The sequence below is a fragment of the Suncus etruscus genome, chromosome 1, assembly GCF_024139225.1.
Source record: "Suncus etruscus isolate mSunEtr1 chromosome 1, mSunEtr1.pri.cur, whole genome shotgun sequence".
Lineage (NCBI taxonomy): Eukaryota > Metazoa > Chordata > Mammalia > Eulipotyphla > Soricidae > Suncus > Suncus etruscus.
This window is the reverse complement of record NC_064848.1, coordinates 7,210,876-7,350,356: the sequence shown is the minus strand read 5'-3', so window position 1 is coordinate 7,350,356 and position 139,481 is coordinate 7,210,876. Positions and strand designations below refer to the sequence as shown.

Sequence of the window (139,481 nt, the reverse complement as noted above, 5' to 3'; positions counted from 1 at the left end):
CACACTTGTCTTGGTCCACAAAGAACTGAAAGGCCAGCAAGGCCTAAACACAAAACCTCACAAATAGTATTTTTTAAAACTATGGAAGAAATTGGGACAAAAAGGAAAATAGAAGAAAAATATAGCACTCCCCGAAGGAGAACACACAATGGATGGGGATAAGGTAATGGGGAAGGAGCCCAGTAGACAGTAGAGAGGATAAATATGGGGGCGGCAGGAGGGTTGGGAGGAGGTATGGATGCTGGTCTGGTTGGAGAGCGTCTTGGATGCTCTGCCTTTTAGGTAGAGCAGTAGAGCTGGAGACAATTGGTGGAGGAGGCTGATGTAGAATGTGAACTGAACCTGGAACAAAGGGCTCCCCACCCTTTAGGAGGTGTGGCCGCACAGACACCCCCTGCACTCAACTTTGAGCCTTCACTCCAGGGCTGTGGATGTTGATTTCCACGACCAGTGTGTGAGCAAGTTCCATACTGCTCTCTGGACCTATTCTGCCCCCAGGAAAATGTTGTGAGGTTTACTGCCCCTCACTCTGGTTCCTGCTTTGCTTCAAACAAAAACCCATCCTCACTATTTCCCCTTGCAGTGATTCCCCCACACTGTTTTCCTAAACTACAGCACCTCCCTGTCCTGTGAACTAAAATGAGATTTGTGAAAGAAGTGGGATATGGAGCCGTTAGAAACACCCCCTGGAACCCCAAGCTCTGATGTTGGATGAGAACTCTCATCCTTCCCTTGACAGAGCACCTTGCCTGGTTGCTGGTCATATGCACCTGTAGGCCTTTAGCTTCTCTCATGTCCTGAGCAGAGTGATCTGAGCCTATCCCAGTGGTCTATATCTTCAACCTGAGGTTCCCCAGGAAATCCTAAACACACCACAAGCAGAGACTGAAGGAGCCAGGGAAGTGATGCTTAGGGCTCTCTAGAGCACATAGTTTACTTGCTGAAGTAACCACAGTGCCCCAAGCACCACTGGGAGTGACCCCTCGAGAGCACACTAGGAATAGATCCCAGTGACACCATATGTAGTCCCCGGACAAATCAAAAAAAGGGGAGAATGTAGCCTCAGCCTGGCATAATGTCCCTGCACTGGAGCCAGTCAGTTTCAGGCTGTCTCTAGCTTCTCTGTGAAGCCATGATTGCTGCTCTCATGCCCAGACTTTGGAGCCCTGTCTGAATGTATCACAGCAATAAAATTCTGACTTTTGTATTCTAGAAAGATCTGCAGAGAACATGCGTGTGTCCCCCCCTCTCCTGGGAACTGAGTCCCTTTGTCCCTGTAACAGTTGAGACGTGTGAGCCCCAGAGGTCCAATAATGGTGATTTTATGTTCTTATTAAATATAAAATCTGACCCCAGGACAAAGTTACTTAACCTAATTAAGGAACCAGAAGAACTATGAAGCGAATACAAAGGTGCACTTGGAACAAATGCAAAGAACTAGCACCAGGGATTAAGTACTTTCCTTGCGCATGCACCCCATACGTATGATCCCAAGCCTGTCAAGAGTGATTCCTGGGGGCCGGAGAGATAGCATGAAGGTAGGCGTTTGCCTTTCATCGCAGAGGTCTTTGGCTCGAATCCCAGCATCCCATATGGTCCCCAGAGCCAGCCAGGAGAGATTTCTGAGCATGGAGCCAGGAGTAACCCCTAAGCGCTTCCGGGTGTGACCCCCTCCCCCCCCAAAAAAGCCAAACAAACAAAAAGAAAGAGTGATTCCATGAGTGCTGATCAGAAGTAGGCCCTGAGCAGAGCTGGTTATGCCCCCAAAACAAAAACAAAGGTGTACTTGGATGACAGTGGTTTGTATAGTCAGAGACGACAGGCTGAAGCAAGTTTGCTTTTGTTGGAAATGTAACTGATGAATGTCTTACAGGATAGTAAAAACCATAGCTTTTTGGTGGCGTTCTGGAGTTTACTCCCTTTGTCTCTCCATACATGCACATTCATATATGTTAACATATAGCTTTCAAGTAGCATGTAGTGTCACACAGGTCAGACCCCTAATGAATCTATAAGATGAAATTTTGATCCCCTGGAAATGAAATAACTTGGCTATCCATCACTGCTGCACATTTGAAAGGACATGTAATGTTCCTTTGCCCGCTTCAGGTTTGGGTCTGGAACCCCCAAAACCCTATAGGTTTGGTGTCTAGGTTTGGAGTTATTCTTCAATAGTATAGCCCAATTTCCTCCTTGCTTGCTCTGCTCAAGGCCTACCACCTGGAGACCCCTTAGCTCTCAGCCTTCATAGGCCACAGAACTTCCTGTTGGGTGACATTTGCCAGACTGGGGAGATGGGGAGCTGAAGCAATAGAACAGCAAGTACGGCACTTGCCTTGTACATGGCTGACCCAGATTTAATTCCTGACTCCCCACTATGGTTCCCCAATCCCATCCAGGAGTGATCTCTTAGTGTTGAGCCAGGAGTAAGCCCTGAACACTGCTCGATGTGGTCCAATAAACAACAACCCCCCCCAAATGACATTTGCTGTGAATGGGGTTTCCACTTAGACTGCCTGTTGATTCCCAGAATCTGATTGTTTCCCATTCTGGAGATAATTTTTTGTGGGTAATAAGACTGAAGTATCCCTGGAAACTTCCCATAATGGACTTATTTTAGCATGGTAGGAAACTTTAAGTTGTAGGCACCTCCTTAAACCCCTAGTCCACTCTTAAAACAAAAAGAACTGGGCCAGAAAGATAGTACAGCAGATAGGCACTTTCTTGCATATGGATTCAGTTCCCAGCACCATAGTAGGTCAGAGAGATGGTATAGCAAGTAGGGCACCTCATATAGTCCTTCAAACTCAACAAGAATAATCTGTGAATGCACAGCCAGGAATAAGCCCTGAGCATCGTGGAATGTGGTCCAAATAAACAAAAACAAAGTTGTTGTTTTTTTTTTTTAAAGAAATATTTTAGAAGCCCATTGAAATTTATCTGCTGCAACCCAGAACCTGCCCCAATCTCCCCCACCCCCGTTTCTCTCCTCTACCCTTCCTTCTTTACTCCTTTATCACTTTTCTTCCCCCTTCTCTTTTTGTCTGCCCTCTTCTCCCTCTCCTTTCCCTTTCCATTTCTTCTCTCTACTTTCCCTTTCTTTATTTCCCCCATTTATTTCCTCTCTCGCTCTCATTTCTCCTTTCTCTCTACCTTTTCACCCACTTCCCATCCCACCCCACACTTACATCTTGGCACTCCTTGTCCCCCCAAAGCCATCCCTCAGACTCAGCCCCCCTCTAAAGGATCTCTGTGCAGGGACTTCTTCCAGCCACATGGCTCATTGTATCCCACACACCTTTGCCCAGAAATCACTTTTTGTCACTTCTACCACGGGTCTTCTAGACCCTTAACCCCTGTTTGAAATCAGCCTTCCCTCTCTTCGAGCCCTGAGATCCTTCAGCCTTTTCCTGCTGTTTTCCCAAAGCACCTTGGCATCACTTGCCTTGCCAGAACTTGCTACAATTCAATTTGTTTAAGGTCTTTTTCTTACTATAACTTGAGTTTTGTGAGGGGAGGTTTTTTGGGTTTTTTTTTTTTTTTTTTTGTCTCTTTGTTCCAGGCAGTATCACCAACACCTAGAACAGTAATTAGGACATAGCAGAAGCTGAAAAGATGCTAGTTGAGAGTAAGGGAGATGTCTCAAGGGGCTGGCACATGTGTTCTGTCTAAAAAAGATCAGGTTGGCTCCCAAGCTGCATGGTTCCTTAAGCATCTCTAGCCCAAAAACTGAAAATGAAAAATTAAAGAATTTCATTCGAGAAATCCTCATCCACCATTGGTGGGACTGTCATCTATCCAGCTTTTATGGAAAACTGTGGATGAGGCCAGAGTGATAGCAGAGCAGTAGGGTGTTTGCCTTGCACACAGATGACTCAGGTTCAATTCCTGGCATCTCATATGGTCCTCTGAGCCAGCCAGGAGAGATTTCTGAGTGCAGTTTCTGAGTGCAGAGCCAAAAGTAACCCTTGAGCACCGCCAGGTGTGGCCCCAAAACCAAAATAAATAAATAAATAAAAGAAAAATCTAAAAAGAAAAGAAAGAAAACTTGGAGAAATCTCAAAAAAAGAGTTCCTATATGACCCAGTAATTGCACTCTCTGGTATCCCAAGAACACAGAAACTTTACCTTAACTCAAAAAGGTTTGTGCTCACTGATAGTCATGAAGGCACCATTTACAATGGAAACAGCCCAAGTACCAATGACATGAGTGGATAAGGAAGTTGCAGTCTGGGACCAAAGTGATAGCACAGCGGGGAAGGCATTTGGGCATTTGCCTTGCACGAGGCCAACTTGGGTTCGACATATCATACCATGTGGTCACCACAACACTGCCAGGAGTGATTTCTGAGCAAAGAGCCAGAATTAACTCCTAGGTACTGCTGGGTATGATTCCCCCCCCCCCCAGCAATAACAACAAAAAAGAAGTTTCAGTCTATATACACAATGGAACAATATTTGAGGGTCATGTTCAGCAAAAAAAATAAAAAATAAATAAATAAATAAATAAATCAGAGACATGCCAGATGATCTCATGCATAGGAAGTCTATAAAGAACTCAAACAAGGAATTAGACAGTATCTAATGATAAATAACCTTTGGCTTTGGCTCAAGTTTGTAATTGAGGTCTGGAGCAAGGAAAGGAAGAGAAGTGACACAAGAGAGTGGTAGACAGTGATGGACACTTTGCTGGTTCCTAGAGGTACAATACTTTATACACCTACAGCTTAAACATTAGCACTATTGTAGCTATGTTACCCAACCACATTTTTTAAGGTTTTGGTTCTGAGACATACCCAGTCACAGAGGACTGTACTCAGGAATTACTCCTGGCAGGCTCGGGGACCATATGGGATGCTGAGGTTCAAACCCAGCTATGCAACGAGCAAGGCAAGAACTCTACCTGTTGAGCTACTCTGGCTCCTCACCTAAAATGTTTTGTTTGTTTGCTTTTAGGCCACACCAGTGATACTCTGCACTCAGGGATAACTCCTGGTGGTGCTTGGGGGACCATATTGGGTGCTGGGAATCAAACCTGGGTCAGCCACATGCAAAGCAAATACCCTTCCTGCTGTACGTTTTCTCCAGACCTCCAACTATAGTTTTTTTTCTTTTTGGTTTTTGGACCACACCCGGCAGTGCTCAGGAGTTACTCTTGGCTCTGCACTCAGATATCTCTCCTGCCAGGCTCGGGGAATGCCAGAGATTGAGCTCAGGTCTGTCCTGGGTCATCTGCTTGCAAGGCAAACGCCCTACCACTGTACTATCACTCCGGCCTCCCAACTACAATTTTAAAAGGAAAAGAAATACTTGTTGGGATGGGGAGGCAGAGAGATACACAATGGATAGGGTTTTGCCTTGCACACAGCTAACCTGGTTTCGATCCCCGGCATCCCATACGGTTCCATGAGCACCACCAGAAATGAACCCCAAGTGTAGAGCCAGGAGTAACCCCTGAGCACTGCTGGTGTGACCCAAAAATAAACAAAAAACCTTGTTGGAGGCCTAGGGATTGCTCCATCGCAAAGCACTCGCCTGGCAAGTCCCTAGCATGATGCCATTGTGATAATAAATGTATGATCTCCAGAGCCAATTGTGTGGGGGTACTCAGGCCAAGTATGTGACCCCCAAGGAGCCCTGAAGTGAAGTGTGGAACCCCTCAAACAATGCAAGGGAAAAGGGATTGAAGGGTAAATGAATCAGTAATGAATACTTGAATGCAGGAAATGTGGGTGTCAGTTGATAAGGATAAAAGAATCTGCAAATCAAAGGGAAAATGAAAAGAAGCATTTGGGGTACAGGAAGAAACTTGAGCCTTGTGGAGGCCTGGACTCCCCAGGACCGAGTAGTGGTGGTTCAGAGATCAGCATCAGAGATGGTTCCTCTGCCTGTCAGGAGGGCCCTAGCAGAACCTCGGAGTGGGAACGATAATCATTTGTGAGAAATGGCACCTCTTGGCGCTAGAATATACATAGGCCCAGCTGTTTATTTTCCTTTGGCCCCAAGCAGCTGGGCTTCTTTTTCATTCTAATTGCTTTGCTTCCAGTTGCTGTCACTTTTAGGAAAGGGAGGCAGATTAACTGGCCTGCTGGAGATCATGCAGTGAGCTCTTAAGCCACTTCTGAGCAAGTGGACATGGTGTGCAGGGTGGGGTTCATCCGAGCAGTGTCCTCTGCAATCCCCTGATTCTGCTGGAGTGGGGAAGCTGGAAATAGGATGCCCCCCTCCCTGCTCTCCTATTTCTTAGCAACTAGCAAAGGTGGAAAGGTATTTGGGTACAGGTAGCACATCCAACCCTTTTGGCCTCCAGAATAAAAAGAAAGTTGTTGGGAGATAGTAACTTTTCTGAAGACAAGGCAGTGGGCCACTGAGGCAAAGTACTGGAATTCTTGGCAATCTTCCAACATCCTACCTAGGCCCTGAGCTTGCACATCTTTCATTATGCTCAGCAGGAGTTTCATTCTTTTATTTTTTTTTTTCCAGCCATACCCAATAGTGCTCAGGACTATGCTTACGGATCACTCCTGGCTTGAGGGACCATGTGGGATACCAAGGATCGAACCTGAGTCAGTTACCTGCAAGACAAATATCTTACCTGCTATACTATCACTAAGGCCCGAAAGAGTTGCCTTTTTTATTTGTTTGGTTGGTTTTTTATTTTGTTTTTGGGCCATACCCAGCGGTGCTCAGGGGTTATTCCTGGCTCTGAGCTCAGAAATCACTCCTGGCAGGCTTGGGGATCATATGGCATGCCAGAAATCAAATCTAGTTGGCCATGTGCAAGGCAAACACCCTCCCCACTGTGCTATTGCTCTGGTCCTGAGTTGCATTCTTTAATTGAGGTGTTCACTCATACACACATGGCCCTGTACTAAAATCACACACTCTTCAGTTGGATGCTGGGGGGTTCCCTGACAGCCAAGCACCAGGGATCAATTTCATGTCATGAAATCAAGACAAAGATCCTTGCTCTCAAACCTGGGTATAAGGACAGTTTGTCCTCAGTTTCTCTTCTCTAAAAGCCTAGCCTTGGCTATTTAGGTTTTCAGAGAAGATGGTGATGTCTTGTACCAGTTCAGAGAAGGATTGGAGAGGGTGAGAATGACAGAGCCACATCCAGCAGTACTTGGAGTTCACTTCTGGTTCTGGGCTCAGGGATCACTCCTGGATCTGTGTTCAGGATCACTCCTGCCCTATGCTCAGAGATCACTCCTGGTGAGGATTAGGGGTATCATACGTGGTACTAGGGATCACACCCAAGTTGGTTACATGCAAGATAATGCCTTAATTTCTATCCTTGCTCTCTGAACCTGAAAGGGATTTTCTTGCCCATTCTGACTAACGCCTGAAGCTCTGGATCCCTGAAAAAAAGTCACTCCCTATTATCTTTCTCTATAAAACCCCCTGCTTGGGCAGAAGAGATAGTACAGAATTAAGGCACTTCCCTTGCATGCAGATGACCCAGATTTGATCCCTGGCACCTTTTTTGGTCCCCTGAGCCCACCAGGAGTGATTCCTGAGTGTAGAGGTAGGAGTGAGCCCTGAGCACTGCCAAGTTGACCCCCAAACAAACAAACAAATAAACAAATCCCGTAACTCCCTGTTCTCTTTCTCTATAAAAAAAAAAAAAAAAACAAAAAAAAAAAAACCCTTCTTGGGTCAGAAAGATAGTACAGTGAGAAAGGCACTTGTTTTGCATGTAGCCATTTTGATCCCCAGCACATGAAAATATGGTCCCCAAAGCCCTGCCAGGAATGAGACCAGAGCACCACTGGGTGTGGCCCCAAAACATACATACGGGCCCGGAGAGATAGCACAGAGGTGTTTGCCTTGCAAGCAGCCGATCCAGGACCAAAGGTGGTTGGTTCGAATCCCGGTGTCCCATATGGTCCCCCGTGCCTGCCAGGAGCTATTTCTGAGCAGACAGCCAGGAGTAACCCCTGAGCGCAGCCGGGTGTGACCCAAAACCAAAAAAAAAAAAAAAAAAAAAAGAAAGAAAACATACATACAAACAAACAAACAAAAGTCAACCTTCTTGCCATCATTTAGACAAATGATGACTTGGATAGAAGAAATTGACCAGGTGCAACCTTCTGGCTTGTTCCAAATTTTAGGTTGCAGCTGCACCCCGGATCTTACCCCTTCCCCACCTATTTCAAAAGATTTAAAGAGGACACATAAATTTCCTTTGAATATTTTTTCTTCTTTTCCTATTTTTTTTTATACTTTGACCATTTCTTTTAGATACACTCCTTTAACAGGCATAACCGTTATCGAATATCTTCTTATGTAGTGGCATTTTCCCCTATCTTCGGGATCCTTTCACTATGAATACTAGTAGACACATCTCTGTTCAGGTTTCTTGTAAGCAAAAGGTTTTGGGGACTGTTGGTCTTGACACCTCGGCCCCCAACATGCACTAGTAATACCTTGGCATTGTTCCTTTTTGCATAGGCACATTAAAATGGGAAAAATGAACAGATGCAAACAAGTTCTTATCTAATAGAGATGGGAACACAAAGTTTTTTATTCTGCAGTGGGACTTTACACACTAAACACTTGGCATAATGACTTGGCTTAGACTCCAGTTGATTGTTCCAATGAAGCTTTTTCTAAGTCTGCCTGTGTCTCTTATTTGGTTGGCCCTGAGCCACAGGTGCTTTTAGCTACTTTTAGCCACTGCCTTCTGGGGTTCCCCCACACCCACCCTGCTCTCTGGTCTCTCCCTTTGCTCACACAGAGCAAAGGCTGGCTGGTGGGATTTGTATACTTGGGTCCTTCAAAGGACACCACACACACACACACACACACACAGTTGACAGTCCTAAGCAATCTAGCAGCACTGGCCCAGTACGCATCTCTTTCCAGGTTACATTTTATTCTAACAAGAACTTTCCAAAGAAAGTTCCAAAGGTTAGGTTTTAACCTCTGTCCAGAAGATTCTTATCTTCTGGGTGCTTGCTTCGGCAACACATATACTAAAATTGGAACAATACAGAGAAGATTAGCATGGCCCCTAGGGAAAAAAAAAAAAAAAGAAAGAAAGAGAAAAGAATCTTCTGGGATTTTGGAGACAGAACAGCATAAGGCAGGTTGAAATCAAGGGCCCAAGAATGAGGCTGGTTTGAATCTGATCTCTGCTCTTTGACCACAAGCTCTGTGATCTTAGCTCTGAACAGAAAGAATAGTTCCCAGGCCAGAACAATAGTATGGCAGGTAGGGCACTTGCCTTGCACACAGTTGACCTGGGTTTGATCTCTGACATGGTCTCCTAATTTCATAAGAAGTGACCCCTGAGTGCAAAAACTGAGCGTGATCCCTGAGTACTGCTGCGTGCTGTCCAAAAACAAAAAAAGGGGGTGGGATTCTAATCCCTTTTCTTATTTTTAAGTTCATTTTTCTTATTAGAGTAACATTGCTTTACAATAGTGTTAATGTGAGAGCTAGGATGCAGCACAGTGGTAAAGTGCATGCCTCTCATGCAGGGCACCAGTATTCAATCCCTAGTACCTCAAACACACACACACACACACACACACACACACACACACACACACACACACACACACACACACACGGGCTTGAGAGATATTACAGCAGGTAGGGTGCTTACCTTGCATGTATCTGACCTAAATTCAATCCCTGGCACCCCATATAGTTCCCTGAGCCACACCAGGAGTAATCCATGAGTGCAGAGCCAAGAGTAACCCCTGAGCATTGCCAGATGTGGCTCCATAACAAACAAAAATTGCAGAGAATAATCAGGTGTGGCCCCCAAATCTGTGTCACCCTGGCTCAAGCCCATGCAGCTTGGAGATTCACTTCACTTCTGATTGGAGGTTGCCCCCAAATGAGTGACTTATAAGCTGTCTGTCCCCCAACCTAGACCTCCCATCTTCTCCTACTCTCAGTAGAGGATTCTGGGACTGTTTGTGGGCTCAGTCCTGCCATGACTCCCAAACCCCAAACTTCTTATCCCCCTTCTCTTCCAATCTCAGCCCATATCTTTGCCCAACCTGGAAACATTTTTCTTAACGACCAAAGGAAGGAAAGAAAATCAGAGGTTAGAACCTTGAGCAAGTGGAGAGTTGATGGTGTGTGGCTCACTGCCCAGAGGACTCCTTGGGTGGCCTTATAAGGCCAGGCTCAGAGGAAAGCGGGCAGAAGACAGGCCCCTCGCCAGGAGGGCAAGGCAGGACAGGGTGGGTGCCCCTACTGGGCTGACAGCAGAGCCAGCCGGGGTGCCTGGCCTGGGCCCAATCTCTTGGGGAAGCTGACAAAGGGCCGCGGGCAGAGGCCCTAATGGTCAGAGCCCTGGGGCTCCTGCCTGCTGCTATAGCCACTGGCACAGGAACTGCAGGCCTGCCCCCATCCCAGGCACCTTCCTCCCACTTCCCCAACAAAGGTTTTCTGCAGAGGACTTTGGAGGGGCAGCTCTGGGTCTGTGCAACTGTAATAATCTGGGACCCAGTTACCGCCACCCCATTTTCTCAGAGAAATTCCTGAGGGCCTGGCATGTCCTCATGAAGGACATGTGGGTGGGGGGTCCTGCCCAAGAGTAAGACTGAGCCAGGAATATCAGGAGGGCCCAGAGAGATAGCACAGCGGCGTTTGCCTTGCAAGCAGCTGATCCAGGACCAAAGGTGATTGGTTCGAACCCCGGTGTCCCACATGGTCCCCCGTGCCTGCTAGGAGCTATTTCTGAGCAGACAGCCAGGAGTAACCCCTGAGCACCGCCGGGTGTGACCCAAAAACAAACAAACAAAAAAAACCAAAACAAAACAAAAAAAAGGAACATCAGGAAATGAGTTGGGGGCTCCATACAGCAGGTGGGACAGAGGCTCTGGACCCTCCCCATCCTTCATTAGACTCTGGGTCCCTAACGCTGCTGTGTTTCACTCAGGAGGTGTGTGAAAGGAACTGGAATAAAGGGCCATTTCTTCCTGCTGCTTCCCCAAGGCAGCTTTTTCAAGGTCCCTGATTCTGAGTTCATCTTGCTCTTTCTAAAATCCTCTTTGGGACCGGAGAGGTGGCGCTAGAGGTAAGGTGTCTGCCTTGCAAGCGCTAGCCAAGGAAGGACCTCGGTTCGGTGTCCCATATGGTTTCCCCCCCCAAGCCAAGGGCAATTTCTGAGTGCTTAGCCAGGAATAACCCCTGAGCATCAAATGGGTGCAGCCAAAAAAAAAAAATCCTCTTTGGATTTTTGTTTGTTTGTTTTGAAACACACATTGGTATTCAGGGGTTACTCCTGGCTCTGAGCTCAGGGATCACTACTAGTGGGGCTTGTAGGATAGTAGAGAATGCCAGGGACTGAACCTGGATTGGCTGTGTGCAAGGCAAGTGCCTACCTGATGAACTATGGCTCCGACCCCATTTATGATTTGAATACCACACTCAGAAGTACTTGAGATTGCTATTCATGACAGTGCTCAAGAGTGATCCTTAATGGTACTCAGAGCAATATATATGGTACTGGGGATGGTCACAGGTTGGTAACTTGCAAGACAAGTGTGTTAATCCTATACTGTCTCTTCTACCCTTGACATCCTCTTTGAGAAGGCAAAGCATTTTTGTGGCAGGGGCTAGCCAAGGAATTCTCTCATTACCAGATGTGACAGGTAAGGACAGAGCTACTAGAGGTGAGATTAGGGACCTGGATGTACCTGGAAGGGACTAAGAGAGTAGACCCAAGGGGACACCTCTCAATTCACTGATCTGTGTTGAGCCCTGCATGCATCTTCATCCCTGGAGGAAGGGTTGGTACCCCCCAGTGCCAGGAAAATCTTGCCGCTGTAGAGGCTGACTCAGGTCACCAAGGGTGAGTTTAGAGCAGGCCAGCTGTGAGCCTATGCTCAGAATGCCTAGCTGGTCTGGGGCTATGACTTCTGTCAGGCCCCACAGTAGTTTTGCTTCAAGACATAAATGTTTTTTGTCCATGAGACCTGAAGTTCCACCATTAGATACCAATATTATTTGTGTGAATTCAGCATTTCTCCTGAAGGGCAAGTTGGAAAACATCCCCTCAAAGACATCATCATCTCCAGAGTAACTGTCCTTCATCTGGTGAAAGGCCTCACCAGCTATGATCACAATCATGTGAGGGTTGTAGATTGTTATTGCTGTTTCTGGTAACACTCAGGAGTTACTCTATTCTCAGGAGTCATTCCTACAGGTCTCAGGGAACCAAATGGGATACTGAGGATTGAACCCTGGTTGGCTGCTTGCAAGGCAAGTGCTCTACCTGCTAGCCCCAAGTGAGGAGTCTGACATTTTTTTTCTGCCACATCTGGCTGCACTCAGGGGTTACTCCTAGCTTTGTGCTCAGAAATTGCTCCTGGCAGGCTCGAGAGACCATAAGGGATGTCAGGGATTGAACCCAGATCCATTCCAGGTCAGCAGCTTTCATGGTAAACACACTACTGCTGTTCTATCATTCTGCCCCCCAAGTGAGGAGTTTGAGATAGGAGATTATCTTGGATCACTGAGGAGAGGTGCCATGGAGAACCACCTAGAGCTTGTCAGAAGGCTGTGGCAAGGTCAGCCAGATCAAGAGCAGAAGCACACTTCCCCACAGAGGACAGCACACTGAGCTCTCAGCCAGCAACAGATGGGATCTTCCTGTCCTAGCAGCCAAGCAGACAGGCCTCAGCCACTTGCACTGGGCTTCTCAGAGACTGGTGGACAGAAAAGAAAGCAGGACATGAGAAAGATTGAGGGATGGGAAGAGCAAGCCCAGGACAGGGCTGGCTTCATTCTTCTTCATCCCAGTAAGGGTCTTGGTTAATTTAACACCCAAACCCAGTCTCCATCATCCTCTTGCCTCCTTTCCAAGGACTTGTTTATACCAGGTCATTAGGTACAAACTGAGTGCACCAGTGGCTGCCATTTCAGGGGGCAACCAGAGCAGTCACCTAGCCTTAAGGATTTGTCTCAGAGACTACTTGCTTCCCTGAATGGCACTCCCAGAATCTTCTGTGCTAGCCCCCTGGTATCTCAGAAAGACTGAGCTAAGGGATTCAGGTATTCAGAGTTTGATTGAAAAGGCTGGAGGGGCCGGAGAGATAGCACAGCAGTAGGGCGTTTGCCTTGCATGCGGTTGACAGGACCTGGCTCAATTCCCAGCATCCCATCTGATCTCCCAGCCTGCCACTAAGTGTGGACCAGAAACCAATCAATCAATCAATCAAGCTTAAAAAAAAAAGGCCAGATAGTTTTAATTTTTTATTCTGGGGGAAAGGTGATGGGCCATGTTAGCAGTGTTCAGGGCTTACTCCTGGCTCTCTCACTCTTGGTGGTGCTGGGGGAATCATATGCACTGCTGGAGACTAAACCAGGACAAGGCAAAGGCTGGAGACTTTTTCTTTTCTTTTCTCTTTTTTTCTTTGGTTTGGTGGTCATACCCAGTTATGCTCAGGAGTTACTCCTGGTTCTGCTCTCAGGAATTACACCTAATGGACTTGGGGAACCGTATGGGATACCGAGGATCAGATCCAGGTTGGCCACGTGCAAGACAAATGCCCTATCTGCTGTATTATTGAAGACTAGAGGTTTTTTCAACCATAACAACAATGAGTAGGATGACTAAAAGAAAGATAGAACTGATTATAGCAACACTCTCAGCCTCTGGTACAAAAATCAGCAGATGTAAACAGGCAGGGGAGCAAGGAAAGATCTAAATAGGTGTGAATAAACCACAGCTTCATGAACTCTAAGCCATTCAGTCATCCCAAAGGAGAGCTTTCAAATATTTTGCAGATGAGAAACTGAGGCCCAGAGAATTTGTGTGATTCCAGAGATCACACATGCCATTAGTCTAGCTCTCATCCAAGATCATTCCTTCGACTACCACACTCTTAAAAACAAGTTTCGCCTAACAATATTTCCATAGATGTCTCTTGTGTTGTTTATTTGGTTTTGATGTGTGGGATACAAACAGCAGTGCTCAGGGCCTACTCACGTTTGTGTTCAGGGATCACTGCTGGTGGTGCTTGGGAACCATCCAGAATGCTGGGAATTGAGTCTGTGTTGGCCACATGCAAAGCAAATGCCATAATCGCTGTACTATAGTTCCAATCCAGGTATCCCTTTTTTGTTTGTTTGTTTTTTGGGGACCACACCCAGCACTCAGAGGGGTTACTCCTGGCTTTGCGCTCAGAAATCGCTCCTAGTAGGCTTGAGAGACCATATGGGATGCTGAGGATTGAACCCAGGTCAGCCATGTGCAAGACAAATGCCCTACCCACTGTGCTATCGTTCTGGCGCCTGGTATCTCTTTTTATAACCAAGTAATAGTTTTATAGGGGTGGAAAGTTTAGGATGGTGGGAGAAGTAGCTGAAGCAAGGCACCTGGGAAGACAGAGGCCTATGGATGGGTGTGCTTACAGGTCACATCTGATCAAGCACTTGCAGTGAAGATTCAGGGAGAACACAGACAACTTTGAATGAAAAATCCATTTTGGAGACAAAACTTGAATTTTGCTAGCTTTTCCAAGTACTGTTTTATTTTTGACCAACTTGTCTTGCCAATTTTCTCAGACAGGTTAGTTTTGTTTTGTTTTGTTTTGTTTTGGCTTTGCCTCCAAGTTATTCAAAGCAAGTTGTGAGGCCAAAGAATATTCTGAATTTGATTTCTATTGGCAGACGCCAAGGCTAAATGAAAAGTACATGGGGACTGGAAGGGCCTTGGGCAGTGTGTGTTCTAGTCCAAAGCTCATTGTTGGGACCTGTGGAGATGCTAGAAGCTAGAAGTCATCCCCACATGTTCCAATAACAAGGTGTGTGGAATTGAAGTCCTTAGAAACCTGGAAGGTTCTTAGTTTATTTTTCACAGGCTTCAGCTCCCAAGCCCAGCCCTGATGCAGGGGAGAGGGGCTGAGAGGCTGAGTCTATGGTCATTGCTTCTTTTTTCTTGGAACCAGCTGAGAAGGGAGGGCTGGTGGCATCTCAGCCTGAAAATCTCTTTTTGCCTGAGTTCCAGGAACTCCAGCAGCTGGTCCTCTCCTGAAGGCAGGTCTAGGTATATGGGAAATTCTGTCCCCTACTCCCTAATGGAAAGACTGATGCAGGAACCCAGATCTTCCATGCATCTGGTTCTAAGTGAGGCACACTGATCACCCATTGGTGGAGAAGCTTGGGAGAGTTGTTTAGAAAAACAAGACAGATTTGGGACAGAGAGATGATATGGTAGATAGAGCAACTGGTGAAATTCCAGTGTTTTCCCTTTTCTTGGGGAAAATTAACTCAGAGAGGCCTTGAGTCTGACAATGGGTAGGATTCACCCACCCAGGTTTGTAAAATAAATCCCCACGCCTTATTTCCAACCCAAAGAGAATGGGTAAAGCAGGGTCATGAACACATTAAGAAACCATGCCAGGGCCCGGAGAGATAGCACAGTGGCGTTTGCCTTGCAAGCAGCCGATCCAGGACCAAAGGTGGTTGGTTCGAATCCCGGTGTCCCATATGGTCCCCCGTGCCTGCCAGGAGTTATTTCTGAGCAGACAGTCAGGAATAACCCCTGAGCAACCATGCCAGTCAGGAGAGAATCATGGAGTCAGGTTGGCTTCTCACCTCGTGGTCTCTCTCTGCTTGACAAGCCAAACCTGAAACCTCTCTTTATTCTACCAGTACAAATTCAACCTGGTGGACATGGGAGGGTCCAGTTCAGTCCAGGTGGACTTTTACATATCAAAGGGATAGGTAAAAAGGAAAGAGGAAGTTGGGGGAATGCCTTTGTTTTTGTTTTGTTTTATGTTTGTTTTTTTTGGGTCACACCCGGCGCCGATCAGGGGTTACTCCTGGCTCTACGCTCAGAAATCGCTCCTGGCAGGCTCAGGGGACCATATGGGATGCCCGGGATTCGAACCATCATCCTTCTGCACGCAAGGCAAACGCCTTGCCTCCATGCTATCTCACCGGCCCCAGGAATGCCTTTGCTTTGGATAAAAGTAAGGTGTAAACTAACACAGGTTCAATTCCTAACACCATATGTGGTCCTTGTTGCCCTGAGCACCACCATGTGTGGTCTAAAACACACACACACACACACACACACACACACACACACACACACACACACTCCAGAGAACTGCCAAGATGAGCTTTCTCAATCAGATTTTCAGGCATGGGATCTGAGTTCTAACTTGCCCAGAAGTAAAATCTGGAAAATTTTGGCCTGAAGCAGAGTCTTCACTTTTCTAAGGAAAACTGAGCTCAGAGTTCTTAAGTCATTCATCAGTAGAACCAAAATTAGAAATGAATTCTTTGGGCTAGAGCAGTAATACAACAGATTCTATCTCATACCTTGAAGTGACCAACATAAATTCAATCCCCAGCACCTTTTTTTTTTTTTTTTAATTTTTTTTTTCCCAGCACCTTTTATGGAACGCCAATACTCCCAGGAGTGACTGATCCCTGAGCACAGAGACAAGAGTAATCCCTGAGCACAGCTGGGTGTGGCTCAAAACCCACAATACTACTCAAAAAAAATTTTTTAAAGAAAAAAAAAAAAACGGGGCCAGAGAGATAGCATGGAGGTAAGGCGTTTGCCTTACATGCAGAAGAATGGTGGTTTGAATCCCGGCATCTCCTATAGTCCCCCGAGCCTGCCAGGAGTGATTTCTGAGCATAGAACCAGGAGTAACCACTAAACGCTGCTGGGTGTGACCCAGAAAACCAAAAAAACAAAAAACAAAAACAACAACAACAACCAAAAAAACAAGTGACAGAAGCCCCTTGTCTTCTTTCCTCTTTGCTTTCCCTGCAGAGGTTCTCAAACTCTCCTCATTTTTTTTTCCTTTTTAGTTTTTAGGCCACAGTCTGTGCTCAGAGCTTGTTCTTGGTGCTGTACACAGTGATCATTCTTAGTGGGTTCAAGGAATCGATCATAAGGGGATCATATGGAACGCCAGGGATTGAACCAGGATTGGCCATGTGCAAGGCAAACACCCTAATCACTTTGTTATCTCTCTGGCCCCTCCTTTTCATTTCTTACCTAAAGATACAGTCCTACAGGCTTTAACGATCCCAAGAGTCTTTATAATATTCCTAATAACATGACTGAGAGATAGACCAGCACCTAAGGAATGTCAGAATTACTGTGAGATTGGGAGCTTCCCAGGCCTTGCACTTGTAAATTTGTGTAGGCTGATTCTAGTGTGTCATCAGGTTGGAAAGTGCTGGCCTAAAAGGATGAAAACCTTCCTTCCTTTTCTGGAAACAGGCTGCTTCTGGGGATGTCCTGGGGAATATCGAGCAAATAGTTCTCGTAGTCCCCCTTTCCCTTCTTTCCCACAATGTGAAACTTGTGGAAACCAAAATATTTTTCCTTTATTCTGTTCTTTGTCACATTTTGTGACTGACATTGTTCAAGAAGCCATATTTCCAAACCACTGCCCTGCGACCTCTTTACTAAGGCTTCAGGCTGCCCACTATAGGACAATAAGCTGCTTTCTCTCCTATCCTTCCGTCCTTTCTTCCTTCCCAGTTTTTGGGCCACACCCAAGTATACTCTGGTATGGTGGTGCCAGAATCCCCTGTTTGTGCTCAGGGGACTGTATCAGGGATTTAACCCAGGTCTCCTGTATGCAAAGCAAGTGCTCAGCCCATTGAGCTCTCTTTCCAGCCTCCCATTTTTTTTGGTCTTAAAAATAGACACCAATATCCCCCCTTGGGACCAGAGCAAGAGTACAGTGGGCAAGGCACTTGCCTTGCATACAGCTGACCTGAGTTCAATCTCTGGTACCCCATTCCTCAAGGAACCAGGAGTGATATCTAAGCACAGAGGCAGGAGAACTGCTGGGTATGATCCCTTAATCAAAACCAAACAACAACAAAATAGAGTGCCCCCCCCCACTAAAAAGAGGATAAGGTCAAGCTCACTCCTGCCATTGGCTATTGCTGGGGGTCACCAGTAGATATGTGGGTTTGTGAATGAATTCACAGAAACAAAGGTATAAGAAAACTTTATCAAGGAAGCAGGATGGTTTGCAAAGAAACAGGAAGTGATCTTTATTGCTAAGCAGGGTCCCCGGGTAGAGAAAGTTTCCTGTTTCATCCAGATTATGTATCCTTTCTTTACTGTGTGTGTGAGGAGAGTGGTATTATCTATGCCCTTTGTCCTGGGAGATGAGTCTGGTGTTTGAGAAGTGCCTCCCTCCTCCCTGCAAAGTTTTGACAGCAGTGCTGTCAAAGCCTGTGTCTTGAGCATTCTGGGAAGCTGCTGAGACCTCAGGGAGAGCCATTTACTTCTGCACTATTAGTACCTAGTTCGTGGTTTTTCTCTTCCAGAGAACTCTGTCAGTGTCATTTTATAACTGTGCTACCCCTTAGCCTCAACATGGGGCTTTTGCTCTCAGTACTCAGTAGCAGTCGTGGCATTTACAGTGAGCAGCATCACTTTGTCAAGCTTCTTGCTTGGGGCTGGGGTGTGTGAGTGTGAAGAGTGGGGGATAGACCAGCTCTTGCCTTGGGTCCATTCTAGGGCACACTGAATTCTTCCTATAGGACTTGACAATGTAGTGACAGGGTGTGGCTGCCAGCTGGCATCCTGGGGCACTGTGGTCAGGGTGTGCAGGCCACCAGCTCCTCTAGGGCTTGCTCACGGCAGGGTCCATGAACCAGCAGCGCCTCCCGGATGTCATCCTGCTGGAAGCCCATGTCGCTGAACTGCTCCCAGAGATGCAGAAACTCCCCAGCCTGTTGGGATCAGGGAGCGCTGGGGTCTTGGAGAGTCTGGCCACACACACACACACACACCCTCCTCTATTTCCTTTGTCTTCCTCCTCCTTATCCTCACTCTCTCTTCCCCTCCCCCTTCCTTTCCCCTCTTTTTCCTCCTCTTCCCTCTTCCTCCTCTTCTGCCCCTTCCCCTCACCCCTCTCCCAAGCCTGGCCCAATGCCAGATGCTGTGGACACTTAGAATATCCCAGGCCCCTGCAAATTCCCCACGTAGGTAGTTCTAGTGTCTTTCTGCTGTCCAGTAAAGAACAGGCCTTCAACAACAGGGCTGAAGGGACTGACTCAAGTCAAATCACATCAGTGCTAGCCACTTCCGGGTCCCCCTGGCATCCCCTTTCTCTTCCTTGTGATCACTACTCCGCTGAAAGTAGCCCTGGTCTGATATGCCCCCTGACCCCTGCCTGCTGACCTGGCGTTCAGAAAACTGGGACATCTCCATGGCCTCCTCCACCAGGCCCTGATCATACCCTTGCAGTTGCAGGCGCTCACAGGCCCCGAGGTAGCCAAGAAACTGCCAAGAAAGGAGGCGGGAAGGAAGGGCAGTAAGGAAGGGCAGGGGCAGCAGATGGGGTGCAGGAGGCACTGGGACAGCCTCACCAAGGTCTGATTCAGATGTTCAGCCACATGCACATGGAAAGGTGGGTGGAAAGGCCAGATCTTTGCTGTGTCCCTTGGGCTCAATCCATCTTGGCCTGGTTCACGGGTTCATCTCCTGACCTTAGGCAGAGAGCTGTCCCCCACTGTCTCCTCCTTCTATCCTCCCCCCACCTTGTCCAGCTGTTCTAGATACAGACTTGTAAAATTTCAGCCTTAAACAGTTGGTTCTTTAAAGAAGAAAAAAAAAAAAACATTTGGGGCTGGAGAAATACTGCAGTGGATGAAATGTTTTCTTTTTCTTTTTTTGGTTTTTGAGTCACACCAGCAGTGCTCAGGGGTTACTCCTGGCTCTATGCTCAGAAATCACTCCTGACAGGCTCAGAGGACCATATGGGATGCCGGGATTCGAACCACCAACCTTCTGCATGCAAGGCAAACGCCTTTTCTCCATGCTATCTCTCCAGTCCCCTGGATAAAATGTTTTTGATGCTGGGTTTGAACCCCAACATTCCATATGATCTCTCAAGAACCTCCAGGAGAGGTCGTTGAGAGCAGAACTAGGAGTAAGCCCTGAGCACCACTAAGTGTGTCCCCAAGAACCCTCAAATTAAATTCAAAAACAAAAACAAAAAAACAGTAGGGTGCTTGCCTTGTGCAAGGCCAACCAGGGTTTGATCCTGAGCACTCCATATGATCCCATGAGCACTTCCAGAAGTTAGCTCCTGAGTGCAGAACCAGGAGTAACTCCAGAGTAATGCTGGGTGTGACCCAAAAACTAAAAAAGGAAAAAGAAAAATACGTTGGGGCCAGAGATAATACAGGGTTAAGGCAATTGTCCTGCAAGCAGCTAAGTCGATCCAGGAGTGATCCCTGGGAACAGAGTCAGGAGTAAACCCTGCACATCAACCGCTGAAGCCCCTAAAACCAGGAAGGAAAAAAGAAAAGAGGAAAGACATAAATCTCTGGAGATCTGGACTGGGCCTTGCAGTCTATGTCCTTCTCCTCCGAGTCTCCCCCTCTGCCCTCAGCATCCTCCACAACCTGCTCCTGCTAGGACACGACATAGCACTGCTCTGGCCTTGAACCTGCGACCAGCTTTCCTGGTTCTGTGCTGTGAGTGCAAGGGTCCCTTCCAGCTCCACTGCAAGCTGCATGCCAGCCCCAAAGCCCGCCTTGCTCTCCCGGGCCTGGGACTAAACAGATGTTCAGGCCTAGGGGTGCCTCCTACTGGTAGTGTTGCGGTGGCACTGGCAGATCCAATTCTCTGGACGCACCAGGGCCTTGCAAGCACAGAGAGGACGAAGGGGACATGAGGGACCCCTGAACCAAGGCAGGGGGTGTGATGCTGAGCCGAGGGTTACCGGGATCTCTTACCGCAGCAGTGGGCTCTGGACCCCGCAGCTGAAGTGGGGCGCAAGTGGGTGCAGGCCCCAAGCAGAGGGGGTCCCCGGGGTTCAACTGGCAATTGCTGCCAGCTGGGGCATCCTCCCTTTCCTCTTCCTTAGGGGGCTCCTGGGATCCAGGCTCAGCAGGGCTGAGCAGCAGCAGCCAGGCGGGAGGGGCCGAGGCGAAGGCTGGGCCGTCCGGAGACCTCGCGCAAGGCCCAGGGTAGGTCGCCTCCACCCAGCACAGCGCGCGTCTCTCCAGGCTGAAGTCGTGCTGCGAAGGAAGCGCCTCTTGAGGCCCCTGTTCAGGCACGACCACCCCCCACGCCCTACTCCCCACTGCCCAGCCCCGACACAGCTCCTGACCCTGACCCCAAGCTGTCACTTGTGCGGATTTGGTTAGTACCCAGTGGAGATGCTCAGTAACATAACAATAACAGGGGACAGTAGTACATTTGGGATGTAGAGGGCTTGCTTTGCCTGTCTGACCTAATTTTGATCTTTAATGTGGTGTACCCCAAGACCCACCCATTTCTGGGAGGGGTCTAGGGAACCGGATAATAGGTGTGACCCTACCTGCAAGACCTCCCATTCCTGGGAGGGGTCGGAATAAAGTTAGATAAGCCTGGGAGGAAAGGGATTCGGCCCTTTTTGTCTCTTGGCCGGCTTTTGGATCTTTGGGCCGCATGGAGCCCAAAGGGAAGATGGCTAACAGGAGATAAGATGCAGGGCTAGCAAAATAATGCTGTGCTTGAAAGGTTGACATAGGCCACACACCTGTGGTGGCTAGGGCATGAATAAAGATGATTCTTCCTGAAGCCTGCGTGTGAGTGAGTGATTTCACCTGGGCCTGGGACCCGGCCGGCTGGATGGAGTTGCAGAGCCATGTGGCCTGGGGTGGCAGAAAGGAATCCATCGCCATCCATCGCCATCCAGCCCCATCGTTAATTATTTGATTCTACACTTTAACATCCCAAATGGTCCCCTGAGCATTGCCAGGAGTGATTTCTGAGCTCAGAGCCACGCATGACACTTGACATCTATGGGTGTGACTCCAAAATAAACCACTGAGGAGGCCACATCTGGCAGTGCTGAGAGCTGACTCCTGGCTCTGTGCTCAGTGATCTCTTCTGGAAGGGCTTAAGGCACTCTATGAATGGTGGGATCTAACTGGGGCCACCTGCGGCAAGGCAAGTGCCTTCCTGGCTGTACTAGTGCTTTGGGCTTTGTTCTTGACTTAAAAAAAAAAAAAAACTCATAAGTTTTGCAGTCTACCCCCTGAACTAATTGTATTATAATTAAGAACTCAGGAAGTGGGCCCAGAGAGATAGCAATCAGCTGATCCAGGACCTAAGGTGGTTGGTTCGAATCCCGGTGTCCCATAAGGTACCCTGTGCCTGCCAGGAGCTATTTCTGAGCAGTTAGCCAGGAGTAACCTCTAAGCACCGCTGGATGTGGCCAAAACAAAACAAAACAAAAAAAACAAAACAAAACAAAACAAAAACTCAGAAAGTTTCCTCCTGGGCTGGAGAGATAGTAAAGTGAGTAGGGTATTTGCTTTGCACATGACTGACCTAGAGGGATGCCCCAGTTTGGTTCCTGGCATCCCACATGGTCCCTTGAGCTCTGCCAGGAGTTATTCTTGAGTGCATTCCTCCCCAAAACAAAACTTTTTTTGGACCACACCCAGCAACACTAAAAGGTTATTCTTGGCTCTACACTCAGAAATCACTCCTGGTAGGTTTGGGGGACCATATGGGATGCCAGGGATTGAAGTTGGGTTGGCTGAGTGCAATTGAAAGCGCCTTACCTGCTGTGCTATCATTCCATAATTTTTTTTTTTTTTTTGGTTTTTAGGTCACACCCAGCAGTGCTCAGGGGTTCCCCTCCTGACTCTACACTCAGAAATTACTCCTGGTAGGCTCAGGGGACCATACGAGATGCCAGGACTCGGACCACCATCCTTCTGCATGCAAGGCAAATGCCTTGCCTCCATACTATCCCTCCGGCCCCCATTCCATACATCTTTTTTTTTTTTGGGGGGGCCACACCCAGCGGTGCTCAGGGGTTACTACTGGCTGTCTGCTCAGAAATAGCTCCTGGCAGGCACGGGGGACCATATGGGACACCGGGATTCAAACCAACCACCTTTGGTCCTGGATCGGCTGCTTGCAAGGCAAACGCCGCTGTGCTATCCTCTCCGGGCCCATTCCATAAATCTTTAAGAAAACTTCATATACTGGGTGCAGATCCTAGTGTGAACACCATAGTCAGGAGGCGCCACAAGGCAGATTAGGCAGAGTAACTGCTTCTGCTGTGTCTGTTCTGTACCCTGCTTGCATTGTTAAGATAGGGCTCTAAAATGGTGGCCTAGTCCAAAGGACTGGATCAGATGCTGGGAATTTAGACCACACAGCAGGCTGAGAGGAAAGAGAAAGGGATTGTCCTGGCAGTAGCCACCAGTGGCTTCATATAGGTAGCTTTCTAATGAGCCTAGACTTCAAATAGCCATAAATAATCCCTAGAGCTCAGCCACCAGCCTTCTTCAATGAGACATCTTTCCTCTTGGAAAAGGAAAAAGGCCTGGCTGCCTTGGAAAGTCAAGAAGCAGGTATCCACATGGCTGTTTCAACCCAGACACAGGCCTAAAGAAACTGACAGCTGAATAGCCTCACTTACCATAGTGCCCAGCAGAAGCTCCCTGCAGGCTGGGATGCTGGTCTCCAGCCCAGGGAGGGGCTCAGGGGCCATCACAAAGCTCCTGGACACTTTGAAGGGGACATCGTCCAGGGCATTCATTCTGTGAAAGCAAAGGCTACCTGATGACAGGGGAGAGAGAGTGGTCCTGAGGGGAAATGGTTCTGAGGGAAAGGTAAAATAAAGCTCAAAGATGAAAGAGAATATATTCTTAGTTTTAGAATCTCAGCAGATCATAGAGGAATAGTCAATAAGGAAAATGTTATAAACTGGATAGCAAAAATGGGGCAAGAGAGGTAGTACAGACTCCTTATAAGTGGCAGACCTGGGCTCAGTTTGGCACTACATGTGGTCTTCCGGTCCCTGCCCAGAAGTGATCCCTGAGCCTGCTTAGCTTAAACACTCCCTGAACACCACTGGATATGGGAGGGTGGAGAACCACCTTTGACTAATCAAAAAGCATCATTAAGAAAACCCGGGGCCGTCGAGGTGGCGCTAGAGGTAAGGAGTCTGCCTTGCAAGCGCTAGCCAAGGAAGGACAGCGGTTCGAGCCCCCGGCGTCCCATATGGTCCCCCCCCAAGCCAGGGACAATTTCTGAGCACTTAGCCAGGAGTAACCCCTGAGCACCAAATGGGTGTGGCCCAAAAAATAAACAAAAAACAAACAAACAAGAAAACCTCACTTCACGTCCCACACAATCTCACAAACCATAGGAAGGGCTCTGGAGTATATGACATCTGACAAAGGTGTCATAGCCAGTATCTCATGCCAACAAGAAGGATTCACAAAATGTTTTGTTGAAAAAGACAATGCAGGAAAAATGAAGTCATGAAATTCGCTAACACATGGATGGATATGGAGAGTATTATGCTGAGCAAAATGAGTCAGAGGAAGAGAGATAGACATGAAATAATTGCACTCATTTGTGAGATATATATATATATATATATATATATATATATATATATATATATATATATAAACAAATAGGGCAGAGAAGGGACCACTATGACAATAGTTGGAAAATGATTGTTCTGGACAAGAATTGAGTGCTAAAAGGAGATAAAGTGATAGGTATAATACCCCTGTAAAAATAATGCAAACCAATGTCTAAAAAGGGCAGGGAAGGAAGTGAGAATGAGAGAAACAGAAATGTCTGCCCACAAGGCAGGTAGAGAGTGGAAGGGAAACTAGCAACATTGGCGGCAGGAAATCTGTAGTGGTAAAGATTGCTGTACATGGGTATGACTTAAATTATGATTAACTTTGTATATTCTATGAAAAAAGTCAATTGTATTATAAACAACCTTGTAACCATGATGTTTAAAGTCATAATCAGTCACAGAACCTACTAAAGCTGAGAGTGAAGAAAATGTCTCACAGACAGATTCTCAGTCTCAGCTTCCCGGAGAGTCCTCATTGGGATACAGCTCTGGCCTAGGATCTTCTGCCACCCCCACAAGAGAGTGCTGAGTCCAAATCATTGTCGGGGGGTGGGGTCAATCCTAGGCCCATATGTGAGCATCACTTGAGAGGCAGGATCCAAATTCTTCCACTTTGCCCCACTCACCCATCCCTGCCAGGGCCTAACTTTGTTTTCCTTTTTGGGCCATGGAATTACTCCTGGCAATGCACGGGGGACCATATAGAAATCTGGGGATAGAACACTTAATACGGCCCCTGGAAAATGATGCATTTAAATGATTTCTACTATCCAGAAAAAGTAGAGAAGCAAGATAGTACTTTAGTCACTAGTGCCCCAATTACTGCAATCTTTGTTCCAAAGATTTTGAGAAACTCTACTCATTTAAAGACAATGGAACTTGCACTGGGAATACATTCTTCATGGATATCCAGAGGTGGTGAATCATAGACTCCTGTTGTTAACACAAAATTTAGTAGCCTGGAACCTGGGACTAGAGCTCAATGGCAGCATTTTTATTTGGAAATTCTGAGGGAGTGGGAAAGATAAAAAAAAAAAAAAAAACGGGGAGAGAGTAAGAGTAACTCTCAAGAGAGAATACAGGCTTCTCCAAAGGTGAAGAGAACCGGTACACAATCCAGCACTAAAGTAGGAAAGTCCACATCTCAAGAAAGAAGATGCGGGTGACATACATTTGGGGACCATGTAAATGGGCCCAGGGAGCACATGTGCGTGATTATGGGTATTTAAAAACCATTTTAATTAAAAAGCTTCTGAAGGGGGGCAGAGAGATAGCACAGCAGTAGGGCATTTACCTTGCACGCAGCCAACTCAGGACACAGTGGTTTAAATTCCAACATCCCATAAGAGTGATTTCTGAGCATTGAAACAGAACCCGAGCGCAGCTCGTTGTGACCCACCCCTCCCCCACCAAATAAAAACCTCTTAAGACTCTTCATTCCCTAAAATATTTTTACTTATATTGCTAATACTATGTAGCATGCATAGTCCCTCTATATTATTTCTTTGGAAGACATACTTTGTACTTACCTGCAATTACCAAAACAGCTTAGCTTCTCTGTGGACAAACCTTTTAGATATGAATTGTTAGAACAGATGGTTTAATCCCAGCTAAGCTTCTTGCTACCTACTTACCCAAGTCACATGGGCACAGAATATGGTCTTAAGTTGTTTCTTTGGTTTGCTCGTAGCCAAATCTTTTGGCGTCACAAACTCAAGCACTTGAGCTGGACATGCTAGTAACATTAGTTGGCAACTAATCTCACTTCACAATTTGCTAAACTGAAAAAAAGTAGATGGTAAACAATATTCTTCCATCTTAGGCTGCAACTCAACAATTGGTTAATATTTTAGTCTATTTTGATTATTTCTATTTTCTTTACTTTCTCTTCAACAGATAAGAGAATTTGGGTATGGTATAAAAAAAGATATGAGCCAAAGACTCAACATAGTTTCCAGCTTCAAATAAAAATGAGTACGTACACACACACACACACACATGTAGTGACCTGAGTATCTTTTCCATTAAAGGTCTGAAGAGACAGCACAGAGGTTAATGCACTTATTTGCTTTGTTATGTGGCTAATGCTGAGGACTGCTAGGAGTGATCCCTGAGCAAAGAACTAGAAGTAACTCCTGAGTAACTCCTATTTTTTGGTATGGCCTTCAAACTGAAAATTTAAAAAATTCTAGAAGATAAATCTGGAACACTGGTGCAGAAATTAAGAGACTCCCACTGATCGAAAGTGAAGCCATTAGGGTCAGAGCAATAGTACATTGGGTGGGGCATTTGCTTTTGCTTTGGATGAGATCAACTTGCATTCAATACAATTCAAAACAAGAGTTTTGTTTGTTTGTTCATTTGTTTAGGGCCTACACCCAGCAATACTCAAGGGTTATTCCTGGCTCTGCATTCAGGAATTACTCCTGGTAGCACCTGGGGTACCATATAAAATGGTGGGGATGCAAGGCAAAAAGCCTACTATAGCGCTGGCCCCATAAAATATAAATTTAACAGTACAAATTAAACAGGAAAGGGAAAAAGGTATGTGGGAGCTTGCAACTATAAAATCATGCAGCCAATCTCAGTTTGATTCCCTTTATCCAGTACCACAGAGTGAATAAAACCCTGGAACCTCAATAATTTTAAAGTAGATGCAGGAGTGAAATGTTTCATTGATGTGAAGTATGTACAAATTTGGGAGGCAACAAATGAGGCAGTCTCAAACTAAAACAAAAATATTTATTTAATTCTTTGAAAATATAAATAACATAATAAATGACAAGTAAATCAAGACCCAGACATATGAACACCTCCAGGTACAATGACATTTATTAAAGAATATAAAAAATAATTTTTATTATTTTTATCTGTTTTTCTCTCAACTTTAATTATGTATCCATTTTTGGAGAAAGTCGAGTTTCTAAGAAAATTCTGAAGCTAGACCAATCCCAACGGTGATGTGACTAATGGAGGTCGTCAAGGTCCCACTCCCAGTGGGAAACAAATGTTCTTCTTGGGGATTTCTTATCTGCTAGAAACTTGAAAGAGATGCTTCCAGGGCTGAGACACAGTACAAGGATTAAGGCACTTGCTTTCCATGTAGCTGACCTAGCACATCCAGGAGCGATTCCTGAGTACATCCAAATGTGGCTCAAACTGCCCTGACAAAAAGTGCTTTCATTAAGCTGCTTTCAACTAAGGGAAATACCACCACCCATGGAAGCCCAATTCATGGCTATTGGTATTCTCCAAATTTCAACATTCTCCAAAGAGCCACTAGACAAGGCCATCAGTTTTTCTGGAAGCCCAGCCTTAAGTCTCAAGCTGCACCAAAAGCAAGATTAAAAATTTTAAGATAGTAGAGTTTTGGTGGGGAAGAGAGATGGTGGGGCCACATTCAGTGGTGTTCAGAAATCACTCCTGACAAGCTCAGGTGCCAGGGACTATCAGTTATTTGTAAGACAAGTGCCCTACCTGCTGTACTATCTTTCTGAGGACTAGAACTAGCTCAATGTACTGCACATAGGTTTTGTATGAACCAGGGATGCCTGGTTCAATCCTGGCACTGGCATTGTTTGGTAGAATAGCCCCTTAGAAATTCCAGGTGTGGCCCCCAAACAAGTTATTTTTGTTCTTCCTGGACATGAGGTGGTTCTTGGTGGTTCTGTATCCAGGTGGCTTTCACACCCAGTACTGGGGGAAAGGTGCGAAGTACCAGTGTACACATCTATTCAGTGCTCTTACCCATCACCACACAAGCAGCTAAGAGTCAGTCTAAACAAGCCCCTCAAAACAGAGGCAAACCTGGTGAACCAAGGCTACTCAGTTCGTGTGGTAACCCCTCATGCACCACATGCACCTCCCGATGCATCTCTGGCCCGGACGCAAACAGTGACTTCTGGGTCACGCACTATCACATGTAGAAAGTTGTTTAGTCCACAGTAACAATGCAGCCTGGGTAACTCAGGGCTGGACTCACTCCAGGAGCATCTTGACTAATGCAGCTTAACGGCGGTGGCCCATATGTCATTGCTGGGAGGAGGAGGAAGAACCCATCCTTGCGGAACAGAGTGGCCTTTGGGGTGATCCGCTGGCACCAGGTACTGATCCCAGTCATGTCTTAACAGAACAATATAGAACAACAGTTTATTCTGAGCAAGATGTGCAGAAAATAAATATCAGACTCAACATTTAGCTTTTGGGGGGGTCAGAGCAATAACACGGGGGGGGGGGGTGGGGGGCAATTGCCTTGATGTGGTCAACAGAGATTTAATCTATAGCATCCCAGATGGTCTCCCAAAACCTAACAAGAGAGATCCCTAATTAAAGAATAAGCCCTGAGTAACTGTGGTACAGCCCCAAAACAAAACAAAAAAGACTTAGCTTCCAAATAACTGATACCCTAGTCCACCATTGTACAATTTGACTCTAGGATTGTGTACACTGGGTTTCATAATGTTCTTATAAAATGATTTAAAAATTTCATGGATATCTAACCAAATAATGATTATAGAGCTGTTCTTCATTATTTGAAGACCATTTTAATGAAATGTATTTCTTTTTCTTTCTTCTTTTTTGGGGGGGCCACACCCGGTGATGCAGAGGGGTTACCCCTGGCTTCGGGGAGCCATATGGGATGCTGGGGGATTGAAATGCGATCTGTCTTAGGCTAGTGTGAGCAAGGCAGATACCTTACTGCTTGAGCCACAGCTTGGACCTCTGATATGTATTTCTAATCCTCACACTATTACTAGCGGTGTTCTGTGCCAACTGTCTGCCATGCATGTTCACAGCAGAGGCTGAGGAAGATACCATTGCTGTATTTTCAGCTCCTTGTACTGTCAAAAGTGTTCCTTTTGCAGTCTATTTAATACCTCTTCATCCCAGTATATATGCCTTTATACTGGGACTTTTCATATCCCCTGCTCTTATCAAAGCAGAAGTCTTAGTAGAAAAGCCCTTTGGAGAGCAAATACCACACCAACATATGCTCCTCCTAGGCCTTTGTTCTGGAATGAATCTAAGTGTTGTTAGCCACAAATCCAATGTCAATCAATAACATTTATTCATTGAACAAGGCTTCTCTACCTAAAAATATACAGAAAGCCTTATTGTAACAATGGCTGATGAAAATACTGCCAGAGGCCCCTACTCCTGTATTTCCTATCATTAAGAATGTAAGGGCACTCTGAACATTTCTTACCTCAGTGAGCAAGGTTGTCTAGAACAGTCACCAAAAATAATGAGACTCAACTATGCATACATTTAAAAGGTAGAATTGGAGCCAGAGTAATAGCAGAGGGTTGGGTGTTTGCTTTACATGTGGCCAACCTAGGTTTGATCCCCAGTATCCCATATGGTCCTGAGTACCGACAGGACTAATTCTTGAGCACAGAGCCAAGAATAACCCCTGAGAATTGCCAGGTGTGATTGGAGAGTTATTCATAAATAAACAAATTAATTAAATTAAATAATTACATATTGGCCAGAAACATACATCCTAAAAAGTAAAAGTATAGTAAGGAGCGTTGCTGTCACTTTGGAAGTAACCTCAGAGAAGACTTAAATTTCATGCTTTAAGTCAGGTTCTGAAGTTCCAGGCAGCAGACAGGCTGAAGCAGCTTATGGAACCAAATCAGCCCTTCTTTCCACTACATGCACTAAGTTCTCAGAGCTATGTATGGGAAGAGCAGCACTGTCAAGGTCAGTCACAGTCTAGTTTTCATCTCTTCATTAAGGCAAGGAAACTCAGAGAGCAGGAAAGTAACCACAGGCTGAGAATGAGAATAAATGGCTTTCCTGGCTTTGACACTTGGGAATTCAGAAGGTCAGTGTGGATAGTATCCCTAGACAGGACTACAGGAATGATATTCTTTTTTTTTTTTTTTTTGGTTTTTGGGCCACACCCAGTGGTGCTCAGGGGTTACTCCTGGCTGTCTGCTCAGAAATAGCTCCTGGCAGGCATGGGGGACCATATGGGACACCAGGATTCAAACCAACCACCTCTGGTCCTGGATCGGCTGCTTGGAAGGCAAACACCGCTGTGCTATCTCTCCACGCCCAGGAATGATAGACTCTTTTACTATCCAAAACTACCAAATCACTACTCCCAATTGGCAAAGTATTTAAAGCCTTGAGCAACACAAGTCAGTAAGTCATGGGAAGCTCCCCTGTTAAAACAGGACATCTACTTCTCAAGGACTAATGAAAGGGAGCTGGAGTAAACAGTGCCTTGCATGCACTGACCTGGGCTTAATTCCCAGCACCCCATCAGGCATCCCAAGCACTACCAGGAGTGATTCCCATGCAGAGAGAAGTAACCCCCTTGCACATCAGGTGAGCCCCCTCAATAAAAAGGAATGAATGAAAGCTACCTACAGATACAGGCAACTCCCCTAAACTTATAAACTTTCAGAGAAATGTATAAGTAACCTTAAAAAGAAAATCAGTTAACAATTCACCAAATATCTCTTACTAGAGAAGGAAGAGGAAGGAAAAGGTGGTTGAGAGCTACGCACTGACCTTATCTGAATGAGCGCAGGCAGGGAGTGCTCTGCTTGAAGGTAATACTGTCGAAAAGGCTGTAAGAGGTGAGCAAGTGGGAATTCATCTGAAAGAGAGAAAGCATAATCACACCTCTATATAGTTTATTTCTATTGTTCTGCTTTGGGGCCACACCTGGTAGTGCTCAGGGCTTACTTCTGGCTCTGCACTCAGGGAACCACTCCTGGTGGGGTCAAGGAACCATATTAGATGCCGGAGATCATACAGGGATCTGCTGCAGGCCAGGAAAGCACCCTACCCTCTGTACTATTTCTCTAGCCCATAGAGTGTATTTTTTTTTTTTTTTTGATTTTTTGGCCACACCCGGCATTGCTCAGGGGTTACTCCTGGCTGTCTGCTCAGAAATAGCTCCTGGCAGGCACGGGGAGCTATATGGGACACCGGGATTCGAACCAACCACCTTTGGTCCTGGATCGGCTGCTTGCAAGGCAAATGCCGCTGTGCTATCTCTCCGGGCCCTAGAGTGTATTTCTTAAGGCTAGGGGGTTGTATACAGGATTTTGATCATCTGATCAGCTACTTTTCATCTTTATCCATGATTTCCAATTCTAGAGGATCTACTCCAGAACTGTGGCCTACTCTAACGTCACTCCAGCTGAGATCACCCACAAGAACAGCAGTAAACCAGTAGTTTCCATTTATCCCTGGGTAGAAGAAGTTACCTGGATCCCCAAATAATTTGGACTCAATTTCACGCTTCTGAAGTAAAATTTTTTCTTTCTCTTTTCTCTGTTTCTTTTCTAACTCTCTTTTCCTCTCTTCTTCCTGTTCTCCTTCCAACATCACTCTGAGGGCTCTTTCCTCTGCTTCATATAGTTCAGAGCGCTTCTTCATAAGTTTTCTCAGTCGCTGAAGATGATGCTCAAAAGTCTCATCAGCTGAGGCTGGAGGACAAACCCCTGGGAAAGAGACCCACAGGAATTTAGATATAACTTGTTCTTAACCTCACCCTCATGCTATGAAGCAGCACAAATGCTAACTTAGAATATGAACCTATAAATTCTAATCAACATTCATGGTTTCAAGTCTCTAGTTTCACCCACCTGGACTTCCAAACTCCCTGGATCTTAACACTTTAACCTCTGACCTGACTCCCAGTGCTTTCAATCCTCCAGCTGAACAGTGAACCTTGTTCAGAGCAGAGCTCCAAGCTGACTGTGAAAGCTCGCACCCACAGTTGGGATTCTGTGACAGCAGTACTGAGGAACCAGGCAGACCCACAGTTCAGGCTGATTCCATCTTTCCACTGAGTCTTTGGGGGATTCAAAGTTCTGGGAACACTCAGCACTTCCCATATCTCCTTCCCATTGAGTTGAATTGTAAGGGTCTTATGATCCATGGTCACTTTCGTCCAAAGACCAGGGTCAATTGCATTGAAAAAGGCAACCACGGGGTGGGGGATCCGTCAGCATGTAGGTTAACACACACCTACAGGGAGAGTGCCATGATTGCAGCTGGGCCTCAATGTGGATGCTGAGGTGAAAATGCCGCCCGCTAAACTCTTGAGGAGCCACACTGCTACCATGACAGGTCTGAGTAGTCCCTGTGGTGCTCACAAACTGCTCCCATTCCTCAAACCACCTAGGGCTCCACAGAGCTATAGTTGCCCACATCCACGGGGTGTCAGTTGGGGTATTGCTTCAGCTTCCTCAACATTTCACAGTCTCTACACATGCTCTCTCTGCACCTCCTGCCTCTTCCCTCTCCTGCCTAGTTTTCTTGAAGTTTCTCTACATACCCCACAGGCAAACCCAGCCCATGCTAGCCCTGTCCAATGGCACTAGTGGAGACCCTAAATGGTGACAATGAATGTTGGGTCCTCATATTGCCCCCTTAGGAGGGGCTGCCTTGCTCTGGAGATGAAGCCCTGCTCGAGGGCACCTGGGTAGCCGCCCCATTGCCAATCAGGCATTCCTCTAGCAAGCCACTGTTGATAACCAATGGCACCTCTACAAGTTCCCCAGGGAGGGCAAAAGGAGCTTGGCAAAAGGGCTTCCCACTCTGTTCTGTGACCACTCTCCTGATGCATCTGGGGATACATATTATTCCAAAGTTGTCAAGGTGGTGGACTGGTTTTCAGCTCTGTAGATACTCTCCCTACCACCACCCATTCAGAGCCACACCTGGCAGTGGTCAGGGGACAGGAGACCATATGCAGTTTGAGGATTCAAAGCTTCATATGGCTGCAGCTGTGTGCTAGGTCAGTTGCAGTGTCTCACTTGGTTTCATCACTCCCAACCCCACTCTAGAGTTTTGCTTTCCAGGTCTCAAACCTACAGCCAAATTGCTAGGGAAACGAGTCACTTCACATGGCTGAGGTTGCTTTTTGTTTTTTGTTTGTTTTCATTTTGGGGGGGGGGGTTTACACCCAGAAGGCTCAGGGCTTACTCCTGGTACTGCTCTCAGGGATTACTCCTCTGGCAGAGCTCAGAAGACCTAAAGCATCACTAGATGTGGTCCTGGAAGTTCTTGAGCACAAGGGGGGTGAGTCACCACATCCTCAGCCTCAGGCCCTGGAACTGAATTGGCCCAGCAGGCTGAGTATCATAGGGAATGACCGCTAACCCACAAATATTGTTTTTAAATCACTCCTTCAGGTTACAACGTTTCTGAAGAATTCAGAATTTTCAATGCTTCTTAAAATACCAAGTAGACCTAGGATCACTTCAGGGACAAAGCCACCCACAATCACTCAGAAGCATGTAACATACTAAGAAATGAGAAGCAAGGAAGACAGCATAGTGGGTCACTGCACGCACCTTTCCACGACCCCTAGACATCCTCCCAAGTTTCCTGCTGACCAGTCCAGATACACTATCAGGTGGAAATAATGGCACATCACAGCATGTTCCCTTCAGGAATTGTGTGAGGGGAGGGCTGGAGAGTGAAGGAAGCAGCCAGAGAACAGAGGAAGAAAATGCAAGTGGAAGCACTAGTTACCTTTCCTTGCTGCAGCCTCTTTTCTGAGTTTCCTCAATTTCTCCAGGGCCCGAAGAATATCCACCATCCTTTTGGTGTCTGCTTGTTTCTTCCTCACTTCTGACAAGACGCCATCAGCAGCAGCTTTAAGTTCCTGCTCCTGGAAGAGAAGCAGAGCCCAGACCGTGGGGGTCAGTAACAGCCTCTGCAACACCCGTCGGCACCATCCAGCTAAAATCCCCTCTACTGACTGGGCACCACCTTTATCTTCTAGGCAGTTCTTTGCAGTTCCCTTAGGGGGCTCGTCTTTGTGCCCTGTTTCTCTGAGTGTGGCCCAAGAAAAACCTCCATCCCTTAATAAACAGTGCAAACTCCTGTGTACAAAGATTCCCAGTATCTGGGAAATAAGGGAGCAGGCTGGAAGACCAGCACCCTGGTGCGGACTGACAATGTGAAAGCAGTTTGTGCTCATCAGCAAAAAAATAATCTTCCCCAAACAGCCTTTCAGACATCTGGGAATCACCACCCCACTCTCTTCCCTAGCTGCCACTCACAAAGTAACTGGTTCAAGTCACTACTTGCGGGGCATGTCTCCAGTACTCTCTTGTGGGTGACAAAAGTATCATCCTTCCCAGGCCAAAGACAGTGTAGCAGAGAAGGCATTTGTATTGCACTTTGATGATTTGGGTTCAAGCCCTGCCAGGAACGAGCTATGAATATGGAGTCAGGAATAAGTCAAGACAATGTCCCATATTAAAAACAAACAAGCGGGCCCAGAGAGATAGCACAGTAGCGTTTGCCTTGCAAGCAGCCGATCCAGGACCAAAGGTGGTTGGTTCGAATCCCGGTGTCCCATATGGTCCCCCGGGCCTGCCAGGAGCTATTTCTGAGCAGACAGCCAGGAGTAAACCCTGAGCACCGCCGAATGTGGTCCAAAAACCAAAAACCAAACAAACAAACAAACAACCCCCCCAAATTCTAATTGAAGAATAAGACTCAGGACCAGAGCGATAGCACAGCGGTAGGGCGTTTGCCTTGCACGCGGCCAACCCAGGATGGACCCAGGTTCTATTCCCAGCATCCCATATGGTCCCCTGAGCCTGCCAGGAGTGATTTCTGAGCGCAGAGCCAGGAGTAGGCCCTGAGTGCTGTAGGGTGGGACTAAACCCCCCCTCCCCAAATAAAAATAAGACTTGTTCCTATTGGTCAAGTGTGTGCCCAAATAACCTTGAGTTATATTTCAGCACCTTTTTTTCTGGACTCCTCCTAGGCCTGAAATTGTACCACTGCTTTTGCCTGACATTACCTTCAACCCCCAAATGTTCAAATGTTGCCAAACCACACAGAAAGGTTCCTAACACTTCCCCCAATGGTTTGAATATTCCTTTCATGGTTTCCTTCTAAGGTCCCATGGTACCTAACACTGAAACTCCTGCATCTGGCTGTACTGAAATGCTGTTCCTAGGGCTGCAATGGCTTCCAATCACTGGTCCATGAACTCAGGCCAGTGGACAGGTACAGAAAGGTGGGAAACCACTGGTCCACTGCAAGTTCATGAGCCACACGCACCTTATTCAGGTTAAAGGATGCTGAATTAAATCTTTTCTGCTCTCTATTTTTATTTTTTGGGCCACACCCGGCAACGCTCAGGGGTTACCCCTGGCTATGCACTCAGAAATCGCTCCTGTCTTGGGGGACCGCATAGGCGATCAAACTGTGGTCTGTTCTATGCTAGCGCGGGCAAAGCAGATGCCCTACAGTTTGCGCCACCGCACTGGCCCATGCTCTCTCTATTTTTTTTTTTGTTTTGTTTTGGTTTTTGGGCCACACCCGGCAGTGCTCAGGGGTTACTCCTGGCTGTCTGCTCAGAAATAGCTCCTGGCAGGCACGGGGGACCATATGGGACACCGGGATTCGAACCAACCACCTTTGGTTCTGCATTGGTTGCTTGCAAGGCAAACGCCGCTGTACTATCTCTCCGGGCCCCATGCTCTCTATTTTTATACCCAACATTGAGCCATGCACTCACTACTTACTTCTCCATTAACTTCTGCTCTGCTGACTCAGGTTCTCTCTACTTCCCTCTGTGATTTAACCTTTAACATGCTGATGATCTGAGTTCACTAAAGCCACATCCAAGTGTGAGCCACTGGTGGTACTTAGTATGTGGACCCTTGATAATTAATACCAGAGGCAAAAAGAAAGGCTAAAAAGAACCAGAGCAATAGATAGTACAATTGGTAGGCACTTGCCTTACATGCAACCAACCCGGGTTATGATCTCTGGCATCCTATATGGTCCCTAAAGCCCACAGGATTTATCCCAAGTATAAAGCCAGAAGTAAGCCCTGAGCACTTCTGGGTGTGAACCATAAAACAATAATAATAAACTTGAGGGCTGGAGAGATCCCACAGTGGTTAGGGTGCTTTCCTTGCATGCAACTTTTAGGACTATCAGCATCCGTTATAGTCCCCTGTGCACCGCCAGGAGTGATTCCTGAAATCTAAGCCAGGAGTAACCACTGAGAAACGACAATATGTTCCCTCCAAAACAAACAAACAAACAAACAAAACAAAAATAAATGCTGCGATTACTAACTAAACCTCAGAGAAGAGTTGTATTAGACTTAGGGCAGTAGTGGCACAGGAATTGAGTGTGCTGAGTAGGGGGAAGGAAGCCGAAGTCACACGCACCTCTTCGTACCTTGTGGGCCAACCAGCAGCTCAACACCAGTGACCCAGACAACTCTTTGACCACGTTCCTATTTATCTTGGCCTCTACTCAAGAGCTTGAGATCAACAGGTTTTGGTATCAGATAACTGGGCTCGACTCCTGAACGGAACTGCCACAAACCACTGCACCTGTCACAAGGCTAACCACTCTGCCTCCACTGCACGAGTAAAATTGGGATGAAACAGCAACGACTGCCCCTTGAGGTCACGAGGACTCAAGATGTGCACGTAAGAACCAGAGTAAAATACCCGACAAAACAACATCACTAAGCCTGGCAACTCTACGTGGTTTCAAACTTACACACAAAGAAATCTGAGCTGGGGAGAGGACAAGTTTTAAAGCCCGTTTATGGTTCCACCGAGCTAGGAGTAAGCCTTGAGTATAGGTGTTTGTCCCTACACTCGTGTGTGTGTGTGTGTGTGTGTGTGTGTGTGTGTGTGTGTGTGTGTGTGTGTAGAAAAAGGAGTGCGTGTGTTGGAAGAGGGATGTGTGTTTGAGTATAGAAAAGGAGGTGTGTGTAGGAAGAGGGGTGTATGTTTCAGTATAGGGAGGTGTGTGGGTGTGTGTAGGAAGAGGGGTGTGTGTTTGAGTACAGAAGAGGGGTGTGTTTGAGTATAGGAAGAGGTGTGTGAATCCTGGAAAAGGTCAACAACTGCCAATTAGGGGACTGTGTTCCTAGTGGTGAGGGTCAAGTTATTTTATCCCAGGGGACCTGGCATCTAGCTCCACCAACGTGCTTGTGCGATCCTTTATTTTCCAAATACCATTCTGGGGTGCATCTGGAGCTCTTGCATGGCGCACGCCTCCACGGAACTGGGTCGAATGGGCGGGCAACCCATCGCTTTACGAGGGGGAAAAGCGGCTTGTCCCCGGGGTGTCGCCTGCAGTGTCCAGGCTCGCCCGAAGTCGAGCGCCTCTCCCTCTCCCCTGCCCTTACCCGCTGCTTCTCCTCCACCTCCTGCACGCACTTGACCCGCCAGCGGTCGATCTCGCGCTCGCGCTCCACGGCGCGGGCGCTTTCCGCCTCCCGCTCGGCCCGGCGCTCCCGGGCGCGCTCGCGGAGCCGCAGGCGGCGGCGCCGGACCCGCTCGAGCCGCCGGCGCGCGTCGCCCAGGTAGGCGGCCTGAGTGAGCGGCTGCAGGCGCTCGGCCAGCTCGGCGCGCAGCGGGGCGGCCTCGGCGTGCAGCCGCGCCCACGCCGGCCCGTCCGCCTCCGCCTCGCGCAGGGCCCGGCTCAGGCCGCGCAGCCGCCGCGCCAGGCGCAGGGCCCCGCCGAGACGCGCGCGCACCTCGCCCAGGCTGGGTCCCGGGGGCGCCCGGGGGGGCTTGGGGCCGGCCGCCCGCCGCGAGGCCCCGAAGGCCGCCTCCAGCCACTGCCGGTCGCGCAGCCGCTCGTGCAGCCGCTGCAGGATCTCGTCCCCCGGCGGCGGGTCGGGCGGCGGCGGCGCTTCGGGCCAGCGCGGGCTCCAGGGCGGCTCCCCGGGGTCACTGCCCGGCGGCGGCCGGCACTGGGGCGGAGGCGGCTGCAGGGGCGGCGGCAACGGCGCGGGGTAGAAGGCCTCGGCCGGGGGCTGCAGGAAGGGGCCGGGCCGCTGCGGCATTGGCAGCGGCGGCGGCGGCGGGAAAGCCGGAGCGGGCAGCGGCGGCGGCGGGCAGCCGAAAGGGGCCGGGGGCGGCGGGCCCGGGCGGCCGGGGGCGAAGAAGGGCGGCAGCGCCATGGCAGCCGCGGAGAGGAGCGAGCGTTTGACAGTAATGACACTTCCGGGGGACGTGACGTCTTTTACGCGCGTCGCCGCCGTGACGTCACTGGGCGCGACCGCCCCGGAAGTCTCGTGAGCCCGGGCGGCTAAGCCATGGCCTCCGCGGAGAGACAGCGCAGACGGGAAGCCCGCTTCCGGGGGACGTGACGTCTTTCACGCGCGCCGCTGACGTGACGTCACTGGCGCGACCGCCCCGGAAGTTCGTGAACCGGGCGGTCCGGGGCGCCACGGAGAGACAGAGCGCGGACGGGACTCCCGCTTCCGGGAGAAGTGACGTCGTTTACGCGCGCCGCCCCGGAAGTTTAAGTCCCTGCTGAGTGGGCGTTTCTTTGCTAGGCTCTCCTGGCGCACTGATTGCTACAGGCTTTCGCTGAGAGTGACAGTCGTTGCTAGGCCAGTGAAGACGCTGGGGTCTTGTGATACTAGAGTGTAGAGTGAAGGCTTGAAGCTGCACAAGCTTGCCCCTCCAGGCCTACATGAGATGCGTTGAATGAGGCGTGTGGGTTCCTGTGCAAGTCCCTGGCCTTCGGATTATCTACCAGTCCATTAGCCACATCCATACCCACTTCTTTCATCTGTGACAACTACAAACTTATTTTCCAATGTATCAAGTCCGTTAGTTATCTAGGTGGAATCAAGTTGAACATAACCATTTCAGATTTTGCTTTCCTTTTCTTTTTTTTCACTCAGTTTACGCGAAAGAATATTTCAACTTGGGGCTGGAGGGATAGTACAGTAGGTAGTGTTAGCCTTGGCTTGTGGCTAATCTGGGTTTGAACTCTAGCATCTCATCTGGTATCCCCAAGCCCTGCCAGGAGTGGTCCCTAAGTAACCCTTGAGCACCATCAGATGTGTGTCTCCCCCCTCAAAAGTGAAAAATAAAAATGTTTCTATTATTAGCATTTCTTTGTAGGAGCAGTGGGGCACTCAATGCAGGGCTCAGGAGTCGCTCCCTATGATAACAGTGCGAGTGGAAGATTAGAGCGCCAAATAAACTAAGGGTATTACACAGGTCTTTTTGTTGGGGTGGGTCACACCCTGCAGCGCAGAGGGTTTAGTCCTAGCTCTGCGCTCAGAAATCGCTCCTGGCTCGGGGACCATATGGTCCGCCCTGGGTCAGCTGCATGCAGGGCAAACGCCCTACCGCTGTGCTATGGCTCCGGCCCCTAAAAAAGCCATTTTAATCTCATTTAGTCAAAGAAATACACAATGAAGAACAGATGGTGGATGGGACAATAACAGCAGATAAATGGAAGTCCCAGACAAGAAAGAACAGGAAAAAGAAAGCTGTCTCTTGCTTTCTGCCCTCAGTTAGGCCCAGAGAACCAGGGAAGACTTGAAAGCACACCCAGATAGCAACAAGGTACAGAGTACATAAGTCTCACACACATGTATGTGGCCATGGTCAGAGACTACGGAAAGCAGGGTAACAAGGAGCTGCTGGGGGCCAGTCCTAGAGAGGTCAGGCAAGAAGTGACAGAGAAGCAGTTTATGACTGCTTCCCCTGATAGCTAATAAGTTTCTTGTTGAGGTTGGTCTGTAACCCTAGCAATAAAGCCCGTGTAGATTTTTTTTGGGGGGGTCACACCCAGAGGTGCTCAGGGGTTCTTCCTGGCTCTGCGCTCAGAAATCACTTCTGGCAGGCTCGGGGACCATATGGGATGCTGGAAATTGAATCGGAGTCCGCCCAGGGTTGGCTGCGTGCAAATCAAATACCCTACCACTGTGCTATAGCTCTGGCCCCCAAAATAAAGTTTTTTGTTTTGTTTTTTGCTTTTTGGGCTACACCCAGCAGTGCTCAGGGGTTACTCCTAGCAGGCTCGGGCGGACCATTTGGGATGCTGGGAATCGAACCTGGGTACATCCCTGTTTGGGTACACCCTGCCCTACCTCTATGCTATCTCTGGCCCCCTAAGACATGGATTTTCAATGAACATCCTTATATAAATTTGATAAGGTTTTTGTTGTGGAAACTACAACTAGTAGATATGAAAGTGATATGAAGAGTGACATGAAAGTATCAAGGACAAAACAATCATAAGAAAAAATAGTTTGGGGGCCGGAAAGATAGCATGGAGGTAAGGCGTTTGCCTTTCATGCAGAAGATCATCAGTTCGAATCCCGGTGTCCCATATGGTCCCCTGCCTGCCAGGAGCAATTTCTGAGCATGGAGCCAGGAGTATCCCCTGAGCACTGCCGAGTGTGACCCAAAAACCACACACACACACACACACACACACACACACACACACACACACACACACACACACACACACACACACACACACACAGAGCTTTAAAAATGGCACATCTTGGGTCTGGAGAGATAGCTTTTGCCTTGCATGTAGCCAATCCAGGACAGATGGTGGTTCAGTTCCAGCATTCTATATGGTCCCCCTGAGCCTGCCAGGGGTAATTTCTGAGCGCAGAGCCAGGAATAATCCCTAAGTGCCACCAGGCATGACCCAAAAACCAAAAAAAAAAAAAAAAAAAAAAGGCACATCTTGACAGATCAATAGTACAGCTGGGACGACTTTTTGCCTTGCACGAGGCCAACCTATGTTCAATCCCTGGCATCCCATATGGTCCACCAAGCAACTCTAGTAGGAATTCCTGAGCACAAAGCCAGTAATAAGCCCTGAGCAACACAGGGTGTGGCTCCAAAACAAAACAAAATGGCACATAATGGACATACCACCACACTGCTTTTCATTTAGTCCTTTTCTTTTATTCAAATGCCAAAACATATTTTCCAAGATACAAATTGTAGTTATACTCCATTGTGTTTGATTTAAAAACATAGATTATGCCTTGTTAACAACTTCCAAAACCAAGTGTGTGTTGTGACTATGTGTCTTCTAGTCCAATTCTGGAGAATTACCCTTAATATCTTTAGAAGCTACTCCAATTTTCACTCTACAAAAAGGAAAATAATGGTGCTAAAAGAGATACATAATGAACAGTTATAAAGGATTTCCTGAGAACTTTAAACAATACTAGAGGACAAAGAAGGATACCTGTTTCTCTCTCATACTATAGCAACAAGTATTAAATACTCTGCAAAAAGTACATTTCTATCCTACTCCAGCCATAAATAGTTATCTCTCCATATCTTATTACATCATAGAAAGACCGATTCTTCATCAGCAGGTTTTAGAATTTGCTAAGAGTTTTCCCCTAAGAAAGGGGGTAAAAGAAAAGTTGAGTCTATAAACCAGAAAATTTAAAAACAAATATGTAGATGTATTTAATTTTAACTATTTCAAATGAGAAAGAATAATACATAAACTTGTACCAGAATTCTAGAATAAAATGGTTTAAAAGGTACCTACATATTTTACTGATTCTAATGGAATCAAGTAAAACATTTCTCTTTGTTTTTTTTTGTTTTTTGTTTTTTTTGTGCCACACTCGGCAATGCTCAAGGATTACCCCTGGCTCTGTGCTCAAGAATCACTTTTGACAGGGTCGGGAACCATATGGGATGTCGGGAGTCAAACCTGGGATGTTGGCTGCGTGCAGGGCAAGCATCCTAGCTGCTGTGCTATTGCTCTGACCCAACATTTAATTTTCAAGTCCTCCTAATTCTCTAAATGCTTGGTTTTAATCTAAAATGGGAGTTAATACATTTTAGTGTTAACACATTAATTTTTGCTGCAGGCAAAAAATATTTTCTTTAATGTTCTAAGAAGCCAAAGAAATATTCAGCACCAAAAAGCAAAATGAACAAAGTACTTTTAGGTAAGTGAACAAAATAGGACATTTATTTAATTCAGCAGGTAGCTGTATACCCGATGCTATAATCCTACTTTTAGAATCAGATGTGTAATCTTTTCTGTAGTCACTCTTTAAGGTGGACTTCAATTCCATCTAATCATTTCTGGTGCTTAAATGATTCAAAGATGGTAAATGAATCTAGTTCACAAGGAAATTCTCTAACAGTACCAGCTGGCAAGTTAGTGTCATGCATAAAACTAAGAACACAGTAAACAAATAGAATAAGGTTTGGGGAGGGTTCTTTTTTCATGAAAAAAATTTTTTTCAATGAATAAAATTTTCATCAGGGAATAATGAATAAATTTTTTTCAATGAATAAAATTTTCATCAGGAAACAAATGTGGGTAGAAAATGGTTAAACTAAAGAGGTGTATCCTAATTTTTACTTTATTTTCCCATTTGTAGAGTAACATTATTGTAAAATCCAGTTATTGCAATACCTGTGTTGCTTGTAAGAACTCTAAGAATTTTGTTAAAGCATATTTTTAAAAACGGAACCAAAATAATATACATTTTATCTCTGAACATTGTGTCATTAAAGTCTACACGATGTTCTCTGTATAAATCAATGTGATATTACATAATATACATGATCTGATTTTTATCATAAAGGCTGTGACCATGTATGATATCCAAAGAGAGCCGATGTTTTTAATGTCAAACTGAAGAGAGTTACGATCCTAGAGAGAAAGGAAAGCTTTATATACAGGGCCGCATTCGACAGTTCAGCTGTTGGCAGCATCTGCCTGGCGAGGCCATCCTTCTTCTTCAACTCCCGAATCATACTCCTCCTCAGATGATTCTTTTGTTGGAGCCCTACAACAAAATGGCTTTGTTTTAATAAAAAATAGGAGTAAACATGATTTTTATAATCACTTATCTACCTAGCTAGAAATGCCACACACAAAGAAAAGATATTAAACATATCTCTTAATATTGAGATGTACGCGGTGAAATAAAGGAAACATTTGGATTGCACAACCAACAGTTTTAAATATTTCCCAAGTAATTTTTCTTTATATAAAACAGTATATGAATGGAATCAATAACATTTGGGTCACTGAAAATATCACAGCTTTGGTTCAAGACTTTGGTTTGCAATTGTTCTGAAATATGTAGTTCAGCAACCTTAAAACCGTTGTATCAAAAAGCTGAGGTCAGCCAACAAAAGAACTCACTAATGCTCTGTCATCATCTTACTACTAAATTCTTTAATTTTAAATTACCAGTAGATATAAAAGTATTTAAGATTCTGAATAGATTTAGACTTATTTGGTTAATAAATGGTGACTTTACTTATATAGAGAAATCTAGGTACAAAGCATCGAAATGAACCATATAAACTTTGGCAATACTTATTTTGTGGAATTAAATGTAGGTAGTATTCCAAGCATTTTCCCTAATATGTATCACTGAAAGAAATAGGTAAGCTTTTATTTTATTTTTGGTTTTGGGTCACACCCAGTGGAGCTCAGTGGTTCCCCCTGGCTAAGCTCAGAAATAGCTCCTGGCAGGCTCGGGGGATTATATGTGATGCCGGGGATTAAACCCAGGTCTGTCTCCTGTCATCTGTGTACAAGGCAAATGCCCTACCATTCTGCTATTGTTCCAGCCTAAGTAAACTTTTAACTCTAAGATCTAGTTCTGGGGATAATGTTATAGAACAAGAAGTGAGGCATTTGCCTTGCATGTGTCTAATTCCATTTTGAAACTCCAGCAACTCATATGGTCTCTCTCTCAAGAAATGTCAGGGGTCACTCCTGAGAAGAGCCAGGAAAATCCCCTGAGCATAGCTGGGTGCCTCACTCCCACTACCTCAAATCCATTTCTCTGGCCAGGGAGATAGCCCCTAGGGTTCAGCACATGCCTGGGTGAGGACTGCGGGGGAGCACTAGAAACTCCCAGCCCAAAGCACCACCAGGGATAGCACCCTGGCCCTAGTTGTCATGGGCCATGTGATCTAAATATTGCCAAGTGTAGTCCCTATAAAATTGAAAACAATTTTTTTTGTTCTGTCTCCAAGACCTGAGAGCCTGGACAAGTCAGTTAGAGACGAGTTGTGGAACTTTGTCACACTGGAATGGAACCCTCAAGCCACAGCAGACTAAATAGGTCACGAACAGTGCTAAAACAATTTTTTCCCTAAACTCTATTTCTCCAGGATCAACGGGCTAGTGTACATGCCTGGAGTACATAGGACTCCAAGTTTGATCTCTGATACCAGTCTCCAGTTACTATTAGGGATAGCCCTGGTAGACTCTAGCACTACTGGAGAGCTCCTCTTTCCCCCACCAAAATAAATAAATAAATACATAAATAAATAAATAAATAAACCAAATTCCACCTCTCCAGAATTCTATTTTATTTCTATTTTTATTTTATTTTCTCCAGAAAATTAGAATCTCTCAACTCAAATGCTTGACAATTAGCATAGTCTTAGGGTAAAAGATAAATCAAAGTAAAGAAGTTAGGGCAAAGAAGTTGATACTTTCTAAGCAAAACCAACTTGACTCATAAACCAAAGTGATGACAGGGATACTTTTTTGACCATACTCAGTGAGCTCAGGGCTTATTCCTGGCAGTGCCATAAGGAATCACTTTTGGTGGGCTTGGGGACCATATGGGATGGCAGAGACCGAAACCAGGTTCACTACTTGTCAGACAAGTACTCACTGTACTATCTCTCTGGCCTCAGGGATATTTTTTAAAGTCATATATTTTAAAAAAATATTAAGTCACATGTTAATGTCCTCAAATAAATTATGTCTCTTCGTATAAAATTATTCAGAATTAATCAGCTTCCTCTTAAGTTATCTTAGAGATAAGCAAACAGGAAGCCAGCGTTTGCCTTGCAAGCAGCCGATCCAGGATCTAAGGTGGTTGGTTCAAATCCCGGTGTCCCATATGGTCCTGGTGCCTGCCAGGAGCTATTTCTGAGCAGATAGCCAGGAGTAACCCTTGAGCACCGCCAGGTGTGGCCCAAAAACAAAAAAAAAAGATAAGCTAACAGGAGACAGCTCAAAGGGCTGTGTATATGCTTTTCATAAGGAGATGCAGCTTTGATCCCCAGTACTGCATGATCTCCTGAGCACTGCTGAGAGCAACCAACTTCCAAGCAATAAAGCCATCAGGGTTAGCCCAGGAACACTGCTTTCTTTAACAAAAAAAGAAAAAGTGAACGTAAAACATACCCTATGATTTAATGAAAAAAAAAATCTGTATTTTATATAAATACCATTAATATCAAGAACCATTTAGTAATATATATGTATATATATTTTTTTGGGGGGGTTGGTTTTTGGGCCATACCCAGCGGTGCTCTGAGATTACTCCTGGCTGTCTGCTCAGAAATAGCTCCTGGCAGGCACGGGGGACCATATGGGACACCGGGATTCGAGCCAACCACCTTTGGTCCTGGATCGGCTGCTTGCAAGGCAAACGCTGCTGTGCTATCTCTCCGGGCCCTAATAATATTTTCTTTTTTTTTTCTTTTTTTTTTTTTTTTTGTGGTTTTTGGGTCACACCCGGCAGTGCTCAGGGGTTATTCCTGGCTCCAGGCTCAGAAATTGCTCCTGGCAGGCACGGGAGGACCATATATGGGACGCCGGGATTCGAACCGATGACCTCCTGCATGAGAGGCAAACGCCTTACCTCCATGCTATCTCTCCGGCCCAATAATATTTTCTTAACTAGGTCAAGAGTCAATAAACTACAGCCTGCAGGTTTAGGTTTAGAGCGTGTGTGTGTGTGTGTGTGTGTGTGTGTGTGTGTGTGTGTGTGTGTGTGTGTGTGTGTGTGTGTGTGTGTGTGTGTGTGTGTGTGTGTGCCGCATGCGCGCGTGTGTGTGTACATCCCCACCCCAACACTCTGTTGTATAAATATTTATTGAAATGAAGGCTAGAACGATAATACAGTGGGTAGGGCTTTTGCCTAGAACACAGGTAACCCAGTTTCAATCCTAACATTCCATATGGCCCCAAGTCTACCAGGAGTAGTGATCCATGAGTACAACAGGAGTAACCTCATAGTATTGCTGGATGTGGCCCACGTCTCCCCAAAAAAAGATTTATTGGAACAGAAATGTCATTAGTGTATGGACTGTTTCTGGCTACTTTTGTGCTATGTGGCTAGTGTGAAGTAGCTGTGATATGGACAGGATGGCCTCAAAATATTTATCTAGTCTTTTATGAAAACGTCTCTGACCCCAGAATAGACAAGCAGTGAAAGATGCATCAAATTTGTCAACTGATAAAAGAGAAAAATATCAACCAAAGTAAGTTTTGTGAAAGGTCTAAAACAAATTAAATAATGAGCAGCACAGTTCCTTTAAATCTCTTCATTTGTGTTATATTTCGTGATACTAATTTAGTGGAGTAAGTGGAGACTAATTTTGAAGCTCCATTTTCAAAGATTTGCAAAACATTATTTTGTAACAAATACTAGAGTATTTTTTTACATAAAACTTACATTATTCCCCTAAAAGAATTTTATGTAACTTCCATGACAGATCAATAAACTATAGCAGTAAAGAGCTAATTAAGGTTTTAATCTATTCTTGCTTTATAATACACATTACCGTATGTATCCTGGTTCCTTTTTCCCTTCTACTACTTCTTTGTCAACCTCCACACACACGATATCAGAATTGGGGACTTCGAACATTGGTTCTAGTAACAGCTTTTCCTAAAGAGATAAAAGATAATAAAAACATGGAAAACTGAGGTTACATTAAATATATTTGTAGTATAGGCAACCAAATTTATTAGCTCAATATTATTAAGTTTCTGTTATATATACCAGTAACTGAATATTTAAAAAAAAATCAATGTAAGGCCAGAGTAGTAGAACAGCAGGTAGGATGCTTGCCTTAGATGTGGCTGATCTCGGTCTGATCCCCAGAATAATTTAAAGCCCTGCCACAAGTGATCCCTGAACTCCAAAGCTAGGAGTAAGTCCTGAGCACTGCTGAATGTGGCCCAAAATAAAAAACAAAAATGAGTCAACGTAAAAGTTTTCATACTCATCATATTAAAACAGCTTTAAATTGGAGAGATTCAGAGGTTAAGGTGTTTGCCTTGTATCAGGATGACCTGGGTTTGGTCCCCTGCAATCCATATGGTTCCCTGAGCATCATCAGAACTGATCCCTGTGCATAAAACTCGGAATAACCCAAGTACATGAGTGTGGCCCCATAACCAAACCATACAAACATAAAACCCAGCCTCCTTGGGCTTGAGAGTTAGTACAAAAGTTAAGACACCTTTTTTTATGCAGCTGACCTTGGTTCAATCCCTGGCACTGAATATGTTTCCCTGAGCACTGCTGGGATGACAGCCTTGAGCACAGAGCCAGGAGCAGCCCCAGAGCTACTGAGTATCCTCATACTACTGAGGATGGCCCCATAAACCAAATAAATAAGTAAAAAAAAAAAAAAAAAAAAAGTTTCCTAGGACCCTGTAATGGCTCAGTGGAAAAGTGCCTACTTGCATTTGAAGCTGCAGTTTTGATCCCTGGTGCCTCTTCATGCACCAATTTTGAACCCTGTAGCTCTACTACTTGAGATCCCAATACTGCAACCAACCAGGCTGTGACCCCAGTTATCTCAACAACAGTAAGAGGGAAGTAGAGGCTTCAAGCAAAACTGAGAGAAGTGGGAAGGCCAAAGGAACATGAAAAAATACGCTATCACTAAACATCGGGAAATATAAATCAAGATAGAAAGATACTACCTCACACCAAAGAGAGACTGGCACTCATCACACACACAAATAAAGGAAAACAAACAAACAAAAATGTTGGGCAGAGAGATAGTATGAATAGTATGACAAGCAGGTAAGGTGCTTGCCTTGTTGTATACTGCCAACCTGAGTTCAATGGTCCCCAAGCACACCAAGAATGAATCCTGAGTGCAGAGCTAGGAGTAAGTCCTGATCATCGCTGGATGTGATCCAAAAACAAACAAATAAAAACCAAACTAAAAGATTCCAATAGTGTCAGTATGGATATAGGAGAAAAAAGGGATCATCATTCTCTACTGGTGGAGATGTCAATGGTCCAACCTTTCTGAAAAAGAATACTGACACTCCTAAAAAACATTGCTTCCTTTAAAATTGCTTCTATGTAACACAGAAACTCCTGAGAACATATCCCCAGGACTCAAAAGCACAATGAAGAAAGGCATCTGCATTCCTTTGTTGACGACAGCACTTCACAATCCCAAAATCTGAAAACAACCCAAGTGCCCAACAACAGATGACTACATAAAGAAGCTATTGTACATTTAATAGAATATTACTCTGCCAAAAAAAGATGAAGCAGGGCCATAGAGATAGTACAGAAGGTAGATATTTGCCTTGCACAGGGCCAACCCAGGTTTGATCTCCAGCACCACATATGATACATGAGGACTGACAGAAATAATTCCTGAGCTCAGAACTAGGAGTAAGGCCTAAGCACTCCGGGTGCAGCTCAAACAAAACAAAAGAAAGGATAGATGAAGCTATGCAATTTGCTGCTACATCAGTGGTCTCTCGCGGCCCGACCGCAAACGGCCCTCCATACAACATTTTGTGGCCCTGCCCTAGAGGAATCTTTTTTTGGCCTGTTTTGTTTTAGTTGTTTGGGTCACACCCCCCAATGTTCAAGGCTTACTACTGACTTTGCACTCAACGATCACCCCGACTTTGCCTTCTGCGGCCCCCAGGTAAATTGAATTCGAGACCCCTGTGCTACATGGATTTATCACACTGAGTGAAATTAGTAAAGAGTGAAATTAGACCAGTAATGATCCTTTCATATGTGGGACATAAAGAAACATAATAGGGGAATAAAAAATGCCCAAAGGCAATTGCAACAAAGAACATGAAAACTGGTTTCCAGTAGGAAACTTGCTATTGGGCAGGGACGGTGAGAATAGATCAGGGAAGGGAACAATACAGTATTTGTGAAGGGAAAGGGTCACTCTGGAGGAAGACAGAGTGCTAATAGGAGGTAAAAGGTGTCTGCCATAGAGGGATGGTGGGAAGGATGGGAAATGGAAACTGGGGACACTGGTGGAAGGAAGTGGACACTAGTGAAGAGACTGGTTGGAACATTGTGTATCTGAATTCAATCATAAAAAATATGTAAATAGAACATTAAAACAATTTTAAAGAGAAAAAATTAAAACTTCTACAATATTTAAATAAAAATCACAAGATGGTATATAAAATCACTAGATATTTACAAAAGGAAAACAGGGAAGGTTGAATTCTTAATACTTAGACTAAGAAACAGTCAAGTTTTTGTCTAATGATGCCAACTCACCATTATGGACCTAAGGCCACGTGCACCAGTTTTTCGTTCTAGTGCCAATCTGGCAATAGCCTTCAAAGCATCCTCAGTAACATTCAGTTCACACTGCAAAGACATTAAGGAGAAACGAGAAGTTAGGCAATTCCTGATATTTTCCTACTGTAATGTTAAATGCACTATCACTATTTATCACCATTACTGAGCAAAAGAGAATCAAAGTCCTGATTTCATAAAGAAGTGTTCCAAAAGGTTAAGTTCTCTAATACTTAGAGATGCCCTATCTTCACTGATCCCACCCCTTGCAGATTAAAACAACCTAAGAGCACCACCTTCCTTTTAGAGAAAAATGAATTATAAGGCCCTTTTCTGGGGGAGAAGGGCATTAGAGTCTTACCTGGAGGGGCTCAGGGCTTACTTCTGGCTCTGCATTCAAGGATCCCTCTTGGCAGAACTCAGTGGACGATACAGGATGCCAGAGTTCAAATCTGGATTTCAGGCCATATGTAAGGTAAGTACCCTAACAGCTGTACTATCTCTCAAGCCCTTGTTTCTACCTTTTAAAATGGAGCACTAATAATCCTCTTGTCCTTAACCCAAAGTTAAACTTTAGACAAGTCTCTAAATTAGCACACCTTTTAAATTATTTTTAACTTAAACACCATGGTTATAAGGTTGTTCGTACTACCTTACTTTTTCTTCACAGATAGTTGTTCATGATTGAGTTACAGACATACAACGCATAACAACCTTTACCAGTACGCATTTCCCACTACCAATGTCAACAGTTTCCCTCTCACCCTCCCTGATGCCCTCTTCACACGCCTACCCTTCCTAAGCAGGCATTTTCATATTCTCTCTCTCTGTCTCTGTCTCTCTCTCTCATTTGTATTACTATTAATGAAGGGGTGCCATGCATGTCACTTTGATAGTAGACCCTTTTCTACTCTAACTGCACTCTGTTCTGTAGCAAGCTTCCTACCATGAACTGCATGGACTGGTCACCCTAATCCTAATCTCTATTATCTCTGGATATCATCCCCACACTATCTTTTATTTTCCTTATATTCCACATATGAATGATATTCTGTGTTTATCCCTCTCCCTCTAACTCATTTCACTCAGCATAATCATCTTTTTTTTTAAATATGGAACGCTTCACGAATTTGCGTGTCATCCTTGCGCAGGGGCCATGCTAATCTTCTCTGTATTGTCCCAATTTTAGTATATGTGCTGCCGAAGCGAGCACAGCATAATAATCTTTATGTCCATCCATGTATAAGCAAATTTCATGACTTCATTTTTTTCCTAATGGCTGCATAGTATTCCACTGTGTAGATGTACCACAGTTTATTTAGCCACTCATCTGTTGTTGGGCATCTGGGTTGCTTCCAGGTTCTGACTATTGTAAATAGTGCTGCAATGAACACAGGAGTGCAGGGGGCTTTTTTGTATTGTTTTTGTGTTCCTAGGGTATATCCCTAGGAGTGGTATTGCAGGATCATAAGGAAGATTAATTTTCAGGGTTTTTTTTTTTTTTTTTTAAGAAATATCCATATTGTTTTCTGGAAAGACTGGACTAAATGGCATGAGAATGAGAGTTCCTTTCTCCCTACCACGCCAGTACTGGCTGTTCTTGTTCTTTGTGATGTGTGCCAATCTCTGTGGTATGAGATGAAACTTTATAGTTGTTTGATTTGCATCTCCCTGATGATTTGTGATGTAAAAAGTTTTTTCATGTGTATTTTGGCCGTCTGTATTTCTTCTTTGAGGCAACTTTTCTTCTCATTTCTTCTCACCAATTTTTGATGGGGCTAGATGTTTTTTTCCTGTTAAGTTCTGCCAGTACCTTATGTATCTTTTTTTGTTTGTTTGTTTTTTGTTTTTGGGCCACACCCGGCGGTGCTCAGGGGTTACTCCTGACTGTCTGCTCAGAAATAGCTCCTGCCAGGCACGGGGGACCATATGGGACACCGAGATTCGAACCAACCACCTTAGGTTCTGGATCGGCTGCTTGCAAGGCAAACACCGCTATGCTATCTCTCCGGGTCCACCTTATATATCTTTATCTGATGGGTATTGAGTGAATAGTTTCTCCCATTCTATGGATAGCCTTTGTATTCTAGTCACCGTTTCCTTTGAAGTACAGAAGCTTCTTAGTTTAATGTAGTCCCATTTGTTTATCTTAGCTTCCACTTGCTTGGACAGTGGTATTTCCTCCTTGAAGATGCTTTTAGTCTCAATGTCATGGAGTGTTCTGCCTATGTTTTATTCTATGTACCTTATGATTTCAGGTCTAATATCAAGGTCTTTAATCCATTTTTATGTGCCAGCATGTAGTCTATCCTGGAGAATGTCCCATGTACATTGGAGAAGAATGTGTATCCAGGTTTCTGGGGATGGAGTGTCCTATATATATCCACTAGGCCTCTTTCTTCCATTTCTCTCCTCAGGTCTAGTATATTCTTGTTGGGTTTCAGTCTGGTTGACCTGTCCAGTGTTGACAAAGCCGTGTTAAGGTCCCCCACAATTATTGTGTTGTTGTTGATATTATTTTTCAGATTTGTCAACAGTTGTATTAAATATTTTGCTGGCCCCTCATTTGGTGCATATATGTTTAGGAGAGTGAATTCTTCCTGCTCTACGTACCCCTTGATTAATATAAAATGTCCGTCTTTGTCCCTTACCACCTTCCTGAGTATAAAGTTTGCATTATCTGATATTAGTATGGCCACTCCAGCTTTTTTATGGGTGTTGTTTGCTTGGATAACTTTTCTCCAGCCTTTTATTTTGAGTCTATGTTTGTTCTGACTATTCAGGTGCGTTTCTTGTAGGCAGCAGAAGGTTGGATTGAGTTTTTTGATCCATTTAGCCACTCTGTGTCTCTTAACTGGTGCATTTAGTCCATTGACGTTGAGAGAAAGAATTGTCCTGGGATTTAACGCCATCTTTATTTCAAAATTTGGTGTGTCTTTTGGGTAGTCTTGTCTTAGATTAGGTCTTTCAGTTTTTCTCTTAAGACTGGTTTTGTGTCTGTGAAGTTTCTGAGCTGTTTTTTGTCTGTGAAACCATGTATTCTTCCATCAAACCGGAAAGTGAGTTTTGCTGGGTATAGTATTCTGGGTGAAACATTCATTTCATTCAGTCTTGTCACAATATCCCACCACTGCTTTCTGGCATTGAGCGTTTCTGGTGACAGGTCTGCTGTAAATCTCAGGGAAGCTTGCTTGAATGTGATTTCCCCTTTTGATCTTGCTGTTTTCAGAATTTTGTCTCTATCTGTGGGATTTGTCATTGTGACTAGGATGTGTCTTGGGGTGGTTTTTCTGGGGTCTCTTTTGGTTGGTACTCTTCGGGCATGCAGGATTTGATCACATATATTCTTTAGCTCTGGGAGTTTCTCTTTAATGATGTTCTTGACCATTGATTCTTCCTGGAAATTTTCTTCCTGGGTCTCTGGGACTCCAATGATTCTTAAGTTGTTTCTGTTGATCTTATCATAGACTTCTATTTTCGTCTGTTCCCATTCTTTGACTAATTTTTCCATTGTCTGCTCATTTGCTTTAAGTTTTTTGTCCAATCTCTCCTGCTGTATGGAATTGTTATGTATCTCATCTTCCACAGCACCAAGTCTATTCTCAGCTTCTGATACCCTGTCCCAGAGCTTATCCATTTTGTCATTTACTTCGTTTACTGACCTTTTCAGTCCTGTTAGTTGACATGTTATTTCAGTTTGGAGTTTTGTCATTTCTGCCTTCATATTTTCTTGGTTCTTATTAGTGTTCTGTTCAACTCGATCCATGGTTTCTTGGAGTCTGTTGAGCACCTTCCATATTGCTAGTCTAAAGTCCTTATCTGAGAGGTTGATTAGTTGTTCAGTCATTATCTGGTCCTCAGAATTGTCATCTTCATTCTCTATGTCTGATGCTGGCCTGCGTTGTTTCCCCATTGTCACACTTGTATTGTGGGTTTTTCTACGTGTTGTAGTGGTATTCATTGTCTATATGATGTAGGCAGCACACTCCTCTGGCTCCTCCCTTTCTGGATGGGCTGACTTGACTCTAAGGGAGGGGAGTCCTCCGTGGATGAAGCCTCACACTGGGTCAAATCTTAGGCCCGAGCATGCAACAGAGAAGACAGTCCAGAGAGAAATGTTTGCTTCTGTGATATAGCGCCGTTCTTAGTGTGATTTTTCCTTCTTGTTGCAATGGAGTTCTTTCCTTAGAAAGAGTGCACGGCCCCGCGTAGCGAAGCGGAGCGGCCGTGCTCCTCTGAGCCTCTTTTTGCCCCACTCGCAAGAGTTTCACGCAAGAGGACAGTAGACAGACATAGACAGGTCACACTCACAGTCTTTCACAGCTGAGCCCCACTGGGCCGGTGTACTTTCGCGGATTTTCCCCGCCTGGTGTCACACACAGGGAGCCAGCTTTTGCAAAGGTTAGCCGGTTTTTCTCTTTAATCCATTTTTATTTGACTTTAGTGCATAGTATTAAAGAGAGGTCTGAGTTCACTTTTTTGCATTTAATTAACCAGTTTTCCCAATACCACTTGTTGAAGAGGTTCTTCTTGCCCCTTTATCAAAGATTAATTGGTTATAAAGCTGGGGGGTCAGTCTCAGAATACTCAAGTCAATTCTATTGTGAGGGTCTGTCACCATGCTGTTTTAATGACTATTGCTTTATAGTACAATTTAAAGTTGGGGAAAGTGATGCCTCCCATCAGGGTATCCTTAGAGGGATTGTATTAAATCTGTACAATGCTTTGGAAAATATTGCTATTTTAATGTTAATCCTCCCAATCCATGATCAGGGTATTATGTTTTCATTTCCTTATGTCCTATTTCTTCCCTCCCTCCCTCCTCCTCCCCTCCCTCCCTTCCTTCCTTTGGTTTTTGGGTCACACTCAGCAGCGCTCAGGGATTACTCCTGGCTCTACACTCAGAAATTGCTTCTGGCAGACTTGGGGGACCATCTGGGATACTGGGATTCGAACCACCATCCTTCTGCATGCAAGGCAAACACCCTGCCTCCATGCTATCTCTCTGGTCCCCCTATTTTATTTCTTGAAGCAGTGTTTTATAGTTTTCTTTGTATAGGTTTTTTACCCCTTTAGTAATTTTTTGTTTTGTTTTGTTTTTTGGGTCACATCCGGCAGTGCTCAGGGGTTCTACTCCTGGTTCTACGCTCAGAAATCGCTCCTGCCAGGCGTGGGGGACCATATGGAATGCCAGGGTTTGAACCACCATCCTTTTGCATGCAAAGCAAATGCCGTACCTCCATGCTATCTCTCCTTTAGTTAATTTGACTCCCAGGTACTTGATTTTCTGAGACACAATTGTGAATAAATTGTTTTTGTACTGTCTCTTTCTTCTCTTTCATTATTTGTATATAAAAATGTCATGGATTTTTGGGTGTTAATTTTGTAGCCTGCCACTTGGCTATACAAATCTATTGTTTCTAGAAGCTTTTTGGTAGTCTATGATTTTCTAAATATAGTATGTCGCCTACTAACAGTGAGAGCTTGACTTCGTTTCCTATCTGGATGCCCTTGATATCTTTTTCTTTTCCAACTAGTATGGCAAGCACTTCCAGTACTATGTTGAATAAGTTGGGTTTTTTTTTTTTTTTTTTTGGTTTTTGGGTCACACCCAGCAGCGCTCAGGAGTTACTCCTGGCTCTACCCTCAGAAATTGCTCCTGGCAGGCTCGCTTGGGGGACTATATGGGATGCCGGGATTTGAACCACTGACCTTCTGCATGCAAGGCAAACACCCTACCTCCATGCAATCTCTCTGACTCTGGTTTTTTTGTTCGTTTTTTTGTTTTGTTTTGGATTTTGGGCCATACCCGATGACACTCAGGGGTTACTCCTGGCTATGCACTCAGAAATCCTTCCTGGCTTGGGGGACCATATGGGGCACCAGGGATCAAACCAAGGTCCATCCTGAATCAGCTGCATGAAAGGCAAATGCCCTACTGCTGCTCTGCCCAGTGTTGAATAGATTTTTTAAAGCACTTTCTTTTTGGTTTTTGGGTCATACTGGTGATGCTCAGGAGTTACTCCTGGCTTTGTGCTCAGAAATAGTCCCTGGCAGGCACAGGGACATATGGGATGCCATCATCCTAGATCAGCTGCATGCAAGGCAAACGCCCTACCACCATGCTATCTCTCCTGCCTTTAAAGCACAATTTAAAGCAGCAAGAATTCAAACTATTGAGAATACATCCCACCCAATCAAAATACTTTGGAATCATAGAATTCAAAAGATTTTTATATTAAATGGTTTTTTTTTGTTTGTTTGTTTTTGGGCCACACCCAGTGGCACTCAGGGGTTAATCCTGGCTCTGCCCTCAGAAATCACTTCTGGTAGGCTCGGGGGACCATATGGGATGCCAGGGATCAAACTTGGGTCTACTCCGAGTCGGCTGCAAGCAAAGCAAATTCCCTACCACTGTGCTATCACTCCAGTCCTTATATTAAACAATTTTTTGTTATTCATGTTTATCAGCAAATCTTTAACTGAGATAATTATCTTCTTGCTTTCGACATGAACTTGTTTCTATCAATTAATTTATTAAAAGTGTCAGTCTGAAGAATCCTAGATTTTTCCTTATTCCTTGGGATTTTCTAGTTAACATGAACTTTCTAGAAAGTTACTGAACATTTGATAGATTCCGCAAGAAATTGAATATGTTGGTGGTACCACTTAGCAGCACAGAGTTTCCCCCATACCTGCTACTCAATGGAGTACTACAGTGGGGGTATCTAAGTAAGGAGAGGGGGGAACTGAAGGATTTTCAGAAAAGGAAGATATGAATTAGCTTTATGTTTATAAAGAATGTAAAGCATAACCTATTTTGCACTGTGGCTCAATAATTTTCGAGTAATCCATCCCAGAATTAAAATGGAGGATAATGTTTTATTTTGGTTTATTTCTTTTAGGGGCTATACTCAGCTGTGCGCAGGGCTTACTCATTCATGACTCTGCACTCAGGGATCACTCTTGGTAGGCTCAAGGGACCATATGGGGTGTTGAGGATGAAACCAAGATCAGCTGCATGCAAGGCAAGTGCCCTGTATCCTGCTAAGGGCCCCATATGTCTTGGTGGTGGTGGTAGTTATAGAGTCATAGACAGACTTCAGACAGGAAGACAACTAATAAGAAAGAAAATGTACAGAGCAAGGTAAAGAATGAAAAGAATTGACATGAGATATTGGCAATGAAGTTAGAGATACCAAGTTCATAAAACCCAAAGTATTCATATTATGACTAGATGTGTGGGCATGAATGACCCCCAGATGTCTGGCTAAAAAGGACCTAGGGGACCTAATACAATGTTACATAAAGAATTTAAAATATCAAAGCTCAGATTAGAATAATAATATAGCAGGTAAGCTATTTGCCTTGCACACAACAGGAGTGATAACTGACGACAGAGCCAGGTGTCAGTACTGCACATCACCAGGTGTAACACCCCCACATTGGCAAAATAATAAAGCTCAAGTACTTGATGATCTGTAAGTCTGGTTTAAGGAGCTGGGCATTGGTTACTGGTACAGTCTATATATAGTTGAACTTTATGCTATAATGATGCTTTTAATTAAGAAAAATTAATTTTTTAGTGAAGAAAAAGTTTTATTGAGAGAAATTTACTTAGAAAGATGTGAGAGAGGGCCCGGAGAGATAGCACAGTGGCGTTTGCCTTGCAAGCAGCCGATCCAGGACCAGAGGTGGTTGGTTTGAATCCCAGTGTCCCATATGGTCCCCCGTGCCTGGCAGGAGCTATTTCTGAGCAGACAGCCAGGAGTAACCCCTGAGCACTGCCGGGTGTGACCCAAAAACAAAACAAAACAAAACAAAACAAAAAAAAAAAAAAAAGAAAGAAAGATGTGAGAGCAAAAAGAAAATCTATATATACAAAGAGCAGAGGAGAGATATATATTCAAGAGGGAACATCGACTTTCCCAGAGTGTAAAAAAAGCCTTAATCCAATTCTGAAGTCTAATGTTACATAATTTTCTTCCCGAGTCTAAATTCCTATGCAGTAAGAAAACAGGATTGCTTTCTAATTTCTTGGTTAATTTAGGCAGTTTTTTTTTTAAATATAATTTTTATTTTGATTATAGTGGCTTACATATTGTTGACAATAATATTTTAGGTACATATTAACATAATTTCAGGGGGATTCCCATCACCAAATTATCTTTCCTACACCTCCGTTCCCATCCTACCTCCCATATCCTCCTCCCTCACCCCCGGGGCTGCTAGAATACGTGGTCCCCTCTGAGCCTAGCTTACTACTTAGTAGTCCTACACCTGTTTTGGTCTTGGTACCTCCCTTGTTTCCTCCTCTAACTGGGAGGTGGTACTAGATAGTTCCAGTTATGTGGTTTTGTTTGAAGAAGAGAAAAGTGATAAACTGGGGTAAAAATCAAATATGCCAAAAATGGGTGGAGTCCTTCTAGAGGCTCTCATCATCAGTTTGAGAGACGAAGGGGGAAAAAAGGTGAAACACCCCAACAGTAAAGAAAGGAGTGTCAAATCAAATATCCAGTGAGCACTCCAACAATAAAGATAAGCACCACATAAAAGCCATGGTCTTGAGATAAAAAACATGGCAGAGCACCCTGCCTGGAGTTGGACCGGGCTAATTTAGGCAGTTTTAAGAGTAAGAACAAATAAGAAGCTAACTAAAAGAAATGAAGGATGAAAAATTAAAATCTTACCTTGTCCATGCTGAACAGTGCCTGGTATTGAGGAATTACAGCATTACGAGGCTCAGTTAATATCTGTACAAGTGTCTTTTCATCGAGGCTATGCAAAGGGACCACCACAGGCAAGCGACCCACAAACTCAGGAATCATGCCAAATTCAATGAGATCTCTGGCTTCGACATGACGTAACAAGCGGTCTTTTTCTTCGATGTCCTGGTGAGTGTTTGATTCTCCACTCCGGTTGGCCAGGTCAGCGGCGGCAGCAGCCCTTCTTCCTTTGCCCAGATTAGAGGGTGTTCCAAACCCTAGGTACTGTCAGAGAGAGGAGCCATGAACTGAAGGACACTGCACAGGAGGGATTCACAAGAATATTTCATGTATATCTCCAAAGGAAAAAAGTATTATTTTTACATTTCACAAAGAAACTGGGTTAGAGTAGTAGACAGGCTGTGAATTCAGATTTATCTGCTTTCAGGTAAAAAAACAAAAACAAAAACACTGTATTCTCAAAGAAAAATTTCTAGTGAACTCTAAAATCTAAGCCAAGAACTCTGAAGAGAACTCTGGAAAGAAGTCCTTTAGAACTCAGATGTCACAGGGATTTCCCGTGGCTCCTGGCTCTGCACTCAGGGATCAGAGTGCTCATACAGGATGTTTGGGATCAAACCTGAGTTGGCCATGTATAAGGCAAGTGCCCACCTCACTGTACTATCACTTCTGCATCAGGAATGTCATATTGTTTCTATCAAAAGCACCAGAAGAGTTCAGCGTGAGAGCATATGCCTTGTCTGGGGAGGCCCTGGGTTTGATCCCTGGTACTCCAATCCCCACCTGGGTACCAGGCCCCAAAACAAAAACAAACAGAAAAAACTTGTGAGTTTCATACATGTCAGGCAGGTCTTCCTGCCCTCTGAATTACATCCCAAAATTACCAAAAAAAAAAAAAAAAAAACCAAAAAAAAAACAAAATTTTATTGAAATATTGTAGAAACAATAGTGGGGTAGGAGTGAGGAAGGACCTCGGTACACTCTGCTAAATCCAGCTTTGTATTCAGGGGAGTATACTGTGCAGGGAATTAAACCTGGTCTCCCTCATGCAAAGCACTCACTCATTACGTTCTCTCTGGCCCCACAATCCTTACTTTAAAGTGTCAGAGCTGGGATTCAGGAGACAACTCAGAGATGGAGCACGTCTTGCATGTGTAAATTGCTGAATCTAATCCATATCACCACACACAAAATAAGCTAAAATGGAGCTGAAAGGGCTGGGGTCCATACTCTACTCAGTGGTCCTGAAACTTGGCCTACAGGCCACACATTGTATTTGTTCTCATTTTGTTTCTTCACTTCAAAATAAGATATATGTGTGTGCATAGGAATTTGTTCAGTTTTTGTTTTTATTATAGTCTGGCCCTCCAATAGTCTGAGGGACAGTGAACTGGCCCCCTGTTTAAGAAGTCTGAGGACCACTGCACATGCAAGAGGATCAGGTTTCATCTCCAGCACTGCCTGATTCCTTAAGCACAATATAAGGCTTCAGCACCATCAGGTATGGCCACATGACCCAGCAATACCATTTCTAGGTATATAACCAAAGAATATAAAAACACTAATTTGAGGGGCCAGAGAGATAGCATGGAGATAAGGCATTTGCCTTGCATGCAGAAGGTTGGTGGTTCGAATCCCGGCATCCCATATGGTCCCCTGAGCCTGCCAGGTGTGATCCAAAAACCAAAAAACAAAAATCAAAAACAAAAAACCCCCACTAATTTGAAAAAGTATTTGCACCCTTATGTTCACATTCATGTTATTTGATAACCAGTTAAAAGAGCTGTGGTCTATACATTCAATGAAATAATATTCTGCTATTAAAAATGAAGTTGTAGGAGCCGGCGAGGTAGCGCTAGAGGTAAGGTGTCTGCCTTGCAAGCGCTAGCCAAGGAAGGACCGTGGTTCGATCCCCCCATGTACTATATGGTCCCCCCAAGCCAGGGGTAATTTCTGAGCGCATAGCCAGGAGTAACCCCTGAGCGTCAAACAGGTGTGGCCCCCCCCCCAAAAAAAAAAAAGAAAAAGAAAAAAAAAGAAATGAAGTTGTAGGGGGCCAGGGTGTTAATATAGTGGATAAGGCACTTGCCTTGCAGGATCCAGCATCCTAAGCACTGTTTTTCTTTTTCTTTTTTCTTTTTTTGGTTTTTGGGCCACATCCGGCGGTGCTCCTGGCTGTCTGCTCAGAAATAGCTCCTGGCAGGTATGGGGGACCATATGGGACGCCGGGATTCGAACCAACCACCTTTGGTCCTGGATCGGCTGCTTGCAAGGCAAACGCCGCTGTGGTATCTCTCCGGGCCCCTTAAGCACTGTTTAAGATTATTCAGGATTAATTCCTGAGTGCAGAACCAGGAGTAACCCCTGAGTATTACCAGGTGTGCCCTTCCCTCCAAAAAGGCCTGTATAGAGATACTATTTAGAAATATTCCAATAAAGAACTCTGAAGCTAACAAAAAATATATAATTGTGTTATGCTCTAATAAAATCTAACTCTTTGGGACCAGAGTATAACACATAGGACATTTGCCTTTCATGTAGCTAACCTAGGGTTCGATCCCCAGCATCCCATATGGTCCTGACCCTTGGGAGTATGTAAATCTAATTCTTGGGCTGGAGCAATAGCACACTGGTAGGGCACTTGCTTTGTAAAAGGCTGACCCAGGATCAACCCAGGTTCAATCCCTGGCCTCCCATATAGTCCCCTGAGCCTGCCAGGAGGCATTCCTGGGCACAGAGCCACAGAGCTAGGATTAACCCCTGAGCACCACTGGGTGTGGCCCCAAAACAAACAAACAAACAAAAAATAAAATATAATTCTTGAAAATACACAACTGAAGCTAGGGAGATACCTCAAGAGATAAAGCACATGTCTGAACATGTTTGTCCTTAAGCTTGATCCCTGACGCCATGTGGTTTCTCTCCTTGAGCACTGCTGAGATGTCCACAAATATTAACAGCCCCAAAATAAAAATAAATCAAAAGATATGAGACTAGAAACTGAGTGCCCATCTTCTGTAATTTCAAATGTCCCTCAGAAAAACGTACCTTTTCATTTTTTCTTCTGCTGATGATTCTGTCTAAGCCATTGAAAGCACCGGATGCAACAAACAGGACATTTGTTGTATCAACTTGCACTGTTTCTCCACGTAGCTTGCGTGAATTTTTTTCTGGAACGTTGACTATTGTGCCTTCTAGTAGTTTTAATAAGCCCTAAGTAAATAATAAATGATGTATAACATTGGATGTAAGCATATTATTTACTCTATTACTTTAAATAAAGGGATTCAACAATAAAAAAGGTGATTATCATTAATGAGCAGAACTAAAGAAAAACCCCCACATTTCTATCATATGACAATGTACTATGCAAAATCACTCATTCATAATTTTATTAGAATGGAGATGGACCCTACTACATCTAGGAATAGTCAGAGAAATAAATATAATATGAAATAAAGATGCAATTGTGATTATAGATGGTACCCAACCACAGTGAGGACTCTTAAAATTTGAAACTAGGAAAGATTTATATTTCATTTAAATTAAAATTCTACTCTCTGCCCAGTATTGAGCTTTGAGAATAACAATATTTTGAGATGTCTTTTGTTGTTGTTTTCATTTTGTTTTGGGCCACCCTCAGTAGTATTAGAGCTTACTCCTGGCAGATTTGGGGAACCATACAGGATGCCTAGAATTGAACCTGGGTCTGCCACATGCTAGGCAAGTGGCTTATCCGTGTACTCTCTCTCCAGTCCCTTGTCTGAATGTGCCTCTCTATCTCCATGTCTTTGTTATAAATACTGAAGAAATTTTCCTTACACTGAAAGTGATTCCTAATTAGTTATTAAAAGGTCCATAGATCCTTATGATTTGCATTCTATAAGTAATGAGCTATTTTATTCATTTAGCCTATTTTCCTTTTGTCTATTTGTGTTTTGGGGTCACAATAGTGGTGTTCAGGGGACAGATGTAGTATTGGGGATTCAAACCAGGTGATCAAACCAGTGTCAGTTGTACATAGGCACATAAGTGCATTGGCTCTTTTTTTTTTTTTTTTTAGGCCACACCCGGCGGTGCTCAGGGGTTACTCCTAGCTGTCTGCTCAGAAATAGCTCCTGGCAGGCACGGGGGACCACATGGGACGCCAAGATTCGAACCAACCACCTTGGGTCCTGTGTCGGCTGCTTGCAAAGCAAACACCCCTGTGCTATCTCTCTGGCCCCAAGTGCATTGGCTCTTTAATCTGTTTTCTTTTTTTTTTCTTTCTTTCTTTCTTTTTTTTTTTTTGGATCACACCCAGCAGCACTCAGGGGTTACTCCTGGCTCTATGCTCAGAAATCGCTCCTGGTGGGGCCAGAGAGATAGCATGGAGGTAAGGTGTTTGCCTTTCATGCATAAGGTCGGTGGTTCAAATCCCGGCATCCCATATGGTCCCCAAGCCTGCCAGGAGTGATTTCTGAGCATAGAGCCAGGAGTAACCCCTGAGCGCTGCTGGGTGTAACCCTAAAAAACAAAAAAACAAAACAAAACAAAAAAAAGAAATCGCTCCTGCAGGCTCAGGGGACCATATGGGATGCTGGGATTCGAACCACCGACCTTATGCATGTAAGGCAAATGCCTTTGCCTTACCTCCATGCTATTCTCCGGCCCCCTACCCTATTTTCTATGGTAAAAGAGTAAGTTCATTTATGTCTACTTAAAACCAGAACTTTCCTTTAAAAATGTTTAACTGGGTCTTTGAGGAACAACAACAATAAAAAATTGAATTTCCTTTAAATAAAAAAATGTTCTTTACAATGTTTTAATCTTCCTAAGAAAAGTAATTTGGTTTTAAATCACCAATAGCTTTCTTTCTCTTATATTCTAAACTACCTTCAAATGGCATGTGGGATCTATGGTGGGAGAAATAATCGCAACAGAATCTAATGGAATGTGAAACCAAACGTACAATATTTGGGAGGCTGATGTGTTCCCTTCTTTCTAGTGGACGAACAAAATATTCAACTGCTTACTTGCTGAACGCCTTCTCCACCTACATCCCGTAACTGATGAATGCCGGGCACACTGCCAATCTTATCTACTTCATCCAGAAAGACAATTCCTACAAGTTAAGGAGGATTCTATTTACAGTATGAAAGAAGCAAACACAAGATAGTCTCAATTTATTCACTTAAACATCTGCAGTATCTTAGCATTGTTAAAATATACTGCTATCTACCCCTATAATCACTTTAAGTAAATGGTTTATGCATTATCAAATACCACTTGATTATGAGAATTCCCTGACAATAATTATCTATCCCAAAGTTTTCAGGTGTTTTATTTGAGGAGGCTGAGACAAAAGTACAGAGTGGGAAAAGGAGGTATAGGCAATGCTAGTATTTAGTTACTTCTTCTCATTTATTTATTTTTCTTAATTTGGGGGTCACATTTCACCATGCTCTGAGGACCATAATCAGTAACAGAGATTAATCTGCAAAGCCTGTGGGAGCCTGTTGAGCATGTCTGTCAAGTTACATGTGTCTCTGGCACAATTCTTTTTTGTTTTGTTTTGTTTTTTGGGCCACACCCAGCAGCGCTCAGGGGTTACTCCTGGCTCTGCCCTCAGAAACTGCCCCTGACTCGGGAGACCATATGGGACACCAGGGATAGAACCCGCGTCCGTCCTGGGTCAGCCACGTGCAAGGCAAATGCCCTACCGCTGTGCTACCACTCTAGCCCTATAGCACAATGTTTATCTTAAAACCATATGGATGAGAAGCTGTCAACTTTTCCATAGAAATGAAGGCAGAAGGGCCAGAGCCGTGGCATGGAACAGTAAGGCGTTTGCCTAGCACACTAGCCTCGGACGGATCCTGGTTCAATCCCTCGGCATCCCATAGGGTCCCCCAAGCTGGAGCAATTTCTGAGCACATAGCCAGGAGTAACCCCTGAACATCAATGGGTGTGGCCCAAAACAAAACAAAACCAAAAAAAAGAAAAGAGGACACGATATAGGTGGGAAAGGAGAAATGCAGACAGATCAATAGGCTAATCTGCTTCTAAGTGAAACCTAAATCCTCTCCTGCCCACCTGTGCCTTTGCCCCAAGGTCCCTCCCAACATGAAATCTGAAATCCCAACATAAAATCTTTGCACAGAATAAGAACTATAATTATGGACTGAACAGTTCTTTTCACCTGAACTGCAATCTTACAATAAGAAAAAACGTATATGGCCTTTAATTACATCCCAGAATATGCTTTACAATGATATTTTTATATGATCATAGAGAACTTTTCTCTTTACACAAAATAATAGTATCGTTTAGTATCAGACCATGTTTCCAAAGGACTACAGCTAGGGACAGAAAAGCAGTGCTGAGATCATACCTTGTTGTGCTTTTTCTACATTATAATTGGCATCCTGGAGCAATTTGGCAATCACAGATTCAATATCTTCACCCACATAACCAGCCTGAGTCAAAGTGGTACAGTCACAGATTGCAAAAGGGACATCCAGGCATTTAGCTAGAGTTTGTGCCAGCAGAGTTTTACCTAAGAATAGAAACAGAAATTAAAAGCTTATAAAAAGTACATTTACTGTATACAGTTCCTCTACAAATTGTAAAATAGAGGCCTGAGCAATAACACAGCAGTAGGGCATTTGCCTTGCATTTGGACGACCTTGACGGACCTGGGTTCTATCCCTGGCATCTCATATGGTCCCCAGAGCCTACCAGGAGCGATTTCTGAGAGCGGAGCCAGAGTAACCCCTGAGCGCCACAGGCTATGGCCCAAAAAAACAAAAAAACAAAAAACAAAAACAAAAGTTAAATAACCCTGCCCACAGTAAATACTGAAAGCTCTTTACTCAACACAAGTGAGCTGAAACACTGAACAGTCTGGCCTAAGTGGCCAACTGGTACCAACAGCAATGTGAGGGAGTCCTCAAATACACTCACAGATACAATACTTTTTATTTGTATTTATTTTTTGTAAAATAAAATATTTTTTCCACACCTTTTCACACAGTGAAAGTGTTATTTTATTATTCCTCTTAGGAGCAAGAATCCCCTAATCAAAACACACACTACAGAATCATTCACATTCTATTTTTAACAAAGTTAAATCTCCCCCACAGAGTTATTTACCTGACCCAGTTGGCCCAAGCAAGAGAATATTACTCTTTTCAAGTTTTATATCATCATGGGCAGAATCTAATACTTCTCCTCCTCGTTTTTCCTGAGGTATTTGTTGATTCACTTGTTGCTGCATTGATGCTCCTAAAGCGTTGCCATGGGGACTGATTCCAGCAATCTGAAGTAATTCTGAAAAATGCCAAGCAAAGATCCTTCATCTCACCGTGTTTTACTTGAAATGAATGTAAAACTACTTTTTTAGAAAAGTTAAACATTTAAATATTTGAATATGCTGTCTTACTTTTTAAAAAAGTCTCAAAGTCACCAGTTTGTACGTTTGTGTACAACACAATGAGATTATTTAGGGAACCTCAAGCAATGAAAATAGATTTTTACCCTTCTTATTAGTGTGAATCTATATGGAATGGGCTTTCACTCAAGGGGAGAAGAGAAGGAGAACAGCGCTAGATGTCAGAAAGTCTTAGTTTTTTTATCTTACTCTCTAAATAGGAACTTGGGCAAGTCATTGAAACTTATTTCCTCTGTTCCTAAATAATAAAATATCAATAAAACATATCCTCTTTGATTTCAAATATAAATTTGGAGGCACTTTTGTTTTATTTTTTGGGGGGGCACACCCAATGTTGCTGAGAAGACCATAAGGAATGTCAGGGAATGAACTTGGGTCAACACATGCAAGACAAACACCCTCCCTGCTCCAGCCCAATTTAGAGGTACTTTTAAAGATAAATCAAGATATAAAGATGTATTTATAAATCCCAGCATAGGGGCTGAGAGATAGCACAGCGGTGGAGCATATGCCTTGCACGCAGTTGACCTGGGGGGGGGGGGGACACGACACCATATGGGATGCCAGGGATTGAACCAGGGTTGGCCACCTGCAAGGCAAATGCCTACTCACTGTGCTATTGCTCTGGCCCCTTGCTGTCACTTTTAAACTACCTTGGAAATACACATAAGGTAGAGAATTATTGTCGTCATCAAAAATAGTATTTAATAATATATACATGTATATATATGTATACACACACAGACACACACAGACACACACACACACACACACACACACACACACACACACACACACACACACACATGGAGCAGGGAGAGTGTTTGACTTGCATGTGGTGACCCAAGTTCATTCCCTGCATTCCATATGGTCCTCTCAGCACCACTGGATGTGCCCTCCCCCCAAAATAAACTAAAAATAAAACAAAAGTGCTTCCACATTTATATTTAAAATCGGAGAGGATACGTTTTATTAATATTTTGTTTAGGAACAGAGAAAAAATATATGGGGGGTATTTAAGGCCACACCAGGAGCAGACAAGGGTTACTCTCTTGGCTCTGTGCTCAGAAATTACTCCTAGCAGGCTCAGGGACCATAGGAGATGCTACGGATTGAACCCCAAGGTGGGCTGTGTACAAAGAAAATGCCCTACCTGCTGTGCTATTGCTAATACTAATAATAATATTTAAACTTACATTACATTACTTCTGAGATTTAATGGTTAAGGAATAATTCACAGACTTTGCTATATTACAACCATATTAGGCAAGAAAATTGCCTTTTCAAAGATGTCCACTGCCTCCACTCTTATTCAACACAGTATTAGATGTCCTAGCAATAGCAGACAAGAGAAGGAAATCAAAGAAACCCAAGTTGGAAAAGAGAAAGTCAAACTATCTCTATTTGCAGATGAGATGATGATATACATCGAAGACCTTAAAGAGTCCACAAAAAAGCTCCTAAGAAACAATAAACCGATATAGCAAAGTGACTGGCTACAAAGTCAATACACAAAAGACAGTCATATTCTTTTATACAAATAATGACTCAGAACACAGAGATCAAAGAGTCTAACCTGTTTAAAATAGTGTCCAAAATTATCAAGTACCTAGAAATCAACCTAACAAGAGAAGTGAGAGACTTGTACCATGAAAACTTCAAAATACTTCAGAAAGAAATAAAAGAAGACCTAAGGAAATGGAAGAACAGTTCAAGCTCATGGATTGGAAGAATCAATATCATCAAAATGACCATCTTACCTAAACTACTATATAGATTCAATGCAATCCCTAATCAAATGCAGGCAACATTATTCAGGGACTTAGAACAATGGATTAACCTCGGATAGGGTACCGAAGTGGTGGCACAGCAGTAGGGTGTTTGCCTTGCATACAGCTGACCTAGGAAAGACTATGGTTCAATCCCCTGGCCTCCCATATGATCCCCCAAGCCAGGAGGAATTTCTGAGTGCATAGCCAGGAGTAACCCCTGAGCCTCACTAGGTGTGGCCCAAAAACCAAAAAACAAAACAAAACTAGGATAGCCAAATCCATATTCAAAAACAAGAAACTAGGGAGGCATCTCATTACCTAATTTGAAGCTCTACTCCAAAGCCACAGTGATCAAAACAGCATGGTTTTGGAACAAAACAGACTTCCAGACCAATGGATCAGAATAGAATATCCAGTGATAAACCCCCAAGTATATGGTCAATTACTCTTTGACAAAATAGTCAATAATTTGAAATGCAATAAAAATAGTATTCAACAAATGATGTTGGAACAATTGAATTGTCATATATTAAAGATTGATCCATATTTCACACCTTACAAAACCACAAAAATGGAAGGGAAGAGAAATAAACCAACAAGTTATATAGACATTTCTATACATTGATATAGATAAATAATGTAAGTATTATCACAACAGGGCAGGCAATAGTATTGTTCTACATTTGGCTGACCTGGCTTTGAACCCTGGTATCACATATGGTCTCTCCTGAATGTTGCCAGGAGTAACCCTGGGAGTAACAATGGGAGTGCCCTCTCCCACCAACAAAATAAAACAAAACTTCCAAAAAGAACCCTGAAGAATCACAACAGAAAAGATAAAATCAAATACCTGAAATAACCCAAGTAGGTTATAAAAAAACTTTTACCACCAAATATACTATAATAAACATGTTTGGGTAATATACAACTTCTTTTTTTTTGGGGGGGGGGGGCACACCCGGCGGTGCTCAGGGGTTACTCCTGGCTATCTGCTCAGAAATAGCTCCTGACAGGCACAGGGACCATATGGGACACTGGAATTCGAACCAACCACCTTAGGTCCTGGATCGGCTGCTTGCAAGGCAAACGCCGCTGTGCTATCTCTCCGGCCCACAACTTCTTTTTAATAATATAAAAAGCATACTTATTCCCACCACCACTCTCCACTGCTGACATTTCATGGAGGCAGACTGCAAAGGAAGGAGGGGCGAGGAGAGGGCACTTACTCGTGAATCTGTACTCATCCTCTCGTCTTCTGATCTCCAACTCTAAGAAAGTAAAGATAGCAACATTAAACTCTTACATATTTGTTCACAGGAACAAATAAGAAGAATCCCATTTCTTGTGTTCATCCATATACATGGAATCTTATTCCTTAACATTTTAGATTTCCACATTATAAAAGAATCTATACATTATATCTTTTTTATACTAAAAAAAGAAAAATACTTGATGATGGATGTCCATTTGTTTGTATTCACAATTGTCAAACACAAATTAGGTATCTAGGGGCCAAGGAGAGAATTTAGTAGGTTGAGTGCTTGCTCTGGTATGGGAGAAGGTCCAAGTTCCACACCCAGAACTGTTTGGTTCCCCAGCAGAGTTAGGAGTTGCCCCTCAGCATGACCTACTGTGGCTCCCTCCCCAAAATCAAGCAACAAAGCAAGAACACTATAAAACAAAGGACCCATAAAAAATCATGTTGAGGGGTCGGCGAGGTGGCGCTAGAGGTAAGGTGTGTGCCTTGCAAGCGCTAGCCAAGGAAGGACCAAGGTTCGATCCCCCGGCGTCCCATATGGTCCCCCCAAGCCAGGGATTTCTGAGTGCGTAGCCAGGAGTAACCCCTGAGCATCAAATGGGTGTGGCCCAAAAAACCAAAAAAAAAAAAAAAATCATGTTGAACTTCATAAAAATGCAAGGTCCAAGTCTTCCATCAGTGACCATAAGTTATGCTTTTTAAAATAAAGTAACTAATTCTGGGGTCAAAAAGATAGTATAGCAGGTAGGCATTTGCCTAGCATGAGGCAAACCCAGGGTCAAATCCCAGCATCACATGTGGTCCCCCTGAGCAGTACCAGGGTTACTGAGTACAGAGCCAAGTATAACCCCTGAGCAAAGCTAAGTGTGGCCCCAAAACAAACAAAAAGCTTTCACATGCAAGCAAGAACTCTACCATTGAGTCACATCTTTAAGGACTGGGGATACATTTCAACAGAAGAACACTTGTTTTGCAATGACTGAAGCCCTGGGTCTGATCTCTGGCACCAAACAACAATTTTACTCTCAAACTCAAACTCATGAACATGTAACTGAAAAACAAAGTTTTAGGAAATAGCACTTAACAATAAGTAAACATACTCTGATATTTTAGATTTTCATCTATTAATTTTTTAAATGCTGATAGCAACCTACTAGAATGTTTTATGTGGAAAACGATAAATTGCACTTAGTGTTTTAAGATAAAAGTAAGGGGATAGGGGCCAGAGAGGTAGCATGGAGGTAGGGCGTTTGCCTTGTATACAGAAGAACAGTGGTTCGAATCCCGGCATCCCATGTGGTCCCACCAAGCCTGCCAGGAGGAATTTCTGAGTGTAGAGCCAGGAATAACCCCTGAGCGATGCCGGTTGTGACCCAAAACCAAAAGTAAACAAACAAAAAAAGTGAGGGTAGAGTGATGGCATAGCACAGAGGTAGGGCATTTGCCTTGCACATGGCTGACCTGAGACAGACCTGGGTTCAATTCCTAGATCCCATGTGGTCCCCAAGTCTGCCAGAAGCGACTTCTGAGCACAGAGCCAAGAGTAACCCCTGAGTGCCACCGGGTATGGCCCCAAAAACAAAAAAAGATAAAAGGAATTATAAATCAAGATTTCTGTCGAGAGTAATATCTATTTGGCCAATATCGAAACACTAACCTCTTGGTGTTAAAGATGTCTGCTTCTCAACCTCTGCTTGTTGTCTCAAATTAGCTGGGATATTATTATATATTCTCTTGTAATGATTGTACACAGCAACTGAAAGCACCTTTTTAGCGAATGACTGGCCAACAACATACTTGTCGAGGTAGTTATAAATCTGAAAGATGTTTAGGTATGATAATTCACTGTGAGCTATCATAAGAACACATAGCAAGCAGTTATTACCGAGAATATTTGCTTAAAACTATAAATTTGAACAAAGATTTTTATCAGAAATAAAATGCCATGGACTAAGTATATTATCTAGCAATGAGACCCAAAATCCTAAATGAACTAAAAACACAATTCATTTGTTCTCTAGCTTAATAAAGTGTCACTGTTCCCTATAAATGCTTTGCCAACTATTGTTCTATTAACAATGCCATCAATTCCTAAATTTTATAGTTGATATCAAAGTCAATTAGATGCCTACACATACCACTGTAGTCTAAGCATATCATTAATTTAAATGATTAAAATACTTTCTGTACCTCTCAATCCGATGCAAATAATTCTTCACAAAAAGTGCACCCATTTATTTTTAAAAACAAGGGTTCATTATTTTTCATAATTCTTAGTGGTATATATCAAACTGTTTTCGTATCTAATAAAGTAATGTGGTACTTTGTATCACCTATAGCAGCATTCGACTAGAGTACTGGCTAGGATCTTTTGTTTTGTTTAGATCACAACAGGCTGTGCTCAGGGCTTACTCCTGCTCTATGCTCAGGGATCACTCCTGATGGGCTTAAACCAGAGGCAGTGCTGGAAACGGAACCTGGGTTAGCAGCCTACAAGACAAGCACCTTATCCCTATCCTTTCTCTCCTGCCCCATCTGAACCTATTTAAAATTCAGGCATTATATAATTAAATGCTATTATTCTCCCAATACCTATGTGTTTTAATACTACTAACATTTGGGACTAGAAAGCTAGTACAAAGGTAGGGCGTTTGCTTGGCAAGTGTCTGACCTGAATTCAAACCTTAGTATCCCATATAGTTCCCTGAGCACCGCCAAGAGTCATTAGTGAGTTCAGAACCAGGAGTAACCCCTTAGCTCTGCCAAGTGTGGTCCAAAAACCCACCCCCCCCAAAAAAAAAACAACTTACTAACATTTTGCCTTTTCTCTGGCATTAATTAAATGTGTTATTTTTTAAAGAGCAAAGTCCAGATCTGTCTTTCCTAAAATGAGTGGTACCATCCTTGGGGGTGGGCACTGGGGCAATTAGGGTTCAATAGTAGCCTGGAAGGTTTTCTGTTCACTCACCTGAAGGCTCACTTCCAGCAGAAAGCTGGAGTATTTACTTTTTTTTAAAAAAGTAGACCAAATAAATCTGGTATCTCTGATGTAGATAATGGGAGATGAAATGCTTACTAGTACTTTCATTTGAGAGAGAGAGGAGAGAGGAGAGAGAGAGAGGAGAGAGGAGAGAGGGGGGAGAGAGAGAGGGAGAGAGAGAAAGAGAGAGAGAGAGAGAGAGAGAGAGAGAGAGAGAGAGAGAGAGAGAGAAATGTGTGTGTTATGTAATGTATTGGGAGTAGGAGTGAGGCAACAACTGGCAATATTCAGGGGATACTTCTGGCAGTGCTTAGGGTACATGTGGTACTGGGGAGAGAATGAATCCAGGTCTCCTGCAAAACAAGCCCAATGAGCTATCTCTCTGGCCCCCTCGCTAGTTTTTCATCTCATCATCAAATATTAATTTAAAAGCTACTCATTTACCTAAATAGCAATCTAAAGCCTTATTAATTTTTTTGTCTTTTTGGGCCACACTTGAGGTACTCAGGTCTTACTTCTGGCTCTACTCTCCTGGGATCATATGGGATTCCAAGGAGTGAATCAAGGTCTGCTGCATGCAAGGCATATATCCTACCTGCTATACTATCTCTCTCACCACAAAAACTTTATTTTTTTTAATTTATTTTTTTTTGGGGGGGGGCCACACCCGGCAGTGCTCAGGGGTTACTCCTGGCTATCTGCTCAGAAATAGCTCCTGGCAGGCACAGGGGACCATATGGGACATCGGGATTCGAACCAACCACCTTTGGTCCTGGATCAGCTGCTTGCAAGGCAAATGCCGCTGTGCTATCTCTCTGGGCCCCAAAAACTTTATTTTTAAAAAACTAAACCTCTAGTGAATATTTGCATGTTGCTGACAGTTTGGAATATTGAGTAAATTCCTTCAGCTTTTAGTAATTTAGCTTTTAATATTAACTAATTCCTGAAAATAGTTCAGTTTCTTATTTACTTTCTAGAAAACACAAACAAGCAGATAATATGAAAACTTAATAGCTATATTTTCCACCACATTTTTTAGGTGGGTTCTTGGGGGGGGGAGGCACTCCTAATGATGCTCAGGGGTTACTCCTGGCTCTAAAGTCAGTAATGACTCTTGGCAGTGCTCAGGGCATCATATGGGAGATTCTGAACCCACGTCAGCCGCAAGCCAGGCAAGTGCCATAGCCGCTGAACTATATATCTCTCCAACCGCAACATGATTCTTTAGTGATAACCATATGTTTTGCTACCTGTTTTTAGTGTCTTTATGTCTCATAATCATATCCAGAAGGAAGAACTCTCCCTCAGCACACTGACAGGTGGAGCAAAGCATCGGGACACTGGGGCAACAGGCAACAGTAACTGAGGGTTACACATAAAAGAGAGGGTGCCCAGCCCCGAGCAAGTGCCCAGCCCCGATAACACACAGCAAGCAAGGGAGTTGGAAGTACGCTGCTGAGTTTCATACAAATAAGTCACATAAGATCACAGCACACAGGGCTGTGAAAAAATAACTGCTTCCATGTTTAGACTTGAGTCTGTTTTACCTCCAAGTGGACAGTGGGGGAAGCATAGGCTAGTGTCAAGTAGTGTCCCAAACTAACAAAAGTAAATTCAGAGCTGCTCTATCCTAAGGATATTGTTTTATATTAGCCTTAACACTAATTTGGCTATTCCCCCAATTATATTTCATTGTTAACCAATATTATTATCCTGGAATACCAGTAGCAATATAGCCAGATACAATATATTTTGAATTACAATACTAATTTAGACAGTACTATTAGACTTCCATAACAACTGGGTAGAAAAAGGCAATGAAATATTTTCGCAATGAAATGTCTGTAAGACCGAGCCAAGACCTCTACCTTCTTGGGGGGAGGAGGTGGTTTTTGTTGAAATGCTAATTTCACAGCTTCTGCTGCTGATTCGGGTTCTTTAATTATGCTTTTCTTTGAGTCGGCTTCGGATAGCACAACAAAAAAATGATGACATTTTTCACACTTCACAAAACGAGTTGATGCTGAAAAAGGAAAGGTAGGTCAGCAAAGAAAATAAAATAACCGGAAAAATGTCTAACCTTAAGTATGCACTGAAAACAAAAACCATGTCATCTTAACAAAAAGTAAGGCTTGTTTGCACTTCACTCCACGAGCCACAGAGTTGAGTTTTCACCTATGATGGAGATAGATGAGTTCGGTAAACTACGTTTTGTTCATTTCTACTAGTTTCTTTCATTTTATGGTAAACCTTACAGTAAACGTACCACTGAGTGAAGGAACTAATTGGAGGAGAGAAAGGATGAGTTGACATTCTTTCAACTTCTCACAAAAGTTAATTTTCAAGACCACCACTCTAAGGGGCCAGAAAGATAGTACAACGGTAAGGTGCTTGTCTGGCACTAGCTGATCTGGGTACTGGTCCCCTGTGCACTGCCAAAAGTGATTTCTTACACAGAACCAGGAGTAAGCCCTGAGTATCACTGGTTGTGTGCCCCACACATCCCCCCAAAAAACCACCACTATACATTAAGTAGTAATTTTACTGTATTGTATTTTGGGAAGTGAGAGACAACCTAACAGTCCCAAGGGTTACTCCTAACTGTACTCAGGAATGCCCGGCCATATGTGGGGGACCTTATGAGAGATTGAGAATTGGAAGGAGGGAGGGAGGCATTGGTGGTAGGAATGTTGCACTGGTAAAGGGGGGTGTTCTGTTTATGACTGAAACCATGCTTGTAATCATGGAGCTTAAAGATTTTATTTAAAAAAAAAAAAAAAGAATCAAACCCCAGGTCAGCCATGTGCAAGGCAAATGCCCTATCTGCTGTACTATCTCTAGAATCCTATTAATCATTTAGTTTGGTGAAATACTTGAAACAGTGAAAATAAAATTAAATCCATTTATCTTTGTAATGAAAATATCATAATGCATAAAAGTTAAAGGACATAAATTTTAATTCCAAAAGACTAGATAGGAGGTTTTTTGCAACTTAAGAACTTTGAGTTGTTAAATACATAATATTATTTCATAACTTATTTTTATCTTTATTTTTTTTTTTTTTTTGGTTTTTGGGCCACACCCGGTGGTGCTCAGGGGTTACTCCTCAGGGATTATTACTGGCTCTATGCTCAAAAATTGCTCCTGGCAGGCTCAGGGGACCATATGGGATGCCAGGATTCGAACCACCGACCTTCTGCATGCAAGGCAAACACCTTACCACCATGCTATCTCTCCAGCCCCTTGTTTTTATCTTTAACTACAGCACTAATTCCTATTTATTAACCCTTAAAGGCCACTAAGGATCTAACAAAACATGAGAATTTTCTCAATCATACTGACTTAATGAACTAATTTATTTCATTTTGGGTTTTGGCCACACCAGGCAGTGCTCAGGGGATCATTTGGGATACCAGAGAACAAACCTCGATTGGCTGTGTATAAGGCAAATGCCCTACCCATTATACTGTCTCCCCGGCCCCTATACTGGCTTAATTCAATCATGAAAGTTTTAAAAATAATGCAAATGGAGCCAGAGCGATTGCACAGCGGTAGGGCGTTTGCCTTTCTTGCAGCTGACCCAGGACGGATCTGGGTTTGATCCTCGATGTCCCATATGGTCCCCCAAGCCAGGAGCGATTTCTGAGCACATAGGCAGGAGTAATCCCTGAGCATCAGCGGTATGGCCCAAAACCCAAAATAAATAAATAAATGAGTAAATAAGTGAAAATAATGAAGTGCTACTAAAAGTGACAATAAAAGGGGTTGGAGAAGAAATAGTACAGCAGGAAGGGAAGGTGCTTGCCTTGCACACAGCCTTCCTAGGTTTAGTCCCAACACCCCTGATGTTCCCCCAAGTCCTACCAGGTGTGATACCTAAGCAGAGCCAGGAGTAAGCCCCAAGCACCACCCATTGTGCCCCCCCCCCCGCCCCCAAAAAAAGTTCCTCCAAGCGCTACCAGGACTAAGAACATGGGGTGTGGCCCAAAACACAGCAAAATAAATGTCTCAATTCCAACCTGTATTTCTTTCTTCCTTTTTATTTGGAGAGGGGCCACACCCAGAAGTGCTCAGGGCTACTATAGTCTGCGCTGAGGGGTCATATCTGGCGGTGCTTGGGAGATCATATGTGATGTCAGAGATCAAACCCAGGTTGACTGTGTGCAAAGCAAAGGATCTCCCCACTGTGCTATATTTAGCTTTGGCACCTTTTTCTTTCTTTGTAAGCAAGGCTATGGGCTGAAGTAGTGTATGTGAGTGTGAGTGTGTGTGTGTGTGTGTGTGTGTGATGTTTAAGTGATAATTCTTTAAAAAACAAAAAACAAAAAAAAAAAAACTTGGGGCCGGAGAGATATCACAGCAGTGCTTGCCTTGCAAGAAGCCGATCCTGGACCTAAGGTGGTTGGTTCGAATCCCGGTGTCCCATAGGGTCCCCCATGCCTGTCAGGAACTATTTCTGAGCAGACAGCCAGGAGTAACCCCTGAGCACCGCAGGGTGTGGCCCAAAAACCAAAAAAGGAAAAAAAAAAAAAAAACCACAAAAACTTGATTGGTTGATTGGTTTTTGGGCCATACCCAGCAATGCTCAGGGTTCATTCCTGACTCTGCTCTCAGAAATTGCCCCTGGCAGGCTGGGGCCCATATAAGATGCCAAGAATCAACCCAGGTCCCTCTCAGGTCAGCCGAATGCAAGGCAAATGTCCTACTACTGTACTATCTCTCCAGCCCCTATGGTAAGGTTTAAATGTATTTGCAAATTTTGTACTTCATGTATACCCAAAGAGAGCCCTATAGATAAAATGTGGTTTTTCTTTTTTTGGCATTTTACTTGTCTAGGCAGATTATACAAATGTTAACACAAAAACTTAATTCTTAGACCTATTAACATGCATCTGATTCATCTATGTCTTTTCTCTGTATCAATTTATAGTATATGAGACTTTCTACTTGGCTGCTTTCAGAGATCACCCTCAGGAGGAGTAGGTTAGAAAAGGTTGTGAGGGGGAAAAAGAAAGAAAGAAAAGGTTGAGAGAGGGCCAGAGAGATAGTATAGTTGGGCATTTGCCTCGCACATGATAAATCCTGGTTCAATCCCTGGCATCCCATATGGTCGACCATGCACTACCTGGAGTAATACCTGAGTGCAAAGCTAGGTGTGACCCAAAAGTCAAAATAAAATAAAATTAAAATAACAAGCTCAGGGGCAGAGAGTATCATGGGTAAGGAGCTTGTCTTGCATGAGACTGATATGGGTTTGATCCCTAGGATCCATATGGTCTCCTAAGCACTGCCAGGAGTGGTTCTTGAGTGCAGAGTCAGGAGTGACCTCTGAGCTTCACTGGGCATGGCCCAAAAAAAACAAAAACAATAACAACAACAACAACAAAAACCAAACCCCAACCTAGTTCATACCTTAAAAGTTAAGATTTCTTCCCTCTGGGGCAAAAGCAACAACAGTACAGCAGAGAGGGCACTTGCCTTGCATCCAGTTTGGATCCCTGACTTGAGTAGGGTGCCCTGAACCATGATCCCTGAGTGCAGAATCAGGACCAAGCCCTGCAGGGTGTGACCCAAATACTAACTAAATTCTAGAAGAATTCCTAAACTAAAGAAGCCCATTTATGTTTTCTATTTCTTGATCACTTATAAATGGTTACATAAAGCAGAAAAGTATCAAGTCATTCCAATTTAACATCAGCCTAAAACATTCTTACCACCATTTTTCACCAATAAGAAAGCCATTGACTAATGGCTTTATTCTAGATTGTGGGCCCACTTCACAAGTGTTAGGTTCTAAATAGAGCAAGGATTAAAGAGCAGAGGCCTCTGATCTAGTTCAGGCAGTGTGACAGGAAAATCTGGCCTGGGAACACAGGGACAAAATATTTCTATAAAGAAATTGGGTCAAAGGGAAAGAGATTAAACACAAACAAACACATCCCTCTCTGCTTACTGCTGAAAGGGTTGCTTAAATTCCACCTGAATACTTGCAATACAATTTTACTCTGAAACATGTTCAAAGTACACCTAAGTTCAAGGATTCACTTTTATTTATCAAAATGCTATTTCAGAAACAAAATACAAGTACTGCAATTTGTTAACTTCACACCTAAAAACTTTCACTCCTAAAACTTTCTTTAAAATATCTAACTTAGGGCCCGGAGAGATAGCACAGCGGTGTTTGCCTTGCAAGCAGCCGATCCAGGACCAAGGGTGGTTGGTTCGAATCCTGGTGTCCCATATGGTCCCCCTTGCCTGCCAGGAGCTATTTCTGAGCAGACAGCCAGGAGTAACCCCTGAGCACCACCGGGTGTGGCCCAAAAACCAAAAAAAAAAAATCTAACTTAAGGGGCCGGAGAGATAGCATGGAGGTAAGGCATTTGCCTTACATGCAGAAGGTCAGTGGTTCAAATCCTGGCATCCCATAGGGACCCCTGAGCCTGCCAGGAGTGATTTCTGAGCATAGAGCCAGGAGTAACCCCTGAGCACTGTCGGGTATGACCCAAAAAACAAAACAAAAAAACAAACAAAAAAAAATCTAGCCTAAGGGGCCGGAGTGATAGTGCAGCAGTAGGGCATTTGCCTTGCATATGGCTGACCCAGGACGGACGAGGTTCGATTCCCTGGCGTCCCATATGGTCCCCAGAACTAGGAGCAATTTCTGAATGCAGAGCCAGGAGTAACTCCTGAGTGTCACCTGGTGCAACCTCCCCCCCCCCAAAAAAAAAGAAAATCTAGCTTTAGTGGGTCAGAGTGATAGTACAGTAGGGAGGGTGTTTGCTTTGCATGCAGCCGACCTCATTTTGATTCCTAGCATCCCATATGTCCGTCCCCCCCCCCCACCAAGCCCGCTAGGAGTGATCTCAGAGCCAGGAGTAACTCCCGAGTGCTACCAATTATGGTCCCCCCTCAAAAAAAAAAAAAAAACACCTAGCTTTCGGGGGACAGAGACACAGTACAACAGGTAAGATACTTGCCTTGCATGTGTGACCTGGGTTTGATCCCCAACATTCCATATGTCCCTCAAGCATCACCAGGAGTAATTCCTAAATGCAGAGCCAGGAGTAACCTCTGAAATTACTAATGTGATCACCCCCACAAATGAAAGTCTAGCTCTATTTCAACTATCTGGATAAACAGCTTTTCTTTAAATGAACTACTGTAAGTAATCTACATATTCCTTTATTTATATATAGAATACCAGGAAGCATCCTTGCTTAGTATACCAACAGATTTATCTTAGTAAAATATATATATATCAGATTGGGGCCGGAGAGGTAGCGCTAGAGGTAAGGCGTCTGCCTTGCAAGAGCTAGTCTAGGACGGACCGACCGAGGTTCGATCCCCCGGCATCCCATATGGTCCCCCCAAACCAGGGGCGATTTCTGAGCGCATAGCCAGCAGTAACCCCTGAGAGTCAAACAGGTGTGGCCCAATAAACCAAAAAAAAATTTATCAGATTTACATGAGTATTTTTCATGACTTTGAAGAAGTTTCAGAGTTCAATATAATTGCCAAATCATTGAAGAAATATTTCATTTTCATCCAAAGTGTAATTTTTTTAAAGTATTGTATATATAATTCTAGTTTAAAATTAGTTCATTTGGGGTTAAAAGAGCTTACTAAACCTTCTGCTATTGTATTAATATGACTTTATTGGATATACAATAATTTTTACAACTATACTTGCTTTTCCTTCTTTTTTTTTTTTTTGTGGTTTTTTTTTTGGGTCACACCCGGCAGTGCTCAGGGGTTATTCCTGGCTCCAGGCTCAGAAATTGCTCCTGGCAGGCACGGGGGACCATATGGGATGCCGGGATTCGAACCAATGACCTTCTGCATGAAAGGCAAATGCCTTACCTCCATGCTATCTCTCTGGCCCCTTCTTCTTTCTTTTTATCTTCTCTTCCATTTTATTTATTTTTTTTAGTTTTTCTATTTTCTTTCTAATTTTTAATAACTTACTTTTTGTCATCTTGAAACAAATGTATTATGATCAGTTATGTCAACTTATGTGATGCATTTTCTTTAAATAAAAAAAAAATTTTTAAATAAAATTACTTCATTTGGGGCTGGAGAGATAGTATGAGAGTTCAATCCTTGGCACCACAATGGTACCAAGTTCTGCCAAGAGTGTTTCCTAAATATAGGCAGGAGTAAGCCCCGAGTACAGCCAAGTGTGGCCCCAAAACAAAAAATAAACACAAAGGTAGTCATATTTGACAATTCATGCAAACATGAAGCTAACTTGATATGTTAATTTTGGGAACTTTCTTTGGTTTGTTTTATCTATACTATGAGTCCAACCACTGAGAATAAGTTTTACATTATAAAATAGTTGAAAAAAGAACTCAAAAAGTCATGAATAATTTAAATTCCAATCTGAAAATTAAATCACTTACCTTGTGCATTGAGAAGAGATAGAGCAACAAATTTGATATTGAGGCCAGGGAGAGAGTACAGGGTGTCAGGATCTAGTCCGCTAGATCTTTTCATATACAACCTCCCTAGCAATGTTGGATGTGGCCCTGTGACCCCAACCAGTTCTGTGGAATTGGTATGGTGTGTAGGTGATTCTGATAGTTTCCAGCACTCCAAGGCCTGACCAAAACTGCAACTTCACGCCACTGCATTGAATCACCAACCCCATTGGCTTGATCCCCATTATCCCATATGGTCTACCATTAGGAATGATTCCTTTTTTGTTTGTTTGTTTGTTTCTAGGCCACACCGTGTGACACTTCTGAGTGCAGAGCCAAGAGTAAGCCCTGAGCATTGCCAGATATGGCCCCAAAACAAAAACGGAAACAAAAAAATTTAACTGGTGAGACAGTATGGCTCGAAGGCTCTTGCCTTACAAGTGACCAACCCAGATTGGATCTCCAGCACCACATATGGTCCTTCAGTCCTGCCAGGACCCCTGATGCAGAGCTAGGAGTAAGCCTTGAACTCTACTGATATGACCCTCCCCCCATATACAAAAGATAGCTGAATCTAAAATGGATAAAATATAGGGGTGTGAATGAGGTACAACTCTAAGGCCTTGGGTTCAATTCCCAGTAACCCCAAATAAAGTTTAAAATGAAAGAATAAAGGGTTAAATATTTTTTCTACAAAAAGATTGGGGGAGTGATAATACAGTAGGTACTACCTTACATGCAGCAGACCTGGGCTCTATTCCTGAGCATAGAGCCAAGAGTAAGCCCCAAGTATGATATGGGCTCCTCCCCCCCCCCCCACCCCACCCACACACCCACACACACAAAGGATATTCAGATGTGTAGGGATGTGCCTAAACAGTAATGCCCATGACTTCAAAAGGGAGGCCCTCTGAGATTTTAATGATAGGTCAGCAAAAAAGGAGGGCCGGTCTAACTGCAGGGCATCTTACTTGTGCAGGAAAGGGTTGGAGAACAACAGTGTCAAGTACAGAGGACAAAGACAGGAGTTTTATAGGCCTATGTGAATGAGTTGGTAAAAGTTTATTTACTACTAAAAAAAATGTTTGCTTACTAAATTACATATATGTCATCTTTCACTGTTTTCTTACACTTTCTTAACTTCCAATTACAATTAGAATTCCTACAGCAAAGAGATCTTGGGCCCGGAGAGATAGCACAGCGGCGTTTGCCTTGCAAGCAGCCGATCCAGGACCAAAGGTGGTTGGTTCGAATCCCGGTGTCCCATATGGTCCCCCGTGCCTGCCAGGAGCTATTTCTGAGCAGATAGCCAGGAGTAACCCCTGAGTGCCGCCGGGTGTGGCCCAAAAAACCAAAAAAAAAAAAAAAAAAAAAAGAGAGATCTTGGCTTTGAGTTGATGAGGTACTCTATTTTTAATTTTAAACATATGGAACAGATTCTTGGACCCACCAAAAAGCTCCGGCCCCTCTCTAAAAAAAATTTTAGGGGCTGGTGAGATGGCGCTAGAGGTAAGGTGTCTGCCTTGCAAGTGCTAGCCAAGGAAGGACCTCAGTTCAATCCCCCAGTGTCCCATATGGTCCCCCCCAAGCCAGGGGCAATTTCTGAGCGCTTAGCCAGGAGTAACCCCTGAGCATCAAATGGGTGTGGCCCAAAAAAAAATTTAAATGAAAACTACTTCACAAAAAAAAAAAAAAAAGAGAGAGAGAGAAAATATTAAAATCTAGGGGCTGGCGTTGTGGCACTAGAGGTAAGGTGTCTGCCTTGCCAGCGCTAGCCTAGGACAGACCGTGGGTCGATCCCCCGGCGCCCCATATGGTCCCCCAAGCCAGGAGCAACTTCTGAGCTCATAGCCAGGAGTAACCCCTGAGCATCACAGGGTATGGCCCAAGAACAAAAACAAAAATAAAATCTATGTAATAGGGGCCAGAGCGATAACACAGCTGTAGGGCATTTGCCTTGCACACAGCCAACACTGGATGGACCCCAGTTCGAATCCAGACATCCCATATAGTCCCCCAACCCTGGCAGGAGTGACTTCTGAGCGCAGAGCCAGGAGTAACCCCTGAACACCACCAGGTATGACCCAAAAACAACAACAACAAAATCTATGTAATATATTGTGAAATAAGCAAGTCTCTGGGTTTTATAATTTCATTATATTAAATTTATTAACAGCAATAATTTGTTTTGTTTATGGATCACACTTACTAAGGACTTATTCTTGGCTTGGTGCTACAGGATCACTCCTAAGAGGGCTAAGGGACCACATAGGATTCTGGGATCAAAACAAGGTAGGTCGTAGCCTCTAGCCTATCTCTCCAATACAGTCTCAGTGAGATCAAAGCTATGTCACCCTGCTCTACCACTTCATTTTTTGTTAGGTTCCAAATTAACATTCATTTAGACTGGTTCTTCTTTTTGATCTCATAGAAGAAAAGCCCTAAAACTCCAGCTATAGATGGGAACAAGTGTTCAGAGGGCACAGGTGCCACTCTCTATAATACTCAGGTTGGCTGTGTGGGTAGACAGGTTTAATGCTCGGGGAGGCAATGGAGTGCCACTCCGGCCCAGAACCAAACCAACAGCAACTGTGGGCCTCCAGAATCATAGCCAGTAATTGAGGGACTCCTGACCCACCACATTCAATGACTGGGAGTCTCCAGAGCCACCACACCCATAGTGACTGGGGGGGGGGGGGTCTCCTAAAACACCAAAACCAGTAATGGCGGTGGGGAGGTATTCTGGACCATCATATCAAGTGACTGGGGGTTTCTAGAACCACCACACTCGGTGATGGGGGGGTGGGGGGGAGATGGTCTCCTGAACTACAACACCCAGTGATTGGGTGTTCTAGAACCACCCATCCAGTAACTGTCGGTCTCCAGAACTACCACATCCAGTTACTGGGGATCTAGAACCACTACAACCACAGTGATTTTGGGAAGGGAGCCAATAATTGCTGGGAACAGATCTGATATAAGGCTCTCATACCTGAGCTATCTCCTGGCCCAAGAATAAAACTGCTTTTAAAAATTTTCCTGAGGGGCTGGAGAAATAGCACAGCAAGTAGGAAGTTTGCCTTGCTCATGGTTGACCCACATTTAATCCCCATCATCCCATGTAGTCCCCCAAGCACCACAAGAAGTAATTCCTGAGTACAGAGCTAGACGTAACTCCTGAACACAGTTGGGTGTAGCTCAAAACCAAACAAATTTCCAAAACTATAAAAAGCAATATGACAGATAGTACTTTTTTTCACATAATGTCAATTTACTATAATCCTTGTTGTTTTGGGGCCCACCAGTGATGCTCAGAGGCTACTCCTAGCTCTGCACTCAGGAATGACTCCTGGCAGTGCTCAGGAGACCACCTAGGATACTGGGGATTGAACTCTGGCTGGTTGGCTACGTGCAAGGCAAATGCCCTCTAGCCCCATAGAGAATATTCTTCAGTTAATCATCAGAAACTGAAACTTCTGTCAAACTTGCAATCAACTTTCTAAGAACCAAATTATATGGGAAGGCGGCTGAGGGACACACTATCATTCATTCATGCAAGTCTTCTACCACTGAGCTACATCCCTTAGCCCCTGTATCTACTTTTTTTTAAGGTCTCTTTATTTTACTTCATTCTCTTTTCTTTTTAGGCACTCCCAGCAATGCCCATGGGTTATTTCCTGAGCAATGCTCGAGGACCCACATGGATGCCCCCCCCAGTGATCAAACCAGGTCAGCTGCATGCAAGGCAAAGCCCTATTCGCTACAATATCACTCTGGCTCCCCTATAATTTACTCATGCAGATTAACGTTAATTCTAATCATGTGAAAATTTACTTATTTGAAGGGTCAGAGAGATAATGCAGTAGACAGAATGCTTGCCTTCCATGTGGCAGACCTAGGTTTGATCACTGGCATCCCATGTGGTCCCTCAAGCAACACCAGGAGTAATCCCCTAAATGCCAGAGCCAGAAGTAACCCTTGATTAATCACTAGGTATCCCCCCCAAAAAAAAAAACTTACGTGATACACTAAGCCAAAAAATATGTAATAACATTTTTGAATTTTTATTTTTTGGTTTTATGTTGGGCCAAATACCTGCCAGTGCTCGGGGCTTACCCCTGGCTCTGAGCTCACCTGACTTGGATTGGGAGACCAGATGGATTGCTGGAGACTGAACACAGGTCATTCACATGTCAAGTGCACTATAGCTCCAGCCCCAACAACTTTGCATTTTAGAGTTACTTATACTAACAGCAAAAGCAGTCCTATTCATTTCTTCCTTTTCTTAGATCCCTGAGTTGATTCCCTTGGACTGAAAGAGTGAAATTAATATCTGACTGGACACTACAAAGAGATGCTCAAATGGCATCAGAAGAATGAAAAACAGAATAAGCCTGCACTACAGTTTAATGGCCACCAATGTGAAAGATCATAAAATCCAAATTTGAAACAAATACAAAAGAGTGAAAGAAGAAAATAGTTTTCTTAGATTATTTCTTATACCATGGAGCAAAGTATTACCAGCCCTGGGCTATTTTTTTTTAAGTATTTGAAAAGTGTAGGAAAAACAATCAAATAAGTTTATAAAGAAAATACTATTAGGCAATTTATGTACATTCTAATGCATTTGACAATTTATAGATACGGCAAGAAAAAGGAACATCTTGCAGGAAGAAATACTTACACACGAAAGTCTCTACATGGGTACATAAGTCACCACACTTAGGACAGCGCAGTTGGTTTCCACCTTTCCCAGAATTCCCAGAGCCTGACTTCTTACTGCTTCCCTCATTCACCGATTTCTAATATTAGTAGAGAAGGAAATAAAGCATATGTTATTCATTTCAGACCATTTTATAGGAACTTTATTAATTATGAGTTTGTAACTGATCTTATGATTCTTACAATTTCTCCAAATAGAATTTGTGTTTGGTATTTTTTTTTGTTTGTTTTGTTTTTTTTTGGACAATACCTGAAGGTGCTCAGGGCTTACTCCTGGCTCTGTATATACAGATACCTCTTGGAGCAAGACCTCAGAGGACCATATGGAGTGCCAGGAATTAAAAGAAGAGGATAAACCTCAAACACTCCCAGCTATTGTACTATCTCTTTAATACAAATATCACTGGTCAAAAGATTAAAAATTAAAAGCCATTTTAGTGAGCATGTTAGTGAACATGGTAGTGAAATTTATTTGTGTTCCTTCTCAAATTCTATATGTCAGCATGTATACTTTCTATTCAGTAAGTACTGAGAAAAAATGCTTGTGGAAAGATGACATCAGTAAGTCATTTTAAGAAGGGGGGCCAATGTACCACAATGCAGACAAATTGGTTTTACTGTCTTCTTTAATCTTTGGCCAGACTCTCAGATTGAGGTCAAGCTACCAACAGTCAAGAAAACAACAGGAACTTTCTCACATCCTTCAGATAGGTTTTAGGCTTAGGTTTAATTCTATTATATCAAGCTGCAATTCTCTGCTATTCTTCAATTCAGGGACATCTCAAAAAGATTACAGGTTCAATTCTCCACCACTGAATTATAGAAAATACCACAGTTAGGTAGGTCAGATTAATTTTGGGTTTCTCAGTTATACATTGACTATACTGTAGACTACTCAGTATGCAATAGTTTTATGCCTGAAAAAATCAATGTGCATATCTTGTGAAAAATGCATTATTTGTGAGGTACAATAAAACAAAGTGCAACAAGCAAGGGTACATCTGTAAACACATTTTTGTCTTGTCTACTAACCTGCTGTTTTTTTTTTATTGAGACTTAATAAAGAATACAAGATTTTACATTATTTTTATTATCATTATTATTTTGGTTTGGGGGTCATAACTGACTGTGTTAAGGGCTCACTCCCGGCTCTGAACTCAGGAATCAATCCTTGTGATGCTCAAGGGACCATATGTTATACTGAGGATCTAACCAAGGTCAGTTGTATATTGCCCTTAGGCAGTATAGAACATACCGACCCGGGGCTGGAGAGATAGCATGGAGGTAAGGTATTTGCCTTGCATGCAGAAGGACGGTGGTTCGAATTCCGGCATCCCACATGGTCCCCAGAGCCTGCCAGGAGCAATTTCTGAGTGTAGAGCCAGGAGAAACCCCTGAGAGTGCTGGGTGTGGCCTCCAAAAACAAAACAAAATGAAAAGAATATACTGACCCTAAGGCACTGATCTTAGGCCTCCTGCATGCAAAGCACACACTTCAGTCCACTGGGTTAACTCTCTGCCCTCCACTACCACAGCTTTTTAGAAACTGTATTTCAGTAAAACTGAATCTAAGAAGGAAAATAATAACTCTTAATTTCCATGAATCTAATTTTTCTCATCTTTAAAGCTGGAATAAATTTTGCCTACTTCACAGTATCAATCCAAGTGATATGAAAGCATCTAACCTTCTATCTGGCATGTAATATTAACTCAATAGTCAAATTAAAATAATATATATTGATAAATCAGACCTAATACAATCACCAACAAGTTACTTGCTAGTTGGAGTAGCCCAATATTAAATATTAGGTCATAGGGATATTCAAGATTGTTAAAGAGAGTATGAAGTAGTGTTCAAGTTATGAACATTAAGAATTGTGAAGCAGGGAATGATAGCCAGTCCTTGTCATTGTTTGTTTGTTGTTGTTGTTGTTTTTGGTTTTTGGGTCACACCCGGCAGTGCTCAGAGGTTACTTCTGGCTCTACGATCAGAAATCGCTCCTGGCAGGCTCGGGGACCATATGGGATGCTGGGATTTGAACTACTTCCTTCTGCATACAAGGCAAACGCCTTACCTCCATGCTATCTCTCTGGCCCCTTGTCATTGTTTGTTTGACTTTGGACCACACCTGGTGGTTCTCAGAGGTTACTCCTGCCAGGCTCCAAGAGTCATATGTGAAGCCAGGGATCAAACCCAGGTAGGTAATGTGCAAGGCAAATGTCCTACCCATAGTGCTGTTGCTCTGGCCACAATGATGACTATTTCTAATTCAGGTCTACAGCCTAACAACTTATACTATTTTATTTAAAGAACCTTATTTTCTGTATTTGTTTTTGGGTCACTCCTGGTGGTGCTCAGAAAACCATATGCGATGATGGGAACTGAATGCACCCAATGGCATGGAAGACAAGTACTTTACCCACTGTAGTATCTTTCTAGCCTATTTTAATGGACCTTCTTTACTGTTTTGGGGTGTTAGTAATTTTAACTCTAACTTGTTTGTTTTAGGGCCACACCTAGCAGTGCTCAGGGCCTACTCATGGTTCTGCAAGCAGGGATCACTCCTGGTGAGGCTTGGGAGACTATATGAGGTGCTGGGGATAGAACCCTGGTCAGCCGCATGCAAGGCAAACACCCTACCCACTGTATTAAGTTCTGGCTCTTAACTCAAACAGTTATGATTCAAACTGGAAACAAAGTAAAAAGACCTAATTATCAGATTTTATATAATTTATATTTTCTACAAAAATCATTTAGAGGCTAAAGGAATAACTCAAAGGACTAAGCACAATATCCCTTGAGAATGGCTGGGACTAACCTTTGAAAGAGCAGAGCCATAAGTAGTTTCCTTAAGCATCACACAAGATATGACCTTAAACCTCCTCAGTATCATACATACATACACACACATAAAGTGATAAAATATAGATTATTATATTTGTTTAAAGAATGAAATTTAAGTAAAACTTTAGTTGGTATATAAGCCAAGGAAGACAAAATAATCACCTTATTTCCATCTCCAGAGCCATCTTTACTTATTCCATCTTTTGAGGCAAAGTATGCTGGTGTTTCTGTAAAAGTTCTAAAAGGAGCTCTTCGTAGAATCTGAGTTTCAAAGGTCCCAAATCTTCCTAAAACTGGTATGTGAATGCGACTGCAAGATATACCTGAAAATATAATGAAGCTTATTTATTAGTCTACTCATCAAATACTTAACACACCTCAATAAATTCCTAAGACGAAAAATATCTAAACATAAAGGGGGTAAAAGAATTACTGTTTGGGGGGACAGAGAGATAGCACAGCGGATGGGCATTTGCCTTGCATGCAGCTGACCTGGCTTTGATCCCCAGCATCCCATTTGGTCTCCCAAGCCCTCCAGGAGCAATTTCTAAGCACAGAGCCAGGAGTACACCCCTGAGCGCCGATCTGTGTGGCCCCAAAATAAACACAAACCAAAGTAAAGTTACTGTTTGGGGGCCAGAATGATAGCACAGCAGGTAGGCATTTGCCTTGCATGCAGCTACCTGGTTTTTATCTCTGGCATCTCATTTGGTCCCCCAAGCCTTCCAGGGTTATTCCTAAGGGTAGAGCCATAGTAACCCCTGAGTGCTGATAGCCCAAAACAAAACAATCTCAGTTTGTGGGCCAGAGAGATAGTACAGTGGGGTAAGAAAATTGCCTTGCATGTATCCAACCCAGGTTCAATCCCTGGAAAAGTAATCTCTAAGCAAAGAGGGCAGGAGTAAACTTGGTATGACCAAAAACAACGGATAGGTAGGGTGGCTTGCCTTGCAAGTGGCTAATCAGATTTCGATCCTAAGCACCCCAAAGAGTCCCCAGAGACAAGCCAGGACTGAACCTGAGCACACTGAGTAAAAACTTAAAAAAAAAAAAATACTATTTAGGGGCTGGAGAGATAGGCAAAGCAGTAGAGGCCTTTGCCTTGCACGTGGCTTGACCCAGGATGGACCTGGGTTCAATCCCCAGCGTCCCCATATGGCCCCCCAAGCCAGGAGAAATTTCTGAGCGCGCAGAGCCAGGAGTAAGCCCTGGTGTAACCAAAAATCAAAAAAAAAAAATAATAATAATACTGGTTTAGAGTAATATAAGAAAATAGCAGGATTGGAGTGATAGCACAGCGGTAATAGGCGTTTGCCTTGCATGCAGCCAACCCAGGACAAACCTGGGTTGATCCCTGGTATCCATATGGTCCCCCAAGCCTGCCAGGAGCGATCTCTGAGCACAGAGACAGAAGCAATCACTGAGTGCCCACCGGGGTGCGTGGCCCAAAAAAGCAAAAATAAATAAATAAATAAATAAATAATAAATAAATAAATAAATAAATAAATGAAATATAGCAACACCATGAAAATCAAAGCCCTCTCTAAAATAAGCCAGAGCTAAGCCTCCAAGTTTCCTGGAAGGGCTAGAGAGAGAGAGCACAGTGTTAGGGCTTTTGTCTTGCACGAGGCCAACCCAGGACTGATGGTAGTTTTGATTCCCAGCATCCCATATGGTCCCCAAGTCCTGCCAGGGAAATATTTCTGAGTACAAAGCAGGAGTAACCCCTGGGTGTGACCCAAAATCCAAAACCAAAACAAAACAACTTCCTGGCAAATAAGAAACCTCTTCTTTGGCCCTCCTGTTGGTCATAAAAATGAGAGAATGATGCAACACCTGTCTATTATGAAAAGGTTGGGGGGGGGGGTAGAGGGTAGATTCTATACTTTTAACTCTTTTATTTTTAAATTTTTAGTTTTAGGGCCACAGCTAGTGGTGTTCAGGGCTTACTCCTGACTCTGCATTCAGAGATCACTCCTGGTGGGGCTTGGGGGAACTATATGGGGCTCTGAGAATGGATCAGTAAATATGCAAGGCAAAGTGCCTTACTGTGCTGTTTCTTTGGCCCCAAATTTAATCCTCTTGTAGTACTTCTACCAATTGAAAAATAAGCAAGATGACAGAAACTCTTATAGTCCATTGTCTCTGTGGTAATATTCTGTAAACAGTGGAATAAACCAAAATATTCTTTTTTGTGTGTGTGTGATTAGTGAGGGAGAGCACGTGGAGGCTTACTAACTCTGTACTCAAGGGTCACTCCTGACAGTAAACACTTTAACCCCTGTAAGATTAAAAAAAAAAAAAAAAAAAAAAAGGTTTTGGTGGTGGGTGGTGGTGGTGGCAGTCAGGCTACACCCAGTGATGCTCAGAGAGAAGGCATTTCTGGTTCTGTGCTTAGGAGGTGATCCCAGGCTGTGCTGGGGGAACCAAATTGATGAGTGCTACAGTGATACGAATCAAACAGGGTCAGCTTAAGGTAAGAAGTGCCTTACCACAGACCCTGAACCAAATGTTTTATAGAAAGAATTTAAAAACGTACATATTGCTGGGCTTGCTTTAAAACACGCTTTAAATAAACTATTTTTATACCGTGAAATATATTTAATTTTCACAGCGCTGTGGCTGTGACCACAAAAATAAAATAAATAAATAAATAAATAAATTAAATAAATAAATAAATAAAAATTAACATGGACAGGGGGAAGGGGAAAGGTAGATTGCTAGGTGACCCTGCAAACATAAGGCCAAGTCTGCTCCCCAGTGTTGCCCCCCCCCAAGTGTGATCCACTGTGATCTTGGCATAAGCAATTTTCTGGCCACACTGTAGTCAGCTTGGTTGTGCGTACCACAACTAATGTGAGACTCCTGAATTGAGAACATAGGGTCTGCCAATATGTTTCATGCAATGCAGAGGGCCCGGGGTTTGAGAGGTACTCGATAACCTTCCTGAGCACCAGGGTGCAAGTATCAGTATAGGCCTAGTCATCACAAAACATCAACAGCAGGAAGGGGATAACAAAAAGAAATCTGGTAGGGTTTTTTTATATTTGTTTTGGGGTCACACCCAGTGATGCTGCAGGAATTACTCGTGGTGGTGTTCTGAGAACCATATGAGATGCAGGGATTGAACCCGAACTTAACAAGTACACCTACCTGCTGTAATATTTGCTCCTGGCCCTAACAAAAAGAATTTTTAAAATATATTTGACATATTTGACAAACTCTTTGATAAAGGACCAGGATTGGAAATAGCTGCATCTTTATGGACCACACATAGGATCTCAGTTCCCAGGATTCTAAACATACAGTCTACAAAAAAAAAAAAACAAAAAGAGAAGTGGCCAGATTGGTTCTATAGGGTCAGTATTGACTGAATCCTGGCTTTTCTTACATAAACAAAACCTACCAACAAAACCTAAACAATGAATTGGTGATGATAAAAGAACTATACCACATACTGTGAGAAAGCATTTCCTAAGCTGGTGATTAAACTTAACGAATGTTCTGTACAAAAAAGTAGAATAATTCTGCATGAAACAAATTTCATGGACTCTGTCAAGTATAGCTACTGGGAACCCTGCACCAGCAAACACTGTGGTTTTCAAGTGCCAGTTTAAGGCCAGGGCCGGTTCAAAGGAGAAAAAGGTGGAAAACCACTGGTCAAGTTAGTAAATGCTGGTGTTCAGTCACCTGTTAAAAAGATTAAAAATCGCTAAGTTATCATGTATTAATGGGTCACTAAAAAAAGAGGATTCTCAATTTACCAGAGCGTTGTCAGGGGCAAAATAAACAATTTTTTAAAAAGAGGTTATGAGAGGTTATGAGAGAGCACAGGGTAAAGGGGTGGGTGGCTGATGGGGTGAGGGATAGGTGGTCAAGTTTAATGATTAAAAATAAACTTAAGAAATTGATTTTGTTTCATTTTACTCCCTGCAAAACTCGAATCTCAGGCTTTAAATTTCTCTTCCTACATGTGCGATCACATACTGGCATACATATTGTATCCAGAGGTAAGCATGTGTTTACAATCAGATTCTTCAAGTTTGTTGCAGGTTGCACGCACACTCTGCTGTGGGTCACACTTTTAGTTGTGCAAAATTCTGGTGGTGACATTCATGGTGTGTGTGGGAGGCAGGGAATACATATCCCTGGTCATGGTTCTCTCTCTCTCTCTCTCTCTCTGGGATACATATCCCTGGTCATGTTTCGTTCTCTCTCTCTCTCTCCTGTCTTTCTCCTCTCTCTCCTCTCTCTCCTCTCTCTCTCCCTCCCTCCCTCCCCCCCCCCCCCCTCCCCCCCCCCCCCCCCCCCCCCCCCCCCCCCCCCTCCCCCCCCCCCCCCCCCCCCCTCTCTCTCTCAACACAGTCATCTGGGCAATGCTCAGGCTTATGTGGAATCAAACCCTGAGCCTAGGGTCTGAGCGATAGCACAGCATAGGGCGTTTGCCTTTCACGAGGCAGACCCGGAAGGACCAGGGTTCTATCCTCAGCATCCCATATGTCCCCTGGGCCTGCCAGGAGCTATTTTTGAGCGCAGATCCTGAGAACTCCTGAGCGCCACCAGGTATGGCCCAAAAACAACAACAAAAAGACACAAACCCTGGGCCTCATGTTTCAAGGCAGAAGGGTTTTTGTTTGTTTGTTTTGGGGGGGGAGTCACACCAGGCAGCGCTCGGGGGGCTACTCCTGGGCTCTACGCTCAGAAATCAACCCCAGCAGCTCATGGGAGCATATGGGATGCCAGGATTCGTTCGAAACGCACCGTCCTTCTTGCATGTTAAGGCAAACACTTAACTGCTGTGCTATCTCTCCAGCCCCAAGGCAAAAATTTTTGATGTTCAATCATCATTGGGGTACTTACAGATGTATATTTTATATAATTTCTTTCTTTTTTTGTTTTTGGGCCACACCCGTGGTGCTCAGGGGTTACTCCTGGCTGTCTGCTCAGAAATAGCTCCTGCAGGCACGGGGGACCATATGGGATGTCGGGGATTCGAACCAACCACCTTAGGGTCCTGGATCGGCTGTTTGCAAGGCAAACACCACTGTGCTATTTCTCCAGGCCCAATATATAATTTTTTTTAACTGAAAGATAGTAGGTATCTTTAGAGTGAAATTGGTGGTTTTTACTCTTTTTTTTTTTTTTTTTTTTTGTTTTTGGGCCACACCCGTTTGACGCTCAGGGGTTACTCCTGGCTATGTGCTCAGAAATCGCCCCTGGCTTGGGGGGACCATATGGGACGCCGGGGGATCGAACCGCGGTCCGTTCCTTGGCTAGCGCTTGCAAGGCAGACACCTTACCTCTAGCGCCACCTTCCCGGCCCCTTTTTTTTTTTTTTGGGTTTTTACTCTTAATTGTTCATCAGGTTTTAATAGATTCTCCAATCTTAAAAACAGACTGGGCCCCAAAAACCAAAAAAGGGGGGAGGGTGGAGCATAGAGTTTGCCTTGCACGAGACCTACGTGGGTTTGATCCCCAGCATCCCATATGGTCCCCCAAGACTGACGGGAGTGATTTCTGAATGAAGAGCCAGGAATAATCCCTGAGTGCTACAGGTTGTGCCCACCCCCCCAAATCAGACTTAGCCCAAATTTGGGAGATCTTAAGCAGGACCCACTCAAAAATGTATTCCTGGTAAGTTCCCAGACAAAGCAGATAATATGAAATCCATACTTTTTTTTTTTTTTTTTTTGGTTTTTTTTGGGCCACACCCAGCAATACTCAGGGGTTACTCCTGCCTGTCTGCTCAGAAATAGCTCCTGGCAGGCACGGGGGACCATATGGGACACCGGGATTCGAACCAACCACCTTTGGTTCTGGATCGGCTGCTTGCAAGGCAAACAACCGCTGCTGTGCTATCTCTCCAGGCCCGAAATCCATACTTTTTAATATCATGTTTTCTTGAGGGACAGAAGTACACTATTTAAAAAAAAAAAAAAAAAAAAAAAAACCTTGTCCTAGGGGCCAGAGCGGTGGCACAGAGCAGTAAGCATCTGCCTTGCTGGCACTAGCCTAGACGGACCATGGTTTGATCCCCTCGGCATCCCATATGGTCCCCAAGCTAGGAGCGTTTCTGAGCGCATAGCCAGGAGTAACGTGTGTGTGTGTGTGTGTGTGTGTGTGTGTGTGTGTGTGTGTGTGTGTGTGTGTGTGTGTGTGTGTGTGTGTAGTGTCAGAAGGGTGTGTGTAGCAGCAATCAGGGTTAGACTTTAGTCTCAGAGGCTACTCCTGTGCTCAAGACTGATCCCTGTTGGTACTAGGGGGACAATATGTGATATCAGAGATTTGAACCAATATAGTGGTCAATGCAGCCACATACATGCAAAGCAAATGCTCAACAATGAAAATAGCCACTCAACAGTCATATAAAATTCTCATAAAAGAGAAATCTGCAGTAAATTAATCAAAACTTACTTTGATTCATAAGTCTTTCGGCAGTGTGGTGTAGACTACTGACAGACCCAGTCTCAGAATGTTTTCAAGTGTATCAAAATATGGAAAAAATAAATCATTCCATAGTTATTAAGATACGTTAAAAATGTGTTTCCTGGGCCCAGAGAGATAGCACAGCGGCGTTTGCCTTGCAAGCAGCCGATCCAGGACCAAAGGTGGTTGGTTCGAATCCCGGTGTCCATATGGTCCCCCGTGCCTGTCAGGAGCTGTTTCTGAGCAGACAGCCAGGAGTAACCCTTGAGCACTGCCGGGTGTGACCCAAAAACCAAAAAAAAAAAAAAAAAATGTGTTTCCCTTAAGAGGGGTTTGATAACCCTTGGGGCTAGAGAGACTATACAGCAGCTAAGGTGTTTGTCCTTTGTGAATCTGACCAGAATTCATTCTTGGCATTCCTCCAGGAGTTATCCCTGAGCACAAAGTCAGGAGTAAGTCCTGAGCACTGTAGATATGGCCCCAAAACAAATACATTTAATAACTCTTAATGAGTTACCATCATTTTTAGGGGAACCAAGTAATAGTACTGTGGTTAGGGTGCTTGCCTTGGCACAAGGCTGACCTGGGTTTCAATTTCCCGTTATCTCCATATGGTCTCCTGTGCCACGTTAGGAGTGATTCCTAAGGAACAGAGTCAGGAGTAAACGCTGAGCACCTGGGTATGGCTCAAAGAAACAAAACAAAAACAAAAACAAAGTACTATAATTTCAAAGATGTAAAAAGTACATACAATTTTTCTAAGATATCAGCAAATGTAATGTGATAAGAAAAAATGTGTTATTTTAATTGCACAAATTCCAGGCATCTCTAATACTATTGTAGTTTGGTTTGTAGTATACTTGAAGGAAATGAGTATTTTGGATAGAGATTAGAGGGCAATAAAGTTCACATGAATCTTTAGTTCTATTCCTGGACACTGTGGGGGGAGGTGGGGAAATCTGTGAAACTCAGGTGAAGAATCCCGAAAGGCCAAAAGGGAAATATTTCTGGAAAATGTTATTTCAAAAGACCTACTTGGCAGCAAATATAGAAGGAAGTTAAAAATTAAACTATTTACAAAACTTGCATAAAGTTTTCTGAGTTTCGAAATAGATGATTTTATTTTGTTTTTATTATTAATTTTTGGGTTAACTTTTTTTTGGTCACACCATGGCAATGCTCTAGGATTATTCCTACTCTGCACTCATGGAGTTATTCCTTGTGCAGTGCTTGGTGGTACCATATGGGATGTCAGGGAGTTAAACCCAGGTCAGCCGCTTGCAAGGCAAATACGCTACCTACTATACTATCTCTTCAGGCCCCTGAGTAGCTATTTCTAAAAATGAATTTTAAAAGGTACAGCAAGTTGACAAGTAACATATCTTTTTTTTTTTTTCCTGTGTTTTTTGGGTCACACTCGGCAGTGCTCAGGGGTTATTCCTGGCTCCAGGGTCAAAAATTGCTCCTGGAAGGCACAGGGGACCATATGGGACACTGGGATTCGAACCGATGACCTCCTGCATGAAAGGCAAACGCCTTACCTCCATGCTATCTCTCCAGCCCCAAGTAACATGTCTTAACACAGGTTAAGATTTGTTTTTCTCAGGGCCCAGAGAGATAGCACAGCGGTGTTTGCCTTGCAAGCAGCCGATCTAGGACCTAAGGTGGTTGGTTCGAATCCCGGTGTCCCATATGATCCCCCGTGCCTGCCAGGAGCTATTTCTGAGCAGACAGCCAGGAGTAACCCCTGAGCACCGCCGGGTGTGACCCAAAAAAAGATTTGTTTTTCTCATCAGCATTATAGTGAAATCAAATTAAAAAAAAATTCATTATTTCAGATACCACTTTGTAGTTTGACAATTTCCAAGAATCTATCGATGACACTGTACAGTGACCTTAGTACTATTAAAAACTATAAGAGTAATTTACCCAATTTTCAAATATTATTTATTATATTCAATCTTGAAGTAAACATTCTCCAAAAATATACAAATGATTCCGATTGAGGGCTAAGGTATAGCTTGGTAACAAAAGGCATGTTTCATTTGTATGGGGCTTTGAGTTCAACCCGAGATGTTTTTGAAAAAGGTTCAATTTACAATATAAGCTTTCATACCAAAGGAAAATGAACACGTATCTACTTCTAGTGACAATATTTAAGTGTGCAACAAGTGATAAAGTGTGGAACTGAATTAATATTTGCCTAAACACTTGGCCTCTAATAAAAACTTGGGGGAAAAATGTTCAAAATTTGTAGTACTAGCAGCTTCACCGATGCTTAATGCTTTTCTTAATTCCAAGATTTCATTTGATGCCAAGTTAAGGTTTCATGAACTCTGAAAACAAAACAAACACTTGTTTGTTTTTTGGTATGGGGTATACAGGTCATACCTGGCATATTCAGTGACCATTAAGTTCTGGATCAGACAAGACTAAACTCAAGTCTCCCAGCATAATACTTAGTCCACTGAGCCATCTTGGTCCCCTAAATACTTAAGAAAAATATTAATCCATCCCATAAGAGTTCCTTGAGTAGGACAACTTACTAAAAAGCTGGTCTATGAGTGGGCTGCTTCGGGTTTAATCCTTGGCTTCCCATATGGTCCCTTGAGCCCTTTTGGAGTGATTTCTGAGTTAGAGCCAGGAATTACTCTTTTTTGTTGTTGTTGTTTTGTTGTGTTTTGTTTTGGGGTCACACCCGGCAGCGCTCAGGGGTTACTCCTGACTCTGCACTCGGAAATCACTCCTGGCAGGCTTGGGGGACCATATGGGATGCCAGGATTCGAACCACCATCCTTCTGCATGCAAGGCAAACACCTTACCTCCATGCTATCTCTTTGGCTAGGAGTAACTCTTTTTTTTTTTTTTTTGGTTTTTGGGCCACACCGTGATGCTCAGAGGTTACTCCTGGCTATGCGCTCAGAAGTTGCTCCTGGCTTCTTGGGGGGACCATATGGGATGCCGGGGGATCGAACCACGGTCCGTCTTAGGCTAGTGCAGGCACCTTACCTCCAGCGCCACCACCCGGCCCCCAGGAGTAACTCTTGAGCACCAATAGGTACAGCCCAAACCAGAAACAAACAAAAAAATGGTCTAATTTCAGAAATTAAGTGTTATCATTTATTCACACTGCCAGATTTAACTGGCATTGTATTAACTACAGAATTAAAATCTACCTAAAAACTTTTCTTTCTTGCTTAGGGGACCATATGAGATGATTGGGATCAAACCTGGGTGCCGGGCAACCCCTAGTTAAAAATCTTAAGATGGGCACACATAAAATAATGATCATGGGGCATCAGGATGCTAACATGTTTAAACATCTTCACATTTTCATTTACACCTTACAAGGAAACAACTTTCAATGAACAAGAGTTGATTGTGCAATCTCATAGCCAAATCCATAGTATTCAAAAATTTTAAAAGGACATCAGTAATTCTGAATACATGCAAGTTCTTTGGTAAAATACATTTTTTTGTAATACACAAATTTGAAAAACACTAATAACGAGTAGAAAAAGGTTTTACATTTCTAATTTTACTGTCAAAGGAACAGCTGGGGTGGGGAGAAAAACATTAAACTGAATATAGATTGCTACCAGGAAAAGGAAACAAATCTAGTCTAATATAAACAATCAAGTACTTTTCAAACTACCATTCACAATGTTTAAATCTGACTAGCACTGTACTTTAGAGCTTTGAAAACTCCCATTTTGTTATCAATTCATTGTACAATTTCTGTCTGAAGAACTACTATTACAGCATTCTAAGCTCTGCTGGACCAGGGCTCAGCTCAGACTTTGCCTGCAGGTCTATGCTCAATCCCCATTACCAATGTAAAATCCCTGGAGCACTGCTGGATGTAGCCCAAAACTAAAGAAATTCTTATTAAGAAATGTTTGTAAGAAATTAGGTATTCCGGGGCCGGCGAGGTGGCGCTAGAGGTAAGGTGTCTGCTTTGCAAGCACTAACCCCCCCCCCCCCCCCCCGGCGTCCCATATGGTTCCCCCAAGCCAGGGGCAATTTCTGAGCACTTAGCCAGGAGTAACCTCTGATCATCAAAAGGGTGTGGCCCGTAAAACCAAAAAAAAAAAAAAAAAGAAATTAGGTATTCCATCTTATTTCTCTTTGTCTCTTTCCTCTTTCCAAGCCTACATAAAAAATAATCCTTAGGGGTTGGAGTGACAGCACAGAGGTAGAACATTTGCCTTGCATGCTGCCGACCTGGAACCCTGGCATCCCATATATCCCCTGAGCCTATCAGGAGCAATTTCTGAGCGTAGAGCCAGGAGTAACCCATAAGCGCCACTGGGTGTGTTCCAAAACAAACAAAAATAATTATAATAATAATCCTTAAGAATCTCTATGCTCAGGGCCCGGAGAGATAGCACAGCGGTGTTTGCCTTGCAAGCAACCGATCCAGGACCAAAGGTGGTTGGTTCGAATCCGGTGTCCCATATGGTGTCGTCCCATCCCATCCCGTCCCGTCCCCCACCCCCCCACCTTCCCACCCCCCCCCCCCCGTGCCTGCCAGGAGCTATTTCTGAGCAGACAGCCAGGAGTAACCCCTGAGCACCGCCGGGTGTGGCCCAAAAACCAAAAAAAAAAAAAGGAATCTCTATGCTCTTGTATACAGAATATATTTAGATATACTTTGAAAAATATTTTCTCTAATTACATCTTCATAAATTGAAAATTACATCTTCATAGTGAAAGCTATGTGCTGTCTTAGTATGTAAAAAGCATTTTCTCTGGGACAGAGATTAATAGGCTGAGCACAAGCTTTGCAGGCAGTTCCTGGTATGTTTTCTGGGAACTATAGACCAAACCTGGAAAAATTGAATTGCAGGGAGGAAGAGAGTACAGTAGGCAAGGTACTGGCTTTGTAAGTCAGAGACCCTGGCTTGATCCTTGACACCACATATGGTCCCCACCACCAAGTCCTGCCAGGAATGATCCTTAAACTCAAGAGCCAGAAATAAGCCACTAAGTGTGGCCCCAAAACAAAAAATTAAATTCTAGGCTAGGTTTAGGGCAGAGTGAAGAATAGAATCAAAGTCTTTCAGAGAACCTTGGGGCTGAAGCAATAGCACAGCGATTAGGGCATTTGCCTCATACAGTGTTGACCCAGGTTCTATCCTCAGTATCCCATATGGTCTCCCAAGCTTGTCAGGAGTAATTTCTGAGCATAGAGCCAGGAGCAACCCCTGAAAGTGGCCAGATGTGGCCCCATAAGAAAAAAAAAATTCTAGGCCAGGCTTGATCCCCAGCACCACAAAATATATTAGTTATATCCTATAATGCTATTTGGAGCTACCTCCTATTTCAGTTTAGATTTCTCCTTTCCAACAACAAAAAAAAGTGGTTAGCTTTTCCTTAAAAATAATCTGGTACACTTACTTAACTGGCAGGCAAAACAAACAAACAAAAAAACAAAAACATCCTGCAATAAGACATAATTCACAGTGTAGATTTAAGCAATTAAAGAAGCATTCAAAAATTTTTTTCTAAATGCAAAGACAAGACAACGGGAAGTGATCCGACTTCCAGTTTAGAGTGCCAATGGCTTGGCACAGGCCATGAACACTAACACTTAAAGCCGCCTTCCCTGCTCCAGAACAAGCACACACTAGACTAGACCTACCAGAAGCGGTATCAGTGGTCAATGCACTGACCTGGACCTACAGGAGAGATCAGCTGCTCCAGCGGCCAGTCGGGCAGCAAGACAAACAGGCCGCACAGATCAATTTCACTATCTGTCAAGCCCAAACATCCCCAACCAACTCAGACGCCCCAGGCAGGCCCAGGCCGGGAACCCAAACTTGCTGAGGCTTCCCAACGTCCAGGAAACTCAATTCCTCTTGGGGAAAACTTCCCTCAACCTCTCCCCAACCGAGAAATGGACAGAGAAAACATTTCATAAGCAATTCCAGCGTGGCCATGACAAGCCCGGGGCCATGACAGTGCCTCCCGGGTCCCCTCTTGGGAGAGATCGGAGACGATGGGGGGGGGGCGTTTTTTGCGGGGCCCCAAGGGGAGCAGGAAGCCCCGCTGACGTTCAACTAGGGGCCGCCGCGCACAATGACAGCAACACGGCGGCGGGGTGGGGTGGGGTGGGGTGGGGGGGACTCCGGGTCGTGTCCGCGTGCCCTGAACCCTCCAGGGAGCCCAGGACAGGCCTTGGAGTGGGGGTGGCGGGCTGTCACTTTCTGGGGTGCGGGAAGAAGGGGCAGCTGGGGGGGGCCCCAAGCAGAGCTCGTAAAGGGCTTGGGGAGGACACTAATGGAGAAGAGTATTTGGGGAGCCATATGCTGGCCCCCACAAAGTGAAGAGGCCTGGGGGGGAGACTGGGGACCCCTCCCTCCCGCTGGAAAACAGCTGGGAACAGCTGGAAACAGCTGGGAACATCTGGAAACAGCAGCTCCTAAAGCAGACAGGCAGACTGCACAGGCGCACGCCCGCCCGCCAGCTCCGGGGCCAGGGACTACTTCGTTACCTCTGCGCGCGGAGGCGAGCGAGGACGCGAGGAGCCGCGCGGCCGCCGCGCCGCAAGTGCATGCGCCGCCGCAGCCGGTCATCTCCGCGGGTCTAGGCCTCGAGCTCCGCGCCCCGCTCTCCGCACGGGGTCGCCGCGGCCGCCCTCAGGGGGCGCTGCCTCCGAACCGGAAGCCCCGCCGGGTCCCGAGAGGCCCGGAGAGTCCACCACACGCCCACTCGCCCTTCGGCCGGGCCTCGGCGCTCACGGCGGCCTCGTCGCGCGACTGTCTAATTACACTCGGCCCTTCCCCCCCACCCCCCGCCCACCCGGCCCGCGCGCCTGCGCCCTGGGCCGGCCCGGGAGAGGGGGCGTGGCTAAGCGCACGGAGCCGCGCGCGGTACGCATGCGCCGACGTGCGCCACCCCCGCCCCCCGGGGAAGGGGCGGTGCCCTGAGCGCCAATGAGCGCGCTACGGCGAGCCGCTTGACCCAATCGAGGGCGGCTACAAGGTTTTCCCAAGCTGCGCTGCGCTTCTGGCTCCCGAAAGTGCTCGTCTTCCGGAAGTCCCAGCCCGGCGGAGCGAGCGAGCGAGGTGCTTGCCGGTAGTTGTAGTCCCAGGCAGTTCTGGTGGGGACTTTAACTCGCAGCTCAGGGCAGGGGATGGTCAAAGTGGTGTCCGTAGGGGCCCGAGAGATGGCATGGAGGGAGGGCGTTTGCCTTGCATGCGGAGGGACGGTGGTTCGAATCCCGGGATCCCTTATGGTCCCCCGTGCCTGCCAGGGGTGACTTCTGAGCCAGGAGTAAGCCCTGAGCGCTGCCGGGTGTGACCCAAAAACAAAAAAACAAACAACAACAACAAAGTTATTGTTTCTCAGTGTGCTCTGAGGTGAGAAGTGTTTCTCAGAAGATGGCATGCATGATCAAAGAAGTGAAGAATTAAACATTCTATTTCTCACAAGTTAAGCTTAATACATGCTATTTTTAAATTTCTAGATGGGGGGGAGGCATGAAGCAATAGAACAGTAAGGCACACACATGCCTTGCACTTGACCAACCAGGGTTCCAGAGTGTCACCAAGAGTTGAATGCAGAGCTAGGAACAAGTCAAGAGCACCTCTGGGTGCAGCCTCAAAACCAAAAATTCAAGGGGGCCTGAGAGATAGCATGGAGGTAGGGTGTCTGCCTTGCATGCAGAAGGATGGTGGTTCAAATTCCGGCATCCCATATGGTCCCCCTACTTGAGGCAGGAGGAAACCCTGAGTGCTGCCGGGTGTGACCCAAAAACAAACAAGCAAAAAAACAAAGTGGCTTCGGTAGCTGATACCATCCGGCCCAATTTATTTTTATTGTTTTGGGGGAGGGCACACCCAGCTATTACTTCTGGCAGTCATATGGTAACAGGCACACAGAGATCAGGGGGATCCTTTGGGATGCCAGAAAGCGAACCAGGGGTCGGTAGAGTGCAAATCAATATTCCAGCCCGCTAGTCTATCTCTGGTTTCCAGGAGCACTTTTTTAAGAGTTTAAATTAAAGTCCTTTTCCTCTGGGAATTAATTCCACAGTCTCATTGACGTGTCACTTTTCCACCCGCCCCAGCTGTGGCAGGTGACAGTTCTCTCTTAGGCTTTGAAACCAGGTGGTGATAAGTCTCCAGCTGGCGCCAGCGTTGTTGGGGCTCTACAGGCCTTGGTCGGTTCCCTAAGATCTTGCCACACCCCGGTGAACCCGCAGACCTCGCACTTTGCTGTCGCCCTTCCCATCCTGAGGTTGGCTTCCCCCTGCAAAAGAAAAGAGGAAGGACCAGCTGGACTAGATGCAGGGTGGAGATGAACGAGTCACCTGTCCTGTCGGGGTTGGCACCCTGGCAAGATGACTATCAACCCTGACATCCAAGGTGGGGCGCCTTGGGTGGATTCGGATCCTCTGGGAAGCAAAAGGAACGGAGCTGGAGCAAGGCCAAGTTCTAATACTTCCACCCTCCGGGACTTGGGCCTGCTGGTGGGGTGGGGGCTTCACCCCGAGAAAGGACATTGGCCCGATTGGGGTCACACTCTACTTTTCCCTCCCTCGGCTTAAAGTCACAGAGCCCAGAAGCGAAGCCTACGTCTGACTCAATTGTCACAGTTGATGGAGTCTTGACAAGGAGAAACTCAGTCCTGTCTTTTTCTCAGACTGTCGCTAGGATTCCTGCACCAGCCAATCACTGTGTTGTAGAGCTGCATCTGCCCCAATGTCATTCCAAAGTCGAACCTTTCTTGTTCATTGGGGTTTGGTTAGAAAAGAAACTGCTTTTAAGCAATGTTTGAAAAACATTAATTCCAAGAAAAAAAAAAAAACTATTCTCTTTTACAAATGAGTTAAACATGGATCTTACCACACCGATTTAAATTTCTGCGAACCCATCTTGTTTCCAATTACATGTACATTTCCTTCTTATAGTAATAAAGAAGCTACTTGCTAAAATCTTAAGATTAACTATTAGACAAGCTAAATAAATAGAGGTGTTAAAACAAAACTAGAGGGGTGGAATCTTTCCCATGAGACATTCCTTTGTTGTAAGGGCATCACTTGCTTTCATTATGTTATGTAACACATCGGTTGTGGGGTACGTAGTACAATGGATAGGGCGCTTGCCTTGCACACTGAGACCAGGGTTTGATCCTCAGCATTCCATATGGTTCCCTCAGCACACTAGGAGTGACCCCTGAGTATTGAGCCAGAAGTAACCCCTGAGCACCACTGGGTATGACCCAAAAACAAAACAAAAATTTTTTTTTTTTTAGCACAAACTACAGACGAGGCATGGTGAAATAGCAGAAAGTCACCTTTTAAAAAAAGTTTTTCCTTTCATGGCTCCTCTATCCTAGTGGGAGAGATAAGACAGTATGTAAAATAAACTACATAACACTGGTACAAAGTCTTGGGAATACCATATTCAAGTGTTATGTTATAGGTCACTATGTTACTCTCAAGACATTTAATTTCATTTCTAGACTGATGTTTTGTGTGGTTAGCCTCATATTTCTTCTAAGGTAGCTCATTATAGACTTGTGCGGAATACACAGTAGAAATTCAATAAATGCTCAACTAAGTACCTATGTTCCAAAAATACCTCTACTTGGTAGAAATCTGGAGTGGTGTCTTAAGAAAAATCATATGAGGGGCCAGCGAGATAGCATGGAGGTAGCGCGTTTGCCTTGCATGCACAAGGACGGTGGTTCGAATCCCGGCATCCCATATGGTTCCCCGAGCCTTCCAGGGGCGATTTCTGAGCATAAAAGCCAGGAGTAACCCCTGAGCTCTGCTGGGTGTAACCAAAAACAAAACAAAACAAAACCGTAAAGAAAAAAAAGAAAAATCATATGTTCAAACAGAGCAAGTTATGACTGACAAGAAGTCAGTGTTTAGAGACACAGATTCTACAGAGTCCTGTGTTAAGTTCATCTGAGCAGCCCAGAAGAAATCCCCAGGAGATGCCTGATCAGCAGTGGGTAGGCTTTGGCCTAGAAAGACAAAATAAAGGGAATGGTACAAGACTCAATTTAATTTTTTCTCAGTGATGTGGACAAGAATTATGTGACTTTGGCAACTGGCTGATGATGATTTCATCACATAGGCAACATGAATTCGACAATTATGTTTTGTAGATCAAAGTATACCCTGATTATCTCAGGCTTAACAACCCAGTCAACCTGGATTGGGACACTCACTTTGTTCTAGGCTCTCTGATGGTATTACTCTGACCACGATGTTCAAAGTGAAGACCTTGGATTGCAGGGATCTACCACAAATTCCCAGTTGTTTTTCTTTCTTTCTTTCTTTCTTTCTTTCTTTCTTTCTTTCTTTCTTTCTTTCTTTCTTTCTTTCTTTCTTTCTTTCTTTCTTTCTTTCTTTCTTTCTTTCTTTCTTTTTTTTTTTTAGCAATAACTGGCTTCAAGTTTAAAGTTTTTTAAAACTACATTTAGATGCCAAAGACCACCATAAAGGGTTCAAATAAAGGATGAATTATTTTACCACTTGACTGTTGGTCAAAGGACCACATCTGTTTTACACGTAGATGTTCACTGACCAGAAATTCACAGGTTGAGACAGGGCCCACACTTCAGGGAATGGCCAGGCAACTGCAGCGGAACAGAACATAGAGCAATAGGGCTTGGGAAGCATGCCAGGACCCTTCTCTGTCCTTGGCTCTTCATGAATCACTTCTGGTCAGTGTTCAGTCAGATTATCCCCTCAAGTTCTGGTTCTAGAATCAAATAGTCATGTTTTCTATAGTAAAGTGGTCTGCCTATCAGGAAAACAATGGCAAATACTTGATCAGCTCTTTGTTTTACGAAGGAGAGCACACCCGGTATTACTTGGAGAAACCAGGAAGATACTAAGGGTCAAGAATGAAAGTAGAGGGGTCGTAGAGATAGCATGGAGGTGAGGCGTTTGCCTTTCTTGCAGAAGGATGATTGTTCAAATCCCTGCATCCCATATGGTCCCCTGTGCCTGCCAGGGGCAATTTTCTTAGCATAGAGCCAGGAGTAACCCTTGAGCACTGCCGGGTGTGACCCAAAAACCAAAATAAAACAAAACAAAAAGAATGAAAGTAGAACATGGGGATCAAACCTGGTCATCCACATGCTAGACAAGCGTCTTACCCTACCCTCTATATTATCTTTCCAGCTCTCTCTAGTCCAAGAATTTTATTTTGTTTGGGGGCCACATATGGCAATGTTCAGGGATTACTCATGGCCCTGCACTCAAGAACTACTGGTGGTGTTCAGAAACCCTTTGAGATTCTGGGGAGTGAACCTGTGTCAGCCACATGCAAGGTAAATGCCCTCTCCACTGTATTATGGCTCTAGCCACTTATTACCAAAAATTTTAATAACTTTTGTCAATGTCTTTCCCCCCCCTCCTTTTTTTTTTTTTTTGGTTTTTGGTTTTTGGGTCATACCTGGCGGTGCTCAGGGGTTACTCCTGGCTGTCTGCTCAGAAATAGCTCCTGGCAGGCACAGGGGACCATGTGGGACATCAGGATTCGAACCAATCACCTTTGGTCCTGGATCGGCTGCTTGCAAGGCAAATGCCACTGTGCTATCTCTCCGGGCCCTTTTCCCCTTTTTTCTACCTTTTTTTGCTTGTTGTTGTTATTTTGGGTCACACCTGGCGGTGCTCAGGGGTTACTCCTGGCTCTGTGCTCAGAAATAGCTCCTGGCAGGCATGGGGGATCATGTGGGATGCCGAGATTCAAACCATAGTTTGTCTTGGATCAGCTGTGTGCAATGCAAAAGCTATGCTATCTCTCCAGTTCCTGTGCTCAGTTTTTCGATGAGGAAAGAGACCTTTAAAAAGGCAAGTAAGTACATGACCAAAGTTACATAATGAGTCATAGACAGGTTGAGGTCTCCTGTTTTTAAAGTTTTTGCTTGTTTTGGGGGCCACACCCAGAAGTGCTTAAAGCTTACTCCTGGCTCTACATTCAGGATCACTGTCTATTCATTTTTTTTTTTACCTCCATGCTATCTCTCTGGCCCCAAGTCTCTTGCTTTTAAAATGACTTTTTTAATCTTTTTTTTTTATTTAATCACTACTCTCCTTTTGAAAAAAAATCATAAAAATCTTTTCTCCTCCACCAGACATTCTTTTATAACCTTTTACAAAACCATTATCTTATAAGGAATCATTGTATCATCTGATTGAATACATTTCTTCTCTTAATTAAACATTGATTCTTAAAAAAAAAAGTTGTTTGTCCTAGGTTGTGTCGTAGTAGGTCTTGTGTGACATGATAGTACCACAACAACATTGTATAAAACTTTATAGAGTTCTTTCATATTCACTTTCTCATCTTCACAGTAGTTACCCTTTGAGATATCACTACCTGCATTTTGATTTTGCAAATGAGAAAAACAAGACACAGAGGGCTTCAGCCCTAGGATACAGAAAAATCAGGATTCAAACACAAGCCCCAAGTCCTGTTATTCATTACATCTTTAGATCATCCTCCCAAAGTTGGTGAGGTCTAACATGTCCACAGAATTTTTATTTCCTATCTTACTTTAGGAATTTTAAAGTAAGGTTTATCTTACTTTAGGGATTTTCATGAAACTAGTATGACTCCCCACCTACCTTCCCTCAAAATAACAGCTTCAATCCTCGTGGAAACCAGTATCAGATGTCTTAAAAAGTTAAAAATTGAGCTTCCACATGACCAAGAAATTCCACTTCTTAATATCTACTCCAAGAGTCCACAAATACTATTTAGAAAATATATTTGTGATCCTATGTTTATTGCAGCACAATTCATAATAGTCAATGTCTGGAAACAATCAGCATGTCCAAGAACAAATGAGTGGATGAAGAAATTTTCAGGAAGAGAGAGAGAGAAAGAGAGAGAGAGAGAGAGAGAGAGAGAGAAGAGAGAGAGAGAGAAGGGGAAATACTACTCAATAATAAAGATGAAATCATGCAATTCTCCATTAGATAGATGGATCTAGAGGTTATGCTCAAGTGAAGTAAGTCAGAAGGAGAGAGACAGATATAAATGACCTCTTATATGTCCTTGATGCAGGGGTGACCCCAGAGAGTCCACAAATCCACCACCACTCTATCCTCAATTAGATCCTAGCTTCTTGAATAATATCATATGGTGAGGTTGATAATTATTTAGCAACAGTAAAAAAAAAAGTTTCAGTAGCTTCTGAAAGTACAACGTCCAAACACGAAATCAAGCATGTCATCTTGAATCCAAAGAGTTTCTGGCAGCACTTCACCTCTTACCTTTCACAGGGTTGCAAGTGGAGAGAAGCCTTAGGACTTTTGTCCTGACATTCAGGAGACCGCCACCAGAGGGCAATAATTAACCACGACTTTCCTGAGTAGACACCCAGATTAATTGTTAAAATTCACAATATCAAAGACAAAAAGATTTCAGAACTGTCAAAGGAAAAAGATAACTTACAAGGAAATGCCAGTTAAGAGCAAGTTTCTCAATAGTTTTTTTTTTGTTTTTGTTTTTTTTGTTTTTTGTTTGTTTGTTTGTTTTTTTGGGCCACACCCGGTAACGCTCAGGGGTTACTCCTGGCTATGTGCTCAGAAGTTGCTCCTGGCTTGGGGGACCATATGGGACGCCGGGGGATCGAACCGCGGTCCGTCCAAGGATAGCGCAGGCAAGGCAGGCACCTTACCTGTAGCACCACCGCCCGGCCCAAGTTTCTCAATAGTAACAACAGAAAGTAATGTCAAGCATAAAGACATTACATTTTAAATAAGTAGAAACTCACAGGTCCTACTTTGGTTTCAAGGAAAAATCTTTTTGTTTTGTTTGTTTTTGGGTCACACCCATGGTGCTTTGAGGTTACTCCTGGCTCTGTGCTCAGAAATCACTCCTGGCAGGCATAGGGCGGGAGGCATAAGGATGCTAGGATTCAAACCACCGTCCATCCCAGGTCGGCTGCGTGCAGGGCAAACACCCTACCTCTGTGCTATCTCTCTGGCCCCTCAAGGGCTACTAAAAATCTTACTAAATTTTCCAGTAGTTAAAGAAAATTGATATTTTTATAGACTTATAGAGTTCATCAGTAGACTCTGAAACTATATAAAATTTGCTCTGTGTGAGAGGCCCTCAAAAGAAGAAAAGTAAGAGGAGAAAGAAGAAGAAACATTTCAGGGGAAAGACAGTGCTAGGATGCTTGTTTTACATGTGGCTGATTTGTATATAATCTCTTTCACCACATATGGTCCCCCAATCCCACCATAAGTAACCCCTGAGACCTGAGCACATGTATGGCCTAAAAACCAAAAATCAACCAACAAACAAAAAACCCAGAGCTATTATAAATGGAGCAAAGATCCTAACTTGTTTTGGGGACCAGAGAATTAGGAAAGAATTGAAGGCACTTGTCTTGCTTGATCCTCGTATCCCAAATGGTGCCTCTCAACCCTGGCAGGAGTCATCCCTGAAAGCAGAACCATGAGTAAGCCCCGAGCATCTCTAGGTACAGCTAAAATCAAACAAACATTAAACATTTAAGTTACTACATGACCCAACAATTCCACTCAATCTAAGAGATTTGACAATATGTTTATGACATATTTCATGACAATATGTCAAGGAAGGGTGCTTGCCTTGAATACTGCTCAACCAGGTTCAAGCCCCAGCACAGAATATGGTCCACTGAGCACACAGACAAAAGCAAGGCCTCAGCACCATTGTTTGTGGCCCCAAAGCTAAAAGATAGAAGAAAACATGTTCATAGAAAACCTTGTACATGAGCACTCACATTAACATTGTTTATCAGAGACAAAAAGTGAACACTCAGGTGTTTTATCAACTGATTTAAGTATAGCCATATTGGAATATTATTCATTTCTAAGATATAATAGAATATAGGGTTTAGGGTTCATGTCTTGTATGTGGCCAGCCCCAGTGTGATCTCCAGCTCCTCATGGTCCTTCAAGCATTTTTGACATAGCCCTTGAGGCCCAAAAGCACTGCCATATTTGGCCCAGGATATCCCCAGCACTATAGGACCATGCAGTTCACAATGTCAATACATGCTACATATGGGGAAACCTTGAAACATGCTAAATGATATCTAGATTCTTTAACCTAGGTAAAAAAGACAAAGTGATTGCCAAGGGTTTGAGGGAAGAGAAATGAGAAGTGACTGTTAAAGGTATAATACTTCTTTCTGGGATAAAAATGTTTGAAAATTAGAAAATATGGTGGTTTTACAACTGAATACATTAAAAGCCATTGAATTGCATACTTGAAAATGGTGTCTTTCATGGCATGTGAATTATATTTCAATTTTCAACAATTAACACTTCTACATAGGGCCCGGAGAGATAGCACAGTGGCGTTTGCCTTGCAAGCAGCCGATCCAGGACCAAAGGTGGTTGGTTCAAATTCCGGTGTCTCATATGGTCCCTCGTGCCTGCCAGGAGCTATTTCTGAGCAGACAGCCAGGAGTAACCCCTGAGCACCGCTGGGTGTGGCCCAAAAATCAAAAATAAAAACAAAAACAAAAACCACTTCTACATAATTTCTAAAAGATAACCTTCAGGAAGACAAAAAGCTGCCTTAAAAGGAAAGTCTGAGGTGGCAGATATGTAGCCAAATCTAAACAAACATTGTGTAAAATAATAATGCTTTTTACCTTAAACATGATGGGTGCAGATATTTGTTCACTGTCTTTTTTGGGGGGATTGTTTTGGTTTTTTTTTTGTTAAAATTATTATGTATAATAAAAAGTCAAGGGAAAATACTAAAAGAATAGAAAATGTATAAAACTTCCAAATTAGGACCAGAGAGATAGCACAGGAGCAGGGCGTTTGCCTTGTACTTGGCTGACCCCGAATGGACCCAAGTTCAATTCCTGGCATCCCATATGGTACCCTGAGCCTGCCAGGAGCAATTTCTAAGTGCAGAGCCAGGAGTAACCCCTGAGTGCTGCCAGGTGTGGCCCAACAACAAAAAACAAACAAATATATAAAACTTCCAAATATGGCAAACCTCTATTTTCTTCTCTCTCTCTCTCTCTCTCTCTCGCTCTCTCTCTCTCCCTCCCCCCCCTCTCTCTCTCTCTCTCTCTATCTATCTATCTATCTATCTATCTATCTATCTATCTATCTATCTATCTATCTATCTATCTAATCTTTCACTCTCTTTCTGTTACTTGCTCTCTCTCATTTCTCTCAATACAATTATTTTACTTAACTATCTTTTACCTCATGAAATTCTACTTTGTTTTGTTTTGGGGTTGCCTCTGGCTTGCACAAGAGTAACTCCTGGTTTCTGCACTTTAAGAATCATTCCTGGTGGGCTCAGGAGACTATATGGATGCTAGAGATCTAACCTGGGTCAGCTAATTGCAAGGCAAACATTCTTCCCACTGCATATTGTTTTGATATCACTTCATGAAATTCTTTAAAAAAAAAACAAACAGGGGCTGAAGAGATAGCATGGAGGTAGTGTGTTTGCTTTGCATGCAGAAGGATGGTGGTTCAAATCCCAGCATCCCATATGGTCCCCCGAGCCTGCCAGGAGCAATTTCTGAGCATAGAGCTAGGAGTAACCCCTGAGTGTTGCTGGGTGTGACTCAAAACAAACAAACAAACAAAAAAAAAAAAACAGGGGCCAGAGTGATAGCACAACAGGTAGGGCATTTGCCTTACATGTGGCCAACACAGGACAGACCCCGGTTCGATTCCTAGCAACCCAGATGGTCCCTGGAGCCTACCAGAAATGATTTCTTTTTCTTTTTTAATATATAAAATCTTTATTTAAGCACCATGATTACAAGCATGTTTGTAGTTGGGTTTCAGTCATAAGCAGAATACCCTCCTTTACCAGTGCAACATTCCCACCACCAGTGCCTCCCTCCCCCACCTCCAGCCTGTATTCGAGACAGGCATTCTACTTCTCTCATTCTTTAACATTGTCATACTAGTTGTTAGTGTAGTTATTTCCCTAAAAGAGTTCACCACTTTTTGGGGTGAGCTTCATATTGTGAGCCGGTCCTTCCGGACCTTCCAGCCTCTTAACTCTGTTGTCTCTGGGCCCTATTACAATTATGTCTTTAATTTTTCTTAAAACCCATAGATGAGTGAGACTATTCTGTGTATATCTCTCTTCCTCTGACTTATTTCACTCAACATAATAGATTCCATGTCCGTCCATGTATAGGAAAATTTCATGACTTCATCTCTCCTGGCGGCTGCATAATATTCCATTGTGTATATGTACCACTGTTTTTTTTTTAGCCATTCATCTGTTGAAGGGCATCTTGGTTGTTTCCAGAATCTGGTTATTGTAAATAGGTGTACAGAATTAAAATAGGTGTACAGAAGGTATTTTGTGTTGTGTTTTTGTGTTCCTAGGGTATATTTCTAGGAGTGGTATAGCTGGATCATATGGGAGCTTAATTTCCAGTTTTTGAGGAATCACCATATTGTTTCCATAAAGGCTGGACTAGATGACATTCCAACCTGCAGTGAATGAGAGTTCCTTTCTTTCCACATCCCCGCCTGCACAATTGTTCTTGTTCTTGTTCTTTGTGATGTGTGCCAGTCTCTGGTGTGAGATGGTATCTCATTGTTGTTTTGATTTGCATCTCCCTGATGATTAGTGATGTGGTGTTACCCCTCCCCAAGCCAAATGCTGATCTTACCTGATGGGTAAGACCCACTCCTGGGAGGGGTCTGTGGTTGTTAATTAGAGGGACCTGGGGGAGAAGTGAAAAGAGATTCATTGAGAGAAGCCTCAGGAGAAGGCTGCAGGATGGAGAGAGGAAAGACAGGATAGATGAAAGGCAGCTGAAAGAGGCTGCTTAAAAGGTTAGCTGAGAAGCCATGTAAGATATGCACATGGTGGTAAGGGCCTTATAATAATGCTGCTTTTCACCAAAGGTGGTTGGTTCGAATCCCGGTGTCCCATATGGTCCCCCGTGCCTGCCAGGAGCTATTTCTGAGCAGACAGCCAGGAGTCACCCCTGAGCATCGCCGGGTGTGGCCCAAAAACAAAAAAAAAAACAAAAAACAAAGTATAAAATGAAATAAGAACAAATTGTTTTAAGGGCCGGGCGGTGGCGCTAAAGGTAAGGTGCCTGACTTGCCTACGCTAGCCTTGGACGGACCTCGGTTCGATCCCCCGGTGTCCCATATGGTCCCCCAAGCCAGGAGCAACTTCTGAGCGCATAGCCAGGAGTAACCCCTGAGCATTACCGGGTGTGGCCCAAAAACCAAAAAAAAAAAAAAATAATGCTGCTTTTCTCCTGAAACTTCATGACTTCTGTGGGTAATTTTCTTTTTTTTTTTTTTTTTAATTTTTTTTTTATTTAAACACCTTGATTACATACATGATTGTGTTTGGGTTTCAGTCATAAAAGGAACACCACCCATCACCAGTGCAACATTCCCATCACCCAAGTCCCAAATCACCCTCCTCCCCACCCAACCCCCGCCTGTACCCTAAACAGGCTCTACATTTCCCTCATACATTCTCAATATTAGGACAGTTCAAAATGTAGTTATTTCTCTAACTAAACTCATCACTCTTTGTGGTGAGCTTCCTGAGGTGAGCTGGAACTTCCAGCTCTTTTCTCTTTTGTGTCTGAAAATTATTATTACAAGGGTGTCTTTCATTTTTCTTAAAACCCATAGATGAGTGAGACCATTCTGCGTTTTTCTCTCTCTCTCTGACTTATTTCACTCAGCATAATAGATTCCATGTACATCCATGTATAGGAAAATTTCATGACTTCATCTCTCCTGACAGCTGCATAATATTCCATTGTGTATATGTACCACAGTTTCTTTAGCCATTCATCTGTTGAAGGGCATCTTGGTTGTTTCCAGAGTCTTGCTATGGTAAATAGAGCTGCAATGAATATAGGTGTAAGGAAGGGGTTTTTGTATTGTATTTTTGTGTTCCTAGGGTATATTCCTAGGAGTGGTATAGCTGGATCGTATGGGAGCTCGATTTCCAGTTTTTGGAGGAATCTCCATATCGCTTTCCATAAAGGTTGAACTAGACAGCATTCCCACCAGCAGTGGATAAGAGTTCCTTTCTCTCCACATCCCCGCCAACACTGTTTATTCTCATTCTTTGTGATGTGTGCCATTCTCTGGGGTGTGAGGTGGTATCTCATCGTTGTTTTGATTTGCATCTCCCTGATGATTAGTGATGTGGAACATTTTTTCATGTGTCTTTTGGCCATGCGTATTTCTTCTTTGTCAAAGTGTCTGTTCATTTCTTCTCCCCATTTTTTGATGGGGTTAGATGTTTTTTTCTTGTAAAGTTCTGTCAGTGCCTTGTATATTTTGGAGATTAGCCCCTTATCTGATGGGTATTGGGTGAATAGTTTCTCCCACTCAGTGGGTGGCTCTTGTATCCTGGGCACTATTTCCTTTGAGGTGCAGAAGCTTCTCAGCTTAATATATTCCCATCTGTTAATCTCTGCTTTCACTTGCTTGGAGAGTGCAGTTTCCTCCTTGAAGATGCCTGTAATGTCCTGTAGTGTTTTGCCTATGTGCTGTTCTATATATCTTATGGTTTTGGGGCTGATATCGAGGTCTTTAATCCATTTGGATTTTACCTTTGTACATGATGTTAGCTGGGGGTCTAAGTTTAATTTTTTGCAAGTGGCTATCCAATTGTGCCAACACCACTTGTTGAAGAGGCTTTCCCTGCTCCATTTAGGATTTCCTGCTCCTTTATCAAAAATTAGATGGTTGTATCTCTGGGGAACATTTTCTGAGTATTCAAGCCTATTCCACTGATCTGAGGACCTATCCTTATTCCAATACCATGCTGTTTTGATAACTGTTGCTTTGTAGTACAGTTTAAAGTTGGGAAAAGTAATTCCTCCCATATTCTTTTTCCCAATGATTGCTTTAGCTATTCGAGGGTGTTTATTGTTCCAAATGAATTTCAAAAGTGTCTGATCCACTTCTTTGAAGAATGTCATGGGTATCTTTAGAGGGATGGCATTAAATCTGTATAATGCCTTGGGGAGTATTGACATTTTGATGATGTTAATCCTGCCAATCCATGAGCAGGGTATGTGTTTCCATTTCCGTGTGTCCTCTCTTATTTCTTGGAGCAGAGTTTTATAGTTTTCTTTGTATAGGTCCTTCACATATTTAGTCAAGTTGATTCCAAGATATTTGAGTTTGTGTGGTACTATTGTGAATGGGGTTGTTTTCTTAATGTCCATTTCTTCTTTATTACTGTTGGTGTATAGAAAGGCCATTGATTTTTGTGTGTTAATTTTGTAGCCTGCCACCTTGCTATATGAGTCTATTGTTTCTAGAAGCTTTTTGATAGAGTCTTTAGGGTTTTCTAAGTAGAGTATCATGTCATCTGCAAACAGTGAGAGCTTGACTTCTTCCTTTCCTATCTGGATTCCCTTGATATCCTTTTCTTGCCTAATCGCTATAGCAAGTACTTCCAGTGCTATGTTGAATAGGAGTGGTGAGAGAGGACAGCCTTGTCTTGTGCCAGAATTTAGAGGGAAGGCTTTCAGTTTTTCTCCATTGAGGATAATATTTGCCACTGGCTTGTGGTAGATGGCCTTCACTATATTGAGAAAGGTTCCCTCCATTCCCATCTTGCTGAGAGTTTTGATCAAGAATGGGTGTTGGACCTTATCAAATGCTTTCTCTGCATCTATTGATATGATCATGTGGTTTTTATTTTTCTTGTTATTGATGTTGTGTATTATGTTGATAGATTTACGGATGTTAAACCAGCCTTGCATTCCTGGGATGAAACCTACTTGATCGTAGTGGATGATCTTCTTAATGAGGCATTGAATCCTATTTGCCAGGATTTTGTTGAGGATCTTTGCATCTGCATTCATCAGTGATATTGGTCTGTAATTTTCTTTTTTGGTAGCGTCTCTGTCTGGTTTAGGTATCAAGGTGATGTTGGCTTCATAAAAGCTATTTGGAAGTGTTTCTGTTTGTTCAATTTCATGAAAGAGTCTTGCCAAGATTGGCAGTAGTTCCTCTTGGAAAGTTTGATAGAATTCATTAGTGAATCCATCTGGACCTGGGCTTTTGTTTTTCGGCAGACATTTGATTACTGTTTTAATTTCATCAATGGTGATGGGGGTGTTTAGATATGCTACATCCTCTTCCTTCAACCGTGGAAGATTATAAGAGTCCAAGAATTTATCCATTTCTTCCAGGTTCTCATTTTTAGTGGCGTAGAGTTTTTCAAAGTAGTTTCTGATTACCCTTTGAATCTCTGTCATATCAGTAGTGATCTCTCCTTTTTCATTCCTGATACGAGTTATCAAGTTTCTCTCTCTCTCTTTCTTTGTTAGGTTTGCCAGTGGTCTATCAATCTTGTTTATTTTTTCAAAGAACCAACTTCTGCTTTCGTTGATCTTTCGGATTGTTTTTTGAGTTTCCACTTCGTTGATTTCTGCTCTCAGCTTTGTTATTTCCTTCTGTCTTCCTGTTCTTGGGTCCTTTTGTTGAGCATTTTCTAGTTCTATTAGCTGTGTCATTAAGCTACTCAGGTAAGCTCCTTCTTCCTTCCTGATGTGTGCTTGCAAAGCTATAAATTTTCCTCTCAGTACTGCTTTTGCTGTGTCCCATAAGTTCTGAGAGTTTGTGTCTTTATTGTCATTTGTTTCCAGGAACCTTTTTATTTCCTCCTTGATTTCATCTCGGACCCACTGGTTATTGAGCATGAGGCTGTTTAACTTCCAGGTGTTAAAGTGTTTCTTCTGAGTCCCTTTGGAGTTCACAAATAATTTCAGAGCCTTGTGGTCAGCGAAGGTAGTCTGCAAAATTTCTATCCTCTTGATCTTATGGAGGTATGTTTTATGTGCCAGCATGTAGTCTATCCTGGAGAATGTCCCATGTACATTGGAGAAGAATGTGTATCCAGGTTTCTGGGGATGGAGTGTCCTATATATATCCACTAGGCCTCTTTCTTCCATTTCTCTCCTCAGGTCTAGTATATTCTTGTTGGGTTTCAATCTGGTTGACCTGTCCAGTGTTGACAAAGCCGTGTTTAGGTCCCCCACAATTATTGTGTTGTTGTTGATATTATTTTTCAGATTTGTCAGCAGTTGTATTAAATATTTTGCTGGCCCCTCATTCGGTGCATATATGTTTAGGAGAGTGAATTCTTCCTGCTCTACGTACCCCTTGATTAATATAAAATGTCCGTCTTTGTCCCTTACAACCTTCCTGAGTATAAAGTTTGCATTATCTGATATTAGTATGGCCACTCCAGCTTTTTTATGGGTGTTGTTTGCTTGGATAACTTTTCTCCAGCCTTTTATTTTGAGTCTATGTTTGTTCTGACTATTCAGGTGCGTTTCTTGTAGGCAGCAGAAGGTTGGATTGAGTTTTTTGATCCATTTAGCCACTCTGTGTCTCTTAACTGGTGCATTTAGTCCATTGACGTTGAGAGAAAGAATTGTCCTGGGATTTAACGCCATCTTTATTTCAAAATTTGGTGTGTCTTTTGGGTAGTCTTGTCTTAGATTAGGTCTTTCAGTTTTTCTCTTAAGACTGGTTTTGTGTCTGTGAAGTTTCTGAGCTGTTTTTTGTCTGTGAAACCATGTATTCTTCCATCAAACCGGAAAGTGAGTTTTGCTGGGTATAGTATTCTGGGTGAAGCATTCATTTCATTCAGTCTTGTCACAATATCCCACCACTGCTTTCTGGCATTGAGCGTTTCTGGTGACAGGTCTGCTGTAAATCTCAGGGAAGCTTGCTTGAACATGATTTCCCCTTTTGATCTTGCTGTTTTCAGAATTCTGTCTCTATCTGTGGGATTTGTCATTGTGACTAGGATGTGTCTTGGGGTGGTTTTTCTGGGGTCTCTTTTGGTTGGTACTCTTCGGGCATGCAGGATTTGATCACATATATTCTTTAGCTCTGGAAGTTTCTCTTTAATGATGTTCTTGACCATTGATTCTTCCTGGAAATTTTCTTCCTGGGTCTCTGGGACTCCAATGATTCTTAAGTTGTTTCTGTTGATCTTATCATAGACTTCTATTTTCGTCTGTTCCCATTCTTTGACTAATTTTTCCATTGTCTGCTCATTTGCTTTAAGTTTTTTGTCCAATCTCTCCTGCTGTATGGAATTGTTATGTATCTCATCTTCCACAGCACCAAGTCTATTCTCAGCTTCTGATACCCTGTCCCAGAGCTTATCCATTTTGTCATTCACTTCGTTTACTGAGTTTTTCAGGCCTGTTAGTTGACATGTTATTTCAGTTTGGAGTTTTGTCATTTCTGCCTTCATATTTTCTTGGTTCTTATTAGTGTTCTGTTCAACTCGATCCATGGTTTCTTGGAGTCTGTTGAGCACCTTCCATATTGCTAGTCTAAAGTCCTTATCTGAGAGGTTGATTAGTTGTTCAGTCATTATCTGGTCCTCAGAATTGTCATCTTCATTCTCTATGTCTGATGCTGGCCTGCGCTGTTTCCCCATTGTCACATTTGTATTGTGGGTTTTTCTACGTGTTGTAGTGGTATTCATTGTCTATATGATGTAGGCAGCACACTCCTCTGGCTCCTCCCTTTCTGGATGGGCTGACTTGCCTCTAAGGGAGGGGAGTCCTCCGTGGATGAAGCCTCACACTGGGTCAAATCTTAGGCCCGAGCATGTAACAGAGAAGACAGTCCAGAGAGAAATGTTTGCTTCTGTGATATAGCGCCGTTCTTAGTGTGATTTTTCCTTCTTGTTGCAATGGAGTTCTTTCCTTAGAAAGAGTGCACGGCCGCGTAGCGAAGCGGAGCGGCCGTGCTCCTCTGAGCCTCTTTTTGCCCCACTCGCAAGAGTTTCACGCAAGAGGACAGTAGACAGACATAGACAGGTCACACTCACAGTCTTTCACAGCTGAGCCCCACTGGGCCGGTGTACTTTCGCGGATTTTCCCCGCCTGGTGTCACACACAGGGAGCCAGCTTTTGCAAAGGATAGCCGGCTTTTATGCTCTCTGTGGGTAATTTTCTCACTGTCATCCTGATACCTACAGACCTGCCAGGACAAAGAAATTGCAAGTGCCAGGCAGGTCGAAAGGCCTCACCATCCATCAACCATCATCCACCACCATCAAGGACTCCATAATTGGGGCCGGAGAGATAGCACAGCAGCATTTGCCTTGCAAGCTGCCGATCCAGGACCTAAGGTGGTTGGTTCGAATCCTGGAGTCCCATATGGTCCCCCGTGCCTGCCAGGAACTATTTCTGAGCAGAAAGCCAGAAGTAACCCCTGAGCACTGCAGGGTTTGGTTCAAAAAAACAAAAAAAAAAAACAAAAAATAAGGACTCCATTATTAATATTTAAATCAACAATGTGGAGCATTTTTATGTGTCTTTTGGCCATTTGTATTTCTTTTATGAGGAAGTGTCTGTTCATTTCTTCTCCCCATTTTTTCTTATTTCTTCTTTTTCTTTCTTCTCCCCATTTTTTGATGGGGCTATATGTTTTTTCTTATTCTGCCAGTACCTTGTACATATATTTCTGTATATATACCCTTGTCTGATCGGTATTTGGTGAATAGTTTTTTCCATTCTGTGGGTGGCTTTTGTATCCTAGGCACTATTTACCAAGACCAATTTCTGAACACAGAGCTAGGAGTAACCACTGAGCATTGCCAGGTGTGACCCCAAAACCAAAAACCAAAAAAAAAAAAAAAAAAAAAACCAAAGCAAACAACCCCCCCCAAAAAACAACAATCTTACAAATCAATATAAGGAAAAAATAATATGAAAAATATTACTCTACTCAAAAACAGTAAAAAGTGAAAAGGTGATTTGTTTATTTATTTGTTTATTTGGAAAGGTTTGGGCCATATCTGGTAGTGCTCAGGGTTTACTCCTGAAGATGTCTGGGATCCAGTCAGGGTCAGCCACAGACAAGATAAGATCCTTCTATCCTGCTCTTTTGTTTTCAACAATCCATCAAGTAAAATTATAAGATCATATAAGTATAAATATAATTACCACATGTATTTACTAAACTTGCTAATTGAAAGAGGGAGCCAAGTAGCAGATAATGGCATATATGTGTGAAACTCAACGGTCTTCCTAGCATGGCCTGCTCTACCTCAACCCTGGCTCCTAACACATTGGGTGTGGTTCATCCTCCAAAAAGAAAGAGAAAGACTGGATAATATAAATTAAAATATCATCTAGGGGCTGGAGCAATAGCACAGCGGATAAAGCATTTGCCTTGCATGCAACCAACCAGGGTTTGAGCCCCAGAATCCCATATGGTCCCTTGAGCCTGCCAGGAGTGATTTCTGAGTGCAAAGCCAGGAGTAATCCCTGAGTGCCTGCTGAGTATGCCCCCCAAAAATAAGTAAATAAATAAAATATCATTTAATGTTGTTTATAAGAAACATACCTTTAAGTGGCAAAATGGCTAAAAGAATAAAAGATAAAATTTTTTGTTTGTTTTTGGGCCACACACAGCAGTGCTCAGGGGTTACTCCTGACAATGCCCTCAGAAATTGCCCCTGGCATGGGGGACCATATGGCTGGGGGATCGAACTGTAGTCTGTCCTAGGTTAGCAAGTGCAAGGCAAAGTCCCTACCACCTGGGCCACCCCTCTGACCCCAATAAATGATAATATTGAGCAAAAGCTAACCAGAACAAACTTGGGAATATATTAGTAAACAAAAGTCTTTACAGAACAAAAAGGCATTATAAAACAAAGAATTATATGCTAAAAGATTTAATTCAGAGAAGACATAAAAACCCAGTCTTCTGGTTGGGAGAACTCAAGGGACAGAGAGCTTGTTTTACAGTACCATAAGTGGCCTACTGAGCACCACTGGTGATGGCAGAGAAAGAAAAAGAAAAAGGGGACCAGAGAGATAGCATGGAGGTAAGGCATTTGCCTTATGTGCAGAAGGACGGTGGTTCGAATCCTGGCATCCCATATGGTCCCCTGAGCCTGCTAGGAGCGATTTCTGAGTGTAGAGACAGGAGGAACCCCTGAGCACTGCTGGGTGTGACTCAAAAACAAAAAAACAAAAAAACAAAAAAAAAAAAACAAAAAAAATAAAAACAAAAAAAAAGAAAAGAAAAGAAAAGAAAAAGATGGGGGCCCAAGAAATAGTATGGCAGGTAGGTTACTTACCTTGCATGAAGCCAACTCAGGTTCAATACACAGCATCCCATACAGTTCCCTAAGTTCCATCAGGAGCGATTCCTCCATGCAGAGCCAGGAGTTTCTCCTGTTACTGGGTGTGCCACCCCCACCCTGCCAAAAAAAAAAAAAAGATAAACCAAGGTCAGAAAGTTAATTAAATAAAACAACATGAATTTATGCAAAGTGGCAGAGAATTTCTCAGAGAAACTGACATGGACACTATCTATCGCACAATTTCCAAATACTCGTGTAAGATTTACAGAACTCTGCCAAGTTTGAAGTGGAACCTTGTACCTAGTAACGTGAGCATGTGCTCCCCCATCCCAACCCCTGCAAATGGAAAACACAGAAACTCATCAAGAAAGAGGCCATGAAGTAACTTAATTCCACAGATGCCATTTGATGTATTTATATTTCCCTTCCATTTGGAAATGAGACATCCTAAGCTTCCAGTAAGCACACAATGATCAGTGCACTACCCTCCTGAAGTGTTCACTTTTTTGGGTGTCTGCTCAACACATAAGGGTTTCTTTCACTAGACTTACTCCTACCCTCTCAGCAACCAGAACTATATAGGTTGCCCCTGGTGCCCAGCCATCTCTAGAAAGGGCCACAGTTATTTGGTCTATCAGTGGTCAGCAAGCCGCAGCTGGCGAGCCACATGTGGCTCTTTACACTTTTTAATGCGGCTCTTCTGTGTGCCTGGCGGCCGCTCCAGGAATCAGGACTCTGCTCCTAGCTTCTGTCAGTGCGCGCCCTGTGTGGCTCTCAAAATAAATTTCAGTCGTGGTTTTGGCGAGATTTGGCTCAGTTGAAAAAAAGGTTGCCCACCATCTGTTTCAAACCAGCCTCTCTCTCTCTCTCTCTCTCTCTCTCTCTCTCTCTCTCTCTCTCTCTCTCTCTCTCTCTCTCTCTCTCTCTCTCTCTCTCTCTCTCTCTCTCTCTCTCTCTCTCTCTCTCTCTCTCTCTCTCTCTCTCTCTCTCTCTCTCTCTCTCTCTCTCTCTCTCTCTCTCTCTCTCTCTCTCTCTCTCATCGGAGTTTACAACTAAATGAAACCAGGGTAGCATATCAAACTGATGTGCAAAGAGAAGCTTCGGGATTCTACAGAGAGAAGAGATCTCAAAGTGAGAGGGACCTGGAAAGAGGAGAGAGAAAGTGCATCAGAGAGACAAAGACAGCCAGAGAGGGAGAGAAACAGTAAGACAGAGACAGAGAGGCCAGAGAGATAGCATAGAGGTAGCAAGGTGCTTGCCTTGCCTGCAGAAGGTAGGTGGTTTGAATCCCAGCATACCATATGGTCCCCCGAGCCTACCAGGAGCGATTCCTGAGCGTTGAGCCAGGAGTAACTCCTGAGCGCTGCTGGGTGTGACCCCCCCCCCCAAAAAAAAAAAAAAAGACAGAGGCAGAGATTAAAGGAGAACCAATTAAAAGAGAGCCTCGGTGCTCAGAGAAGAAACTCAAAACCATAGAGAATGATCTACAGGATTTTGGGGGTTTTCAGTTTCCCATTCTTATCCTGACCACTGAGTGCTATACCAATTACTTGTAATAAAAAACTTTCCAGTATATATCACCACCTCTGCTCCATGCTGCCTCCAACTTGCTTCTCCAAGTTCTTTTGATCTTTCAAGCCTCGTTTCTGGCCCTGACATATGGGGACAAACTCTTCGAGAGCAAGCACAAAGCAGCCACTTGGAGTGTTGTCTTCTGCCTGTACCCTACCTTCCTGCCACATCCCCTACAGATAGATCATCAGGGCACTTCAGGCCGACACCAAAACCCTAGGGATTTTCTGAAACGAACGTTTTGTCCATCCAGTGTGCACTGTCCACAAAGGAAGGGAACACCCAGTGAATCATCAGTGGTTTGGTGAAGCCGCACTGAAAATTATGGACAGACCGTTAAAGATGGTTTTGATTCTATCGCAAATAATATGCCTCCACTTTCTTTTTACCCCTATGTTGAGGATCAAACCCAGGATCTCACGTTCTCAACTTGGTAGTGTTGAGATGCTGAGATAATTTATATCGTCTTGGTCACTAGTCCACCGACCCATCCCAGGCCACAGGTGTAGAAAAGTTAAAAATCACTCAGCTCCCACCTTGTTTCTAACGTTTGATCCATGAATTGGTATACAGGAAAGGAACTGGTCTGAAGGTGTAGAAGGATTGAAAAGTGTTGGGTTAGGGCCTGGAGAGATAGCACAGCGGTGTTTGCCTTGCAAGCAGCCGATCCAGGACCAAAGGTGGTTGGTTCGAATCCCGGTGTCCCATATGGTCCCCTGTGCCTGCCAGGAGCTATTTCTGAGCAGACCGCCAGGGTGTGGCCCAAAAACCAAAAAAAAAAAAAAGAAAGAAAGAAAAGTGTTGGGTTAGATTATAATCTAAATTTCCTCATTTAGAGGTGAAGCAAATCAAGCCCAGAGGAAATTCCCTTAAGAAAAATCACAGAGCCAATATGATTAGAAGCCAGAAAACATGAGTTCAACTTGTCAGTGTCTCCATATGAGAAAGTGGTCAGGGCTGTGGGCTTCCATCCCCTGGTTTTGTATGTGTTCTTATTTTTGCTGTTTGTACTCCTCCCTCATGATAGCCGTGCCTTCAGCAAACCCAGCTCTCAGCAATACAACTTCAAAATAAATATTACTTCCTCCAAGAAACCGCCTCTAATCTCCCCCTCTAGATATAGTACCCCTGACAGTGTGTGTGTGTGTGTGTGTGTGTGTGTGTGTATGTGTGTGTGTGTCTTTGTGACCAAAGTAGCCCTTGAGCACAACTAGGAGTAGACTAAAACAGAAAAGGAAAAATGTCTGGTGAGTGAAGAAAAAGATCAGAAATCAGGGCTGGGGGTGTAGCTCAGTGGTATAGTAAGTACTTTTGCATGGCTAACAGCCAGTTAGCCATCTTGGGCAACAGCCCCATCTGTAAGTGTGAAAAGGACTGGGGATCAGGTCAAAATAGCACAGGTTCATTCCTGAACAACTGAGTTGGTAACTGATCCTTGACTTCTTAACCTTTATGACACCTCACTCCACCCCCCAGCCATCAGGGGCAGCCTCTCTCTGGGGTAGCAAGACAGAAGCTGAGTTGAGAAGTGGGTCATGGAGCCATGGCAAGCCTCTAGGGCCTGCCTCTGCCTGCTTTCTCGGAGGTTATAGGGCTGGGGTGTGCAGCCAGAGAGGTTTCTAATCAATTATGAACTAAACCTCTGGGAGCTGGAGAGAGGCCAATTCAAGAAAACAAATCCTGCCCAAGCCAGAGACAGCCAAAAAAGACACTGCACTGCATTTGCCAGGGGTAAAGGAAATCTGCTGTCCTGATTATAAATGATACCCCCCCCCACTTTCCTCTTGGCTTGATTCCTGACAGATTCTCAGGTTTAAGGAGAGAGCCACTGATGCGTCTTACCCAATCCTTTACCCTGATAGTTGATTCCTTTAAGGTCACTCTGGCACCTTCTACTGGCCTCAGATTTACTATTTTAAACCAAACAGCTTTTCCAAAAACCAAGCCCTGTGCATTGGGCTATCTGTTTGACTTGAGGGACAGGGGCTGTTACACACAAAGAGATCTGATGTTCTGGAGAAATTGGGTGTCTTGAGAAGAACTTGGAATAAAGGCAAAACCGCCCTTGTTTCTGAGCAGGTTTGGCTGGACCAGCTGGAGAAAGCAGTAGGCTGCTGAAGGTCCACTAGGCCAGCTGGCCCAACTCTGGGCCAATCCATTGTCTAAGCTCCACAGTATTGGAAAGAAAGAAAGAAAAAAAAAATCCAGACATGTTTTTAGCTTCACTCGGGAGCCCTAACATGCTCCAGGAATATCTGCTCCTCTCTGCAAATGGAAAATATGATCCATGAGAATAAACTTGACCATTTGAGTGTATGCTTGTTACCCAGCCTGTGACTTGGTAAGGTGATGACTATAGAGTCTCACACTGCCACCTTGGGGTGCTTACCAGAGTCCCCCCTGCCATTTTGTTTGTTTTGGTTTGGTTTGGTTTTTGGGTCACACCCATCGGCACTCAGGAGTTACTCCTGGCTCTATGCTCAGAAATCACTCCTGGCAGTCTCAGGGGACCATATGGGATTCCGGGATTTGAACCACTGTCCTGCATGCAAGGCACGCTTTACTCCCATGCTATCTCTCCAGGCCCCCTCTGCCATTTTTAACAAAAACTGCCATTTTCATGGTTAAAAGAATAATGGGGCCAATGTGACTCTTTGGCAGCAGCATACGAACCTCCCATGTGTGAGGTCCTGGGTTCAATTCCTGGCCCCAGGGAGAAGGGGGCATAGGACAGCAGCTCAAAACTAAAGTAAAAAGTATGCCTTTATTGGCATCTGCTCTGAGCTACACTGGGTTTCTGCAAGAACAAATGGGAATGTAAAGAGAAACATGCTAATATAATTAGCAACCTGGTACCAGTTGTGGCTAGAATGTTCTTTCCATGCCTCTCAGGGGAGCTGTGGTCTCCTGTATGCAACCGTTTCAGTGGATTGTGCACAGAAGTTCCAAATTCAGCCAATAAATAAATAAGTTGTTTACATTTCAAGTAAAAATATTATAGTTTATTCATTTAGTTCACCACCATTTATATGTATAAATTGTGATGGAGGGGCAAGGTCAAGAAATGTGTTTTATACAGTTACTAGAGATCTTCAACATCAGATTATCATTAGTTGGGGAGGTAGGCAATTTCATGCAAAAAAAATATATAGGGCAGCATATTCCACACTCAATATAGAGCCGTCAGCACCTCTGAGTTCACACACGGCCAATCTCTTGCATTTCTTTTCAAGAACAGCAACGGGGGTAGAGGGGATGGGGCATATTTTGCCACATGGGATGCCACATGCCAACGGTCTGATGGGACAAAGGCAGTAAATAAAGGCATAAAGACACAAGCAAATTGCACCAGAACGGATGTGCCTAAATTAACCGAATGGCAGTGTGGGCGTCAGTCACCATGGCTGTCCCGAAGGTGGATGGATGGAGAAGAGCAGGTAACACACTCAGGTGCGCAAAGGCTGCTGGGCATATCCCGTTATCCCAGGATAACGGCGCGAGCTCACTCCACTGCGCCTTCGCTGGCCAAGCCTGCTGGCCCGCTGCCTTCTGGATGGCACTGCACCCCGGGAAACGCCCACAGAGGCTGGCCGGGAGGGCACATTCTGCAGATACTGGAAGGCACTCTGGCGGCCCACCTGCCTCTCCAAGCAGTTAAAAGTGAGCGCCACGCCCACGTTGCTCTTCATGACTCTGGAAGCACCATCTGATGTGCCATCGAAGCAGCGGCCTAGGGCAATCTCCTTGGCCGTGCGTGGGTCCTGGTCGGTGACTGTGTAGATGCCATAGTTATGGCCCAGTGGGTCCAGAGGTGCCAGCATGGTGTACTCGCTGGTGTCATTATTGACAGCCAGGGGGAGGTGGTTGACCAGGTATTCGTGCAACATGGGGTTGACGCTGGAGCGGTGGCAGCTGCCTTGGGGGATGACCTTGACCAAGGTGCGGTCCACGCGGTCCTGGTCGTAGAGCATCCCGCTGCACTTGAACTCTACACAGGCCGAGGACACGTTGGGTTGTTCCCTGTCGCGGGTGCTGCGCACATCACGGATGCCATAGAGCCTCCCTACCGTGCGTGGATGTGTGCCCCCAAGATTGCGGGAGCGCACGTTCACCTCTTGCGGCCCTACGATCTTCACCTTGATGTAGCAGGCCCGGAATTCCATAGGCTTGGGCCACCAGGCCAGATAGTCCTCCGTCCAGCTCATGGGGTCATCCTCGCTGAAGGGGACCGTGTTGTAGTCATAGCGGTCCCCCTCAATCTGGTAGAAGCGAAAATGGGCCGCGCTGGGGGGAGCCTCCTCGCAGGCCCGAAGGTTTTCGAAGGCATAGATGGGCCCGTTGCTCTCCTCAGCTGAGTTGGGCCTTGGCTTGGCCATGCTGATCTGGAATGCTGTCTTCTTGACGCGGGGGTCCTCGTGGTCGGTCCGACGGTACTTGAGCTTGTTGAGGTAAGGCTGGGGGACCCCAATGGCGTTTGGGTTGAACTTGGGTGCAGATGCAACCGCCTCCAGCTCTTCCCCACCCAGGCTGGCTAGGATGTAGGCAGAGTAGGCGTCTGGGGACTGGTCATCGCAGAAGGCAGGCACGCAGGCCCCATTGGGGCCGGTGATGACGCTGTCAAAGCGGCCCCAAGCCCTGGGGTTGGAGGAGAAGCCAGTTCGGGGTTCCAGGTTGATCACGGATACCACAACACCCTGGATCTGCTCGCTGGGCAGGAACCTCTCGCTGCGGTAGGCCCTGACCTTCACGAAGCAGCGGCGGCCTTCGGGCACGTCCAGGTTGAAGAGCCTTCTCTCCCGGATCTCCATGTTGCCTACCAGGAAAGTCCTCTCTTCCCTCTTGCCCCTCCGTCGTCTGTCAAACTCAAAATCTCCTTCTTCCTCCCACAGGCCCGTGTCTGGGTTGAGCGACCAGAGTTTCATCATGGACACATGCTCGGGCATCTTTACCTGGGCCGAGTCTAGGTGGACTTTCACCTTGCCCACATTCAGTGGTTCTGAGGTGTCTTCGTCTGTGAAGTCCACGGAGAACATGCCGTAAGTCCTTAGGGGGAAGGTGTCACCTTCGTTGCTGATGAAATTCAGGTCGCTCTGGGTGGCAGTGGCTGTGGAAATATTCCTGGGGTCCAGGAAGGACACACTGGCCTTGACTTTGCCTGTGAAAGGCTCTCCGTTCTGTCTGTAGAAACTCTGGGATGGGATCTCCAGTTCTGCCATTGGGTCCTCTCCAGGCACCTCTCCCAGCGGAATGATGTTGGTCTCAGTGGCCTCCAAGGTGATGGGCTCCTTCCTCCGAAGCACCTTGATGTCATGGAATACTGCGCTCCCCTTTCTGTTGAAGGGGAGTACTTTGGTGGTGTTGACGAATTTCTGCAACCTGTCCACAAAGGTGACCACCAGCCTCTCCGTGTCCTGGGGGATCTGGAGGGTGAATGTGCCCTTGTAGCCAGTCATGCTCACACGGTGGCCCCCCATATACACATGGCCAAAGCGCATGGGTTCCCCATTGTCCGCTGCACTGACACGGCCCCGCACAATGCTCCGGGTCTCGGTGCACCGCTGACAGCTGCATTCCACAGCCACCTTGGTGGGCAAGGTGTACCCAGTGCATTGAATCTCCCGCTCCTGGGTTCTGGAGATGCCACAGCAGTTTTCCACAGCATCCCGGCACCGGATCCCATTGTCCTGCTTCCCGGCACAGGTCTTGACAGGACATCGGCCCACATCATAGTAGAAGGAGTTGGTGGCACTCTGGAAGCAATCATGGGGCAGCCGAATCAGGTAGCTCTCAGGAGTGGGGTTGCAAGGGGCCTCGCTGGAGCCTGTGGGGGGAATTGGGGTGGAGGGTGAGCCCAAGTTTATATCCCGTGCAAAGGGCAGCTCAACATCATCTGACAGAGCACTCGTGGCTTTCAACATACCTAAAGGTCTGAGAACTCAATTCTCACAGAACCCCTTGGAGGGATATGAAATATATATTATTAATTTAATTTAAATTTTTTTTTTGGTTTTTGGGTCACACCTGGCAGTGCTCAGGGGTTACTCCTGGCTCTATGCTCAGAAATTGCCCCTGGCAAGCACAGGGGACCAAATGGGATGCCGGGATTCGAACCACCATCCTTCTGCATGAAAGGCAAACGTCTTACCTCCATGCTATCTCTGCGGCCCCCATTTAATTCATTTATTCATTTATTGTACCACTCCTGGTGGTATTCAGTGGCAACTCTCAGGTTTGTGCTCAGAAGTTGTTTCCAGCCATGCTCAGGGACTGTATGATGCTTAGGACTGGAACTCTGGCGTACCATATGCAAAGCATGAGCTCAGCCTGAGCCCACTGAACTTTCTCTGTTCTAATCCCACTTTTCAATTCAAGATAAATGTTAACATTTTATTTTTACTTATTAGTTTTTGGATTATACCTAGCTGTGCTTCTGGCTCAGGTAACCTATGGGATGCCAGGAATTGAGCCCAGGTTAGCTGATGCAAGGCAAGCTTTACCTGCTGTACATTGCAGCCCCTAAATGGTTTTTGTTGTTGAGTTGTTTGGAGGTACACATCTATCAGTACTCAGGGATTACTCCTGGTTCTGCACTTAGGAATCACTGAGTTCCAGAGTTCCAGCCCTGGAGGTGCTAAGTGAACCATATGGGATGACAGGATTCTAACCTAGATTGATTTCATGTAAGACAAATGCTTTCAGCGGCGTTTGCCTTGCAAGCAGCTGATCCAGGACCAAAGGTGGTTGGTTCGAATCCCGGTGTCCCATATGGTCCCCTGTGTCTGCCAGGAGCTATTTCTGAGCAGACAGCCAGGAGTAACCCCTGAGCACCGCTGGGTGTGGCCCAAAAACCAAAAAAAAAAAAAAAAAAAAAAAAAAAGACAAGTGCTTTACCCACTGTACTATTACTACAGCCCCCTAATCTCATTTTTTTGTACAGAGAAACAGTTGACTGCTGAGACCATGAGAAAAACAGTTCTTCATAGAAAAGTCTTATAAATTCGTGAAGATTATCACTCAAATTGGGAGGTCAACTGGGAGATGGCAGGAAATCATTGCTGTTCTGTGTCCTGAAATGCCTGGCACTGTATCAAGTCTTTTTCTTTCTTTTTTTTTTTTTTTTTGGTGGTTTTTGGGTCACACCCGGCAGTGCTCAGGGGTAATTCCTGGCTCCAGGCTCAGAAATTGCTCTGGGCAGGCACGGGGGGACCATATGGGACGCTGGGATTCGAACCGATGACCTCCTGCATGAAAGGCAAACGCCTTACCTCCATGCTATCTCTCCAGCCCCTCAAGTCTTTTTCTGCAGGCTGGAGCAATAACACAGATGTTAAGGTATTTACCTTGCACTCAATTGACCCTAGTTTAATTCCATCAATGCCCAGGGTCCCTCCCCTGAGCTCACCAGGAGTAAACCCAAGCACAGAGCCAGAAACGATCCCTAAGCATCCCTGAATTGACCCCTCCCAATATATAGATAGCATCCTGCAATGTTTTCCTCTTCCTCACCAAGCATTGCCCAAGTAGTAAATGGACTTAGATTTACTTAAATCAAAGCCATGGTGGGTGGTGTGGTTCAAGAGGAGGAGCACTCGTCTTGGTGCAGGGCTGGACTTTATGTGCCTCCCCACTTGCACTCAGGCCCACACAACTGATGAGAGAAACACAAGTGTCAGAAGTCACCTGGTATTCTTTTTTTTTTTTTTTTTTTTTTGGTTTTTGGGCCACACCCGGTAACGCTCAGGGGTTACTCCTGGCTATGCGCTCAGAAGTTGCTCCTGGCTTGGGGGACCATATGGGATGCCGGAGGATCGAACCGTGGTTCGTCCAAGGCTAGCGCAGGCAAGGCAGGCACCTAACCTCTAGCGCCACTGCCTGGCCCCTCACCTGGTATCTTTCACATAGCTTTAACATATATGCGATTTTTCCAAAAGTGCAACTACTAGACAAGAGAGAGAAATCAATAGGGTGATCACATGTTGTGCATATGCAAGGTTCAGGTTTAATTCCACACTAACTTGTCCCCCAAGAATCCTTAGGAGTGACCTCTAAGCACTGAGTTAGGAATAGCACCACTAAGTATGGGGCCTAAATAAACAAACAAAAAAATAATTACCACATAAATCTTATAGAAGTAGGGCCAAAGAGATAGTTCAGAGGGTAGGGAGAATGATTTGGTCCTAGGCACTGCATAGGGTCCCCCACCAGGAATGAGCCCTGAATTCTTCTGGATGTATCCCAAAGACCCAAAATGAACAAGTAAATAAATAAATCTCAAGCCAAAGTTGTACTTCTGTTTGTAACACCAAAAATGATATGTCCTTTGGGGAAATAAAAGGCCATGCCTTCAACTGCAATTAAGGAATGTTAGTGAACAAATTTGTCAGCATGTGGCATTATCTCATGCAAGTATTAGGTCTAAGTATTATGTCTGGTCTCATGCCTTTTTGTCAAATTTTCTATCAAAACATACACTCTTTTGTATGTTTCCTTTTCTGGTCAGAATGTGCCTCCAAGTTCATGCCTTGCATGTGGGGTTGAATCTGAGGTTGACCTCAGTTGAATCTGTGGCACCACAAAAAACAAAATTCCATTTATGTATGCTCAGGGTCATGGGAGATTATATTGCGGGATTATGTGCAGTTGAGTTAGTATCCATCAATCTAACTTCACAACAGTGAAACTATTTGAAGTATGGGAGTATGGCAAGAAGGGTGCCAAGGGGTCTGACATCTCTCCGGCTCCAGTGTCCTGTGTCTTGTCTGTATTGAAGACTATTGCTTAACTTTCTTGGCCTCTCTGAAACATGCCAGAATCCTTCCAACAAGTTTTCAGTTTTCTCTTCCTCCTTGTTTGGTTTTGTTTAGGCCAATTACTAAGATATCTTCCTTCCCACTCATTTTCTGAGGACAGTCTAATCTTGGCTACAAATAATCTGTTCCCTTGAAGCAGTTCATCTCTCTCTGTCTCTGTCTCTGTCTCTCTTTCTCTCTGTCTCTGTCTCTCTGTCTCTCTTCCCGTCTCTCTGTCTCTGTCTCTGTTTCTGTCTCTGTCTCTCTCTCTCTCTGTCTCTCTCTCTCTGTCTCTCTCTCTCTGTCTCTCTCTCTCTGTCTCTGTCTCTCTCTCTCTCTCTCTCTCTCTCTCTCTCTCTCTCTCTCTCTCTCTCTCTCTCTCTCTCTCAGGCTACTCCCAGCAATCCTGTATGCAAAATTCTTCAAGTTTTGCCTTAAATTGAAAAAAATTGAAGGGCCACCCGCCACTGGTGCTCAGAGTCACTAGGGCCACATCAATGGAGCTGAGGGTGGAGCTAGGGGGTGGGGAGGCATATGATGTTAAGGTTGGCTCTCAGACCTCACATGTGCTAAGCATGTGCCCGGATGCTTTCGTGAGCTCTTTGACCCCTCTCGTCCACTTTTTGGAGCCAGATCTGGCTGACTAGCTCACCATTTCCCATACAGCACTTTCAATTTTTCACATTTTAAAAATTTTCCCTCTCTCTCTCTTTTTATTTTATTTTATTATTATTTTTTTTTTTACCACACATGTCAGTGCTCAGAATGCTCCGACATCTGTGTTCAGGGATCATTTCTGGAAGGGTCTCAGGCTCACATGCAAGTAAATAAGCACTTTCCCCAATGTTCTTTCTCTCCAGCCCCTATATCCCACTTTCCTTCTTCTGTCATCACTGGCCCCTCAAACTGGAAAGGACAATACCACAGAGTATAGCCAAAAACAAGATGGCAACATGCAGTCAGGACTGAGAGCTTCCATCAGTTCCAGCTAGAAGAGGTTCACAATAACCTAATGCCACTCTACCTATAAACAGTGGATCACACCCATCTCCAGGATTTTCAGTCATTTAAAACCTGAGGCTGGCACCAGTGTGCCAACCTGAGGCTGAAAATTACTGATCTAGGGAATCTCTGGCCTTTATCTTTCTGTTTGGTTTTAATTTTATTGTTATATTTGATTTGAGGGCCACAACTGGAAGTGCTGAGGGGCTACTTTTAGCACAGCACTTTGGACCCTATATAGTTGAGGATCAAATCTGGGGTTTCCACGGGGTTGGAAAAATAATTCAGCAGGTAAGGTGCTTGCCTTGCATATGATCAACTCAGGTTCAATGCCCAGGATCCCTTATGGTTCCAAAACCCTGTTAGGCGTGATCCCTAAGCATGGAGCTAGGAGTAAGTCCTATATCATTGGGTGTGAGCCAAAACCAAAACCAAACAAAAATGGTGCTCCTACATGTAAAGCCTGTGCTCAACCTTTGAGCATCTCTGTGGCACCTTGTCTTCTGTTTTAGCTACAGTTGTCTATCTTTGCTTCGTTTCTGTCCATTGCTGTTCCTGCCCCTTGCTGGAACAGAAGCCCAGGAGGGTGAGATCTGGTTCTGTGACAGTTTTGAGTACCATAGGGAAGAACAGGACATAGAATAAAAGAGCCCACCACAATTGCATGCAGTTGACTCCAGTTCGAATCTCTGGCACCACATATGGTCATACCACCAGGGGTTTCTTCTGAGCACAGAACCAGGACTAGCACCTAATGCTATTAGATGTGCCCCCACCCCAAAATGATGTCAACTATCCTAAGGTAGGCTTGGAACCCCAAAGGCCCAGATAGGCTCACCTATGACAGTCAGTTGGGCAATCTTGGACTTCACAGCCCCGGCATCACTCTGGGCTTTACAAAAGTATTCACCAGTATGATCCCTCTGCAGGTTCCTCAGCACCAGCTTGCTCTCATACTTGTAGAGGGAGGGGTCCAACTCTGTGCCATTGTGGTACCTGCAAGGGACAGAGAGGCATGACCCAAGTGGGCAGACATAGCCAGGACAGTGCCACGATCAAGGAAGCAGGGAAAGTTGGATACTGGCCTCTAGATGCCCATTTTATTTTTTCTCAGTGCTTCCAAGGCCATGAAATTGGAGACTTTATTCTATCTCAGCCCCACCCCAAAATGGCTTTGAATAGATGCAGTTACAACTAAAACAAACTTCATTAAAAAAGTGGCCGGGGGGGGGGGGGGGCGGAGATATAGCATGGAGTTAGGGCATTTGTCTTGCATGCAGAAGGCTGGTGGTTTGAATCCCGGCATCCCATATGGTCTCCCGATTCTGCCAGGAGCGATTTCTGAGCGTAGAGCCAGAGTAACCCCTGAGCAATGCCAGGTGTGACCCAAAAACAAACAAACAAAGGAAAATGGTCAAGGGAGCTGAAGAGAAGCTTCCTCAAAGATCATGTACAGCTGATCCACATTTAATCCCTGGTGCCCCATATGGTCCTCCAAGTCTCACAGGTGTGATTCCTGACCACACAGTCAGAAGTAAGCCCTAAGCACAGCTGATGTAGCCCAAAAGCAAAAAACAAAAAGGCAAACAGGTAAATGGATAGTGTTTATCACTTATCAGAAAAAGACAGATCAAAATGACAATGACAGCCTATATCAAAAAGAATGGAAGGGGCTTTTTCCACTCTGGAGAAGCCTTGCCTTTGTGTTCTCTCTCTCTCTCTCTCTCTCTCTCTCTCTCTCTCTCTCTCTCTCTCTCTCTCTCTCTCTCTCTCTCTCTCTCTCTCTCTCTCAACATTTCTACTACTCCCTCCCCCCATCCCTCCTCCACCTATGTTCTCTCTCTAATGGGTATCTCTACTTTCATTTTCTTTCCTAGTTATCTTTAAATTTCTTTAAAATTTGTTCTTTGCTGAAGAGTAAAAAGAATGGGGGCCAGAAAAATAATACTGCAGGTAAACTACTTGCCTTGCATGTAGTCAATTTGAGTTTGAATTTGATATCCTATCACCCCATATGTTCTCCTAGATCCTGTTAGGAGTGATCCCTAAGCACAGAGCCAGGATTCAGCCCTGAGCACCACTGAGTGTGACCAGGAAAAAAAAAAAAAAGTAAGCAAAGGATGAGATTAGACAGGCCTATAGAAATAGGCCCACCTTGAGATACTGCCAACAGATTAGGAACTAAGACTGCAAAGAAGAGGAAGGATCAGGGCCACTGGGGACAGCAGTGGAGGGTTAGTGACATTCTGGTAGTTGGGGTACCAAGAATTTGTTCTTCACTGAAGAATAAAAAGAATGGGGGCCAGAGCAAAAATCCTGCATAATAATAATAATAATAATAATAATAATAATAATAATAATAGCTACTTTGTAGCTCAATAATAATGGAGGTACCTCAATAATATGGAGAGACCAGAGCCAGAGTGCTTGCCTTGCACGCAGCCAATGTAGATTCAATCCCCACACTGCATATGGTTTCCTGAGCCCAGGCAGTAGTGATTCCTGAGTACAGTCAGTATTAAACCCTAAGCACCACCAGGTTTGGCCCAAAAACAAAAACCTCAAGCAGCCCAATCATATAGAAAATTGTCATTTACATTGCCTCCATAAAGTCAATTTAAAAAAAAACAAAAACAGGGGCCTGGAGAGATAGCACAACGGCATTTGCCTTGCAAGCAGCCGATCCAGGACCAAAGGTGGTTGGTTCAAATCCCAGTGTCCCATAGGGTCCCCCGTGCCTGTCAGGAGCTATTTCTGAGCAGACAGCCAGGAGTAACCCCTGAGCACCACCGGGTGTGACCCCCCCCCCAAAAAAAAAAAACAAAAACAAAAACAAAAAAAGCTAGGGGACCAGAGTGGTGGCTCAAGTGATAGGGCATTTGCCTTGTACACAACTAACCTAGGACGGACTGTGGTTTAATCCCCTGGTGTCCCATATGATCCTGCCAGGCCAGGGGCAATTTCTGGGCGCATAGCAAAGAGTAACCCCTGAGTGTCATTGATGTGACCCAAAAACAAACAAACATACAAACAACAACAACAACAACAGAAAACACCTAGATGAGGGGCCAGAGCAATAGCACAGTAGGTAGAACATGTGCATTGCAGGTAGCCAACTCAGGTTAGATTCCTGACATTCCATATAGTTCCCTGAGCCTGCCAGGAGTAATTTCTGAATCCAGAGCAAGAATTAACCTCTGAGTGCTGCTGGATGTGTCCCAAAAAACAAAACAGCAACAAAAGATAGACAAAGTGTGAGCTGAGGGCTGAGGAGATAACTCAATAGACTAGAGTACATATAATATATGCAGGATACCCAGATTTTATCTCCATATGGTTTCCCAAGAACCACAGGAATATAGGCTGGAAATATAGTAAGTACATTAGGTAGGCCGCTTACCTTGTAAGCCACAGACCCAGGCTCAACCCCCAGTACCACATATTGGGTCCATTAAGCCCCTTCAGAAGTGATCCCCTGGGGTCAGAGCAAAAGCACAGCAGAAGGGCGTTTTTTGTCTTGCATATGGCCAATCAGGGACAGACCTGGATATGACCCCCACCATCCCATGTGGTCCCCCTAACCACAGAGCCAGACGTAACCCCCGAGAAGCTCCAGGTGTGGCCCTCCTCCCCCAAAAAAGTGATCCCTGAGCAAAAACCAGGAGTAAGCCCTGTGCACTGCTCAGACTGGAGAGAGAGAGAGAGAGAGAGAGAGAGAGAGAGAGAGAGAGAGAGAGAGAGAGAGAGAGAGAGAGAGAGAGAAGAGCTATAGGAATTGTCCACATGTACCACTGGATGTGACCCCCCCAAAAAAACGTAAAATGGGAGCAGAAATCTCTGGTTTCACCAGTTGTTGGGAAATTGAATATAACGATTGCTAGAAAAGTTTCTGAGGGGCTGAAGCGATAGCATAGAGGTAAAGAGTTTGCCTTGCATACAGAAGGTTGGTGGTTCGAATCCTGGCATCCTACATGGTCCCCCGAGCCTGCCAGGAGCGATTTCTGAGCATAGAGCCAGGAGTAACCCCTGAGCGCTGCTCAAAAACAAACAAACAAAAACAAAGAAAAATTTTCTGAGATAAAATCCTGGAGACACTGGGAGTTCTTTTTTTTTGGGGGGGGGGGTATTTTTTGGGGGGCCACACCCGGTGGCACTCAGGGGTTTCTCCTAGCTATCTGCTCAGAAATAGCTCCTGGCAGGCACAGGGGACCATATGGGATGCCAGAATTTGCACCAACCACCTTAGGTCCTGGATCGGCTGCTTGCAAGGCAAACGACACTGTGCTATCTCTCTGTCCCAAGACACTGGGATTCTAACCTGGTTTGCCTTTGCTGGGAGCCACAGGTCTGAAGGACCATGTTCTAAGGCCATGCAAGTCAGGACCCTACAACCTGAGCTGTTGTTTGGGGAACCGGCTTCAAGAGGACAAAAACAGGACTTGCTGGTTGTCTTCATGGTACAATTGTTAGGGTTTGAGTTGACACCCAAGTCAGCACTGAGAGTCAAAGATCACCTCCGATAATGCAAAGTGCAAAAGAGAATTTATTCAACTAGTCAAGGTCCAAGTCTCATCCAACCAAGGAAGTCTTAACAAGGACCCCTGACACAAAATTGAGTCAGCAATAAGTTGAGACATCAACCCTGAGTAGGATGTGATTCCTGATGTGATTTCTGTTCAAGTGGATGAAATGCTTGCATTATCGTATTAACCAAAGAAATGCTTTAGTTTTTGAAGCCTGTAAAGCTCTCTCTATTTATTGCTTGAAGATTTAACTTGTCAAGACTCCCTGGGTTGGATGAGAGTTGAACCTCGACTCATCGAATAAACTCCCTTTTGCATCTTGCATTATTGGAGGTGGTCTTTTGACTTTCAGCACTGACTTGCTTGTCAACTTGAACCCTAACACAATGAAGTTGCAGATGCCAATCTGCAATCTCTGCCACACACCATTGCCCTAAATACAGTCCAGTACCTTGGTGAATATTGGTTATGGTGGACTCCTTCTAGACAAAGCACCAGAAAGCTCTGCTTTCTCAGCCAGCAGAATACTCACCAAAAATACTTGTCTGGGCTGGGCTTTCCTGTAGCCTTGCAGCACAGAGCCACACTTTGCCCTGCCCTTCGTGCTTTTGTCTCAGGATTCATCACAATGTATGGGGTCTCTGGGAAAGAAGACAAATGATATGTGCATTTTTCCTGGTAAGAGATTCTCTAGAGTCCTATTACCTTAGGTTCTTAAGATCCTTAAGATGATTCTTTAGGGGGCTGGAGATATAGCACAGTGGGTAGGGTGTTTGCCTTGTATGCAGCCTACTGGGATCAATTCCCAGCATCCCATATGGTTCCTGAACCTGCCAGTTGTGATTCCTGAGCACAGAGCAAGGAGTGTCAATAAGGAAGAAGAATACACTAAGCAGAGTGCAGAACAAGTGCAAAGGTATGCTTTTGCACCTGGTGTTTGAAGAGCACATAGACAAACCTCTATGGCTGGGGAGAGTAACTCAGAGGGGCAGAGGAGAGAGTAATCAGAGAGGACATCAGGGGAGTATTGGGGTGAGGGACAAGTGGGTCCTGGCAAAGATGGGGTTTTACTCTAGGTAAGTGTGAGGTCTATTTTTTGCCCTAAAATCTTTTTATTTAGGGGCCTGGTGGTGGCGCTAAAGGTAAGGTGCCTGCCTTGCCTGCACTAGCCCTGGACGGACCGAGGTTCGATCCCCCGGCGTCCCATATGGTCCCCCAAGCCAGGAGCAACTTCTGAGCACATAACCAGGAGTAACCCCTGAGCGTTACCGGGTGTGGCCCAAAACCAAAAAAAAAAAAAACAAAAAAACATCCTTTTATTTGAAAGTCCAGCTTTCAAGACCTACCCTAGAGAACTTAGTACCTGCCCTCATGAACTCTGCATTGATGGTGGCTGATTTCCTGTTGGTCCTGGGCATTGTGAGCACAATGGGGACAAACTTGGCCTTTGTGATTTTCAAGCTGCTTGTGCCATCAGGGCACAGACCAGGGATCCGGAACCTCCCATTGCTGTCTGTCTGGGTCAGTGGCTTCGGTGTCTTGCTGAGCAGGTGGACCGTGGCCCCTGAGGCAGGGGATCCCCCAGGAAGTGAGACAACCCCATGCAATGTGAAGTCCTGGCACATGCATGCATCACAGTTAGCATTCACCTGGCCCATGGAGCAGCTCAGGTCGCAGTCTGTGAAAGAGAGGAGACTATCAGAATGCCTTGCCTGAATTCTAGAACTCCACTAGCTGCAATTCAACCCCAAACCTGCATATGCTCCTTTCTTGCTTGGAGCCTTGTTACCCTTCCTAACCAACCTCCATGACCAATTCCTGCTCATCCTTCAAGATTTTCCCCCAGAGGAGCCAGGAATGACGGCTCAAGGGTAGGAATATCTGTGGGAGTCCCAGATTTGATCCTGGCGTCACATGGTCACCTAAGCTATTCCCAGTCACCAAGACAGGAGTAGCTCCCAAGTACCACCAAAAAGCCACCACCACCACCACTACTACTACTACTACTACTACTACACACACACACACACACACACACACACACACACACACACACACACACACAAATCCAAGATTTAACTGAATACACTGATTCCAGGAAGTCTTTTGATTACTCTAAGCAAGGATAGTTCTCACTGCTCTATACTCCCACCTGATCCTGCACATCAGAACACAGAACACATGCTCAATGATTACTTGGTGAACCATGGCCAGGAACATGGCTCAGTGGTAAGACTTTAACCCAGAATGTCCCTGGGTTCAATCCCTGGCACTGGCTCAGTAACTCTGTCTGACCTCCTGACCTCTCCTAGATAGAGTCAGTCCCAATCCCAGGGCTGGAAGCGAGGGGGTTACCTGCACAGTCGTGGCCCACACAGAGCCGCCCCTCTTCTGTGGCTTCACGGCAAAGTGACACTGTCTCAGACAAACAAGTGCGTGTTCGGGTCTGCACCCCAGTATGGCCACAAGAAGCAGAACACTTGCTCCATGGAGACCAGGGACTCCAAAGGCGCTCCATGTCTCGACGCAGGGACCCTGTGAAACAGACATTTCCAGGGGACTATTAGGAAATAGCCCCTGATACTATTGCTTCTTAAAAAGAGTTTTCCATGGCCTTGAAAGAAGTAAAAAAACATACTTTTAATGAAAGCTTTAAAATATGATATGAATTTATTAAATTCCAGCCATAAGTTGCTTTTCTCTCCCGTTTCATTTCAACTAATTATAAGATGTTCTCTTTAACTGCCTGTCTGCATACTCCTTATCTGCCAAGTTACAGAACCTCCCTGCGGCCTCCCTGCTTCCCGCAGCTTTATGAGCCCGTGTGACCCACCTGCCCTCGAGCTCCTGTATGACCCACCCGCCCTCGAGATTTGAAGATGCTTGCCACCCTGCCCCCCGGCCTCCCTGCTTCCCACTCCTATGTGCCCACCCGCCCTAAAATCTTGAAATTTGAAATCACCTTTATCTCACAACCCCGGGCACAGCTCTCCTACATCAGTGCTCATTCCTGTTTCTTTTAAGATTGTGCTTTGATAATAAGAATGAATCAACCTGTCTAAATTCTGTATAAAAAGAGACTGGCTTAAGGTTTCGGGGTCCTTAGAGTAGAGTAGGTTTCCTCTACTCTGCCACGGGTACGTTTCGGACCTCTGACCGGTCAGATAATATACGGAACTTGCTTGCATCATTGCTGGGCTCGAGTCTTTTTCATTACTCTGAGCCAGGCAGCTGGAAATGGGGTTTTCCGAACCCTGCAGCCTCACAAATGCCACTGATCTTTCTATATATACATATGTAAGCAAACAAAATATGCATGTATGTTTTGTTTTGGGGCGACATGCAGTAGTGTTCAAGACTTATTCCTGGCTCTGCACTCAGGGGTCACTTCTGGTGGGACTTGGGGGAACCATATATAATGCTGGGAATGGAATCAAGGTCAACAAAACAAGTGCTTTGCCTACTTTGTCTCTCT

General features: G+C 44.3%; 4 protein-coding genes and 2 non-coding genes across 6 annotated transcripts in view; 1 reads left to right on the top strand and 5 right to left on the bottom strand.

The window, feature by feature from the left end:
• Positions 1-8,954: 8,954 nt before the first annotated feature.
• LOC126029558 (U6 spliceosomal RNA) lies at positions 8,955-9,061 on the top strand. The gene has a single exon (XR_007503021.1). It is a non-coding gene; the product is annotated as a U6 spliceosomal RNA (small nuclear RNA).
• A 9,342-nt stretch (positions 9,062-18,403) lies between these two features.
• On the bottom strand, positions 18,404-23,528 carry UBAP1L (ubiquitin associated protein 1 like). The gene is made up of 4 exons (XM_049782875.1): positions 23,397-23,528; positions 20,707-20,991; positions 19,145-19,348; positions 18,404-18,693 (listed from the first exon to the last, which is right to left on the bottom strand). The coding sequence occupies exons 1-4, from the start codon at positions 23,514-23,516 to the stop codon at positions 18,559-18,561; spliced, it is 744 nt and encodes a 247-aa protein (XP_049638832.1). The 5' UTR covers positions 23,517-23,528; the 3' UTR covers positions 18,404-18,558.
• A 4,759-nt stretch (positions 23,529-28,287) lies between these two features.
• On the bottom strand, positions 28,288-38,295 carry PDCD7 (programmed cell death 7). The gene is made up of 5 exons (XM_049777962.1): positions 37,516-38,295; positions 33,867-34,005; positions 31,589-31,825; positions 30,885-30,972; positions 28,288-28,481 (listed from the first exon to the last, which is right to left on the bottom strand). The coding sequence occupies exons 1-5, from the start codon at positions 38,293-38,295 to the stop codon at positions 28,358-28,360; spliced, it is 1,368 nt and encodes a 455-aa protein (XP_049633919.1). The 3' UTR covers positions 28,288-28,357.
• A 4,074-nt stretch (positions 38,296-42,369) lies between these two features.
• CLPX (caseinolytic mitochondrial matrix peptidase chaperone subunit X) lies at positions 42,370-100,756 on the bottom strand. Its single transcript, XM_049777849.1, has 14 exons — positions 100,518-100,756; positions 87,758-87,918; positions 84,713-84,830; positions 73,477-73,631; positions 70,286-70,445; positions 68,597-68,638; positions 65,301-65,477; positions 64,540-64,704; positions 63,182-63,270; positions 61,215-61,379; positions 58,131-58,430; positions 49,420-49,512; positions 46,691-46,797; positions 42,370-42,930 (listed from the first exon to the last, which is right to left on the bottom strand). Exons 1-14 carry the CDS (start codon positions 100,597-100,599, stop codon positions 42,840-42,842), a joined length of 1,905 nt encoding a protein of 634 aa, XP_049633806.1. The 5' UTR covers positions 100,600-100,756; the 3' UTR covers positions 42,370-42,839.
• LOC125997137 (U6 spliceosomal RNA) lies at positions 50,547-50,653 on the bottom strand. Its single transcript, XR_007491634.1, has one exon. It is a non-coding gene; the product is annotated as a U6 spliceosomal RNA (small nuclear RNA).
• Positions 100,757-125,138: 24,382 nt separating the features above from the next.
• CILP (cartilage intermediate layer protein) overlaps positions 125,139-139,481 on the bottom strand; it is a 23,220-nt gene continuing 8,877 nt past the window's right edge. Inside the window, exons 4-8 of the mRNA XM_049782867.1 lie at positions 138,362-138,541; positions 137,370-137,684; positions 136,539-136,647; positions 132,322-132,479; positions 125,139-127,513 (exon numbers count right to left, since the gene is read on the bottom strand). Coding sequence (XP_049638824.1) covers positions 125,139-127,513; positions 132,322-132,479; positions 136,539-136,647; positions 137,370-137,684; positions 138,362-138,541 — 3,137 coding nt within the window. The remainder of the gene's footprint in view (positions 127,514-132,321; positions 132,480-136,538; positions 136,648-137,369; positions 137,685-138,361; positions 138,542-139,481) is intronic.

Bases quoted from the DNA above. Each gene is read 5' to 3' on its own strand.
- UBAP1L (XM_049782875.1), bottom strand. From the start codon at position 23,516: ATGAATGCCCTGGACGATGTCCCCTTCAAAGTGTCCAGGAGCTTTGTG. The intron at 19,349-20,706 runs GTAAGAGATCCC...TGTGGCTGAACA, and splicing joins GTCCAGAGCCCACTGCTGCG to TCTGAATCAGACCTTGGTGA. The intron at 18,694-19,144 runs GTCAGCAGGCAG...TGATCCCAACAG, and splicing joins CCCAGTTTTCTGAACGCCAG to GCTGGGGAGTTTCTGCATCT.
- PDCD7 (XM_049777962.1), bottom strand. From the start codon at position 38,295: ATGGCGCTGCCGCCCTTCTTCGCCCCCGGCCGCCCGGGCCCGCCGCCC. The intron at 31,826-33,866 runs GTAACTAGTGCT...TCTCTTTCCCAG, and splicing joins AGAGGCTGCAGCAAGGAAAG to GGGTTTGTCCTCCAGCCTCA. The intron at 30,973-31,588 runs GTAACTTCTTCT...TCTCTCTTTCAG, and splicing joins CAAATTATTTGGGGATCCAG to ATGAATTCCCACTTGCTCAC.
- CLPX (XM_049777849.1), bottom strand. From the start codon at position 100,599: ATGACCGGCTGCGGCGGCGCATGCACTTGCGGCGCGGCGGCCGCGCGG. The intron at 65,478-68,596 runs GTAAGTGCCCTC...GGCATTTTTCAG, and splicing joins GGATGAGTACAGATTCACGA to AATTACTTCAGATTGCTGGA. The intron at 58,431-61,214 runs GTACGTTTTTCT...TCTCTCTGACAG, and splicing joins GCAGAAGAAAAAATGAAAAG to TACCTAGGGTTTGGAACACC.